The sequence below is a fragment of the Cebidichthys violaceus genome, unplaced genomic scaffold (genome assembly GCF_023349555.1).
Source record: "Cebidichthys violaceus isolate CVI_PGR_0920_01 unplaced genomic scaffold, fCebVio1.0.p SCAF_6, whole genome shotgun sequence".
NCBI lineage: Eukaryota > Metazoa > Chordata > Actinopteri > Perciformes > Stichaeidae > Cebidichthys > Cebidichthys violaceus.
Window position 1 is genome coordinate 8,794,447 of NW_027176816.1, and position 126,672 is coordinate 8,921,118.

A 126,672-nucleotide genomic window follows, 5' to 3' on the forward strand; every position below is an offset into this window, starting at 1 on the left:
GCAAATGCAATAAGCGTTTTTATACAAACCAGTGATTCTGGTAGAGAATCTGGCTACCCAGGAACTGGATGGCTGGATGACATGAGGGTGTGTTGTTGTGATGTTTTTATAATGTTTTTTTGTTTTTTTTAAATTATAGCTAAGTGACACTGATTTTGTTCAGCTTGTGAGATTTTAAGTCCACTACATTTCTGGACTTTTAACATAAAGGTGCATCAGTTTATGGACAGATTCACTTACAAGATTAGGATGTGGGTCAAGCTTTTTCTCTCTTTTTATTTAGTGCAAATTTTTTATTAATCTTGTAACAAAAGCAAAAGCAAAGTAGCGATAAAAGTAGTAGTAGCAGTAGTAGAATCTATGTATAATCTGCTGCAGACAGGAACACAGATAATGTGCTTACTGTGATCTCCGGGAAGTGTTCTTCCTTTACCAGAACGTCTTTTGAGATTACATCATTCACAAAAATTAACTGAGCATGCTCCAAACTGTACTCCTGTTAATTAGGCTGTTCATTAATTTGGAGATTTAAAGAGATATGACTTTCCCCTCGAAACAAAGGTGGTTTGCTCCAACCAAACCATCTGTCGGTTTTCAGAACGTTTGAAGAGATAATTCTCATCAACAATAAATATGGATTGAGGTCTCCTCATTTTGTGCCAAGTGTAAAAGTACCCTTGATGTTTTGCAGGGTGTTAACTTAACAGGTTGGCTGCACAAATTGATTTATAGCACTTTTTGGAGGTTAATCCCTCTCCCTGGTGCCCTTTGACATGCACAAATTGATAAATTGATTTTAATGTCTAAGAATCCCCCTTAAGGGGGATTGTTTGTTTTGTTTTATATGACCCATAATTGTGTATGTTTTGTAGCCACACTAGCTCTAAGGATTGCAATACTGGTTGTCTGGTTGGTCAACCACTTTAGTCAGACTGAAATATTTCTTGGATTGTTATAACATACATGTTTCAGCAGAAGATGAATCCTATTGATTTTGGCTATCCCTAGACATTTCCTCTAGCATCACTATAACATTTACTATTTTGGTTACAGCCACACATAGTATGGCTGTAGACTCTTGTTAATAAATCATTGTATGCTGTTCGTACTGCTAAGATTCCTCGCATTTGTAATCCAACACTATACATGTACAATATAATGAGGGCAGTATGCCAATGCTGTAATGATTATCACTGCGACTAGCTTGAACAGTTATACTTTTTACGTTAATAATGTCTAAAGCAGCTACTGTGCACAGCTACATAAAAAATATTACATGTAGGCCTACTATTGTTCAATCAGGAGAGACGAGTCAGATGAAGTAAAAGATAATTGTTTATAATTAACAGATGATATGTGGTGATAAAGTCTTGACAGAGTCTTTGGCACTTGGACTCTACAGGGAGATTTGTAAGCGAGGGGCGTCTGCCCTGAGCAGCAGCAAGATAAATCCCCAAGTGAAGTCCAGACACTGGTGGTGGTGGTGGTGGCTGATGAGGCTGATAGAATGATGAGTTGATGAAGCTGATGGATCTGCGAAGATTGGGTGGAGATGGAGAGGTGGAGGGGATTGTAACAGCAACATGAACGTACTGAAGGTAGAGAGACAATCGTATTTAAAAAGAGACGGCAGCAAGATGATAGGCTAACGCTGTAATTGTGTCGTTGTGCTATTGGATAGAAAAGACCAGCTGATCAGAACATCTGATATCATGATTGACAGCCCCAAACAATGACAGCAAGGAAATTATGAGTGAACATGCATTAGAGGAGTAAATGACAGACGTATAAGAACTAAACAACAGTCTCAGGTGTGACAGAGTAAAGTCTTCCTGTCTGAACTTACGCTAGAGCTTCATATGTCATGCTAAATGACGGTATGTCCACTGACATACACAGAAGCCACCCACTGCATTAGCCAATCACTGAACATTTCTCAATGAGCCTTGCCATTCTATCATGCACCTCCCTCCATATCTCAGCTTTATAATCAGTGCTCCCTTCTAATGGAATACACAGCCAGTCCATCAATCTTTGCTGGGAAGAGGCTGGCTCTTGGAAATCAGGTACAGGACTGTGGGGGTTGGGGAAGTGGGAGTGGCAAGATGTCCTTGTTTAGGAGAACCCACATACACACATTCTCCAAACCTTTGGCACTCAGCAGTCTTGGAAGCAGATTGCGTAGCACGACTGTTAAGTCTGCTGCAAATCATGTCACCCCACAACAGAGATAAATGGTACAACTTGGGAACCAATGAGGCTGCAAGTTCATCCTCCACAAGAAAAAGCAAGCCCAGAGGAAGTTGTGCTTCCTGCGTCGACATAGTACAAGCACTGTCTCATGGGAAGGGTCTGCACTACAGCAGGGGATATTGCAGGGGTTAGGATAGTTTCTACACTTCAACATCTGCATTACTAAGTTCCCCTTCTTGAGCTGATATGAAAAGACAGACTGTGTGATTGCAAACTGTGTCTTCTTCATTATAGCGTGGAGCCATAGAAGGTGGAAAATGTGCATATCAAAATTATTAGAGCAGGAGGGGGGTCATTGTAGAGTTAATCCTCAATGATTAAAACAAATCAGGCAGTGAAATCTCTCAAAATGAGCTGTCAGAATGCATCGTTTGATTTATGAGATGAATATCTTCAATATGAACCAGTTTACACAAGCGGAAAAGCCAACCTCCTCCATTCTACACAACAAAGTAATCTTACATCCATTTACTGAAGGGGTCATGTCAGGATATGTAACAAGGCATGGGAACATTGCACTAAAGGTCAAAAGCAATTTGAATTCCTAGAACATGATTGGTATGCTTAGATTGCATATTTAGATTTTTTTTTCCATCAAAAATAGGATTATTCTAACAACCATCACTATACAGACACAAGTGTGGATGACACTGATTCTGAGACATGTTGACATGTTGATACACTCAGCGACAAACAAAGTCCAGACCGACAAACATGCTGCAGCACCTCATAAACAATAAGACAGAGCAAGGCAGACTGTAGACTTTCCATACCGTACCATTTCTTTTTACACAACAGTCTATAATGTGTATGTGTGTGCAGTGTGCAAAACAGTGCAATTTAATACAACTTCTCAACCGTAACACTGAACCATAGAGTGGAATCAGCACCTCTTTGGCACAACAGAATCTGAAGATTATGAGCTTTATAAAGTTACTTCTCTTTAAGTGCTATTTCCTTTATACATACATCATATAGGTACAACTGTTTTAGGCTATTTATGCAGCTTGGTAATCATCATGACTTCAGCTGGACGGAGTACAGAAGAAGAAAGTATCGGAAGTACCTCAATGTACATTGTCCATGTTTCTCGTTAATTATGAGGAACACAATACAATACATTGTATTAATTAGGATTGAATAATGTCACAAGAGTCATGCTCAATTAAATCAAGTGCAACCATTTTCTCCGATTCCCACAGTAAAAGCACACTCAAGATTCCTTCACTTCCCTCTTTGCTTTCAGAGTCAAATAGCAGAAAAACAAAACATAGCTTCAGTCTTCACCACAATGACAGGAAAATGACAGGCACCACATTGTGCCTGCAGCTCAGTTCAATTTTTTTCATCAATTTCACCAAAGAGAGGAGTACCACCACTAAAGATGGTTAACAAAGAGACATCAGGCGTGCCTGTTTAAAATTCAGTTACCATGGGAACCCTCGCCTAACATCGTCTGCCAAGCATATCGAAATAAGATAAAGAAAAAGACAAAAAAAAGAGAGAGAGAACGGCATGTAGGAATTATTTTGCTAGTTGACACATATCACACACGTATGATTAAAGAAGAGGTGAACAATCACATGGTGTCACTGTACCGAAGAACGTGACAGTTCATGTAGAGGCGGGCGCACTGAAGTGACCCGGTGGAGACACTGGTGGTGGGTGGGAGGGGATGACCAACAGGATGTCAGCTCAGTCTGCTCTAAAATGCTTTGCCATGAACACAAAGGCTCAGTGAAAACAGAGATGGAGATGTTATGTGTGTCACAGTGGAGTGACTATATTATGTGATATTATTATTTCGGCATGTTAGTTGTACCACCCTTTGTGGAGGATCATTTATTGCCCACAAATCTGGTCAGATTGTTCAACTCAATATGTGATGTACCATGTAGCTGTCAAAGTAAAAATGGTGGGATGGATTCTCTTTTATGAAAGAGATCGTATGGTCTTTACTACAGGAAACGTCTCTATTCAGGATGTGTAAAGTGATATTATGCCATAAGTTTTCAAATGTGGGGCTTGTAAATGAAAACAAATCTAGTCACCACATCTGCTCATAACTTAAAGGAACACTTCACCCAACTAATGACCATTTGTATATCAATTTTTCACCCTGTGTGACCTTGAATTCATTCACCGTGAGGGCATGCAAGAAAAACAATGTTTTCCTCAGAATTCAAGGTAACACGGAAAAAATTATACACATTTTGTGGTTGAAGTATTCCTTTAATAAGAGCCTTCACTGGTATTATGAAAATCAAGCAGGAGGATAACATCAACATTAAGTGCTGAACACAGAAGCTGCCAAGTAATTGGTAAGTAATGACATATTAAGATTCTATATAACTCATTTTGAGTCCATGGGAGGATTGTTACAATAGTTAAAATCTCATCTAATCTAATGAACTCATTTCATTTAGTCATTCAAACTAAGCAGGTAACTACAGTTTAAGGCAAACTTAAGGTATTCATATGTGTTATACTACTCTCAGCAATCACAGTAATTCTCTTCAGAAAATGCACTTTTTCTTTGTCTTTGTCTCAATTTATGATTGCAATTGATTTGTGGTTTAGGATTTCATGAGGCCAATGGAATATACCTATGTCAAACTGTTACCAGTCATAACTTTAATATGATGTTAAATCACCAGAATATGGGATATCTTGCTGAGTTAGGCATTGCATCCCACAACACATCATTTGTGATGATAATGCGGGTGACAGTGTATTCAATGCTATTATCTTTAATACGCCTTTGAAAGCTGCTCTCACTCTCACAAGCGACGCAAGTTTATCTTGTGGAGAATTCCAATTTGGCTGTGAACAGACCACTGGCCCCGCTTCAGTGAGCTATTACAAATCGAACACAGGATGACTCGAAATAGGACTCCAGGGAGAATTGTATCTAAGTGTACTACCTTAAACAAGCAAGCAGGCTGAATTGACGTGCAGGCACGAAAGTGCATCCTGCAGCCGTACAACATGGGACCTGACCTTTACCCTTATGGCACATGCATTGGTGACAGATTGCACAGAGGTTGCACATTGACCGGAAAGTAATGGAGTCGCCGCCTGCAAATGCCATGTTTATCCGCCGTATAACCTTGCTAGTCCCTTCTTGTTTTAACAGAAGAGTTTGCGTAACTGTCCGTTACATCTTACCTGTCATGGTTAGAAGCAAATTGCTCCGTTGGAAATGTCGCATGTAATTCCATTATTCTATTACCAGTGAGACTCCTTGAACCACCTTGACAACAGCCTAGAAAACAGGCATTCAATAATTATTCCTAAAGGTGTTTAACACAACATGCATCCACAGAAAGAGACTCTGCTCTTTGATGTGAACAAGCAAAGAGGAGTAACAGAGGGGCACACACTGCTTATGGTTGCACCACTGTAACGCACACCAGGGAGGCTGGAAGTGGAGCAGGTGAAAGAAATGAAAATGAGACTGGAGGATGCATGGAGGGACCGAGGCACGGATGGACAGATGGATGCATTTTAGATCTAATTTGCCCCCTCCCTGACTCTGCCTCCACAAATTCAGAGTCTTGGAGTTACTGTAGCCTGTGGCGTGGCTGCAAAGGAGCCAGGTACACGAGTACTGACGAGTATGAGGGTGAACAAAAGGATGCATTACTGATAATTGCAATTTCTATAGTCTGACTTGTTGTTCATCGTTGATGAAATAAAATGCAGTATGGTGCAGTTATAAACTCTCTTGGTTGTTTCATTCTTTGCAGAACTGTTACTGTAGTGGTGAGTTAGTTTTTCTGTCCTCAAAATGTGGGAGTATGCTTCATAGTTTTATGTCTCTTGCAGACTACTGTATCTGCCGTAACTGCAAAATCTAATATATTCAATATATTCATTTTTTGTTTATAGTTTGCACAATATATATTTATAACTCAAAGTGTGTATCATTTCAGGAAACGATTGTCCAATATGTTGGACAGAGGGCATGTGGCACTTAGAGAAAAGAATTCAGAGATATATATCCCAAAATGACTCCATGTGACTGTGGTAAGTTTTGAGCTTTTAATACAGCTTTTACAGCTTTTAATATTGAGGATATTTCAAACCCATTGCAGAAATGTGAATGTGATTTTTTTATTAACAGACATTTACCTACACCAATGTCCTAATACATTTTTTTTTTTTTTAAACATACAGTAGGAAAGCAATCTGATAGGCTACCAAGGTCAGTTTGTCACCCTTTCTTTAAATAATTCAGATAAATGTGAAGTTTCTTTTCTAAATAAACTCCTCTAATTCTAGTTTCAGAGCAATTCCAGTGTAATAGCCCACTTTCCCACACTGCAATTCACACATACAGCAGACCTTCCGATTGCTGATGCGCCCACGCCTGCCCCCTCTGCCACACCCGCGACAACACACTCCGTCTTCAATTAGCTCATTATCTTGAGCATCAGCTGTTAGCCTATAGCTCCACATAGAGAAATCACAATCCTTACACACACTGGCGTGTCTAAGAATAGCTCTTATTAATTGTATGTGGGTTTGATGCGGAAAGAAACAGGGCTGATCGGGCGCTATGTGATCCAGTAGACGATAAAAAAGGTGCACCTGCTGACTCTTTCTGCCATACAGGGCCTTGATATGCATGGACAAAAAGGATGCCCTGATAATATGCAGCCTATTAAACCAGCCTGCCGACCATATTGCTCAGATTAAAAAGCTCTGTGGCAACACTCCCGATCCGTCCACGACACGAGGCACAAAGCGGTGTCTCTGCAGAGCATGCAGAGCACGGTTTTCTCTCAAATCTTGTCACCGGTACGAAGATGCTCCCCGTCCCTCCCCGTCCCTCGCCTACAATGTCATTTCCCAACAACCGGCAAATGCAGCATGCACCTGTTTCGCTGTCACTGTGTCAGACAAACAAATACAACGCATGTACCTGTCCTGTCAGGTCCGGCTGTCAAGCTTCAGTCCACAATGTGATCATTGAGATCGCAGGAAACTGGAAGACGGACGCCGCCACCGCCCCGGAGCGCCTTTCCTGTGCCACGGGAGGTGTACCCTTGCAGGCTGGGACAGCAGACAGGCTCAAGCCGGCAGGGATGCTTACGGTCGGGAAGGGCTAGTAGGAGAATAGAGGGGCGTTTTCACCGTAACGCGAGGGAACTCCTAACGTCGTGCGTGATATGTGAGGACCGCTCCGCTTATGCCACGCAGCGCCTCTTACCACTTGCCTTACGGATTTTCGGGTCATCTTTTTGCACCGTAAAAACAAGGTTTTGAGGGCTTTTGGCATGCAGCGTGCAAAAAGAAAAGAAAAAAAGAGATGCTCTAACGCACATAGAGACATGTTTCACTGTCAGATGAATAAGGCCCGTTGTCATTTCTTTCAGACAGAATTTGAGAAATTGAATAGGGTATATTTCATAAATATTCAACCTTGAATTGCTTTTCTGCATTAGTGAGAAGGATTCCTGATTGTCAATTTCATGTCGAATTGTACATTCAAATTCAAGCAGGCCTACCCCACCTCTTTATAATGAAGAGGGGCGAACACCTGCTGAGTTCCTGCTCCAGAGCTTTTAGAAAAAGTACAATAGACTACTGCTGCCTATCTGTGTTAGAGCACCCTCGGATGCCATTTATGCACCTGTCGGTTTCTAAAAGTCCAAATTTGATGTGCATTATGCATCATTAATTGCAAATCAATGCTCTTGGCTGTCCGTAAAAGTAATGGAGAGTGTTATTGATAGTTGTTGACAGGAGGGATTTGGCCCGACGAGCAAGAAGATGTAAAATAAAACGTTTGCCTTGCTTTGATCACAAGTTAAAGGAATGTAGTCTATAATATGTTAGATCAGTATTGTTTTTTTATGATAAATGTCCTCTATCCAGTTCCATTGTGCTAGATAAGCTAGAAAACTATATATAGGCTAAGTTATCAGTATCACACATCCAACAAGCTGTAACCCCATTCAGAAGCCTATATCATTAAGTCACAGCATTAAATAAAAAACAGTGATACCGATAACTGCACAGTGCAGCATGTTGGATGAAGGTTAAGTGGGTGATGTATTGCATTGTTGAGTCATAGGACTCTTTCTGTGCTGAACGCCCTCTTTGGCTCTCACGCACAAGTGTTCTGTTCAAATGCAAATATGCATACAGGAAAATCCATTCCAGTCACGCTTCAGTGAGTCTCCTTCAATCGCTCACAGGATGCAAAAATCAGCAGCCAAATGACTTCATTGCCATATGGGGACGATTTTTGGAACTGAAATTAAACTAATGTTACATAGGATATATCTTAAACTATTGTCCCTGTAATGAATGAGGTTAATATTGAATAAACTGAATATATAGCAAGACACCTTTATTAAAATCAATTAGGATATAAATAATTACATTTTCTTGTTAACATAGGAAGCCAAAATCAAGTATAGTTGTAAGGAGATTTCTCCACATGGTGGCAGTCAGACGCCACCATCACAACCATGAGGAGCGTGTACATTGTACCATATAGCCTGCACATACTTCCATGTACCATCACCAGACATACGTGGATCATGCTAGCTCTGTCTCACATGTACATTATCATCATTTATGCTGTACTTCTGCGAACTGAGACAGAGCATGGCCATGAATCTCTTTGATTCTTACATTATTAACACTGTCACCAGGGGCGTCGTTAGGCCTATTTTAGGGGGGCTGAAGCACCATATGGCGGAATGTTACATTTATTCAACTACTTAAGTATGAGATTGAGGTACTTATACTTGAGAATTTAAGAGAGAGATATTGTACTTTTTACTCCACTACATTTACAGGTATAGTAGTTACATTCCAGATTTTACATACCAAATATATGATCATTTTATATTATATGCATTGTTAGATAAAACTCTGCACTTCAAAATGCTTGCTTACAAGTCAATGCTGCAATAATATTCATCCTGGATGGAGCTATTTTGCTAATTTAGTTACTTTTGATACTTTCAGAACATTTTGTTGCTTCCTATGTACTTTTAAAGGTGCAAGATCCGAGATTGGGAGCATTTAGGTTGCCTCTAACGTGTCGACAAAACTATGGTGAAAGTCCTGGCAGAGCTAACAGTGTTTCCCTGAGGGGGAACCGGAGGGTGGGGGCTTTGCTTCAGTTTTATGACCAAATAACAACAAGACTGATGACATCCCCTTCAGCTACAGCTGTACTTTGTGTTTAGTGCTAAATAGAAAATGTCAGCATGCTAACATGCTAATGTAAGATGTTAGCATTGTCATCGTGAGCATGTTAGAATGCTAACATTGGCATTTAAGCTTGTTCAAGGGTGCCAATATAAATTCGGACAAAAACATCCAGACAACAAGCAGATAAACTGATCACACCGGGAAATTGTCATGCACCAATACATAGTTCGATCTGTGTTTACTTCCCCAGGATTCACAGAAGCTGTCTCAATTCATATTACAGAATGAGACTTCAGTTCTGAGATTTATCAGATGCATGATGTTTAGTTTAGTTTAGTTTATATGGACACCACAGTAGCATTACAACACATTCCAAATTTTCAAAGTTATTGAAAGGAGAAATAATATTAGTAATAGTACTGTACAGTCCATCTAGTGCATACTGCTCTCAAGTTGTATTGGGACGTACATAATCAGTAGCCGACATCCTTTCACTGTCATGCACAGGAAAAGAAAAAACCTGGCCTGCAATCTTCTCAATTTGCATCAGCCAGCCATCTTTTTGAAGACAAGCATCTGCCCCATAATCTCAGAGTATTTCTAATGATTTAGAACTTTTTTAACAGGCACAATTCCTCAAATGTGGAAGACGGCTCATATTTTACCTTTGGGAGAAAACTGTCACGTCTGTTCAAAAAGTCATTGAAAGAGTCTTACGTTATAAATGTCTTTTGATTAGTGTTAGATCATGATTTACAGTCATGGGGCAACATCCACTGTCACGCCTCAAAATGCTGTCTACCATTCAGCTCTGAGATTTATAACTGCATAGCTATGGCACTCGTCACTGTATTCCTTTGACATCAGTTATTGGCTGAGGGGTTGGAACATATAACAGTTCCTGCAATTAACTCTGATCTAGAAAAGGCTGACCTGAGATTCTTTGCACTATATACCTTTGGAATGAATTGCAGTGTACTTTGAAGCTTGATACTCGAGTTGTATGGGTCAATTCAGAAATGTAGTCAAAAGTGTCATTGATTTTAGCGGAAACTGTTTAATTTTAATTATCATTGTGTTATATTGCTTTTATTATCTTATTATATTATATCGTTCCAATTTATATTGTATTGATCTATTGATAGTGGCTGGATATCAGTGTATAAAAAATTAATTAATTCATTAATCAATGTAACTGGTATATTATATTTGTTTGCCAGTACAGTGTTTAATTTCACAGTTAAAATACTTTTAACAACTTATCAATTGCTGGCAGTTAATTATTGTGAATTTCGCAGAAAGTTTCTTACAGTAAAAAGTAACTACGGAAAGTGAAAGTTAGAATAAATACTGGAGAAGAATGGGTGACAGAACCATAGAAAGGGGACCTTTGTAAGGAACTATTGTATTAGAATGCATTAGTTTGCTAACGTAAAGGGTAATGTTTGCTTGAGATCAACCACTTTCAGGGACCGGGGTTAGATTGTTGAATACATTTTGATACAATTCAAGTTTGTTTCTCAAACTAGGTACATACTGTCACTCTGGTCATTGTCACTCTGCAGTTGTAGTGTTGCTCAACGGTGCTGCTGCATCTGCAATGGCATCCATTGCGGAGTTGAAAAGTGAATCTTCTTGGCTGTAATCGGCAGCTGTATTGGTCCTGCTTATTGGTCTCACAAACACTCAAACAACTTTTACAGGCTCTGGTTAACAACATTCTTACAGACCTGATCAATTTCTGAGTGTTTGTCTACCTCAACAATATCCTCATCCTCAACATGTTCAGTGTGTTTTTTCCAGAGGCCTATGGAGCCAAGAAGTGTGAATTCCACATTTCAGAGTTGTCAAGCCTTGGGCTCAGGTAATGTCAATTATATTTGTATCGCTCAATTTCACAAATGACAAATTTGCCTCAAGGGGCTTAACAATCTGTGCAGTTTATCACACCCTCTTTCTTTATACCCCTAATTCAGATGAGGAAAACCTCCCTTACATAAAACTTTAACAGGGAAAAATGGAAGATACCAGAGCACCGGGAGATGGGTATCATTAGGATTTTATTAATACAACTACTCTTGTTGGTACTCCTTATCGGTTCAGTTCTTTATCAATACTCTTACTAAATAATTGTTTTTTAAAAAAACATATAAAATGTTTTTATTAATTCATAACAGGATTGTAATATATCTATATTTCCAATATAAATGTAGTTTCCAGAGCAGCAAGTGAAGTCTAAAAAAATGAGGAACAGAGACATCTGTCAGTATCATTGCTCCTGTCCTCCTCCCTCTGCTTTCCACTTGTTTGTAACAATTTGCTATTGTTAGAGCTATAGTGCACTGTGCTTGTGTAAACATAGAGGCGGTGGAATAGAGCAGATTGAAATATCACTTCTTCACATATTTACATTTTTATACTTGAACAGGTATAATGATAAAGTATTAACTTTTTACTTGCAAAGGTTTTATCGCAACAAGCGTGGATGCAGTTAACTTGACATTAATCTTTGAGTTCTTTACTTCCCCTGGTTCACTTCTCTGTCTCCATGCAGACTCTCTGCTCTGCTGTTCGCTCTGTGTGGGTGTGTGATTGTTTGTATGTGGAGGAGCTCAGCCCCGGCACAGAGAGCAGAGGAGATGCTGCAGCATGAGAATAGGTTACTCCAAAATATTTTTAAAAGTGCCGTTAACAGAATTGGTTATGTAGGAGCTTATCAATACTATGGTCTATGCCAGTTTAATACCAGGTTTCAGTACCCATCCCTTAGAGCAGCGAAGGAAGGATTCCTCTCCTTGGATGGACAAACATGCAACAGATGTAGTGTGTATAGAATAACCAATATTATAATATTACAGTATAAACAATCAGGATGACAAAATTATAGATAGATTGTCTCAAGGGGCGGCACCCCAACCTCCAACTGGCTAAAACATGCTATATGTTCATGTTTTGTTTTTATTTGATTTCCTTTTTTCTTACACACCACCCCTTCTGGTCTATGCCACCAGCGATAAATATATACTTTCCCTTTTCAAGGGAAACCCAGCCGCATCCTGCCTCCACCTCCCTCGTCCTTGATGCTCCATCCGACGTTGCTTGTATCCCGACTGAAGCCTGTTAAGGAAAATCATCTCTCCATCTTTAGTTTTCCAGCATTTTTTGGTAAAAAGAAGAAATGCACCATTTCCCTTGCCTATTCAGCTGGAAATTAAAAGAAGAAGAAGAAATCTATAGACTGTCTATTCCTTGGCATGATCCAGGCAAACAAATTTGCACAAGATATCTCACCCGTAATATATCTCTATGGGCTTTGCGACGTTTACATACATCATGGAAAAAGTCCGCTTCAGCCTCTGCTTTGATAGCCACAAGACCGAAGAGGACATTATGCATGATTCATAATTGGGACATTCACTGACAATCAATGGCTAACTAATCTTCACATGCAACGTCACACATTTGATTTAATTTGTGGGAAACTGTGACCTCTGCTACACAAAAGACGTACACATTTGCGCGAGGCCATACAACAGGACCTTGCATACAAACTTCACAACACTCTCCGAGTTGTTTGGTACTGGCAAATCAACAATGTCCAATGTGTTTGAGAGGTTGTCATGCTATATGCACACTTCAGCTTCAAGTTCCACCATTGCAGGAGGGGGGGGCAAGGATAACTTAAATCACAAAGGAAGTCATTCCTTCATCCTACAAGCTGAGTAACGCATAAACACACACACACTCATGCGCGCACACACACACACACACACACACACACACACACACACACACACATACACACACACACACACAGGCCAAGACTTGGTTGTGTTTAAAATACTGTACATCTTTTGAGGTAACATTATATTGAGTTTGTACTGTAATGTATGAAATGATGTAAATAGTGTATTTGTTTGCCTGCCGCATAGAATCGAAGTAGGTCATCAAAGCTTTTCTATTTCCTGTTTCTTTTCCATCAACAGATTCATCAAGATCAACGTTGGATGGGCTAGCATTGTGCACAATGCAAGAGTGCTGAGAAACTTCACACTGTTTGATCTAGCTGAGAGTGACAACCTGTTTTACCAGTGAGGCATACTCTTGTAATGTTCTTCAGATGGCCTGCTAATTAATTTGTACTTGCATTAACTGCAAAGAAATAAAATTATTAACCCCAAGAGTTTTGCTTTTATAATTAAGGACACACGATAAATGGGAGTTTTACAGTTGCCAATCATGTTCTTGGGAGACCATGCATACCCTCTCTTGAGCTGGCAAATGAAGGGATTCCCTGACAATGGACATCTCCCTACAGAGCAAAGGCATTACAATTACAGACTGAGTTGTGCATGCATGACTATGGAATGTGCTTTTGGAAGGCTTAAAGGGAGATTGCAGTGTTTGTTTAAGAAGATGGATGTCAGCATCTCAAGAGTCCCACCCAGAGGCATAAATACAGACATTGCATGTAGTGCAGATGCAATGGGGCCCATGTGATAGTGGGGCCCTTTGAGAGAGCAGACCCCTTCAATATCTTATTGGATGGGACATGGGTCTTACGCCTCCAAGCTCCATGTTAAAAGAAAATCTCACATCAAAGAATGAATGGTGCCATTTGCTATATAATCCTTCAAAATGGCAGAACCATCTTACTCAAGGGTTTCTTTTTGTCTGTGTAAAAATTAGTCAGTTGCAACAATAGTCTGTAACAAATTAATATGTCTATTCTACAAAAACTGCAAAAGAAAAATAATAAAAAAGCTATGAAAATGATTCAATTAAATTAATATTTTTTTGTATTTTTGTCATATACAGATATGCAGTAATGATTGCTGGGTAGTATGTTAATGTTTGATGATGATCAGTGTTATGTTTGTGTGTGTGTGTGTGTGTGTGTGTGTGTGTGTGTGTGTGTGTGTGTGTGTGTGTGTGTGTGTGTGTGTGTTCATAAGTAGTAATTAGCGTGCACTAGGGCCCGTCACAACCTTACAGCAATGCTCCCACCATTGTCAGCAGCTCATGGAGAGGAGATGAGTTTTGGGGGCATGGAGGGAGGAATTGGATGAATCAGCAGAATTGAGGGAACCAGACATTCCCGTACCTCATGTTAGAACAGCAGAGAATGTTAGACGAGTACTTGCTACATTTTTCACTGTAAGAACTGTGCACCAGCAGTTTCAGTATGAATAGAAAACATAACAAAGTCCAGGCACTCCCTTTCTCTCAATTTATTTTCACCTTTAGTGTGACGTCTCTAACTCACCCACAACAGAGTTGGCTCTTTTGTTATTAGGTTGGAACCAGAGCTTGATTAGATGTGCCAATTTGGATATTAATACCGATTGTTTTATAGAAGCTATTGCGTAGTATGCTCACCCATTAAGCACCAGAAATACATGTTGTTTGTCACCATTCAACAATTAAGATAACATAGTAAAAAAAACAGTTTTCAGTTATTGTTGAAGAATAAAAAATGTGTCAAGAATTTTAAAATGCAGTTAAATGTTTTTAACAGCACAATGCTGGTAAACTGTAAATTACCAGCATAACATAATACCAATAATTATTTTATCAACAGTTGCAATACTTATATAGTAACTTTATAGTATTACGGTTTCTATTTTACAGTTAAAACACTATTGTCTAGTACTTGAAAATAAATGTCAATTGACAGTTAATTACTGGGAATTTCACAGAGTTTTTTACTCTCAAGTTTGTTTCTCAAAATAGGTACATACTATCACTATGGTCTGAGTCAAGTTCGGATTCAAAGCGTCACTTACAGCAGGACACAGGTTGCGATATGAATCATCCGTGTTCGTTGTGCTGACTCTTCGGCACAAATGTAAATCAGACACCGTGTCAATGTGTGTGCTCTATCCATGAGAATCCCTTTTGCATATATGGTGTTCTTCTTTTTCTTCTTGTCGTTCTTCTTGTTGCCTGTTGTAGCACTTTAATATGATACCGTTGCCACGCAAATATAGTATGTACTTCCACTTACGCAGAAGATGTCAGTTGAGTAGACGGCCTTTCAATATGACCCAGGACACATTTGCGTATCACTGCTAAAACAATGTGGTCATATGCGGCCCACATCACCTCCAAATGGGGTCTGAGCGAACAAGATTATCAATTTTCTGAGCTGTTGGAGTATGTAATTTCCTCAAAATTGTGAATTGTCCTGCTAAAGTGAAATAAGAAATGGAACAAAAGACAGTACTGTAGGTGTTAGGCAGACAGCACAAGACATGTGTTGTAGAAGTAGAGCTGTTAGAGGCAAACATTAATCAATTCCAAAGGCCTGCAACAAATCAGTAATTCATGGTATTAAATTCTTTCATGAATCTTCACACATAATTATGTGTACTTGCAGCTGGTGAGGTGCTACAACATGCACTGATACACTTCTCAATTCCCTGTGGGCATCAACAAAGACTGTGACAGACAAGCCTATTCAGATAAATAAGAGTGTAACTATCATCCAGAACAGCCTTATTTATACAAACCTATGTATTGCAGCTAATAAACATGTTTTCACTTTAAGTTGTAATGATGCTCTTACTTCTGTCATATGTTGAATTCACCACTTTACCACACTCAAAACCTCCGCATACCAGACTTTATATTTTCCTCATAACTTCCATTCAATCCAATAGCAGGGTGCAAACTAACATTCAATCTTTTTTTAAACGCCCTGGAAACAAAGTTTAGAAATATCTTAACATATGATTTATTCAAGGTTTAACACTCAAAAAACACAACTAATCTGCTTTGTCAGGACTGATTGGATGTGGTTTCATCAGTGTTGATTGACAGTGACAGAAACAATCCCTCCTACTCTCAATAGGTTCTTATTCAAATTTAGTTAAATCCTGACCCTGCCTGTAAGTATATGACATCACCTTTTCCAAACCAAACCCCATCAGTGAGAAAAAAATAAAAATACATACATATTTGCTGTGAAATCACCAAAACGGTTTAAACTGTTGCAGAAAATTGTGTAATTATGTATGATCCCATCGCTCATGGTAAGAAGAGTTAGAAAATAAGTTTGAGGTCACTGAGTGTGAACAACAACTCAAACATGAACACTCCTCACATTCCGCACCTGAATGAACCAGTGTTCGCATGTTACTCCTTTCCTTGAGGTGAGATTGTCAGCTGCTTAACAACTCAAATGTTTTGGAAGACTTGGCACTATATGATTTACCTTCATTGTGATTCCTACAGCTTCATGCCCTGGGCCAGCAATCGCAAATTTTCTGAAACAAACCTCATCCTTAATGCAGCCAGGAAGTTTGTGCTTGTACATGTACCCTGTAATAAAGCTACTAAATTGCAAATGCCAGGTGCAGCGTGTGGTCAATTTACTTCCAATCACAGGCCTTTAACTGGAAAGGTGCACTCAGTAGAGTGGAAATCTGCAACGACTACTGCTGTGGGATTAAATGAATACAACCTACAATATCTAACACCATGTTTAGACCAAAGTTTATCAGACATCTTTTTTACTTGCACATCTCACACAACAGATCTGCAGTCAGGTGTGTTATCACTTGTGGCCCCTACCGGCCAAAGGCCAGTTAAGGGTAGTGAGTGAGGAGTTAGCAGGCAGTTAATGGCAGTATAAAACAGACAATAAAGGGTGTTTTGAGAAAGTGTGAGTCTCTGCAACCATGAGAGGTCCTAAAGCATGTAGCCAATGCAGTGTGCTGCAGCAGAATACAAGATTTGCCGTGGACAACACAGAGGTCCACACTTCCTCACTCACTCACTCACTCACTCACTCACTCACTCACTCACTCACACATGGATGGACAGACGGACAGACGCACACGAGCGAGTGATTGCGTGATTCTTCTGGCTAAGATAATAACCTTTCATCAATCATGCCTCTTATCAGCACCAGACTCCTAACCTTCATGTTGAGATGGAAATAAGTTGAGGTAGACGCACTATCCGAGGAGCCACGAGGATAAAACAACATCTGTGCTGCTGTTCTTGAGGAGAGCAAAACTGAAGTTGTGTAGTCTTCAAAACAAGCCTGCATTTCAGATTCCAGAACCGCTCCAAGGGTTGACAGGGCGAATGTGCTTCAAATGCTGCATTATTATCACCTTGTAAGTTAATAAGGGGGGTCATAATGGATTCATCACTACGAGCGACCCTTTCACATGTTTATGGTTATACAAATTCTTTGACTGTAACCTTTAACCCTTTAAAGCATTTTATGTGATTTCTGTCAGTGTAGTCAACACGTTCAACTGGAAGCACGACTCTAAATAATCAACTAACAACATAACAATATTTAAGCGTGATAATATGTAAAGGATGCGTGTCTGTCAGCAATGGAATGTTTCTTGGAGACAGATCTCAAAGTATTTTGTTTGCCTACATATTGTTTCAAGTCCAAACATAAGCCTTTGTTGAAAAGACCATCTATGTGACTGACAATTACCCTAAACAATATTCTGTTGCATGTTAAGCAACAAGGTCATGAGTCAGACATCCTAACCAGCCCTGATGCCTAAGCAACTTGACAGGCCATTTGATTTTTATGAGGGGGCACACAAAACCACAATGGCAGGTGCATCCACTCAAGCTATATAATATGACCAACACCAAATTACTGATATTGTTATTTATTGTGACATAATTACAATGTATTATTGTAATTGTTAACTTTAATCATCATAAACGATAGCATTGTGTGCAAGTTGACAACTATCTATTTGGTAGGAGGCTAAGTTTATCGAGTGTTGAAATGGCACTACACAGCTTGCTCTCCACCTACCAATTTACTTGAAATATCGACTCAAACGAGGCAACGCTGTGATAGCTCTGAAATTACATTAATCACAATTACAAAATATTTTATTCAATTTAATTAACATGAACAATCTTAATTTTAATCTTTCAGCAGGAGTGATTTTGTATGCTATAAATGTTGTATTATTTATAACATTTTAACATTTGAGGTTGTACAAACTGCCAGCAGACAGGGAGTTTGAATGAGCAGACACAGCCCATTCTGGCTTGCCCTTAATGCCAGGTTTGTACTAGCTGCAGGCTGTTGTAATACACAACCATTACATTGATTTAATATTTCCTCCAAATTCAGCAAATTGCTTTCACCCTTGAAAATCACTTGAATCACTACTATTATCACATTATACTAATATCACGAGTAAAGTAACTGATTACTTTTAATACAAGGTATATTTTTATTACTTTTTAAATGGGTAATACGTAAAAAGTAATTTTTTTACACTTCCTGAGTAACATGCCTGATATTGCAAACCAGACACGTCTGACTAACACACCTGCCTTATGGAACTACAGTCCAACACCATCTGCACACTTTTACTGTGTGATAAATGTATTTGTGGATTGATATCTACAGTTAACATGCACTCAGCTATTACACTGTACGTAACGTTTTCCCAACTCCACATGTAAAAGAATTGTGTTCCACATGTGTCAATGTGTAGCACACGATGGCAGGACAATTTAAAAAAAACATGCACAACAATATACTATACTATATTAGCTACTGAACATTATACATGTATTTGTTCCTTTGCTTCTGCTAAGGAGCAGAGCGGGATAGTTGTCAGACCCTGGTCAGAGCTGGCCGATGCTGCGCAATGATTGGCCAGACCACATTCAAGGTTGGTACGTAGTGAAATTATTAAATTAGTCCACGGGTTCAGAGGCTATCTGGGTACAGTTACAGGAGATAATTGGAGGAAAGGTGTGACTGTTTGCATAATGGTTTATGTTTCATATAAGAGTTTAGTTTAAGTCACACAATAAACAATGTCATCTGTGGAGCTCCAGTGGTACCCACTCCAGAACTTCTTTATAGTTGAAAAATAGAGCTATATTGTGTGTACATGCCGTGCAGCAGTTTACTATTGCGATTTACTATTGCCATACTTTTACAACGAGTGTCAACTAGTGGCTCTACTCCCTGGTGAGTGATACAATACAAGGTATCACTCAAAACACATCTTAAAATGTTTGACTCACTTTAATCACACATCTTGGCCCCAATGTAGTGGTCCAGTTAATCACAAATGACAGGGTGGGTGCTACTTGGGCTTTAAACTTTCAGTTGTTTCGAACACTTAAACATGTGGTCCAGACTTTTTACATTACGTGAGTATTTCATTGGACAACTGATGTATTCATCACAAAATGAAAAAAATTAAAAGCAAATATGCAGAACTCCAAGATGAATCAGACACTACAGACAACACTAATACAGTATGTAAACACAACACAATTGTTTCACATGCACATAATTTGAAAATAAAACTTAGATGCTCAAAACACAAGAGACTTTAATGCATCTTTAAATCCTAATTGTATTTATCTCTGTGCACAGGATAACACAATGCCTTCAGAATGGATTATGGTAAATGCTACATATTTGATACATCAACTCAAAAACTGAATACACACTATGCCAAACATCAACATGATGTTATTGTGTCTGGAAATGCTTATGTGACCGAGGCAGGGGTTGTCTTTTAATTGTGAGAAACCAGTAAAAGTCCACTGCAAGGCACAAAAGGTGCCTTCTCTGCCTTCTCATTTAATGAACCAGAATACAAACAACAAACTGTAAGCCATGGTAGGGGCCCTGAACCTGCCATTGCATGGTCAGGATGTCTGCACAGAAATATTTCCCAGGGTGAGCTGTGGGAATAAGGGCTTCCTCTCTGAGCAATGTTATTGGTGCACACTGCAGAAGGTTCATACTGAGGCTCCAGGGTAAGCTTATTTAGGGCAGACTCAGTGCGACATTCCAGGATGATAGGTGGTATTACGGCCTCAGAGGGTCAAGTTGGTCTCACGTTGTCTTATGAGGGAAATAGAGTTCGTCTGGCAAAAATGCAGCTACATTTGCATTCTGAGGTATGTGTAAATATCAGTATATATGTTACTGGTTAAGAGTAGATTAAGATGTAACACAGCACAAATTGAAAATTCTAATTTTCGAATGGAAAAAAAAGCAATTTCAGGATATTTCTTTATTAGAAATCATGCAGGTCCAAGCTTTCCAGCTCTCCCAGATCATATAACTATATGTTGAGGGTCTCTAAACTGAAACCAGGACGGTGTGACCCCTTTACCCGTCTCTGTGACAAACAGGGGGTCTTGCGGAGAAGTCCAGCTGGCTGATCTTGAGCTTATGTATGGATGGGTTCATATGGACTTAGATAGGTAGATGGGCTGAGGTGAACCGGACTGGTTGGTCTTGTTTGAGGTGGTAGACGATGGTGTAAGGAGGATGGTTGAAGATGTCGGACATGGTGGCATGTCGTGATAGATGATAGTCAGAGTTTGAATCAGTGAACTCTGAGCAGCGCAGGAAGCTAAAGAAAGCCAGCAAGAACATGGACTCTAATACTTTGTCCGTAAAGGGAGACCGGTAGACTGTGCAGAGTGTATGGATGCAGCGGGTAAGGAGGTCCAAAGTGAGGGGCAGACGTTAAGGTGCAGGGTGTGGTTTGACTTTATGGAGACCTTTGAGTAGCATAGCGATGTGTGAGTGGGTCAAGGCTGGACACGGGTTGTGAAGAGGTTAATTCCGCTTATGTAGACCCGTATAGTGTTGTGAAGAGGTTAATTCCGCTTATGTAGACCTGTATAGTGGAAGACTTGATCTTGAGGAGTGAATGGGCAAATGTAATAAAGTTTGTGAGGGTCAGGACGTCAAGTGATGGAAATGGAAGGCTGAGGAAGGCGTGGAAAGCTTTTAAACTATTCCAGCCGGTGAGATATAATGAGTGTTTGAGAGGCAACGCTGTTGAGAATGGCATCTTGAGAATTCCAGTTGCGGGGTCAGTTGAAGATGGTGGCTGAAAACGGTGGAACCAGAATCAGCAAAGGGTCTGAGGCTGGTGCCAATTGTCTCAATGTCTGGAACGAGAAATTGGAAAGTGAATCAGCAATGGAGTTTTTGTGACCTGGGATGTGGGAGGCTCTGGCTGGAGAATTTGGGCGGCCATTTGGCTGAACCACTGTAGAAGCCGCCAAAGCTGATGGAGGGGGCTGCATCTGTAAATATCTAAATGTCTTCAGGCTTGCTGATGTGGTCATTGTAGAAGAAAGAGATGCCGTTCCAAGAGGAGAGGAACTAGTGCCACAGTTTTAGTTCCGTTTTGCATGCTTTGTCGAGTGTGACATGGTCATGGAGATTTGTATCGGAGGCAGCAACTGAAAGGAGGAGTGACAAGAAGGATCGATCTTCACCTAACAGCGAAAGGAGTTGGTGTTTGGTGTATTTAAGGGCTAGGAGGAAATTTGAGATCAGTAATGAGATCCGATTGATTTTTTCAGCAGGTAGGGATGCTTGGAGTGAGATGGAGTCAAGAGTGATGCCAAGAAATTGCAAAGGACGTGCTGGGACCTGCGGAGCAAGAGGAAAGAGGAACGCAAAGTTCCTGGAACGCAAAGTTCCTGGAACGCAAAAGTGAGTGTGGAGGCCGTGTGCTGGGGGTGAGGCAGGTGGTGTGACGGAGGAGAAGTCATCTATAAGAGGTTGATGACGTATGGGAGTTTATGGATGTTTGTCAGGATCCAGCAGAGTGCTTCGGATAAACAATAAAAAATAAAGCGAATGAACTGTTGGTCTGGGTGGTTCTTTAAAGCGGAAGCTAGTGCATGGACATTAATTGATGTATTGAGATATTTATACAGGCTGTGTGCTTGGTTGATTTGGGGACAAGTTGGTCTTGTGTGGGCCCCTCAGGCAGGCTGCGGTAAACGGTGGGGCTTCGTTTACCAGAAGCTGATACAGTTTGTAAAGTTTTACTTTTCTATTGGACTGATGGAAGGGGATATTGCACTGGGTGAGTGAGTTCCTCAAGGATGTTGGAAGGCAAGGTACCGACAAATTGGGAGTTGTTCGAGGATAGATGCCAGGAGCCCCGAGGAACGTAGATGGCTGATCGCAGCTGAGGTTGTTGGCAACGAAGGGTGGTGGGAGATGGTGGTAGCTCCGGGACTTCAGGAGTTAGCTGATCTTCTTCGAACAGGTCGTTGTTGGAAGGGGTGAGAAAGAGCTCCTAGTCCAGGGGTCACTAATAGGCGGACCGCGGTCCGGATCTGGACCCAGGACCTAAAACCGATAGATAATTGAGAATTATTACAATTTGACGGAGCGCTTGTGTTTTAACCGGCGCATCTTTTCAGCCTTTACAGCACTTGTTCAGCGACATAATCACATCAAGTGATGCAGCTCAGCCAATCAAATATGGGTATTCTGACAAGTTTCCTGACTCGAGTGAGATGTAGACACACGGGGGAGACGAGGAATGAGAACAAGTAGAAGAATTATTACGTGAGTCAGAGAAGTTCTTTCACATGACGTTCTCCAAAGTCAGAGAAGTGGTCAGAGAGACCAGAGTCTTTAATCTTTAACCAAGAATGAACAGACTCTTAGTGTCATAGGTTATTTCTTCCCACGGACAGTTTAAAACCAGTGTGTCTCATATGTTCAGAGACCGTGACGATTATTAAAAGCAGTAAAGTGAAGCACCACTATGAGACAAAGAACAATTCTTTTGAGCAAACGTACCCACTCACATCTGAAATTAAGTCACAGAAAATAAACCTAAGAGCCCAATATGATCAGAATCCCAACACATTAATTCACTGACAATGATGTTAACAGAGAGAATAGAGCTGAAACAAGTGGTTTAATAACCACAGATAAAGTCCCTGCACATAGATTTATCTTGTTAGAAGATGAGACAAATATAATAATGTGGCTTTTTTGATTGACATCACTTCACACCTGAATGAACTGCATTTAAAGCTGCAGGGCGATTCAGTGAAATTCATTTGACTTTATTACTAGTACTTTATTTTAAGATGCACATTTTTCAAAAGCTTTCTGTTATGTCAGTTATTCTTTAATCCAGTCCTCATTTTACTTGAAACGAGAAGAACATTTATTTATGTATTTCTATGTATTAAATTTGAAAACTGAGAATAATAATTGTTCAAATATAATTGATGTGTACTTTCTTTATTTGATTTGACAGTTGTTGACTACACAGAGACGTTGTTACTACTTCTATATAATATAATATACTAAATATAGCACTTAATAGCGCAAGTAATGTTCCGGACCTTTGCCCAAGGAGATTTCCTCAATCTGGACCTTTTAGAATGTTAATTGAATACTCCTAGTCCATATTGCAAGGTAAGTGGTTGAGGTTTCTGTTCTGTTACAGACTTGCTTGGACCACGCCCATTTTCTAACTCAACCTTCATTTTGATCTCAACTACACACCTGCAAAGTTTGCATGGTTGCAACGCTATCTTGTTGACAAAATCTGTCCACAGACACACAATATAGACACAAACTTGTCTAACACACACACTCACAAGGTGAAACAACACCAGCATTGCTGTCACAGCTGGTAAACATAAAAATCACTTGATGATAAGTTGTGTGAGAATTTAACAAAAGAAGGATCTTAATTCAACAGCTGGGGGAGGCAAAGTAGTTGCTGTTAGTGCAACAATGCAATAAGGTTAAATATCACATCCTTATGGGGTATGGTTATCAATAATATTATTGTACCTCGGTATAGTTGCATGTACCTTAATTAAAATCAATGATTTAATGCACCACCCAGCAAGCACGCCAAGTTACCTAAAGTCAACACACCCACAATGCTAAATCACTAACAGGTGCATTCTGGATCTGGCCAACATGCTGAATACTAACATGTTCATGGTGGATCCTCCAGTGGTCACATCTGCGTACACTGAGGAAATTTTACCTTCAGTGAGGTATGTGTGGACTTTTTTTCTGTTTGTGTCAATAATAATTGATGTGATTGCAGAGCTTGATTAAACTTGTTTAGAAAAATCTGAGGAGCACAGTGGGACAGAGAGGCTGAGTGGACTGTATATGCTTTGGGAACGAACAAACATTCTGCCTAATTCTAGTGCAGTGATTCTCAACTGGTGGGTCGCGACCCACTTGTGGGTCGTGGACCTTTGCCTGAAAAAATAAATAAAAAATAAAAAGTGATTGTGCTTTTATCTTGAAGGGGGTTTTATGTAGCGGAGTTATTCACACTCCTTAACAGTATTTGGCATTAATGCCTTGTAATGCTAATACACCCGCCATTTCACAGTATAGAAGAACACCCACAAAGTTTGTTTTCATATGATAGTTGAGCGAAACGCAAGTACGACACCGACTACATGAGATATGGATTTTCTTACATTGAGGACAAAAGAAGGCAAAAACCTCAGTGTGTTTTGTGCAGCGAGGTTCTGGCACAAGAAAGCATGAAGCCTTCAAAACTGAAGCGGCATTTGTTGGAGCAATCCACAGCGGATAAACTGAAAACTATACCTCTGTCAAATGACACTATAAGTAGGTGACTGAAGACATGTCGAATGACATCAAACAACAGACCACAGCTCGATATAAGGCAAGTGGTCATTTTGCATTACAAATGGACAAATCTACAGACATAACAAACAAAGCAGTTTTACTCATGGGACGGAGACTAACAGGAACAATTTCTCTGCACAAGAGAAATTACTACTACGACTGCAGAGGACATTTTCAGCTCAGGTTCAAACTGCACCATCTTTTCATTAAATACATTTGAGAAGTTGAAAATTTGGGTCACGGCTTGTCAATAAGGGGTGATGGTGGGTCCCGCAGCGAGACCAGTTGAGAACCACTGTTCTAGTGCAACCTCAGGAACAAAGGAAGGTGATTGTATAAATATAATTGATGATCATGGGTATGCTAAGGCTGCAAAGTGCCGTCTATAGAAATTCAATTGTTGGTTTGGACATGGGCTCATGTTGCTGACATTGTTCCAGTAATGTATATGTTGACATTAAATTGCAATATATTTTATAGCTTAAAGATCATTTTTAATTAAACAGTAGTATCATATATAATCATAACCCCCATTTTGCATACAAAATATAGGAAGACAAATACGTAAAATCTGATGTTTTGTTATAAATTAAACCACCCAACAGTATACACAAGTACATTTGAAACAATTATTCAAAAAAATAATCAGCAGATTAGTCCATAATGAAAATAATAGTTAATTGCTGAGAAATTGTTATAAATTATAGCTCCACCTCAAACAACTACAACACTAAATTTATGATTTTACATTAATGCATGAGTATAATAATCTAATGATATAACATATAACGATACAGACACAGAGACTTTTTGAATTAAGTACAATTACAGTTAATACTTTAAGTATATTTTCCTGATTATACTTACATACTTTTACTTAAACCAGATACACAAGGCTTTAACTGCACAGGCAATCCTTGCTAATAGAAACAATTCATTGCTGGTTTTGGTCTTTTCATGGGATTTGTTGAAAATTAAAAAAGTATATCATAAGGTTACTCTTTAACATATAAGTATTCCACAGTTCTGTGCAACGGTATTAATGATAGGATGTCTGCATGCATTTTTATTACATTAGAACATGGAAGTTTTGGGACTAATTTGGGCAGGACACAATAATGGATGGCTCATTATAAAGTTTATTCCAGCTAAAGCTGTCATACAATTTCCATAGAGTACCAGTGGTGGTGAGGTAAAACCAAAACAAATATGACTTATAGTTTGCTTGCAAAGAGCACAAATGATATGTTATTGCTGAAAGTGTGTTTAGACAGAATATGTCAGGGTGTGAACGCTTTCCAGACTGACTGTAAATAGTCTCATAAATCAAAGCTCAATAATTTGCCGCACAGGAAGCCAGAAGATTTCCCCTTTTTTGTTCACATGTTTCGATATTCTTATGGCAAGATATCACAATATCATCCCTTGCTCCTACTTTACATGGCTCCTTGTGGCACTTTTTGTTTTCCAAGATTGTCATAAAAATGCCTTTGTTGTCCCTTATAGGTTGATACAAGCTTACAACAAGTGTAGTCCTCAACACTACCAGGTGTGAATACAAGGATTTGTCTGATCAAGTTTGACAGAAGAGAGGTCAATGGCTATTATTTCAGGGTGGAAGTAATCCTCATGCTGCTCTCAGGAGGGAACAAAAAAGGGATAGCCTCCAGGGATCTGTATTGAATTTGCCGAGGAGTGCTTGAAACCACACAGCCAGATGGAACTTGCTCCAAAAGTTGTGATGCTGAGGAATGTCTACAGTGTTAAACTCCAAAGTGTTATCCTTGAACGTGTACTTGTGGAGGCAAGAGCTGCAAATGGAGAGGGAAGAGGGTGAAGAGGAGGGAAGGGTCCATTCCCTAGAGAAGAAGAGCAGACGATGGAGAGGTAGCAAACTGTCATCCAGGACCAGGGACTCTGTGGAGACTCCTGATTGGCACTGTCTGCAGGGGGCTTTAAAGAGAATATTTCACATTAAATCTGTAATATCCTAACAGATGGCTAATTCCAGCCTTTCTATCAGGGTTAATTCATTTCACTCTTCACTAATAATTAGCATGATGTGATGATCTAAAAATAATGAGACTTAGAAGGATCCAATGAATGTCATTTTTCACAGAAAGAATCAGACTGACCTTGACAGGCAAAAATCATGGCACTCAGGGTCTGCATCAAGCGCAGCACAAATGCAGCGCTGAGTCTTTGCCTCTTCACGGTCAGTTGCTTGTCCACTGACAGCACGTTTGATTCGCTGAGGTCCTCTGTAGCTTGACATTCCATAGGGCACAGTGCGCCTGAGAAGATTAAAAAAAACAGAAGCCATTAGGTAAAAGTAAAATGTGAGACAAATCACATTCTTGGGGACAAAGAAAAACAAAAGGTATTAAATATTGTTAGTTTGAGAGAGTGCCCAAACGTTAACATATCTTCTAGTCGCCCTCAAGCTAGCAGTCATGTATAGGCTTTTACACTATAGAGTGAGAGATCTGAATAGATCATGTTATGGCAGTTTAGGTTTCAATAAAAAAAACATGCACATGATACGTGCTTCTCAATCTAGACAGAACATCTCTTTTTTTATAACATTAGGAGTAGAGGTTTCACTGAACACCTTGTGCTTTGCATTCAGTTATTGATGAAACATTTCGCCAGTGAACATTTGTTTATAGTTAAGTGAACATCAGGTATTGGTAAAGTAAAAACTAAGCCTGAAATGCAAGTAAATAATAAACCTGAAATATAACTTCCATGGATTAAATAAACATTTAAAAAAATCTACGACTGTATGCCGTTAATGCTGTTAAGTGTCAAGTGGCATTACTTATCTTCCCTCAAATTTCTCTTATACCCACTCATCTGTTTTTTACATTCTGTAATGGATTTTGTGGAAAAAAAACCCACAAAGGGCCAAAGAGAAAGAAGAGTCGGTCAGAGCACCCCAGCTACATTTGTACATAGCTGAGAAAGATCGGCCGATCAGAGCAAAAAGCCCCTGATCCATGAAGTCTGTTTTGAAGACATTTGAAATAAATGGCTTTCCCCCGTAGATATGCCAGATTATATCAGACTGCCTGCTGCCTGTATCTGATTGAATACCTGCCAATGTGGCAAGCTGAGTGAAAACACTTTAATTATAACTGTAGCGTAGAGTAGAGGTCACAAGGGAAGAGGGAGTCATATATACGCACACTGACACTTGGAAGCTAAACCACAGCCTTGTGAGCCAATATTGAGTTGGTCCTCTGGAACATTTGGGATGCTTCCCTATTGGATAAATGTGATACATACTATTCTACTTTCCATGCTGAGATTTTGTGAAACTATAGCTTGAAAGAGCCAGAACATTTTTTGAAAGTGTATCTTCTGTCCCTGTGCAGCGCTCCGCGAAATGTAAGCACACATATTGGAAAACACACCTACTGCTTTTATTTTAATTTCAGTCTTCAAACTGTCAATTTGTCCAAACTTGCTTAGCAGTAATACAGTGTGCTGCCAACAGCAGTCATGGCACAAGAAGAAAGACGAAGCAAGAATGTTTTCTTACTGTCTTGCCAAGGATTGTAATATGCGGTTAGAAGGTAGCAAAGCAAATTCAAACAAGAAGGCGTTGAAAATTATATTTTAAGGTATTGCTAATAATCTGTGGTGTGCTAGGCCACATGTTGAACACATGTTGTGTAAGCACATGTGAAAAATAATGTAATCTTTTCATGGTTATTCATCACCACCACATGATGGGGGGGCACACACAAGATTTAGTGGCATCTAGTGGTGAGTTTTTAGATTGCAACCAACTGTCCTCTGTCAACCTCCCTCTGAGGTCAGTCACCGTCTGCAAGTATACCGCTTGTTGAGAGAGGAGGGGCCGCATTGTCAAGAACAAACTAAGCTAAACAGTCAGACTACAGACAAACAGCTTTCGTTTTAGCTTGTTTGTACAAATGTTCTGCTAGTCGAGTTAGCATGCTGTGCTTGTTTAAACATAGTGGCGGTGGACGAGAGACTGCAGACAGAGCAGATTGAAACATTAAAAAGTACTGATAAAAAGCACCTGTTACGTCGAAGCTTATCAACACTCTGGTATTTAACAATTTAGCACCAGGGCCCGTTTAATGCTGAGTTTCGGTACCCATCCCTTCCTTCAGGTAACGTAAAAATGCAAAAAGACTCTCACTAGAGCATTTCTGCAAATAAATCCCCCTTAAACATGCAAACATTGCATGATAACACAAAGTGACAAAGGAAGGCATATCAACACTAAAACATGTAAAAGATTAAAACAAAGGAAGAGTGAAAAGAGGAAAAGTTTTCAATTGCTGTTTAAAATCTTCACAGAGCTTGCCTTTGTTATAGCCTTGGGGAGGGAATTCCACAGTTTTGGAGTATGGTTAAAAAAAGGCTGAGGAGCCTATTTTCATGTATTTAATTGTTTTTATTTTAGCAGGGCAAGTTCAATGTTCCAAGATACAAGATTAGGGCCATTATGGTTTGTGGGAGATAATCACGTTTAAAAAGCTTGGGACTGTTCAGGAATTAAGTAAAATTACCCACAAAGGGGATGTCCCTACTGCTACAGTATCTTTCAGCCTGATGTGTAGCTCACAAAAATGGCAGAATTTTACATCTCCAAAACAAGTGGCTGATTAAGGGCCTTGCCATTTCCAGCGAGGCCCACGGTTCATAGTCGCCAGAAGTGGAACAGGCCTGGGATTTCGGTCTTCCACTCAGGGTGGGTCACTCCTCCTCCTTCGATTCCAGGGGACATATGGATGAAATCAGATCACCGCCAGCAATAACGAAACTGGACCACGGGAGAGTAGTGCTGTTGCTGTCCAGAGCTGAGCATTTAGGAGAGGAGGCAAGCTGGGACCATGATGTCTATAAACCAAAGTTCCCAGGACCGATAGGTGTAGCCTGTGCTGTGGCCAAATTTGAAAACTCTGTTTCAAGGCGACTGATATTGGTCTTCAGCTTGGAGTAAGCAGGCAGTTGCCGCAAACATCACCCATCATAGATTGCCATCCACCATCAGGTTGAAGACTCAAAGCTGCAGCTACCCTTTTATATGCCTATACCAATATTAAATCAAATTTGTAAGAATTATCTTTGACTGTGAAGTCATAGTAGATATTCCGATGTGCCCTCAGAGGCTTACTGCCAGACATAGAGGAGGTGAGAGCTGATCGCTCTATTTGTTTTGACTGGTAAAAAGTTTGGACATCAGTGTGGTGTCTTTCCTCCAACTGGTAGCTCCATTTCACTGTCTGTCTCTGACGCTTGTAGACACCTTTGCTCTGTTAGGGACTGTCTCTACTCCAAGATCCTTCCCAGTGAAAAGCTTGGGGAAGCGGCTGTGAGCTGCATTTCATCATAAGTGGTGAGGATACATTTGTGTAGACAAAAAGCCACACAATAGTGAGATTTCATGCCTGATCAGAAGTGTTTTCTGTTAGTTTCAGTTTTCCACCTCCAATAAAGAGCAGCGTACAAACGTTGTCTCACGCAGAGATCTCCAGAGGGTTATGTGTGGCTGTCAGGTGGTCTGAAAAAGGTAATGCACAGAAGACTATAGGGCAGGTGGATTTTGTCTTGAAATATTATGACTTCATTCTCATTAAGGAGAGACACCTGGATACACAATTTAACTGATAAATATCACCATGAAACTACCCCAGTTTATTATTTCCCTTTAAGGCAATTGTTATTTATATTACAGGTTTTCTGAAATGTTATGTTGAAATATGCAAGTGATTCATTACCATAATAAATATGTCCTAATTTGCATACTTTTCCAGAACAGAATTCTAAACATTGGATAGAGCCGGGTTAAAAAAAATCTTGTTTCATTTTGTTGACGCTTAGAGTCAAAGGCTTTTTACAGAGGGAATCTAAAAGAAAGAAACTGGAAAGTTTGGTGTATGTAAGTGGTACTGAAGTGGAGATTTCTGGCTCAGACTATGAGATAAAAACTAATTTTGCTAAAACAGCCTTTAAAGATATGTATTGTCAAATTCCATACATTTCCGATATACTACAGGTGAATTGGGTAAACGTATTAACTAATAGATATCACAATGAAAGTATTCTGAAATGTTTAAATATGCAGAAAGTTTTGAACATGAGTAGAGATCTTGAAAACCATGTCAGCCAGTCCCCAGGTTTGTAAATTAATTTAAATACAACAATATAATTGACGTGAATAAGTGCCACATGCACATTTAAATGTTACTTCCTCTAACAAAAGACACAAAGAGGATGGAAGAGTAAATCATATGTATGTTGACTCAGCAGGGATAATATTAAATGAGACAAGTTGAGAATACATATTTGAAGGGAATACAGAATACCTGAAAGCTTTACTGCATTACATTCTATTATATTTTGAATTGTCACCTAGCATCTGAATTTTGTGTTTTCCTTTACATAAAGACATTTCCAACAGAAAAGGATAGAGGAAAGGCCGAAATTAGTGCAGAAAAATTCACCAGAATGCAAGAAATTAAGTGTTTAAGTCAAATGTTCGGGGGTCCCGTGTTTAAACGAACCCTACGCCCTTGCTTGACAATAAAATAGCACGTCCAGGTGTATTATTGGTAAAATAGGCAATAGATATAACAAAGCATGTCTTACTCGGGAGTGTTGATCCATATGATATCCAAGTGGCAGTAGTAGACGCACTCTTTATCCTTGTAAGAATAACAGGTACAGCGCTTAGGTCTGGACTTTGCCTCCGTTGCATCAGACAGCTGTAAACCTGCGGATCTCCCGGAGCCAAACGCCCTGCTGGAATCTGGGAGACGAGCGGGGTTGACCTCCGATGTCACCGAGGCGTCAGACGTCAAAACACCTTGTATAAAGAAACAAGTTAGAAATAAGCTAAGTAATAATCAAGTGAATAAATGAATAAATAGGGGGGGGGGGGTAAAGTTTGTTGCACCTTGCCGACATAAAACGTTCGTAGCTTACCTTGTAAGAGAATTAATGCAAGCATTTTGAAAAGCATGGTTCTCGCGAAGATGGATAGTATCCTTAACAGGTCAGATATTCCCAAAATGAATCATAGCCCGGTAAGGATGCAGCGCACTTGTCAAATTAATCTCCCACCAGCACCGAGTGAAATTCCATTTACATCAGTGTAGATGTCCATGTGCAGCTAATCCCACGCGGTCCAGGTGTCAAATAACGGATCAGAGAATGCTGGACCCGGTTCCTTTCATATTCATAGCTTCGTGTCATTAATCATACCTGTAACATGCACATTGGAGTGAGAGCAAACTGCGGTTTTCCAAAAACGTCACACAGCAAAGTGGGTTAGGGGGGATCTGTGGAGCAAAGAGAGCAACGGCGCTCCTCACAGTCACTTCGCCGTCTAAAGCCCGAATCAAAGGTAAAAGGCTTAGGAGAGGCTTGGGTACACGCCCACGCCTGCCATTATAACTCTGTCAAATTAAGCAACACTGCAGTGTTTGTGCATTGAGATGAACTACACTCCACTTGAGTTTTTGTTGATGCATAACATGTAAAATGGTCCACTTGACTTTTTGAAAGATAATAAAGGTGATCATCCAGCAAAGCCTGAGAGCATGATGCAATAGTTATACTGTATCAAATACTAATCCAACTGTATATGATGATGAATTTCCCTTTTTTGTTGTTGTAGTTTATTTATCAAACAGAACCACCAAAGTAAAAGCAGAAATGCACGCCCTATATCCTCACACCTCACCAAATAATCAAAAATAATTACAATAGATTCATAAATCAATAATAAAGGTATTTTTTCTTAACATGTCCCTACAGTGGAGAGTAAAAGATAAGTGCAACTATGAGGCAGAACAATGCTGACATCTCTATGGGATCAATTCATGCAACAGTTTCCAGGCCTATAGGATTGAGAGCTATAGGCCATGTCAAGTGTGAGAGTTTGAGGGGATATACGGTTATTTTCTTTTGAAATGGTAACATTAAAAAGTATGATTTTAAAACGACTGTTGACTTTTAGTGAGTGTCTAAAAGTTTTCTCTTTGACGAATGATGCAATTGGACTGTACAGACCTGTGTGCATCTGTGTTTGAATGTGTGGAGTCTGCGCAAATCTACATTGGCATTTTATTACATGGGGGGGGGGGGGGGGGCAGCTCATAATCCAAGGCATATCATCCTATCTGTCAGACATGGAGGGAGACCCTCAACATGCAGCCAAACCGCTATGTTTTATTGGTCCAAACTGGAAGGCTCTTGACAGATTAAATCGCCCGAGTTGAGTCAAACTGAACATGTTTCTCTCACTGAAGACCACAGTGGAGGTAAAAAGCTACTGAAACAAGTAAAAACTAATGTACACTGAGGTTCAAGTCTGCAAAAGCACCCCAAGAGGTGATGTATGTGAGACGTAGATGTCAAGCAGCCAGTGACTGATTTGCAATCTAATATAAAATTGGGCATTTATAGTGTCATGAAAGCTGAGAGCTAAATGCTAAATGGGAACGCCTTTGGGAATTTGAAGGAGACATTGTGTGCACATATAATAAAAGGCCAACAGATTTTATGAAGGTGTAGCTTAAACTCTCAGATTGCTGTTATGAAAACAAACTTACCTCAGTGAGCCTCTAACTCCAATTTCCTTTCACTTTGAGTTGTCTCCCGGGGCGATCATTACCATCAAACACAAGACTACCATAACAACTGGAACAGAGGATAACAGAGGAAACCTGTATAGGTACTCCATAACATGTTGAAATAATTATTCAAAGATGAACTAAGAGATGTAGGGTGCAAATCACTTTCAATAAAAGTATTTCAAAGATTAAATATTTCCTGCTGAGCTTGAGATTACATACAGACAAATTGGTATATTTGAACATAGAAAACACAAATGCACTTACATGAAACAAATACGTACACCTTCATGGAACGATTGGGGCATTAGATGCTCTGGCATGATGATCCAAAGTCCCCCATACTGTTTACCTTCTCATTCTGACACTCTCTGGGTAGAAATGTCTTGGATTTGTGCTTTGCTACTAAAGCTTAAACCTAAATCTGTCTGACTCCTCTGGTTATTTCCAAATTCCCTTAGGCCAGGGTTTTGTGCCATTCACCAATTCTCTGGCACATTCCGCATGCTGGGAAAAAGAGAGGATTCCAGATAAATGAAGACCATATTTTGTTTTATTTCCTCTGACCAGAGTTGTGGAAACAGAATGCTATTAGAAATTTGACTGTGTGTGGTTTAGCAGTTATGTGATGTATCATTCTGGAGTTTTTTTCTGTGAAGGACCTGGTCTTGTGAATCTGAATCTGCAGTGTGAGCCCAGTGTGGTTATTAACACTAAAGTAATGAAATGGATTATGGTATGAAACCTAATACAGGCCTCATTTCATTAAATCTTTCTCACTTTATACTCATTGCATTGTGCAACACATTTAACTACTTAAATTGTTTACTTCTTGTTAATTAGCAATGCCATTATAAAAATCAATTCTGGACCCACGAAGTTTTCCCAACAGGAAACTTCTGGTATTTTGCTGTAATAGTTTGTTCTTTGTTTTTGTTTTTCCTTCTGTTTTTCTCCCCTCTTTATCTCAAGAAGTAAGACATATGTCTTCATATCATTTGTCAACATATGTATATGTGCAGTTTCTGCCTGCAAACAGGTTGTAAAGTGTTGATTATAGGGCTGCAGCAGGAAACGCATCACGGTGGATTCTCTGCTTATTTGGGAGACATGTGGGAATGTCAGGAAGATTCCAGCTGCCACTCTGTCCTGTTTTTCTTGGCCTCCTCGTATGTTTTAGAAAAAAATATTTTGGGTGTGCAAAATCTGTGGATTTATTGAGTCATTACCCCACGGAGTGCTGTGGAGCTCCTGAAACAATATACAGGTGGCATTAACATCTCAGAGGCTGCAGATATGTAAGCCTGTTGAAATGAACACGAGGATCGGTGATGTAAAAAACAGAGTCACTGATACATGGAAACTTTTTTCAATATACACAAGAGCCACAATGCTCTTTATTTCTCTCCTACCCTCTTAAAGACCAGGCTGACATGTATTACTCTCCGTATCAGAGAGACAGATCTAATTAGATATGGTAATAAATGAGAGGACACCAGTGCACACCGACACTTAAAGAAGCCCACCATGAGGGCAGTCATTTCCTGACAGTTTGTCATTTATATTTGCACTCTCGCAGCATTGGTGAGATATTATTTTAGCGATGATATGCAGGTCGGAGACAATTTGTCATGTCACAATGGCAGGTTTGACCTCAACTATGCTACTTATCGACTAAGGCGCATCGGCCCTTTTACTTTCACACTTTAAAGCTTCACCCTTAGTTGCCTTTGCTTCCTTAACCTGAATCTTTGACATACCATATGTGTTTCCTCTCCTCATATTGGCTGGAACAGGGTAGAGTCATGGGCAATAAATCACTGAACTGAACTTTCCACCAAACAGAACATCACAGGATTATAGCTATAAAGTTGGCAAGATGCCTCTCTTACGAGAAACAGCTGATGCCTCGGGATACCACAGATTTTCTTTGTGGTCGCTGTTGAGGAGCAAATAGTTTACCAGGACTGATGATTATCACCCACTGGGAATCAATATGATTATGATTATGTTAATGATAATGTTTATGATAATGATGATGATGATTGTTATTATTATTGTTGTTATTGAGATTCATGTAAAAGTCACACTGGTATAGGTGTTATCAGTATTTTCAAACTCAACCAGTCAACAAGGGCTTTTTAAAGAAATCTAGACTTCAACTGACAATCTAAAATGGACTATAAAGTTGGAATTTTATTTCAAATCCATAAGGAAACACAAGCTACATGTCATGTTTGAAAGAGACAAACCCATGGACTGACCCTCAAAAACAATTTTTATTCCAAGATACTGGTGATGGAATTGTTTTTTTTCACGTTCCAAAAGGTCAAATGTATATGTGGTTACCCAAAATGATAAGCATAATAGGTACTCCTACTACTGCCAAACTATAAACCTGTGCTTCACAAATGCTTCAAATCTCCCTCAAGATAAATGCTTGTTGAGAGGTTGATCCCTGATTGACACCTAACCGATTATTAAACAGAGTTTTGCTGAGACTGGGTTGTGAAAGGCATGGAATGAATAATATTATCCAAGGATTAAACTACTGTCTACCATGAAACATAAAGCACTCAACTTGGAAACGAATATTGCTCTGCGGTGGTGATGTAAAGGGACACCTCTGGCATTGAAAACAACGGCAATTTATGCAAGGATAATGCAGTAGTTCTACTATTTTGTGTTTGAAAACGCGGGTACGGTGTAGTTTGCTGAAATATTTTTTTCTCTGTACAATTAAAAATATGTCATGAAAATAACTGTGAGCAGCTGAGAAATGATCACTTGTGGCTGAGATGCTCGGATAGGCTTTAAACACATTTCTTATGCTAAAATTGATATTTTGATCACATTCTTGTTTATTCCAACCAGCCATTATTAAATATGACACTACATTTAGAGACTAAATTAACACATGCATGTAGGCGTAAATCTCCTCTGCTGAAAAACATGATCAAAGGAAAGATGCCAGAGAATGCTTTTTTTCTGAGGCTTGCCCAAGCAGATGATGTTGATGCAGTTTGAAAGAAACTGATGTCATCTTACAGTTGTTTTGTTTATGGGTTATGTTAGCACTGCCACATTTCACTTTTCTTGTCTGTTCTTTATCTTTGCCATCAATAGAAATAATACCAACATTCCTGTTTGACAGCACTAGCAATAAATTCTGTTCTTCAAACCATATGTTATGTTTTGTAACAGCTGTAATTTCTATGAAATTACATAAATAAAGTACTTGATTCTATTTATATGCATGGTAGGAAGTCTTAAGACTTAAGAGTTTTGGCTCAGCTAGTAGATCAATCATTTTACAGACTGCTGAGAGGCCTGGCCTATATGTTCTTTACTACTGTATGGACACTTCAACAGCTAGACAAACCATTCAGCCAAAAACAATTTAAAGCCTGATACTCTAGTCTACTCTGATTATTTATGTCAGAGTTTATAGTATGGTTGATTGTTTGATTAGCGGTGGATGGCTGAGTAACAGCATATGAAACGGTAATCTTTACATTTATTTATCTTTGCACTGGAATCTGACTCAGGGGTAAGATCCTTTTACAGAATGGAACCTGAGGCATTTGAGACAGTAAATGTAAATGCTTTTATGAATTGGGTATATATTCAGCTGTTATGCTTTATGACTCAGAAAAAGGGAAGAATCTGTAGCCCTGTACCCCAACCCTCCATGGCTTTATCCCATAAATGAAACCGAAGGGATCCATGAGACATGTTTAAGCCAATGTATTCAAGAAAAGTAATGCAGAAAAAAAAGACAATAAACATAAACAAATAAGATGCAATCCATTAACCAATGGATGATAAGTGAGGGGCTAAGTATGCAGGGCAGTGTACTTTCTCAATGTTCTATGGAGACTGTTAATACATACAATGTCATACATACATCAATATGTAGATGTGTTAAATGCTTTGATTAAACACGGATTATTTTATGCAGAAAGAAAGATCTAGTAAAAATTTTTGAGAAAACAATATATCGTCATTATGTACTAACAGAGACACTCAATTGGATGAGGTTTTGGCGCCACTAAGTGGTGACTTTATAGTAGGGTTGATGAGTGATGAAACGGCTTTGTTGTGTTTTAAGATGTGTTTAATTAAGATTAGCTGCTGTAATGGTAGACTTTTGAATAAAATGACAACCTCATTTATAGATCATATTAACGAGACCCAAATCAGAAAAGAAAAACAGAGAAATCGACACTAAAACTGACATGCATAGGTCATGGTTGTCATATATATAACTCAATTCAAGATGTTCACATTCTTTTAAAAATTAAAAATAGGCTATCATAAATAATCATGACTGCAAACGTCTGCTCTTGAACGGTGTTTTTCTTTTCTAATAATAGATTAATTTAACACTGTGAATAATAAAATAACAAGGGATAGAATTGACAGAATCAACAATTCTACGGAAAGCACAACAGGACATCCCCCTTTTGTCGCGGTTACCATAGCATCAGTTGTCAAACACTTCACTGACTAGTTGCCTTAGCTTAACTGCTAACTAGATTACACGTATTACTTCCGCACATTTTAATACTACTTTAGTTAATTATCACAGTTTTAAAATATTTCACAACGTTGGCTTCCATGTCAAAGTATAAGGTAAACAGAAAGCACTGTGTAACGGTACATTTTGTTGTCTTGTTGTCTTTTTTACTGACAACATATAGCTAGCTATGTACGTTATGTTATAGGTTAGGTTAGCTAACCTAATTTTATTGTCTCGTTAGCAAAGTTCCAACTAACGTCACAGCGTAACGTTTACTACCCAAAAGTTAATGAAGAGTAGTACAAGGTTGTACGTAAGACTATATACAGCTACCTGTTTTAATTAATTAAGCTAGTAATTAGCAAACCAGAGGAGTTGCTAATGATGTGTCGTTTGCAGCTGTGCATTGTAAAGTGTAGAATTAAATAGACTAAATCTTGGTTTGCTTTCTTCACCACTGCAGACTTCTGCATACAAAGGTTCTTATGACTATAACAAAAGTGAGGAGCGGTGAGTGTTGGTTCTTTAGAAGGTTGCAAATGAACAGCTATTAACTAATACTGGTAACAGTCACTAAGTTACAATGTCTCCTCAGGGAGGGAAGATGTGTGCGATACAAATGTGGCTTACTTAACACCATACAGGATGTCCTGCGCCAAAGACCAGGTTGGGTTGAAGTCAAAGAGTGAGTAGTGTTGTCTCTTCATCATCATATCAGCTTCTTCTGTCATATTTGTGGCTTGAATCTGCTATCTACTCTTTTTTTCTCACAGTGAAGGAGAGTGGGACTTCAACTGGTGTGATGTGGGCTGGCTCAGGGAGAATTTTGATCATTCATACATGGAGGAACATGTAAGGGTAAACCACTTTCGCAACCATTATGAGGTGAGGCAGCATCAATCTAGCATGCGTAGAGACTATAAACTGGAGATGGAACAGTAATAAGCATAAGTCATTCATATCATCTAAAGTCATGTTGTCTTTTTCTGTGTTTCTATGTTTTTTATGTTACAGTTGACTCGCAAAAACCTCATGGTGAAAAACCTCAAAAGATACCGGAAAAATCTTGAAAGGGATGTTGGCCGCATGGAGGCATCCAAATGTGATTTTTTCCCCTGCACCTTTGCACTGCCCAGCGAATATCATCTCTTTGTTGAGGAATTCAAAAGAAGCCCTGGTAGCACCTGGATCATGAAGCCGGTTAGCTAAAGTAGACCATGCATGTGATCCAGTACAATAAAATGACCTAAGAACTTAAAATGAAGGTAGCACCACACAGCATTTAAATCATGAAAATTAACCTGTCCGGTATGCTTATTTAGGTTGCAAAATCTCAAGGGAAAGGCATTTTCCTGTTCAGGAAACTGAAAGACATCATGGATTGGAAAAAGGTAATGTGTATTTATTTAATCAAGGAATTAGGTGTAAATTACATTACTAAAAATGTATATTTTACATTCACACCCACATATTCAGTTACATAATATTGTGTTTACACAGGATGGCACCCGCACAGAGGAACAGAAGGATGCAGCTCAAGTGGAAAGCTATGTAGCTCAACGCTACATAGAGAACCCCTACCTAATTAATGGTTGTCACAATCAGAATTGCCAAATTTACAATGTACACAGAAATTTTTATTTAGCGATACAGTGTTGTAAAACCAAGAATGTCAAAAGGTTTAAATTTAAAAGTTAAAGAAAGATAAATACAAGAATTATATCCAGTTGATAATAATATACTTTTATGTTATGCTACAATAAACTGAATGAAAAATAGAATAGATTTATATTACTGCTTACTTTTTTTACTTTTTGTCCCTGTAGGCAGAAAATTTGACCTGAGAGTCTATGTGCTGGTCACATCTGTACGTATTGAACTTTGTAAATTACAATATTTACCAAAATTGTAAAAATTCTGGCATTTCTGCATCAATGTGTGTTTGTGTTTCAGTATGTTCCCTTAAAGGTCTGGCTATATCGAGATGGGTTTGGCCGCTTCTCAAGCACCCGCTTCTCCCTTAGCAGTATTGATGACAAGTGTATCCTTTTTTTCACCATCATAACGTTTTTTTCTCCATTCAATTAAATGTTGATAAACTTATGTGATCTGATTGGTTCTGAGTCATACCTTCACAAGTTGAGCCTTTTTTCTAATGAAATATTCACTCAAAGTTAGTTTATATTAACCCATTTTCAGAGGATATTGTTCCAAATTTTGTCGCTTTCATCCACATCCTTGTGGAAGGTGTGTTTACATCATTAAAGTTCCCAAATTCTACTTAGTACCTCTCTTCAGATATGCACCTCACCAATGTGGCTGTTCAGAAAACAGCGCCAGACTATGACCCCGAAAAGGTGTGTAACTCAAGAACAACAGAATATGTAAAAGATTATTTTTTTTCAGAATTTTCTCTCCTTCAACCAGTCCACTTTATTCCTGCATTGTTTTTTTATTAATCTCTTAATAGGGATGTAAGTGGCAGATACAACAGCTTCGAAGATACCTGACTGCGAAACATGGCAGAGAGACTGTAGAATCCCTGTTTAAAGAGATAGATAACATCTTTGTCCGCAGTCTACAGAGTGTCCAAAAGGTCATTATTAATGACAAACACTGCTTTGAGCTCTATGGGTATGACATTCTACTGGATCACAACCTCAAACCGTAAGTGCTCATACGGGCATACACTGTACGCATGGCAACAAAGTGCATCATCACCGACACTTATCCACTTGCAAACATGCACTAAGACATGCATGCTCACAAAGAAGCACAGACAAGAAAACATGACACACGTTTGACTTGCCTCCCTGGATACACAAACAAAGTAGTAAATCTTAGGGTTCATAAATATCCATGTATAAAAAAACCTCATAAATCTGCACAGCATATCTGAACAAATTGCAAGGTATGCTACAAATGTGGTGTAAATAAAAAGACGCACACCAATTATAGTGCCTCTCCCAATGCCAATGTTGGAACAATCATTCACTTGCTCGTACCTAACTAACAATGTTTGTGTGCTCATGGATTGGCCTAATACCGGCTTAAAAGACTAAGTAAATGTTTGGTGAATGTCATATCCCTCCGTCTTTTTGCAGGTGGTTGATTGAGGTGAACGCCTCCCCGTCACACACACCAAGTAGTCAAGAGGATTACGAGATGAAGTGCCGGCTGCTGGAAGACACTTTGAATGTTGTTGACATGGAGGGACGGTAAAGATCTCTTTGTCATCGTGTGTTTGCCTTTTTGTCATCCGGAGACCAGATGCGAGGGCTCTCTGTCCCATCTTTCATTATAGTCATCACAGTCTTTATTGATAGTCACCAATCTATACCAATTTGGAATTAAAATCTTGGGTTATGGTATATTTAAAAAACTAAAAACATGGTGGGAAAGACACACTTCAATTGCAACAATAAACAACTCACTACAATTTCCCTCACAAGATGATGAGTTATTTTTTTCTCTTTCTGTCACACCGGTGCTGCATTCTGATTAACTCTTTCCCCCATTAGGCTGACTGGCAAGGAGAAAAGGGTGGGTGGCTATGATCTCATGTGGAACGATGGGCCTGTCTTTAGAGAGGACGTCAACCTGGAAACATTTGGGAGTTCATGTTTCACTGCCAACACACACTTAGGTAACCTGACTGTGCTGCTGGTGCAAACTTTCTGAGGCAACAATACTCTCTAATTTTTTTAGATTCTTAAAAAAGAAATCTGATAAATGTGCAAAAGTATATATAATTGAGACCATGGCATTTGATCATGTGTGAAAATCCTTTATCATGCTATTATTACATCAAAATAATACTGTATATAGCTGCAAATACATACCTGCTCTTTGTTGCAGGGTGCGTGAATGACAGGGAGAAAGAGCTTCGCCGGCTTCTGAAACCATTTCCAGGACAGAAGAGGATGTAATGCATGTATCATTTTTATGTCCCACCAACAGAGTACTTTGTATGTTTCTGGGAGAAGAGAGTGTAAACACAAATGACTGAAAAACATTCGTAATATTTCATACAAAATGAGCCTTCTGTGATGATCTGATCATATTCCTAGCACTTCAGCTTAAATTTGAACATGCAAAAGAATTAAAACAAAATTTTCTTAAAACTACGGCAAACCTTGTAATTCTTTTAATCACAGAGTTAAGGCTGGTTAAATTTGGGATTTTCGCAAAGTCTCAGAAACGAGGTCAACTGTATATCATTTCTTCATGTGTCCCAAAGAATGGCCAGTGAATCAATATCCCTTGAGTGCAAAACATTTATTTCTATGCCTTACAAACACTTGCATTTGAACATTGAGAAAATACATACCACAATCCTTATGCGTGCATGTCAACATAATGTACACATTTATTAATATCGCCGCTCCTGGCCCCTTATCTATGGCTTTAATACTTTACATGAATTTAAGTAATGAGGCGCAATCTCAATATATATCACATTTTTTACATTGATGTAGTGTTCCCATGAATCAAGTGCACATGGTGAATCACAACAAACAGAGAAGACACTCTAATGTAAACAGTGTTCTACAGACTTCAAGTATGCAGTGTGATACGGACGTGATATGTATAACATTACCATGTTACAGCATAACAGCGATGATGTGTGGAATCATTGAATCACAGGGATGAACAATGCCGTAGACGCCAAGTTACATCCAGCTATTTTCTTTTTATGCATGACAATGTAAACAAAATAATGACAGTGATGAATACAAGTCAACCACAACACTTTTCATAAATATAACTATGGTATATAAAATTTGGAAAAATATGCATTTACATTCGTAGCAAACATTACACCGTCTTCAATGACAGAAAGAGCTCAGCTCTTTGCAAAATACATAATATCATAGACTACAATTCAAGCTGTTCAAACATGAGAAGCCCTTGTAACCAAAACAATTCAAACCATTGCTCAAATATGACTGAGACAAATTACATCACTGTAGTACACCACCACTCATTGTGCCTCCTTATCAGCCAAAGATGCTTTATTTGAACATATATCTTAAAACATGAGGCGCCAAAGAAAAGATCAAATGCAACGTCAAGTAAAGTAAAAGCATTGAAAACAAATACATTCCAACATCACAAACTCCACTAGTAACGCTAAGGTCGTATTTGATGTCTTGTGTTAAACTTCACTATGGATTACTTGTGCTGAAAGCTGTCCAAGAGTAGAGTAGATGCTTATTTTATGCCTATTTCAACATTAGTAGTATACTGAGAGATGATGATGATGATGTGCAGTGCAGCAGAATTAAATTTACATAAAAGCTGTTTTTAATATCCTAGTAGTGCTTTGGATCGTAATAAGCCTTCTGTCAAAATGCAATCTAACATTATGATTGTATACTTACTGTGCATTTTGAATTAAATAGAGTGTGTATAATTCTGTTCTATTCAAGTGTCATATTTCGCTTTGAAATCACTGCTGTTTTATCTTTATTCTAGCTGCACAACTTGTTAGTTTTTACCGATAGAAGGCTGTACATCACTGACTGATTCAGACTGCTGTACAACAGTTACGTGTTAGTATTACACAGATTACACAGAAAGCAAGCATAGCTTCAAGTTCCTGCACCAAGTAACCACTAAGTATAGCTTTGTACTGTAGGTTTATAGATGTTACTTTGCAACAAAGTGCACATTTTTTGTTTTGCCATTCTTACTTATAGGTGGAGCTTTGAATAGAGGCTGTGGCTCTTTAGCAGCTCTTTTCATGGCAGGTTTAGATGCTTGACCTACGGCTTCTATCCTCTGCCAGTCCTTCTCTACTCTCTTGGAGGTGATGACCTCTCTCTTACCTGCGGCAAAAACACGTTTCTCTGCACCAGCTGTTTTACTGCCACCAGGCTCTTTTTTAACATCGGTCTCTGAGTTAGCTCGAACGCGGCTTTTCCTGACCTGACCTCGGCTGTTTGGGTTACTTCCAGATTCCTGGGTTTGCTTACGGGCATTGCCTGAAGCCTGCATGTTTTTGAGATGACTTTTTCCAGCTGAGGGGCTAACTGGGGTCTGGGTTCCTCCTCCGCCTTGTCCTCCTGGGCTCCTACCTTCCGTTGAGGGTGCTCGGGTCTCACTGCTGCTCCTCTTCGCCGGTGCTCCAGGTCTGGCTCTGCGCTCAAGCAGCGGGCTGAGCCTTGAGTGACGCTGGTAGGCATAGGCAGAGCAGCTTCCATTGCACAATGGGTAGCGAATGTGACAGTGAGGGCAAACCGGAAAGCGGGAATGCTGTTGCTGGACTGAGGCAGGTGACGGGGGGTTGTTGACAGGTGAAAACGGGAAGGCTCGCTGGCTCTGCCGCTGCCCTTTAGGGGAGTTGAGTCGGGATGGTGGAGCTGTGTGAGGCCTCGGTTGGTGAGCAGTGGTGGCAGCGGGTAAGCTCTGAGGCCTTGTACGGCTCCCAGGCGGACGGCTGCTCTCTGCTTGCACTGTTTGGATCTGTAGCCACTCCAGGTGCAGCAGCCTCTCCAGGTACTTCTCTAAGTGCCCTACAGGCTTGGGCCGGGGGGCGCCACGGCCCTCAGTATGAAGAAACACTGCCAGCTGTCTCAGGCTCCAAGTATTAAAGGGAGGAGGGAGGAAGTCTGGGTAACTGTAGCTGGGTTTTTCACTCTCATCTTCATCACCCACAGCCCCATGAGGTCCAGGGAAGTCCGGGGGAAAGTCATTAGTATTGATGACCTCGGCCCTGAGGTTGAGGTGAGGAGGGGTGCAAGGGGTACAGGGAGAGGGCAGTACAGGCAGCCTCTCAGAATCTGACAGATCACTGGCACTGTCGGTGTCTTCATCCTTCTGGTGGTAGTGCCGCTGTAGTAACTCCGGGGTGAGGGCTGGGGAGTGTGTTAGTGGGTGTGCTGGCATGTGTCGTAGCCCTGATATTGGGGAGATAGGCAGGGAGAGAGCTCGCCGATTTTTCCCCATCCCCCCACGATTCTGGTGTAGCTCGCTGCTGCACGGTGATATCCGTTGATTTTCCAGTTGCTCCTCTTTCCTGTGCACAGATAGATGTTTGCGGACTTGAGGTCTCACATCTCCTTCTTCAGGGCTGTAAATAGAGACACAAGTGTAAGGAAAATCTATTGGAGATTTAGTGATTTACTGCACTTGAAGCAAAGCATTCAGCAAGAATTCAAACCCCTCACCACACATACCTGGAGAGTTTGCTTGTATTGCGTGTCGTGCCAGATTTGATCCTGCCACCTTTTGACTGTGCACCCTGAACAATTATTATAGAAGTTGTGTGATTATTTCAGTCTTGAATTGTATGATATACATTACATAGCCGTCGTATCCTGTAAAAGGACAATAATTGTTTACATGATCTATCTTTAATTTACCAGGATATCCATTTACTCACCTTCGGCACTGTTGTCACTGTGTCCTTATCCTGACCTGGTCCTGGGGGGGCATTTTTCATCTGGCCCACTGCTTTCTTCATCTTGTTACTTTTCTTTGAACTGTTGAAACATTATAGTGGTTTGTCAGGCTCCCTTCTAACTTACTGTATGTCTGAGTCATAACATAAGAGGTTTAATTTAGTCATATTCGTGTCACTGTAAACGTAGGGCCTACCTGGTTACAGGTGCGTTGTTTTCAGTATATTTAACCCGAATCTTGTCCTTGGACACGACGCGTTTCAGTGTCGTGGATGCTGTGCGCTCCTGCATGATGGGCCCCATGTTGCAGGTCGCCAGAGGGGATGTTGTTCTGAGTCCAGCACAATCAAATGACACGGCAGCTAAAGAACCCAACCGACATCTCGGATCATACACTCTATTCTGAGAATGAGAATAAAAACACCCATTTTCTCAAAAGTGGTGCAATGCATCATGCGCAGATGACCAGTAGCGACAGTCGTTGTAGGTTAAACTCGTCCCTCCTTTTGCCGTCGACTCGCCTATCCGTGTAATTACAATTCAGCGATTATTTTTAATGAATTGCTGACAGCAGACGTGTCTCTTTCTCGACTGTCATCCTCCTCGCCATTAAAAATGCAAGACGGTAAAACAGCGCAAACGCTTTGTTTGGCTCTCCGTCCCAGTGCGATAGGTTTGTTTACCTGCTGCTTACTGGCTCGCCGTTTGTGTCGAAGTGGGCACCACCGGTGCATCATGGGACTTGGAGGAAAGTCTTACCAGTTGCTCTGTCAAACGAAATACATAATTGCTCTTTGGTGATACTACGTAGTATAAATATTGGAGACGTTAAGTGGATAAACGGCCAACACTGTGTTTGAGGAAAAAGTTCAAAACAATGCACACAAACGCAACTGCTAATCTTAAATTACTCAATTTCCCAGGGAACATCTGTGACGTTCTGGACCGTTTGAAGCTTCCGGTTAACTGTGCGCAGTTTAGCCGATCTCCATCGAGGACATGCAATGGCCATGTATGTGTGTTTGACAGTTATGAAGATAATTAACTTTAGGTGACCAGTTACAGATCAGTTTATGTGGCGATGGCCAACAGCGGACACTGCATGACGCACGGAAACACGCAACTTGAATAAATACTACCTTAAATGAAGGATTTCGCTTAGGCTACGTCTTGCAGCTCAGATGCAACTAACGCCTTATATCTTTGTATGGTGAGGTGATATCAACATCTAATTATATTGAAACGTAGTCGTATTTAGGCACGTACTCTCAGAGTACACGCCTACTCTCTTTCCTGCTGGGACGGTTTCTGTCTTGTCATATTTACAACAACAAGATTGTTCTTGGCGAATTTGGTAAAAAGGGTACATTGATGCTACGACTGGATCATTATGCTTTAGATAAGAATGGCATTATGTTTTGGGGATGAATGTGACATAAGAGGCCTGATATTAAACAATGCTTCACAACTTTCTTTACAGGTAAAGCAGGACACCAGTTCTCACAGAACATGGACAGAGGGTGGTTTATTGGACAGGAGAGGATTCCCCCTCCGAAGGAAGAGACGCCCACCTCTTACAGCAGTGTCTCGAGGCCTTGCATCACTATTAACGTGACTAAAATGCTTCAAGCTGACAAACCTAGTGCAGTAAAGAAACCAATTCCAATTCGCCCCCCAAGCCCCAGAGTCTCTCTGCAGAGGGAACAAGAGTTCCATTGCGGTCTCTCCTGTGAACCCCCGCCTAAACCCATAATCAGACAAAGATCCCGCTCTCTGCCCGCCGCTAGAGAGAAGAAGAAGAAATGCAGAAATGTTGGCGTACGCTTTATTGATTCTTTGGGGCTTGACCTGGAAAACATCAAGCTTTTCAAATCTGGAGAAGATCCATTTATACCACATCATGTTGCCTTTAGATTGTTGATGGGTGCTGAGTTGGTGGATGGAAGGCATCTGGAGATATCCTTGCCATACTTGAAGCCGGTTTTTGCCCAACAACCTGGAGACCAGCACGGATTCCTGCATCACCTTTATGAGCAGAAAGTGTGTCTTGAGAGAGTCTTGTGTTTTGAACTGGGTGTCATCGGAATCACCCAGGTCCTTAATTTGGATTTTGAGAAAGATGTCATAGCTCGCTATTCATTTACAGATTGGAAGAGCAGTACAGAAACTAAGGCCTCTTGGGTGTCCACCATCACCAAGACCTGGGAAGGAGGAGAGGGCCAAGTCAGTTGTGATACATTTCGTTTCCACTTGCCTGTTCCTCCATTCCTGCAGCCAGGAGCAGTGTTACAGTTTGCCATTCAATACAAAGTTTGTGGGGCTGAATACTGGGACAACAATGATGGAGAGAATTATAAGTTAGTTTGCCATAACTACAAGCTCACTGTGCCCAAAGAATGTGAGGATAGCATGGTGCACTTCATTTAGGATGCTGACTTAAGTAGGTGAAATCTATTGAGACCACCGTATGATGGTTTTCAGCAAGACCTGCATATGCATAACTGCATTGTGACATGTAATGTTAATTTAGTTAGACTAACAGAGGATTTCTTTGAATCAAGTTAGATTAGAGATAAACTGTCAACTCAGGATAGACTTAGTCAGATTGATCAATAACACAAACACTAATGCAATTCTACCTTATGCCAACTTTAATGACACTTTTTTGTTTTCTTTTTTAAAAATGCACTCTATAATTTTATTTTCCTGGTTTCAAAAAAAGAAGCACTTTAATGTGGGCATTTTGAATGGATGTAACACCCACTGAGCATTATATACATATTCAGTCAAATTTAAATGAATACACATCAGTCCACTCGTTTTTCCAGCTGGGTAGAAAGAAAATAGTTTTTATACAATGCAGGAATTTTGTCTGCAGAACTATTTTGCTCTTGGCTGTTATCAGACAGAATTGTCAACTCGTCATACTTGGTGGGGTAGGCCGATTCAAAGGACTGGACCCAGGCAGAACAACCTAACCCTGTAATCAAGAGTTTATTTTTTAATCAAATGTTGTCAAACCAAATGCCATAACCATGCAATAGATACAATTTTAATGACTCAGAGATGTGTATTTTGTTTAACAATAAAAAGTTCCAAATAATGTAAAGCTTGTTATTATTATGAAAAGATCCTCTGCCAGCTAGCTCCAATCAGTTTCTTTTATTAGCCTTTCTGAAAAACTATTCAAAACACATTCTTTGTGACGTAATATTCTAAAGCATAGTTTTTAGTCTACGTTTTTAACTAAACGGGATTAAACTACTCAGTTGTTGCCATCATGACAAGAACAGATCACAGTAGCCGCCAAAGCTCATGGGAAATGTAATTTTTGAGTACTCACAATTGTTTTCCCTATTTTAAGGTGAGGACTTGCTCTAAATGTACTGTGCAGCACGGGAGTAGATGTAGTAGCTTTGCCCTTTCAGCAGGTAACAAACTACTTGGTTAAGTTTAGTTTTGTTTCAAATAATAAACTCTTTCTGGCAGAAAGAGCTGAAGGAAAACGTTTCTCTTGCGCTCGACTCTAGCGACGTGTAGTGCGCATGCGTAACGAAGTAAACTGCTTCGCGCGTTTCGAGCTGAGCCGTGTAAAATAGTTATCAAGTCATGTTTCTAGGCAACATTTGACTTCGCGGTAAGTTACGTTGTAAAAATAAAATCAATGATTTTCGTTATTAATTGCCTGCTGAACGTTGAGAGGAAAGGTTACATTAGCTAGCTTTCGCAGCAGGTACGTTATCGTTAAACCACGGAGTGGTGAAGCCAATAACGGAGCCATATGTCAGTTAGCTAGCGGTAACATGAACGTAGTTTAATGTCAGCTTATTTCAACCTGTGTGTACAATGATTACAGTTAGTTAGCCACATATAGCAACGTTAACTAATGTAGGTTCACGTTTCGTAAATCGTTTTGACAGATTAATATGATATGGTTAGTTTGTCAATGGTTAACGTTCAAAGTCGGTTAACGTACAAAGTTCGCGCGCAAGTAACGTTAAATGGCAGGTTGTTTGCAAATTAACCTTTACAGTGTTTTTGAAGACAGCTGAGGCCAAGCGGAAATAAAGCCGTTTCTCAAAAGGACAAATGGCTCCGAGGCACGACACTCAGGTGAGAATGCAAATCTTTAAAAAAGCATAAGTTACCATTCCTGTCACTTAACGTAGCGTTACTTAAATATGTGTTGTTGTAGAAGTGAACAGTTAACTTTGATGAACTCTTTTCATGTGCAGTTGGAGAAAGTCATTGATGAAGTGTTAAAGAGTGGAGATGTCCACGCACTGGATGTATTCTTGCAAAGGAAGATATATGAAGGGCCCCCCATAAAATGTTCCTTACAGTTTCTCACCAAATTGGATAAACTTGTTAGCAGGGTAAGATGTATCCCAACTACAGCTGATATGCCACGTTGCTCTGTTGTGTGGGTTTAATTAAACCATATCTTTACTGTTTATGTAGAGTTTGGATCAAAAAGATTCCAAGTCAGCCAGTTTGGGTCTTGTTGTCCTTTACAAGTGTGGGAAACACCTGAAACTACCTGGTGGTGTTCAAGGGCTGTCAGGATTAATAGCTCAAGGCCTGCTGAAAAAGATAAGTATACATCGAATACACACAGGCACACAGTGTGTGAGTTAGTCAGTTGTTTATTAAACCAGGTTTTGTGCACATGGTGCAGTGGTTTGGGAAATGCAGGCGGCTGTGGATCCAGTGTGGCCCCCAGTGGGATGAAACCTTGTTCAACCTGTCTGAGGACTTCTTTGATGCCTTAATGGTGAGCTGATGTCTAACAGTAAAACACACCTTTTATAATACAACATTGTTGGTGTCCATAATGTAAAGTTATTTCTTATCTCCTTGTTACAGGTGGTTCATGAAGCATGCAAAGAGGGTATGCTTGTACATTTTCTTTACCTTATTTGTCCTCAATATACGTGTTTCATCTTCAGTTAGCCCTTTTCAGGACCCAAGTGGAGTATATTGAAACTTGAATTGCTAAATGTTTAACAACTTCTTTAGTTATCCAACACAGTTACTGTATGTGTGGAAATAGATTCTGGTTGAAGATAATACAAATGTATCATATTGGATGAGCTTCTTAGGACCACGTCAACTTTCGTGATGAATCATGGTATATGGCTAAGTGGAGAGCAGGGCCGCCTTTCAATCAGAGGGTCGGTGGTTAGATTCCCGGCTCCTGCTCTACTAGTTTCATGTCAATGTGTCCTTGAGCAAGACACTAAACCCCAAAATTGCTCTCGTAGCTTCATCTACAGTGTGTAGATAGATACTGAATTGTAAGTCGCAACATCGTTGTTGTTTTTTTGCAGGAACATGCAAAATCACAGAGTCCTTTCTGTATCCCGTTGGTCAATTGGCAGTAGACCCCAGAATCTACATCCTGATCCAAAAAGAGGTTTGAAATGGTTTTGATAACTCCTTTTTTGGAGTAGTATTACAAACTGTAAATCATGTGTTTGTTCATGAATTGATTTGCAAACAATGTCCTGACAGGCAATTCGTAAAGTTAACTTAATTCTGGACAAAATCCCTGTGGAGCTTAAGAAAGAGAGGAAGATCCTATCATCACAGGAGGCCTCAGATATCATGTATGTCATGGTAGTTTCCTCATAGTAAGTATCATTGTTATTCACTTTTGTAACTACACATTCTTGAACTTTTGTCTGTTCATTACATGTCAATAGGATGAAGTTGGCTGGTCAAATAATGAAGGGTGGTGGTAAGTATCTTTTTTGAGTAGTTCCATCTCACTTCACCCAGAACATGGACACAAAAATGTACAACCACACTTTGTTTGCATCAGATTACGACTTGCAGACAGCCCTGATGGAGGCATTGTGCAGAATGGCAACTCCCGACCAGAGGAAGGCACTGGCCGATCGATGGTTCAGCATGGAGCACGTGGCCAGTGCCCTCGTCAAGATCCGTGATTCTGAGTTTGAGACGGTAAAAACATGTGATTTTATCAAAGTGCATCACCATTGGCTTTCATTTACATTTATATTCTTTTGCACTACAATGGTAATGTATTAACGCTACAACAGGAGCTCAGCTACACATAATTTAATATAAGTGTGTGTGATTTCAGGATTGTCGCAAGTTTCTGAACTTGGTGAATGGAATGCAGGGAGACAGGAGAAGGTAAACAATAACAATGCAGTCGAATAGTTAAAAATATTACGTCCTTATGTCTTTTCCTAACCACTTTTCCTTGACTTTGATGGAAAATGTCATGATGTCAAGGAAAGATGTGTAAGACGATTCATAAGGACTCAGGAAAAAACAACTGCAATCCAACTGCACTTAAACGATGCAATGGCAGATCTTTTTTTTATTTTTAGAAAATGAGTACAGTGACAAACTCAATGCTATACCATTCAATTAAGGATTCCTGTCCAAAATAGAATCACACACCCTAAGAAGGATGCTTTCTATTTACAATTTAAAGAGCGACAGCAGATGTTCTTGACAGCCAAGTCGTGCGTCACTTTGAATGTTGTTGCCGCAATGAATTGAGGAGTGGCATTATCTTACTTTTGTAAAGGATGGTCCAGTGTTCCTAGGAGATAAAGCAGTGAAGCACCTTTACTGAGCATTTAGAGCAGAATTAGTTCAGCTCTTATCATGGCTGCCACTTGGATACTTTCAGGTCATTTCACTCAGTTAGGAACCTTCCTCACTAAAAAAGATTAATTTGACTGCCGTTATGGTCTGGGTAACCTGAGGGGCCTTTAGAGTTAGGAATATTTAAATTGAACTGTCATCTCACACCCTTAAATCTAGCACTGTTTTGGTCATAGTTCTGACTTTTTACCCAGTGATGTATCATGCTATCATACAAAAACATTTGTGTGGTTCTGTGCACATAATCACTATGTCCTCTCTGCACTATAGAGTGTACTCCTATCCTTGTTTGGAGGTTTGTCTGGACAAGCATGAGGTCAGTATTAACAGGATTTATATGGTAAAAAAACAAAGTAACAAATACAGATTTTGTCTTTCAATTCAAGGTAATGCCATAGAATTTATCAAGAACCCATTTTCTGTTTGGTACAGTTAACTGTTTGTTAGATTGGTAAAATAGTTTAAGTAGATTGTGTTGGAAGGATTTTGGTTTTGTTGTCAGCTGCTGATGCCTGCTGATGAGAAGCTGGAAGAATTTTGGATTGACTTTAACCTTGACAGCCACAGCATCTCCTTTTACTTTTCTTTGTCTGATGGAGAGTCACAGGTACCTCACAATCCTTCATGAAAGTGAAAATCAAAGTCTAAAAAGTGCAACATTTACATCATAAGAAGATGTATATCTGCCAGATTTTTAACATGGAGTGGTTTCCTTTTGGTGTAGGAAGGCCAATGGGAAACAATATGTATCAATGAGAATGAAGTCCAAAGCTACACTGTTACAGGTAACCAAAACAGAGAGACCGCTGCATTTGTATTTAGTCCTCTAGCTGCTAAGTTCACCCAAACAGTCAACCAGTAATAGTAGTAGTAGTAGTAGTAGTCGTGGTAGAAGTAGTAATTAGTGGTAATAATGTATTTTGGTTACCAACAACTTTCTAAAAAGAAGCACATAATAAAGAAAAAAAGCAATAATATATATATATAAATATATATTATATATATTTAACATATATATGTTAAATATATATATTTAACATATATATGTTAAATATATATATTTAACATATATATATTTAATATATATATGTTATATATAACATATATATATATATATATATATATACATATATATATATATATATATATATATTGTTTATATGTATCGATAGATAGGTGGAATTTGATTTTGATCTGATAGATTTTTTTATTTTTATTATTATTATTTCCAGAGGAGGGCAAGAGGAAAGTCTTGCAGATTCTGTTGTCAGAGGTAATAGTTGTGGGAGGGATAGAAGGATCGAGTCTTACCATCCACTTCAGCTCCTCCCTGGACATCCTGCAGGCTGCTCGCAGTGTTTATGGACAGTGCAAAAACAAAGTGGGTCATGGCTTATTTACTCCATTCTTAACGACCACAAAATGTTCATAAGAAGATTCTGTCTTCCTGTGGCACCAAAGTACACAACTATGAAATGTTCTAGATTCAATAATGATGTTGAAAAGAACTTGGATTCCCATGAAAAGTGTATCTTTTTATAATCACAGCATTCTAGCTCTAGTCAGTCTCCAGACAGAGTGTGTTCATGATAAATTTGGCAGTTTGTTTTAACAAGCGTCTCTTCCTGTCAGAGCTTTGTAGGGAAGACAGGCACATCGGTAGTGAAGACTACAGTTAGAATTATAATGACAGACAACATCTCCCAGGTAAAGAATGGTCTGTTATCATGCTGTTCTCAATATGCAGCTATGATGTGATCAATGAATGCATGCCACTCTCCATGCAGGTTGTTCCAGAGAGTCAGATGTCCCTTGGTGAAAGTGAGAAAGATACGGCCCCCTACCTTTTTCCTGCCCGGCCTGCAATCCTGCAGGTGAAACAGTGTTGTACTCTATATTAAGTCAAATATGTGGCAGTTAAACACACTTAAGTGTATTAACAATGCACAACTTTGTCAATGACAGTTCAGTAAGCTCATAAACATACATAACCAGGCTCTCCAGGTCTTCTGGATTGTTGTGGCTACAGAAGTAATTAATGCAAATTCAGTTGTTAAAATATAAAATGTTTCTTCTTACTCCAAGTACATTAAATATATGTTAACACAGACACAATAGTTTGTCCAGGTATTACTCAATTTTGTATGAAGTGATTTAATGTAACATTACATAACACAGCTCTGTTTTATGTCTACAAATGATGGGATTGTTTGGGAGAAAGAAAATTAAGGATTGTAAGGAAGACGTTCAAATTAAAGTGTCAAACTATTATAATTTTGATTGACTTCAATAGAGTTTGTTAACAAATAGTGGTCATTTGTGGTCAAGTGATGAATGTACTTTGTAACAACTTTACCATTCTGTGTTATGGCTACATTAAAAAAGAGTTATGATTTAATATATCACTCAAAACGTGCACTTTTTAGTTGCAGCGTCTTTGGTAAGTCAGCGTCTTACCAGCAAAGGGCAGTAGGTGGCATAAAGGGCAAGGAAACCAGCCGTATCAGGTTTAAGCCTTTTTGCTGGCCAATATTTTCCTAACCAAGGAATTGTTGACACTGAAGACGTTGGGCCCTATTTAATGTAGAATTTCAATAGTTCCATTCTTCTGGTGATCCTGTGCTATTACCATCATTTGAAAGGGATTACAAATTTTAAAAAAGCTTTTAGTTTTAGTTGTCATTTTAGTGTTACATTTAAATTGACAATTCTCGGAGGACACAAACAATTCACAGACACATTCTGATTTTCCATCCAGATGGTGACCCCAACCAGGATGAGGGTTTCAGAGTCCACCACCTTCATCAGCAACAGTGCAGGAGGAAGTGTGCATGCTGCCAGTTCCCTCTCTGCTGTTATGTCCTCAGGTTGGTGTCACCTGAAATTGTCTAGAATTGCTGTCACATCATTTGAAATTTGGGAAATAATTTAATATTCCCTCAAAACAGTTATACAAATATATATAAATATATATATTTGGGCTGGGCAAGTTAACGCGTTATTATCGCGTTAACGCATTCATTAATTAACGCCGACAATTATTTTATCGCACATTAACGCGGTTTTAAAAAAAAAGTGCTTTTAAAATAAAAGTGCGCAATGCACTACTTTTGAATTCATTATTGAATTTTGCGCATAACAATGCGATTAATCGCAGAAAATCATGTGATTAATCGCGATTAAAATTTGTAATCGTTGCCCAGCACTAATATATATATATATAGCACTAATAGCACTAATATATATATATATATATATATATATGATTTAGGGTTCATAGTACAATATGCAAACATTTATTTTACAATTAATTTTTATTTACTAAACTATTTTGTGGTAAATTTCTTATTACAAGGCCAGATAAGCAGTGTACTGTGAAATTTTGTTCACCATTTATGACATCAAGTGTTGTTTTTTTATAACTATGCCTTGTAGTTGGGAGGAAACAGTTAGGATCGATCCTAATAGGTCACATCTAGTGAAATAAATAAAGTGGTTAGTTAACAGTAAATCAAACTAAGTTAATTTATTTATTCTCTCTTTCTTTGTTATTGTCCATTAAGATGAATAAAGAGAGGTTTGTCAACTCAGATCTTATTATGACTTTGTTCTTTTCTTCTTTTTTCCCTTATAAACACTACAGCCAAGGGTAAAGGGAAGCCATCTCTGGAGATGGTTCGTTCATGTGATAGGCAAGGTGAACTTTACCTGGGAGAGCCAAGGACAACTGCTAAGACCTGCAGTAATGGCACAACAGCTAACAGCACAATAGCAGGTGGCATGACAGAGCAGGTAGGAAATATACTGAATACTTGAGCTCAGCAAGTCCAAAATGTGTCATTACAGTATTCAAAATGTGATTTTATTTAATGTCATGGTGTCTGTCTTAGAGTGCTACATCTCTACAGAGCATGGCTTCCAAACAGTCCAATACGAATAAGGTTGGCAAACACAAAAAGGTATAATCACCAAATTCATATGTTTATGGATAAAGTTGAGCTCGTATCTGTTGTCTACTTTTGCACAATCGTTCTGAACTGTATACATGTATACATGAATGAGGGTATGATGTGATTGAACTATGAACACAACAATATTGCTTTGAATCATTTTAGCAGTGACTATTAGTATTAACTATTAGGATTTAACCTTCTGGTTTAAAATATATATCGTTGCATTTGTTGTCTCTGCTTTTTCTACAGAACATACCATTGGCAGAAGCAGTAGATATGGTTCTATCTGGACAAGGAGAAGAACCGTCTCTGGGTACTGTAATTGCTATAGTGACTTTAGCTTAGCCAGGAAATATAGCTGCATTGTTATTCTTCAGAAACTCTTGAACCCACCACTGATCTTTTTTACTTACAGAGTCTAGTGTTGTGCCTGACACCCAACCCAGAACTGAAAGGAACATGTAAGCACTGTGAAGAACATCCATACTGTGTGTAAATCTTGTGTTTATATACAGTATGTGTTTGAGTGTAAATCTTAACATCTGTTTGTTCAAATTGCAGAACTTTTAACTGGAACAAAATGTCAGTTTCTGAAATGCTAATGATGCCCACACAGAAAATCAATTATCTGCCGAGACCTGGTAGGCAAAGAAGTCATGAAATAATTTAACCATCTCTAAGATGTCATGATATTAAAAGCTAGGAATACACATAAAACCAAGCTTTTTTTAAAAACTAGTGTCCTCAAACTTTTATATGGTTTTCAAACTATTTATTCTCTTTAGAGCCTCGTTTGGCACAGCAGCAGGAGTGCCCGTCATCAGCACAGAGATTGTCACATCCAGGCTTAAGCTCAACCAACCAAAAGCAACTCCATACCGAACTGACCCAGCGTCTGCAGAAGGTCTTCAGTGAGAGGAACCAAGATCCTGCACCACAGCAGCCATTGGCACCCCAGAGAAAGTTGCCTGATATCAGAGAGGACTCTGACGGCAGAAGCTCTGCGGTTCAGTGTGCTTCAGTACTTTGTACTTCCAAAGAGCAGCAGACCCAGAGCAATGACCCTGCCAAAGGGAAGAGCAAACGCCTGATGTCACTGGAGGCAGATGCTGCTGTAACCAAAGATCCAGCCAAGACCTCCTCAACCAAAGCTCGGCAGAAGAGAGTACCACTCAAGGTGAAGATTGAAACTGACAGTGTCCTATCAAACAAAGAGAAGGTATGAATTCTGTAAGCTTTAAGCATCTTAAGGCCCAAAAACACAGAGCAATAATGGACGAGCCTCATTTGACAGGCATCTCTTTAAGCTGCTATGGTGCGCTGCAAGCATCAGATTTAAAATGCCAACACCACAGAAACAGCAGTGTTAAAAAGTCACTATTTAGGCAACATTTCTGTATTTTACAGATACCCTTAATCTTTTAACGTGATCTAAATAATGAAGGTTCTGGTTCAAAACTGTGAAGTAGATACGATTTAATTATAATGATATACAGTAGTTAAACTAGATAATGTGAAATTGACGTCACACCATCCACTAGATGAAAGACGTATCACTGTTGGAGCTGTTCGGACTACAAAACACTCAGTCCACTTGTTGTACAGTGGTGTTACATAGTGAAGCTTTTCTTCATGAACAATCTGGCTAAACACAGATTGGGAGTATTCTTTTTAATTAATACAATAAAATGTCATCTAGGAATAATTCTTAGCTTTTTAATTCCTTTTAGCTCTCATGATAGGTACTGAGGCTGCTGGGTCCTCATTTGACGCTCTGAAATTGAAACACCGGTTATAGGAGTGTCAAAACAGTTTGTCCTGCCGCTTAAACTTGTGACGCATGTACGGCCATTTAAAACAATATCTTTACTTCCAAACACACGTAAGATGCTTTCAGTGCTTTTGGGCCTTTGCAGTCGATTCTATGGCTATTTGTGTTGTATGTTGTGATTTTCATACCTACTGTCTCTATTCAGAGAGATGCAGAGGTTGCAGGTAGCCTGGTGAAGCTCATCTCGAGCCATTATGAGATTAACACCCAATCCACAGCAAAAGATACTGCTGAAGTTATCCCTCAGAGCTGGATTCCTCCTCCTGTCAACAGGTACACAGATTGATAACTGTAGGGCTACATTATGTTAATGAACAAATGTCATCGCTAACATAAGTATGTCGCTTATTGACTGTGTTTTTGTAATAGGCCTATCTTCAATATGAGCTGGTTATCAAGTGCTAAAGTAAGTGATCATTACTTCATATATGGAGGATTAACTATACGTTCTCCTGCTTGTTTAACTAAACATGATCTTAATCTGCTATAGAAAGAAGCATCAGGAGCTGTAAGCTTAATGAAATCACACAGCAAAACCACAACTAACTCTACGAGGTACTACAGTTCAGTTAAAATATTTGGTGTACATTTGGATATTTCAGTGACTGTCATTGTACTTTTAGATGTCATTAATGCTTTTGTTTTCTGTTGTACAGAAAAGATATTTTTGCATTCAACATTGATGCACCCTTGAGTGTTAAGGTAAACTTTACTAATGTTACCTATTTTATATTTAAACACCTGGTTGTGTTATACCTGAGTACTTGACATGCCACTGTAGTGTTTGAAGTCTGTTTTATTGCTCTTTAGGGAAAGAACAAAACGTTCTCTAACACTTCTGCCATATCAAGCAGGTAGGTCTGACAGTCAGGAAATGCAACCTCTGAAACAGTAACCTTTTGTTTTTAAACAGTCTATTTTCATATTCCCTATATTGTTTGACAGTGGCATCCATGACCCACCAGCACTCTCCAGCACAACCAAGAAAGGACAACCTGTGGCAAAAGTATACATTTTTTTACTATAGTGTTTTATTATAGGTATTCGAAGACACTGTGTGTGTATATCTATCTCTCAATTTTTGTAGACATGCGTGTGTGAATGCTTACTGCTTGTGTGCTCGTGTAGTGTAGGAATACCCACTCTCCAAATGGTATAATAGCTTACAGTCACTATCGGAGCAATTGTTATGCAGCAATCACAAAATAGAAATACATCATGTGCTAGCCAATAAACCATCTCGTTCTAGGCGTCTCTATCTATCTCCCTGTCTTCCACTACTTTGCCTACTGTGTTACAGGAGAAGCGGTATGTGAAAAAGCATCTGTTCAGTGACACGGACTATAGCACGACAGATGTCAGCTGGCTGAGGGAATCAAGCAGGAAACCCAAACCTAAAGTTACCAAATACTCCAGACAGGCGCCTGTCAAGCCTCGAGCAATGTCTCCTCATACTTCATGTAGGCCATTAAAGCTACACATTCATACTGCTCACAATCGGGAATTCATCTCATTAATAATGGATGCGGATACAATTATTTCAAGACATCAATATTTCCATAAAGAATAGTCTTTCTTTTAATACAGTTGAATCCCCAGATCTACCCCCAGCCTTTCCAAAACCTGTAAAAGGCAAAACCAAAGTCAGCAAGGTAAGGCACTGTTGTTTTTATTATACTGTATATGCTGTCCTTTAAGTCTGTGATGCAATATCCCAGTCAGCCACAGTGTGTCATTGTTTATTCAGAAGAGGCCTGATGTGAAGGGGAGAGTGGAGCAGCCAAACAAGGCAGTGAAGCCAGCACCAGCACCCAGTAGACCACATGCAGCAGGCAGGAGGCCCCAGAGAGCTGCAGCCATCTCTACCAAGAGCTACGTGGAGCCAGACACTGATGACAGCCTATCAGAGTCAGAGAATCCTGCTGTTTCCAAGGCAAAATACTGCCCTTTATCTCACGTTACTTTCTCTTTTTAAAAGTATGATCATTGTTTATCCTCTTTTAAAAGACAAATAAGTCTTAGTTATTGTTCTAATTGTGTAAGCACACGGCGAAGAGACTAGGTTTGTCTTCATCAGACAAGCTTCTCTTTCTGCTGTTATTTATGTCCAGGCGGTTAAAGTCGTTAAAGTATCTGGGGGGGTACCTAGGATTCCACATCACAGCAGCCACTCGGAGTCTATGTTTGGGCAGCCACCCACTTCCAAGGTAGCGGCCATTGAGATTATAGCTCATGTTATTGTGATCAGGTGATTGTATTTTCTGCATGCCACAAAGCATCTGTTACTCTGACTATATCTGAACATATCCATATCACCACATGCTCGCAATTTATTTTATGAGACTTTGGTATTGATATTTATAATGTTACATCCTTTTAATGAGAAACAAATCTAGTTTGTGGGCATATATAAGGTAGCATTTATCAAAATATAACAAAAACAATTACATCAGAGCTCACTTTAAACTCCCCAGGTGGATACAGTTGTTCTCCAAGCTTCAGTGTTATTAGAGCTTATGTTTTCAAAACAAAATCTCACCAGCTTGAAAATAACAAGGGATGGAAGTCAAATTGTTCAGCCACGGGTAACTTTTCCCATCCACACATCAGTCTGCCCTTACTGAGCTCTGTAGAACATGTAACTCATTTTAACATCATGGCTGTATTGAAAACAATTCATTCCTTATTGGCTAACAGGGGAAGACTGAAAAGACCTGTTTAGAGGTTCCGGAGGTAAGGAGGAGAGAAAAAAAACCCTCTGAGCGAACCACAGGTGCATACAGGAGATCGGACAGCAACAACCAGTCGGATCTGAAAAAGCCAAGGGTGGGTCTAAAGGTGGGAGCCCAGCCCTTCATTTGGGTCATTGCATCTTACCTTTTCAAAAGTACCAGGTTGTGTGAATTGAGGACAAAATCCTCATCATATTGGACAACTGATATACAGTATGTAGTTTTAAAATAATGCAGAGCAAAAGTGCTGGTCAATGCAAATTGTTATGACATTTATTAATGACTGGTAGAAATATTATAAACATCCCACAAGCTGTTTGAGTAAAAATGTACATATCTAGATACAGAATACTGAATTTCAATTATTCCTACTATTATTACTATTTTTTTGCTATAAAGCTGGGAAAGAGCCATGGTCTTGAACGTGAACTTTTACATTGTGGTACCAGTTTGTCCTCATGCTTGTTGATAACAGAAACACTTTGCTTTTCAGCAGCAGAGGCCTGAGAATGTTCTTCCAGAAACTTGGAAGTTAAATAAGAAAAATGTTGTCCCTGCCCGACAACAAATGAGCGGATTGAAGGATTCTTGGACTGCCGGCCGCCAGACCGTCTTCAGTCCGTCCCCTCCTTTGATCGAGATGATGAGATGTAAGACTGAAAAGCCAATCACCAACAATTACATAACACTCATTTATTTTGACATCACTTAATGTCTATTACATGTCTCATAGGGGTTCAAATGGTTTGAAACGATTGCATAGCAACATTATCTTTGGTTTTCACTTAGTGTAGTGACACCATATTTATTTAATTAGCTCAAGAGTAAATAAAAACATCTGTCTTTAGAAATGACCTATGGGGTGACTGACTTCATCTCAGTCAAGTCCTCATGTGGCTTTTATAATAGGGCCCTGCTGTCAAAGAAGAACAAACTATCACTTTTATTTTAAAGGTGAGAATGAAAATTTGAATTTGTTAGATGGATATATATATACAAAATATTATTCTTCACCTAAAACCAAATTGTTGCACCTATTGTATGTAAAGCAGTTACTTTGTTAAGTTTCAGCCTTGAGATATTTTATTTAATATAAAACATTGTGTATTTATCTACGTTTGTTTTGCTGGATGCATTTTCACTCCCTTTTATTCAGAGAGTTTTGAAACTGTTACATAAATGACCCCATTACTCTCCAAACTCTTAACTGTAAATGGATATTTAGAAAAGCGTGTATATATTGACCTTCTACTCCCTGTCCAACTTCTGAGGGCAGCTGCCTGAACATCTGTGCTTATTTTGGACCCTCACAGCTGCTGAGAGGTCAGCCCCAACCTTGAGTTCAACCTGCTCCCCTCTCCTCACCCCGCGGGGATCCCCACTCCCTGCCTCCCCCGACCCACTCTGCGAGGACACCCCCTCACCTATCCTGCTGCTACCCAAACCTCGCTCTGCGGTCAGCAGTAAAGGACACTTCTGGCCTTCCTCTTTCCACAGTGCAGAAAAGAAGCGCAGCTCATCGAAGGCTCAATCCAACCAGTCTGTACCCTCTCTCCCTTCACTGACCCCCATCGGTCAAACCCCTGCACCTAGTGCAGCAGAGGTAAAACAGCACTTCTCTGACACCTTATGCAGGTGTCATTGCCATATATGGATTTCTTTGTCAAAGGTTACAATCACATTTTTAATGTAGCATAATACCACATGATACTGTACATTTTACCTAAAAAATATATGTATACAGCTTCTGGGCAGTGTGGCCGAGAATATGTTGTATTAATCCGTGGTAGTCATTGTAGGAGGCAATCACAGCTGGATGTGATTATTTGAAAGATAGTAGAATACAAACCTCAGTCTTCATCAGTTTTAATGACTGGTGTGGAGTTCACTGGTATTTTACATCTTCAAGCGATTCACACACCTTTACACTACATGGCATGTAAGGTCATGCATCATTGACATCACACAACAATCACGTAAGAATCACCAGAGTGACGTGGATGGAGGTGTGAATTATTATGTGACTGCCTTCTTAAACGGTAACGGTTTATGGCTGAAATTCCCAGGCCAGCTGAGAAAATGTGTGCAGTGAAAGTAAAGGAGTAACACTTCCCTCCGTAAACATTTTTGAGCTTTGAGATTCTCTCTTTAAGCAGTTTGGTTACATTGAATCTCAAACTGCCAAACCCTCCACTGCTAACAGTACGATATTGTAACCGTGAGTCTGAAGTGTCCATTTGAGAGATTCAACTGTCCGAGATAAATATGCAACGTCATTAAGTAGTAAACGTTGGAATTGCACATGATGATCTGAATGATTAAGTGGAATGATTGAAATGACCTATTTAACTCAAGGCAGGGCAGATAATAGCGCTGCAGCACTTCATCTGTGCCTCTTCACACATTCTTAAAAATGTTCTTCTCATTTAACTGTGCTTAATTTATTACAGACATGGTGATTAGTTAATCATTAAATGAGTGGCCATATTTATTTTGTTCATCATTTTCTCATCACTTTCTGGCCCTCTCAATTCCTTTTATTTGTTTCCAGATATATCCAAACGAGCAGCGTCTGCCCTCAGCCCCTCAGTCTCCTTTTTCTCTGTCCGCCCGGCACCTGTTGACATCCACCCTTCTGGAACTGGACAAGCCGTCCATGCTCTCTCCTCCTCAGTCTCCGTTCCTTGAAGTCACTGTCAACCATGGCAGCCATTACAGCTTCAGTAAAGTGTCTTCAGTATCTTGGGTTTCATCCACTCAGTCATCAGTACTCACTAGTGGAGTTAAGGACAGTCCCGCTGCTGCTCTTCCTGTGTCTCGTAAAAAAGAGGTAGGGCTTTAACACACTTTATGTTTTATGATTAATTGATTATAATTGGATGGATAGAGGACGGACGGATGAGTGCACTGAAAGACCACTAATAATCAATGACTTATTGTGATTTTTAAAAAGCTGTAACCAATCAAACAAATGACTAATGCATTACTGCCCATCCTGATAGAAAACACCATCTTCAGACCGAGACCGAAAGTCTGAACAGCTTCATATCTCAGGTAAAAGGCCTTTTGTGTTCAACTAGGTCGTTGACAGGTGTACAATGGACTTTCCACTTGCTATACAGTCTATCCTCAAAGCTATGTCCCTTTTACATTAGTGTAATCTAGTGAAATAGGAATTCTCTCAAATGGAGCTCCACGGTCCAATCACTGATCTGCTTTAGAGGAACACCCCTGTATTAAACGGTCGTATCTGAGTAATGTATTATAACTGTTGGTTCTTGTTACAGGACCCAGTCGCAAGCGCCACATCTCCTCGTCCAGTAATTCTGAGGAAGATGAAAAGGAAAAGAGGAGGAAAAGCAAGATGAGAGGACAGCGCTCTCCTCGGCTGAAACCGAGGAAGTTGTTCAAGTCCTGTAAGACATATTACTTAGCAGTTAACTGTTAATTAGCTGTCGATTCAGTTTGGAATAACATTTCCAAATGTTATGGTAGAATAATAGCTATCAAGAAATCAGTGCCTCCCTTGCAAAGGAATACACATGTGAAACTGAAAACGTGTGCACTAATCTCACATTTGAACATGAGTCTGTGCCATCATTTCAAACCCCAACAATACTGTTTTCGCTGGTTTGATCTATTTTTATGATACTTTAATTATGTTAAATTTGAGCCCTTGAGGAATGTTAGTGATAAGTTACTTATCAACTCATCATTTACATTCTATATGCTACGCAATTAGCACAATAGAGAGTGTTCAATACTAAGGCATGACAATTTTTCATTGATTTGCCTCTAATATTGGCAGTGACTTCTACGTGAGATGATACACATCTCCTCATTGTTTCAGCAAGCAGACCTCGTGGTCAAGCCCAGAACTGGGGAGAGCAAAGTAGTTTAGATGACGAGGAAAGCAGGCCAAAGGATATAACTTTCAAAGTTAAGGAACGAATAAGAGAAGAATATCACAATATCAAGAATAAGACAACTAATGGCACAGGTACCCTTTTCCCCTGTTCTCCCCGACTATACATCACAGTCAGTGTCTGGTGATTAGAATCCTATTCTTGGGCTGTTGTCTGGCCTTCACAGTTAGAAATGCCAAAAAAGTACAAAGGATAAGTTGTCTTAGAATAAATGTTATAGTTGCTTGTGCGATAAATTCTTTATATATTTAATTATATACAACTGTATACCAACCACAAAATATTTCTTATTTAGAATTGCCCAAATAATAATTGCAATCTTTTTTTAGTTTGGGGGGAAAAACACTATTTACAAACTGTATAACATAAATAAGATTTCTTTGAGGTGTCGTCTTCTCTAACAGATCAGTGGGTATTTCTGTCATCCTCAGTCGCTGAGGTGTCTGCTGATGGTGAGATGAGCCGGCTGATGTCTTCCTCCCACACCATGAGCTCCAGTCACTGGGAGGCTGAAGTGGTGGATGGAGACATGGACACGGATGACGATTTCGAGTTGCCAAAAATTGCTGTAAACCCGAGTAACCTGTGCAAGAAATTCAGCTCTGAGCTGCAGAAGAAGTTCCAGGTAGGACACACACATACAATGACACATTTAAATAGCAAAGAGAAGAGCAGTAGTAATTGCATTACTGACATTCTGCATTATGTAGTTCCCCTTTTTCTGACGGAAATTCAAAAGACTGATTTTTCTTGAGCACTTTGTATCTCTTGTCACTTCTATTTTGATAACACTGAGCCACTTAAATGTTGTTTAAATAATGGCCTAACTGAACCATTATCTATTAAATGGGTTTGTATTCAGAGCCGTTATAATATGGTGAAAGTTTACAACAAGCAGTCCTTGAAGACCGTCCAACAACACGTCTCCTCCCTCAACATGCAAGTTGCCAAATACAGGTCAGTTAATGTGTAGATAGTGTTGTAAAGCTAACATTTCCATCCACTGGTCATATTGGCTAATACATTACAAAATGTAAATGCACATTTTATGTTTCTTATTAACATCAACATATAGCTTAACAGGTAACTGGTATTATTTAACCGTGACCACATTTTCCTTAACTGACCATTGGGGACAACATTTTCTTAAATTGGTCCAGTGTTGAGCGAGTGCGCTGTAGATGGCAGCCACTTCCGGAATTACAAGGGGCCAGCTGGCACCATCATTTACGTCCATTAAAGTGCTTGTTTATGCCACTGACAGGCTCTGATTGTTATTAAATGTGTCTGACAACATTACGGAAAGAGTCTCGCTCAAGGAGAAACCACTTTCTGAAATCTCACGAGGTGATGTGCTGCTGGAAGACAACGGTGGAAACGCGAGTATCGCGAGTGCCAGGCAGGGTTTGTTGTGTTTGAGTAAAGAAAGCGTAGCTTGGTGATATCTAAAAGAGTTTCAATGTCATGGCTGAATATTTGGATCTCTTCAAAAATGTGGATGAGGCCTTTGAATTCGATGGCTGCCCGTATTTATTTAAGCCAGAGTATGATGGTTGGTTGCCCACCAATGTGGTCCTTGGAGAAAACTATACAGTCAGCAGGTATACCAAGTATTTATTTCCCAAAGTGGTTCTAAGTGTACTTTGTTGGTACGTAAGTACTTTTTTGTTTTACAGGCTCCAAGTCTTTTTTTTTTTTTTTTGTCTGCCTGGTATTTTAGATTTCCACTTCACTTCCTTCTCTGTACAGGACTCAGAGGCTTGAACAGGTTCAGAACATCCTCTTGGAAGAGATCCACAAACTGGAGCAGGATGACGCTGTGCTCAAAAGCATGGAAAAAGACCTGACTGTATGTCACTCAGTTTGACTCACTCATTCACACACACACACTCTTACTCTCACACACTCACTCACTCACTCACTCAAGTAATATTATCAACCAAAATATCCAAGTGTTTCCCATTAATTACATAAAGTCTGGTGGCCACAGTTTCTTAATGAAGCAGAAGTATTTTTACACTCCTCACCAGACACATTTCCTCCTCAGTCATGTGCAGCAACCGGCTGTAGTTTGGCTTGGAAAGTAAAAATGACTCGTGGCTTTGGCCATGTCAGCTTTACTGCACCCCTCACCGGGACTTCACCGCTTCCTGGGGCCATGAACTCAGTACTCGCTGCACCTCTGCCCTTACAGGGAGTGACGGAGCCCCGTTTCTGGGGTGACTCTTCAACATGGCGGACTGTCCGCAGTGCACGATCTGTGCTAATGTCAGCAACCCATCAGGCCCTCCTTGAATCACAGACCCGTCACGTTTACCATGCCTCGTAATTGTGAAATTTTTTGCCGTGTCCTAATTAATCATAATTATACAGCCAATGTGTTTTTTGATTAAATTGACTAGAGTGCTGTGTAAAAATACTTTTACAAGTAAAAGTCCTGCCTTCAAAATGTCACTTAAGTAAAAGTACAACGGTATTTCCATTGAAATGTACTTAAAGTAGTAAAAGAAAAAGGTATATTCATTATGCAGTATGAGTATACAATGTAACTTCAAATAATATATTTACTACGGTAGGCCTTTATCATTGGATTATATTCAAATACCTCAAACTTGTACTTAAGTTCATTACTTGAGTAGCCTAAATGTACTTGGTGACATTCCACCACTGCTAGAACAAGAGCATACAATTGTTTACAAGAGCACAAAGTTCTTAATTGATCCAGCCTTCTAAATTTGTTCTCAAAGTGCACCAGATTGATGCATTTAACTTTAAAATGCACAGAATATTCTCCTGGGGGAGCATGCCCCTGTATCCACCTAGAGAGTCCAAGGTCCCCCCACCAGAGTCTCAAAAGATCGCATGGGAAACACTGTCCACATAAGGTATTCTGTTAAATGAGGATGCCACTAAATATAATGCCTTTTTGATGTTGATTTGACCAGTTGTTGATCAGTGTTTGGTCTCTGTTCTCTCACAGATGAACTGGAAAAAGCAGGCCGTGGCTTTCCATTCCTACCAGCAGCAGGGAACCGTGAGGTGAAATTTACACCTTTGTTTGTGTGTGTGTGTGTGTGTGTGTGTGTGTGTGTGTGTGTGTGTGTGTGTGTGTGTGTGTGTGTGTGTGTCTGTGTGTCTGTGTGTGTGAGCACTGAAAGAGCCATATTATTTTGATGCGGTGATTCCTGCCACACTCTGATCGATGCTGTTTCCACAGGCTTAACCCGAAATACTCTGTAAAAGGTTGAATAACACTTGACTATTCGGTGGAACGTGAATTGAAAAGCCTGGACAATAAGTTCTTCCTCAAGCTTATCATCATGCACTAGATATGCACCCTAAGCTATTTTTGTGACCAGTGTTTCTTCTTATGACTTAAGAAGGAGATATACTTTCTTTTGAATTATGCGTTGTGTACGTGTTGCATTTATTTCTGACTATGTATACAACCAACACTCCAAACGGAGGCAGCATACGCGAGGCAGTGTCATGTGTATGCAAGACGCATATATCTCCAGCATAAGCAACGTTCACTGATATTTAGCTAGCTTTTCCCTACCATTCTCCAGCCAGGCACTGCTTCCCGGACTGAAAAGTGCCATTTGTTATTTGTCTTAAAATAGAGCATCCAGATTCATCAACATGCATCTCATCTTGCCATGCTTTAACTAGAAAGGTGCACTCAGTACAGTGTCGTAAAACACACTTCATACAAACTTCAAAACAAGCGGCAATGAATGCAGGCAATCGGCTCGAAGTCGTCGTACAACATACGTCATGCAATTTTGCCAAAAACTAAATTAAACTGGAGCAAAAGTAGGCCGAACTAACAACCAGTGATGTACCCAACCAGTGGGCTGTAAAGTGTCGTAAAACAGACTTCAATCAAACTCACAGAACAAGCGACGATGTAACCTAATGCAAGCAATCAGCTTGAAGTGTTTCCCATTTAACCATAATATATCGACATTTTTATTTTACCTTGAGCTTTTGTGTTTTCCCACCTTCTTTGTCTCTCCCTCATTTGGTTGTGTGACTGTCCGTTGCTGTCCTTCCAGACACGAGGCCTTGAAGAACACCCTGCAGAGTAACGTGTGTCACAGTGTGGAGTATGAGGAGAGGATATTCACCTCCCAGGTGTGACCCTCAGACTGAAACTAATCTAATATGTGCTTCACTGTGTTGCCCAAGTGTTAGCTTCTAATTTGCTGGGTAAACCCTAAGCTCAGGTGGCTTTGAACTTTGAATTTTTATTCATAGCTCATCTATTATTTTTTTTGTTGCCTCTGCCTGTCAGCTTGTCTGTTCAAAGATTTTTCCCTGAGTTGCATTAATAACATTTTGCTTATCTCATTGTCCCGTGTGTCAACTCGTCCCATTTGTCCCGACTGTGTCATATTCTACGTTACCACCCCTAAATCCCTGCTGCTCTGCCTGCTGTCCTCAGATGTGCATGATACGAAATGACATGAAGTCAGTTCAGGACAGACTCCTCAGCGAGATGGTGAGTAGACACGACACAGGTGATGCTTCAGCATAGATTAGACCAGAACAATTAGGCTGGCTTTCGTTTTGTGTCCTTCACTCATTCGGGAGCCTGTACAGAACATGCAGTCTTGAGAGAATTTATGACTCAGATCATTTTAATGAGACGTCTTTTCTGAATGTTTCTTTGTGCTTGTGTGCTTTCTGTAGCAAGAGGGGGAGCTCCAGAGTGTGAAGAGAGGCCTGCATGCTTTGTTTTTCCCCTGATGGAGCCAACAAAGTCCTACACTATAAACAAGGTTGTGTATTTCACCGCATGATGTACACTGCACTGTGTACTTCCACTGTGCTGGTTTCATTTTAAAGTGTTTGCCTTTAGTACTGATTGTTCCAGGTTCTGCTTTAATTGTACGTGGATGTGTTGGTTTATTCTGAAGTGGCTGTGTTGTTCCTCTGTTTTTATTAGAAAATGTCATGTTATTCTGATATTTATTATTTGATGGAATTTATGATTCATTTTGAGTGTTCTTTGAAAGTATGTTTGTGTAATAAGCTGTTCGGCTCTGTGACATTTTTAATACAAATTCCTGATTTATTCATGTGGATTAGTAAAGTACTGAAAATTGCCAATTCATTAAACAATGAAATTGTTAAATCTATCGATTGTTTTTAAATGAGTCTTCAACCTGATTCTTCATTGAAAATAAAAGTGTTTACAAAAGAGATAAGCCATTCTTAAAAAAGACCTTGTATTTTGAAGACAAGTAGTGCTTACAAAGGTATTTCTCTTTTCAGTGAAGACATTGACGTCCCATTCAGATTGACATACTGTATGTACAGTTGTACAAAATTCATTCCTGATACCACCTCCCAGAGACTGCACAGTCTTTACACAGTCCAAGTGACACATTATTCATCAGTTAAGAAAAGGTGAAGCTGGTCACATGCACAACTTCTTCCAACGACACTGCCTTGTCAAAAGAGTCCATGAAATAGTACAAAAAAAACAACACTGACTGAATGACATAATTTTTTTTTCTCCCTCCACTCTCAGCCTGAGAGTCAGAGAGGCCACCAGAGTCCTCTTCCATGTGGCGACATTCAGTAGTCTCCAGGACACACTGCCGCAAACATTTCCATTCGCTGCTCTCTCACACCCGTGCCCTCATACGGGTGATATGATAGTCAAGGGTGCTGGAAGAATCCTAAAGACACGCTGAAGACCCCAGGCTCATTGAACTGTCTGCCGCTGCTCCGCTTCAGAAAAATTCAAAGCTCAGCATTTCTTCACAGAAGAAACGCCCCACTTTCATGGCCGGTGGAACCTGGAGAGACAAACATGCAGAGAAACCACTTGTAAGGGTAAAAGTACAAAAACATGAGAGCAGAGGGTGCCTTCGTCATCGCACACGGCAATTATTGCAGCTATAATCAGTTTTGTGGGGCTATTTTTAGCACAGTCATTATGTGCTGCGGGGCTGTACCCATACTATCATCCAGTCCTCCCTCTCGGTCACTGTCACAACACACAACAAGGACCCCTGCTTTTTCCAAACAAGCTCAGCCAAGGACACCGTGGCATTTTATCATTGTTCTCTGCCTGGCAGTACGAGCTCTCCAGAGGACAACCTCCCCTACCCCCGTTTACAAGCACTCCCATCCGTCTTTAGTCCCTTTTGTGCTCTCTGGATGAGCAAGGAGAGCTAAATTTAGACCGTCGCAGCCCAGAATAGAACATGCATACATTACCGAACACACACTACAAGCGGCGATTCACATACTGACCTCGTAAGGTGTTTGCTTGAGGCGTGCACTTCCATCTCAGTGCTTTTGAACTCGTTGAGCTCTTTTCGGATTGCAGCCTGTGGAGAAGAGAAAATAAAAAAAACAACATTAGCGCATCCCTGAGTACAACCTGAGCCATTGGGGTGCTTTAACCTTTGGACGACAAAGTGACAGCAGGAGGAGGAAGAGGACATACATTGAGCCTAAAAAAACTAAAGAGAACAGGGGGTTTTGTGAGATAAGCTGATAACAGCTACAAGCCATGCAAATAGTCTTGACGAGCTTAAAGATCAAATAATTTGGGGGCTTTTTACATCAGTTTATCCTGAGTGCTGAACTTGCTTTGGTCATAAGTCCAAGTGATCAGCGGCAGGTCATAAGGGTTGACATAAAAGGCTGTTTTGTCTTTACTGTCAAATATGACTCATCTCTCTCTGTGTTCCACCCAAACACACACCTTGTCTGCTGCCGAGAGCCGGGTCCAGGGCTTGTCTGCTCTCCTGTCATAGTCCTGAGCTTTGGCCACCTCCACATAGTCACTGAAGCGGATCAGAATCTTTCTGTCTCGTAGTTCGTCTACCGTGGGCCGCTGGTTGAGCTGGAATACGAGAGATGGGGCAAACATTTATAGTTGACTGCTATGAAAGTCTCCCATGTGCTTCATTGAAAACTGTGTTCATTTGGTTGATCTTGTTTTGGTGTTAGTTATCAGAAACAAATGTCTTTAAATAAATGTAAAATACATAATCACACAAAGTTGTACCTTTCTGTTTAGCCGCTGTTTGATCTCCCTCCTCTCCTCTTGCTCCGTCTGGTCGTTTCTCTCTGAGTAAAGGAGAAAAAAACAAAATTAGAAATTCACACTTGGCAAGTGAGCATTAAAAAAAGCAATTAAATTCAAATTAAATTAAATAAAAAATAAAATTATATATATATATATATATATATATATATATATATATATATATATATATATATATATATATTGTATACATTCAGTTCCTACCAACAAGGTTCATTCACACGTTCTTTTGCTCCTGAATAATATACTGCACTGTGCAATCTCTTATCATTAATGCATCATCTTGTCCTGGTTTAAGTGTTTTCGATCAGGTTGTTTTTTTTCACATATTCATTTAAAATAGTAAAGACTTGTATTTGTGTGAAGAGACGGTAGTTTGGAGACAGCAACGGAAGTGTTTAAACTTACGTTTCAGTATGTTCCGACTCTCCAGCTCCTCCACATTGGGTCTCTGGCTCAGCCTCCTGCGGAGAAACACCAAAACCACGTTTTGAACCATTTCGACCCGAGCCGCCCCCGTCCTATCCTCCTTTAAACCGGCTGCAGTTTCTTCACTGTGCGCGTTCTCGAGAGGAATCCCCTATGTCTCCATCTCGCATCCAAACCACGGCTGTGATGCTTGGGCAGAGGCGCTCCCCACATCTGGAATAGTCGAAGAGGCGCAATTCTCTTGTTTGAGAATATTCCACCGAATTATTCTCCGATTTCAAAGTGTTGCATCTCAGGTGCAAGGCTGCCGTATTGCGTTGACTGTACACCGCCGCAGCAGCTTAGGCGCTCCTCTGTACTCTCCGACAACAGCAATACGAGCGCTTTTGAAATGGGTCGTGATGGGCTGCACGGGCGCGACTACCCTAGTTTCCCCGGTTACTGCATGCATAATTTCTAGGAGGCGGAGCCTAACAGGCTCCCACTCACGGCATCCCCAACCTTGTCGTGGTGTACACCGGGCTACTGGCACAGTCATTTTACTCACGTTGCACGAGGTAATTGTATTTTTAGTAACGTAAAAGACGTATTTTTTTTTGAAAGGAAGTAAAATAAAATCAAAACAAAATACTTGATAGATTACAGTTACTGAAGCCTATTTTATGTTCTGATCCAATTCAAATCTCTCCTTTTGCTCCCACGTTCAGATCATACAGTAGTACATTCATTTCAAGTTGTCACGTTCCCTCACCATCAAAGCATCCAAAAGGTCTCCAAAATCCAATGTTTCCCCAATGAGTCCCCTGTTTGTGTGTGTGTGAACTATTCATGCTTTGCATAAATAATAAATGTAAGCTGCACAACAGGGCTCAGCCCCAGACGGCATGTGGCACACCCCACACCTCTAGAGGTGGAAAGGACAGAGAGGGCAGAATGCCGCCACGCAGCAGGACTCTCTTTATACCCTCACCCAAGATAACACTGGGCACTTTATAGTTCTGTCCTGTAAAAGATCAAAGTTAGGTCACACAGACTGAGACCTGGACACCCACAAAGTAAACGGCCAAACACGTGTGTGTGCTGTGTGTACCTGGCTACACGTGCACAGAATATGAAAATCATTATAGTCATCTAAACTCTGTTAATACTATTTAAGTGCATGGGACTTAAAACCAAAGAGCAGATGCTGCCATCAAAATAGAAAAAAGGCATCAGGACTAAACCGCATTATGCGATTTAGATTTGTTTTCTACATCACAGCATTGACAGAGGAAAGAAAAGCTGACTGCACAGACACAAAATCACACTTGTAGATATCTATACAGTGATGAGTGCAACAAAGCAATCTGGTTGGTGTTAATTAACATGCATGACTAGACATCCCGTAATAGCAAAAGGAACAATGCAATAGTTTAAATAGATTAAATATGGAACACAAACATAAGAAGGTGGTCTAGAACAATTTCAGTGTTTTGCACACAATCGCTATGTAGGCGATTGATCCATTTCTTCCCATTTGCTTTCAAATCCTCTGTTAGGTTCCCCCTTTTTATCCAAGTGCTTTTTGATCAAATCAGTTTTACAATACAATCCTAAAATCTTACACGGTGGGGAACAGTCCAACACAATGGCTCTTTTGTGAATCTTTTATAAACAAACAGAGAGACAAAGTCTTCCCAGAGCACTTAACAGTATTACATTTCAAGCAGATGAAACAGAAAATCACTTCTAAAGCCCCGGCGAATACGACCATCCACTGTATTATTGACCTGGCCGTCGAGTTGCTTAGCAACAACACTTGGTATCCTTGAGACAATAGAATCTTCCTGCAGAAATTCTCACTTCTCCCTAGCAACACACTAATGGGGATTTCACTACTGCACACGGAGTCTGTGGCTATTTTTAGCAACAGAACATTTTCCTTGCTGGTGGGCTGAATAAATCAGGGATTGCTGTCAATATGAAACACTATTTTGGTAACAAATTCAGATGAATCACAAAACCGTACTACTCTTCTGCTCTCAGGTGACAGAAGATGGTTTATTTGGGATAACGGAGATTATCACTACAGCGGATGGACTTTGCTTCACTCTCTGCTTTCTACAGCCGTGCTCAGGATACGATGTCATAAGTATGATTTTGAAAGGTATCCCCAGAATACCACGATGACGCATAAACGCCTGTCGACACGAGGGTTTCCATTTCCCACTCAGGATGTTCTGCAACAAAACGAGCTGGAATAGAAAGTCCAACGATGTCAGCCAAGGGAGGAATAAAAAATCTAAACAAAGGAATAAAAAAAGCAACGAGTGGGTGGCAGAGGCTTTCAGTCTGTTCTTTTATTTCAGCTGCCAACTGTGCAAGGAGATACAATTGGCCGTTCCCAGCTTTCTTCCTTTTAGTACAGTAGCTAATCCCCACCTGCTCCTCCCCTCTATTATTTCTGCTGATATAACTCCCCATCAACACATTTGTGGAGAGAAGGGAGTGCATGGGGAGATGCATTATTGAACAGTGTCAGGAGCTAAGATTAGAAACAACGGAGTGCGGCTGCAGCACAAGTGCCAGGCGGGGAGTCTCTAAAGATAGAAAGGTCATCTATCACTGACACAATGGACAGACAAGATGTCATTATCCACCGTACCGCCTGACGGCATTTTCTGCTTGATCGGCAGCAAATGTAACAGTAGGTTTACATTGTGGGCTGCAGATAGGATGGGAAAAACAACAGATTGAATCTGGGTGGGAGTCACCCAGAGAAATCCAGAGTATAGTGTGTGATGGATTGTTTTGTCATTTAGTATGAATGCCCAGGGGAAATTTGCTTTTTTTTCTCCTCTTTAGCATTTTGAGCTATATTTAGCCAGGATTTCCTTCCAAAATGGTGCATTATGCTTACAATGTATGCATATACTGTACTGCAGGTTGAAAATGCATTTTGTTGCTCATGCTCGGCACTGTAGGTGAAGGAATCGTATTTACGCTATTTAGAGCCTCTAGATTTACAGATAATATCTCCAGACAAAGAAGCAAACTTGAACAGCTGCCAGAAGCCTTTTGCACGTACGTATATATACCGTTTTTTACAGCGATGTCAGCATGAAGCACACAAATCTGCTTTGAGAATCAACGTTAATCCCCCCTGGGATCATTCATTTAATTTAGTCTGTATTATTTTTATTTTAACAGCTATAAATTACAACTATGGATTTAAGAGCAATTGAATCTGACGCTTTATGTAACAAGCAGCTTCTCTCACTGATGTGCGGCAAATAAAAACCTCCCCGTCTTCAAAATCACTGACCCCGGCTGGCTCTTATGCAAGCTACAGTCGTGCTCCGTCCTCACCTTTTGTATGAGCCGTTTGCCTATGAAACACCTATACATTTCACAAATGATAACACAATATGTTCTTCCAGTGAATCTAAGAAAAGATCAGGGAGGCAGTATTCTTAGTCGTCTCACAGACGGTTGGTAGATCTTGGATCTGTACAAAGTGTGGGTGGCACTCTGTGCCTGGCTGCAAATTATTGCACAGCAGGTTATGTAACGTGGCGGTGTGCCTCTGTTTGATATGCTGGTGCTAAAGAACTTGGGTCTTGTGACACATTCACACACAACACTGCCGCTGTCAGTCTTCGCACATTAGGTTTTTCAGTTGTATATATTATAAAAGCCAGTCGTTCTATTAATGTCCTGGCAGGGGAGCACAGGCACAAACATCAGCGGTGCGTCTTGCACAGGGTAATTTCCTGGAAGCAGCATCTGTCTGTTCTCGTTGCGCCACAGAAACACCTGTTGTTACTTTTGAAAGCATCCAGAAGTTGACTCAACACGTGTACGTTTGTTTCTCGAAAGGAGTTCTTTAAATAGACCTTCCATTTCCCCACATCGGGAATCCTCTCAGTTTAGTGGTTTGGTGCTATTCTGGAATACAATACGAGGACTGTGTAAATAGTGTTACACCCAAACAGTCTCCTCTAAGCAGGAGCAGATTACACAACATAAATCAAAACAATTGGATAATCCTTTCAGATGACATTTTTTATCTCACCTCATCCTCCTACTGTTGGGTGTTATGTAACTGAAGCAATTAATCCTACAGGTTTATCCTGCAAAAAGCATTGCCCAGATCTGTCATGGGCTTGCATTGTTGCACCACGAATAACATGGAAGTCATTACCTAACTGCAGAGTAGTATTAGGGGACATTTAAGCAGGGAGAAAGTGAAATTCTGTTACTGATATCATTAAAACATTTCATATTTACAACAACAACACTAATACTGTACTCAGATAGCAATGGAGGGAAGATTTAATTTCTTACTTGGCAAGTTTCATCTCAATCTGCTGGCGAATTTCCTGGCGTTCCTGGTCACTCCTGACAGGGAAGATATTTCTGTCTTCCAACTCCTGCTTGCTGGGCCTGTTTCGTAGTTTGACAGTCAGCAACTCCTTCCTTAGCCTGCGAGGAAGAGTACCTGCAACCATGCATACACGCATTAACACACAGGAAACTCTTAACTGATTATTTTTATAGCCTCTTTGTAAGAATCACAATGTTTATTTATGCATTTTAACAATTTGGAAAATCATTCTGTAAATGAATTAAGCCTAAAAATGACGATGACTACTTAATCTCAGCAAATATCCACATCAAGTGATTGTTATTCATGTGTTTTCTGTTATTTTTGCTCTGTACTGCAGCAAATTGAATTTGAAATGAAACACTGAATGACTCGTAGTCCCTTTATATGTAACTGCCATGGCTAGATTGCCAACTGCCCTAGCCAGGCTACTGTCCCAAACAAGTTGCAAGCACAGTATCAGCTGAAATACTAAGGACCGTGGGGCATTATGGGGGAACCTCTTTTGTAGAGATACCAAAATAAAGTCAGAAATATGAATTTCAACCAATATTATTCAATTTAAGTGTATTAATGTGTCAAAAATCTGCATTATTGATTCTGTTAGCCACTTTATAAAGTTGTTAGGGTGAAATTGTAAGCATCAGTTGCCTATTTACACCCACAGCAGCTACAGAGCAACATAAACATTTAGGTGGAGGTGTGTATCGGGCCACCTGTGGTAGCGTAGCTGATTTATCAGAGCTTTTGTGATGAATTCTCCTGGCGGCTGTGGTTAGAAGTGACACAGATGGTAGCGGTGAGGAAAACAATACAGTTGCGGAACTTAAAACCAAAACAACGAGACGAAAGACGCTAAAATATTCAGGTGATAATTCTGTGTGGGTTTTTCACTACGAGCGACCCCTTTCCTATTACGCATAGCGTAGTATTGCACCCATTGTTGATGTATAATCAATAATTAGTGCAGCTTTAAATTGTGCAAATGTTTGTTTTAATTGAATTCCACAAAAGGATTTACGCAACAGCAAGCTGGGGGCCAGGCAGAATCCAGATATGAGTACTGGTTGGTCTCACGACAAGACAGTAAGACAATGACAGAGCTATGTTTCCATCACTGCTCTCCCAGATCTGTGATCACATTCAAATTTGAGTGAGAGTCAACACTTTAACCACATAGTCATTGTTTCATTTTAAATCCAATATGTACGGCACTGAGTCAAAACAAAAACAAATGTGTGAACCTGAAAATGCTTTGTATTGTAAATCATACTTCTAAGCTCTTCAACCCACCAGAGATGACGGAGTCATTCCAGCCTTCTAAGTCGTTGGGGAGGCCTGAGGTGTTGGAGAAGCACTGGTCCAGCCGCATGTTCTCCTTATTCTCCTCCGCCTCCTTCTTGGGCCAGTCGGATCCTCCACCTCCCACACAGCTGCCCCCAAAAGACGATGTGTGTTGGTTCTCAGAGCTGCAGGAGCGAGAGAGACGTCCATCTGAACACCACAGCCTTTGGGGTGAGGCCTGCTCACACCCTTCGCGGGCACTGATGGTACAAGAGAGGAGGGAAAAGGTAGGAATAATGTGGGCCGTGGGAGGATAACATCTGATGACATCGATTTAAATATGGAGAATGTTAAAGGTGTCATTCAGGGGAAAATCTTAATGAATGGTTGTATTGTCAGAGATTTGAGATTTGTGAGAAAACTTAATTAAAACACAAGTAAGACTGACCAAAGCAACATAGTTGTTTTTCACCCACTCAGTAATTCCAAGTGAGGGCGCTGATGTAAACAGATGTACGGGGTACACCTGAGCACTCACCTCTCTTGTCTGTTCTTGGAAGCGAAGGCTCTCTGCAGTTCCTCCATAATGCAGCTAGGGGGCATGGGAGGATGCATCATATTGCCTATATGTGGGGACCCTGAGGTGTTGGTTAGGTGCCCTCGTAGCGGCAGGGTCATTGAAACCATGCTTTCTGTGGCCCTGGGTGGAGGCTCCTTGGGGAGGTAGGAGTTGGGCAGGTGAGCAGGGAGCGACACAGGGCCTGAATCTGAAAGGGAGCAGAAACACACTGGAGGTAACAGAATTTCTCTTCTTTTTTTCTTCCATTATCTTACCCTTATATTTGTCTGCAGGCACATGGGGGCTAGAGTTTATCTTATTGATACTTAGCTGAAGTTTGGGAAACACATTTACATCTTTATTTTCAGGGAAATTAGACTCCCCAGTAGACTTGACTTGCACATCTGTTTAATATGAGAGGGGAATTGAACATCTGGAAGAAAACATGAACAGGACAGGGAAACAAACTCCTCAAGTTTTCTTGCAAAGAAATTAAAGAGCAAACTACTTTTCCAACATGCCATCTGCAGCATATATACAGCATGTGTTTTACTTGTAAGTTGTTAGGAGATGCTGTGGTTTAATTAGTTGGTTCTAGTGCCTGTCCAGCAAACAGGACATCCTGGGTTCAAATCACAGCAGGTCACTAACTGTTGCCACTACAAACATTTAGGAACTTATTGTACTTTTTACTCCATAAAATTTGTTATAATTAAAAAACTCCCAGATTCATCTTATATGAGATACAAATGACCTATCCTTAACCTCACAGCACTCACCATCTCCAGTACTCAGCTGGGGCAAAAGTTTGGGAGGTACTTGTGGTGGGGACGTTCCTGGAGGAATCTCTTCCTCTGGTCTTTCTTCCATCTGCTCGCCCACATCCTGCAGCCCCTCAGGTAAATCCCCGACAGGGTGCACCTCCCCACTTCCCTCCTCCTCCGGTGTTAGTACATTCTCCTCCACCCGTTCACAGTCCTGAAGAAGGGCAGCTACTGGAGTATGTAATGAAAGCATTTAAAATTGAGGTAAAATGTATTTTGCTGTAATATTTTTGCCAAGCTGCATGGGTTTTACATTTTCTACATTGTCCAACTATACTGAGATGTACTGTATTGTACTGGTTTTATACATACAAATATGCATACTGTAGACCTCTTATTGAATTGTCTTTGCTGCCCTCTAAAGGTACACACACAAATGTCTCAGTTTCATCAAGCATGAGCTTTGTGGATTACATAAAAAATTAAAAGCGTACACAATTAATTCAGACCTTAACTTGATGATACATACACAAAACTAATAATTATATTATATGATGGCATCAACAACCTGTAAAACAGCAGTAATTGAGATTTGTTTCACAGCGATCTCTTTCTGTCATATTGATCTACCGTAAAGCTGAGGAAAAGACACCCAGCCAACTTTTTGCAGCTCTACAATGTCAATTGATTAGTTGAGTCTGAGTACAGTGAGGGATTGTTCTACCTGGAGGGGGAAGCTCCTCCTCAGGACCAAGGTATTCCACACTGCTGACTGTGAGGTTTGAGTTCAAGGATCCCCCGAATCCTCCAAGCAGGACTGCACCGTCTGAGCAGCAGCCCTGGGTGGGGGAGCCCGGGTCGTGGCATAGAAGATTGCTGGATAATGCTACATCTGTGAGAGGACAAGAGGGGAGAAGTATGTCATGATATTTGTGTTGAAGATAAACAAAACTATGTGACATTCATATGAATTTATTCCCAGTAATAAAAAGTAATTTCTAGTATTGATGATGTACCTGCTATTGCTTAATCGTCTCTATTTCTGTCTTTTCAGACGTCTGATCTATGCATTTACAATGAAACATCTTTAACAGCATTACTAATGTCATTAGGTATATATGGGTATATGTAATATATGTGTGTATATATCTATCGATCTTGTCTGTCTGTCTATCTATTTTCGGTTGAATTAAGGACTTATTTTCACCTTGTGCACTATGGGATAGAAGTGAAAATACACTTTTCTTTGAATAGAAATGTTATATATATATATATATATATATATATATATATATATATTGTATTAATGGATATATATATATATATATATATATATATATATATATACACACATCCATTAATACAATATATATATATATATATATATATATATCCATTAATACAATATATATATATATATATATATATATATATATATATATATATATATATATATATATATATATATATATATATATATATATATATATTGTATTAATGGATATAATTTGATGGGTACATTAACCCATGAAAAGGCAGATCCAGCCACTGGGGGGACGGACTGAGATCCACTGCAACAGACCTCTGACTTGACCAACTGTTACCACTTCCCTAAATGACATTCATTTTTAATGTCACCTTGATTTGAGAGCACTCTCCATTACAGCAAGAGCATCACATTTAGCCATGTGTTCAGCAAATGCTGGAATGTCTGTGTTCGTGTGTGTGTGTGTGGATGTGAACATCTACAGCCACCCGATACCATCACTCCAGCACTGTACCTGTGGAACTTTGCTTTAGCTTCTCATTTTTCTTTTTCCTCCACTTCCAGGGCTTGAAGATGCGCCCCAGCGTGGCCAGCTTGCTGTTACGTCGGATGGGTGGAGTGTGGACCCCTGACACCAGGCAACCGGTCCTCAGCACCCTCTGCTGGTCCATCAACTCTACTACAGTGACAGAGGAGTTGGGTAAAATAATCCCAGAGAAGAGTGAGATGAAAGACAGGTAAGGAAAGAGTGGGAGTGGGTTTGTAGAGGAGGACAATCAAAAGCAGGGAAAGAGGGGACCAAGGGGGAAGGGAGTATGGAGGTGGGGAGACAGGGATGAAGAAAAAAAGAAATCACCAAACGTGCAAAAGTAGGTGAGAGGAGAGAGAGAGGGAGGGAAAGAAACCAGAGCACAATTAATATGCTCACCTTACTGAATAAACCATGATGGACTCCAAGTGCTGTGAACAGATTGAATTAGAAAGACTAATTTGATCAAGGCACACTCCCTACCAGTTATTACTTCCCTGCGAATCCCCTCCCTCCGAGCCATACATCACGTATCAAAATAAATATCTCTCACATTCCAAATTTGGAGGGAACCTGCGAGCACACAGACCGCCTCATTACACTACAAAAGATCCATTTCCCCTGAGACCAACAGGTTTGCCAGCCTCTCTGCTTTCCCAGATACTGCATTAGACTCGGCTGTCTGGTAAAACTGGGCTCATTGTTTTATTGTGTCAACATTCTTTTTTTGCAAATATAATGCTCCTCTGCTACATGTATATTTTCTCTGTCCTAGCGCTCACAGGAAACATGTCTCCCAAGTGATCAGATTTCTCAGGAGGTGTAAATGTCTCTGTAATATGTTGTAAAATGCCACAAAACAAATCATGAGTTGCATGCAGCGGAATATTTTTATAATTTCATCCCTCAAAGCCATGCATTATGGGTGTGTTAATGTCTACTATGCTGCTTATGTCTGAGGATGACTGAACCACATGTTCATGTTATGTTTTGCATGCATACGTTACTTTATATATATTTTTGGTCCCACTTATAGCTCCCACAAAGTGATTGCTGATCTTCCAGGGGTTGGCATAAATACGCAGCAACAATGGAGCAACAAAGGAGCACAAAGGAGGAGCAAGCACAAAGGAGGCAATAACCAAACATACTTTAAACATCAGAAAATAAGTGAACTGATTTTTGCATGTAAAAAGGAAAACCACCAAAAAAAAAAACAATAATAAAAATAAAAGTCTAAATAACTAAAACAAAACTACATCCATGTAAGATTCAGCATATTTTGTTTCATATACAAACTAAGTTTTAGATAAAAGAAATAAAAACAAATAAAAGTACCGGTATGCAGCGATCTGTGATGAGTGCACTCCATGTAATGTATCTATACTATAGATGAGCTGTCCCCCTACCAGCACAGAGAACCATTTTCTCTCTATAAAGGAATGTTTTTCAATGAATGGCGGCTGTGACTCATATCTTATAGTGTGGGTCTACAGATCCATGTGAGAACATTGCTGCTGGGCCAGACTCACAAAGAGTGCCAAAAAGAGAAAATGTACAATATTTCCATGTATTTAAGAGCTACATGCGTCAGTGTGACACAAATTCCGTGATATCTGCCTTCAGGAGGCTGATATCTTTGTTCAAATATTCAGCTGAGGAGGAGGCAAGGATTTGTGATGGGGGAGGTTGGGGGAGGAGAGGATTGGGTAGGGGGGTGAAGACTGGCTCAGGGTGTGATGTGGAGCACAGTGATGGAGAAAGGAGAATACAGTTGACGTTTTTTCATGTTTTTTTTGCAGCCCCTTGCTTCTGTCCTGAAGCACATGGGTAGGGAATAGAAAGAGAATGATGGTGGTGGTGCTTAGGGAAGGAGAGAAGAGGAGAGGAGAAACAAGGAAACAAGAGGAGAGAAGAAACAGGAGATGAAAGAAAAGAAAAGCTGGTGGCTAAAGGGAAAGGAAGTGAGATAGGAGATCCAAGAAAGGAGAGGAGAGAAAAGAAAAGGCAGTGGCAAGAGGAAAACAGGGAGGGAGACACAAGCAGATGAGAGGAAAGGAAAAGTATTGGCAGAAAACCGAAGAAGTAAAGGAGAATAGATGAGATGAAAGGAGGTCATTTTCCAGTTTAACATTTGACCCTTAAAGTTCCATGAAACAGGTCAGTTGACCATGAACACCCCTCTCGCCGTGTCATCATCACTACTGTCACACATGCAGCATGGCAGACGCGGCAGATCGCAGAATCCAGGTCAAGCTTGAAGGAAACGCACACCCAGTCGGGCAGAGAGAAAAAAAAAAGCTTAAGAGAAGGAGAGGGGGAGCAGGAGGGGTAGAGGCATTGTGTGTCTGTGTGAGAGGGAGAGAGAGAGAGTGTGTGTGTGTGTGTGTGTGTGTGTGTGTGTGTGTGTGTGTGTGGAGAGAAAAGAGAAAGGGGAGAGTAGAGGAGGTGGGGTCAGGCCCACTGCTGTTGCCATGGCGACCACATCCACATCCAGATGCTGCCGCAGCAGTGGGAGCCAGCGGGAGGAGCAAGTCAGTCTGGAGCTTAGAGGAGAGAAGGAGAGCAGAGGAGCCCCTTACACAGTACACTGCCTGCCACATCTAAAGCCAGTGGCAGCACCCAGTGCATTGTGGGTTTAGGTTGGAGCCACATGGAGGACGAGATCTGTCTGCGTTTTTCTTTTTTTTTTTCAAAAGGGAAGGAGATGGGAGGGGGGGGGGGAGGAGAGAAAGGGGATTCCAGGGAGAAGCGGTGATAAGGAGGGATGGGAGGGGGCTGTTGCTATACGGAAGAGCTTGCAGGAGAGTCTGAGCTCGTCCAATCAGGGAGCAGCTATTTATAATGCATATCAAGTAACTCTTCATTTTTCATAGAAGGGGTGGACGCTCAAAGAAAATGACAGGAGCACAGGAATTAGGTAAAAACACATACATGTACATGGAGATTTCTTTTATCCGCTGGATGAGGATGTATTGAAATCTGTGTCAGATAAGCATGAATGACATGTACCATGTGGCAATTATTTGCTATTCTAATTAATATGCTAATGCTACTAGGATTTAATAAATCCAAGTGTCATGCTGACGCAGTAGACCAATATAGCCGTTTGCTGTATGCCCATAGTCCTCTCCATACAAGTCTGAACACACTGGAATTCCAATTGCAAGTTACTAGATTAAATTCCTTTTTGATAACGTTACATAATTCATGAACGAGCACATATATTGTATAAACTTTGAATGCTGTACTCCATACTGCCTTAGTGCAGTGTGAACTCCAAAATGATTTAAGAGTGGAATGAAGTAGGCAATATGATAATGTGACTTGGCAAGAAAACTACATCAGAGTGTGTTAGTGTGCCACCAGGGACCACACCCTACTTAACCAGCTTGTCAGCACATTCAGCAGCATAAGATCTCTTCCATCATCCTTTTACCAAGTGCCTATAGTTAGAAGACCAAGGTGAATATGTTACATTAAAATTAGGAAGTCTAAAGTAAAAATGAAAGGTAACTTTAACTGAGGTAACTGAGGAAATGCCAAACACCCAATTTCCTTGCTCTTTTGCGACCCCGACAGTCAACAAGTTAAAGAATGAGTGAGGAATGAATATAACAGCTATTGAAAGGGATTCGCTCTGAGGGATAGGACAATAGTAATGGCATAGCCTTGCTCTGTGAAATACATGAAAGACAAATCTAATGAGTCCGTTTGTGTATTTACAGCTCTTTCTGTAAAAGACACACCAGAATAAAACAGCATTCCAGTATTTGTGTACTGGGACACAAACTATGTCAATAGTGTTTGTCAATAGTGTTTGCACCATTCGACTGCATTACAAGTACATTGAACATTCAAGTGTTATCACATTTTTTGAAAGCAGGTCTTTAAAACTCTCAAACACAATCAGTACTCTGATCTCTGAGATAGCAATACTGAAAAGGCCTTGGAGGGTTGTCAGAAAATACTATCTTACTACTATTATTATTACATAGTATTTATAGCTTAAAATGAGCGGAGTCTGGTGCACTGTCTTGCACAGTTAAGTTAATTTCTGTTTCATTTTACAGCCATTCCAGTGGCAAGGCTCCAAGGATGGCAATGTCAGACTGTTAGCCGCTCAGTTAGTTGGTCTGTCAGCAGTCATTCCCTCAGGGTGAACTGTAATAACTTTGATGATTCCTTTACTTCGTCATTAGGTCATTAGCATTAGCTAGCATTTTGCCCAAAGCACAGCTGTGTCTAAGTATAGCCTCACACAGCGGCTAGCATGGCTGAAGACTCTTGTTACTATACTGTACCTGCTGCAGGCACCTCTGAACCAAACCTGTGGCTAATAGCAAATAATAAATCTCACTGTGCAACCTTTCCTGCTAAACACTGTGTGTGTGGTCTTATTCATTCTATAAATAACAGGCCGCCCCTTCATCCCACCGTTTCTGCATAGCCCAAAGTGCCTCGGTTCCTCACTAAAGCCACCCTGCTCCCTCCACCCGGGCAACTGACAGTGTGCCCTTGAGCAGACCAACTCCTTACCCGCTGCCACGCCAGCTAACCTTCTCACTTTACCCCCTGGCTTTACAACTGTGCTGCCATCTGTCTGTAGCCCCACTGCCGCGGGGGCCCCGGCACGGTCAGGGCACACAGCTAGCAACTCGCAGGGAGAGTGAAGAGCAGAAGGGCTGAAGCAATGTAAAGTGAAGAGAGCATGAATGAAAGACAAAAGCCGAGATCAAGAATGGTAGTGCTCAAGTGTAGAGTGATTTATTAAAGGAGAAGCAGAGAGAATGATGAACACCTTGGCAAAATGACTCTCTTCAGTCTCTAAAAAGAGCCGAGGCCACTCAACATATTAATAACTTCTGAAAGCCTTGTCTCATAAAGCTTTCTATGCTCTATGAGATGTAGAATTTGCATATCCAATCACCAATATTCATCCCATTGAACTACATTTCAACGATACATAAATAATAAATTACTAATGAGTCTTGTTTTCAGGACAGATTTATTATATAATCCATTTTGGGCAATTTTGCAACCGTAAATTCATTAGGCAGAGGACCATAACCACCACTGATGATGATTGATGAAGGTCATGTTTTGCCTTATGTGCATTTTTCTAACAATAATGTACTTCATTAGAAGGGGAACGAATAAAAACAATCTGTTTACCCTTCTGAGCGGTTCATTCTAACCCTAATAAATAAACCCTGGTATAAACAAACGAAGCCAGCTTTGCTCCTCTGGTAAACTTGTTTAGGAATGAAACTCATTTCTGGGAAAACAGGGTGTCACGGTGTTAGGCTACATGAGTCTGCAAACATCAAGCCTCCAGATCATCCAAGTGATTACAGCCCAAAACTCCAGCATGTGGGCTACTGGCATCAAGAGAGTGAAATGATGTCAATGAAGCCAGCAACCAATAGGAAATGCCCGAGGCCCTTGTTTTTTTACCATATGTTGATGTTAAGAATGAGGACTAGTGGGTGGCTTTCGTGTGTAAGCCTTTGCTGCAGCATCAACAAGGAGAACTCAGAACTAAGAAACTAGTTCATTCTCAGTTTCTGATGAAAGGCTGTTTTTCTGGTTTCACTCATCAGTTTTCATGACATATGGTGGACGGATGGATGTTGGGGCGTGTACAAACTAATTTGATAATAGTGGTAATTGGGAGAAGGTTGTTATAACCGTTTTGTCCGTTTTGTCCAAACTGAATTAGCCTCATCAGTTATAGGCGATTGATATTATTATTATATTTAAAATATTATTTAAAGCTAGTCTGATTTTTTAAGAAGCATTTTTTTCTATATTTGTTGAAATTCTATTTACATCCCGACAGCAATCAATAAATCCAATGCTCTGACAAAATTAGAAAAAAATCTGGTACTGTAATAAGCGCGTTGAATCATTTAATTTTGCCTGGAAATGATTGAACGGCTAACCTGCCTGCCTATCTGCGCTCACTCCTTCCCTACACTGTGCCTGTGCACTCATTGTGCATGACTGGAGTCTTCCACAAGCTTGACAGCTGTGAGTGCTAACAATAGCCATGCTCTTTGTTTGCTTCTGTGATAATGTTAGACGTTATCTTACATGTGAATGAGACATGAGCGATGTGCCACGCTCCCCTTCACAACGCTCTTAAATGGACTCGTCACCTAACTGTAGTCAGTCAGTTTGCGTTCATGTGTTTTGGGGGAGTGGCCTGGGAGGGAGGCCAGAAGGGAAATTGTTTCAGTTGGATATTTTCGCTCTTGTTTATCCAAAGTTGCCTACCCCAGCTTTAAGGGGCACTGATTTTACGCATCAAAATGAGTTTACTCGTCATGGAAGTATAGTAGTATTACTCAGCCTGTGTACTGTTTAATGTTTTCTGTGACTCTGGAGGAGCTTTGTCAAGCCTGATAAAAATGACCCCTGTGTCATCAAGGTTACGTGGGTTGAGCTTGGAGACTTCAAACTTTTCATCCGCAGAATGGCGTTTTGAATGTGCTTTTGGAGCTTAACTCATACTAGTGACCAGAGATGGGCAAAAATACATCAAAATGTATTTTGATACAAAATACCCTTCAAATAAATGTATTAAAATAAAATACAAAATACTGGTGCCAGAAAATGTAACAAAATACAATACATGTATTTTGTATTTAAAATATAGGAAATACTTTCAATTCAAGTTTGGGCTATATATATATATATATATATATATATATATATATATATATATATATATATATATATATATATATATATATATATATATATATATATAATGTACACAAAGCTCTGGTGAACCCCACAAAAAGGAAGAACAGTCACAGAATGTCAGTGTAACTAAGCAAAGCTAATAAAAGACAACAACTTGATTGATTATGTATATATATATATATATATATATATATATATATATATATATATATATATATATATATATATATATATATATATATATATATATATATATATATATTTGTTAATGGGACTTAACAGCCCATACACTTTGGCTTTGTATCAACAAGAAAATATTCATCACAAATGAATAGCATCACACATTAGGCCTATGTATACTATAAAAGCAAAATATAGAATTAAAACCAGTTGTACACAGGTAAAGAGCCTAAATAAATTACTGTACGGAGACATTTTGTCCACCTGGCCAACTGTAGAATGTATGAAATAATAAAACTAAGAATACTTTCATAATAAAATAAATTGGATATTTAATGTTATTTTGTTTTTTTAACAAAAGGATATCTACTGTCATAGCCTGGCTAACTGTGAACTATATTATCTGCCAGTAATTGATATGGCATTATGACATTCACATTGAGAAGATACAGCATCACTTGTAATACAGTAATTAGATGGTCAGACGTCGCTTGATAAGGTTATCATGAACATACAAGCTCCCAATCTCCCTCTTCCTATAGCTAGCTACTCAACTGATAAGCTAACTTGCTAAACACTTGCTATGCACTAGCCTAGACAGCATGCATTAGCATGTTAGCATTGATCGCTAGCTTGATATTATAACCGTCACCATGTATATACAATAGGCTATGTAGCCAGACCCAGACATACATTATACATCAAGCTAGTTGACATCTGTCACACTCAGATAAAATATTTAGCTTGACAGACAATCCGTTGAACTGAACTCTGAACTGAAGACTGACCTCGTGAACTGTTTTTTGATTCGTGAAGAAAGTATTTTGAGTATTTTAAATACAAAAATACTCCACCCTAAAGTATTTTGTTACAAATTACGTTAGATTTTTATCGGCCCTATCAAATACAAATTACAAAATACTCAAAAGTAATTGAAATACGTATTTCAAATACAAGTAATAGAAATACTGCCCATCTCTGCTCGGGACTAATAGCCAGGATGTCTCAAGATGTTCCCTCACAACTCCGCCAACTTAAGTGCCATAATGCGGCTTGAAAGCAAAAAAGCCCATCTTGATTTAGCTTACAGTAAATTATGCTAAAACTTAAACGCTCAATTTCTGACAAGTATTATAAATGTTGATGGAATCCTGTAATGATCATGAATAATAGTTTTAGTAATAGTTTTTAAAAAAAATTAAGTTTAAAAGTATTTAAATCTTTTTCCAACTCAGCCTAGCCCATTTCAAACCAAGTGAGAATGACACTTTTTCTTATTTTTTTTTTTAGTTTTTGTTTGGTGAAGAAATAATACATGTAATCTAAAACTTTTTAAACTGTAATGTGACTGAATAAAAGCAAGTTTTGCTTATACAGAACTACTCATAATGTGGATGACTTACACACATGACACATTTACACACGGACACGCCTCTGCATTTCAACCAAAAAAAGACAAGCTATCTTTGACCAACTGTGAAAGCCTCGCTGCAGCCATCACCACCCAGTGGGCCAAAAATGTTCCTGCTAAAAGTGCTTTTCCTGTCACCCACACAATAGGGCGAGCCTTGGAAAATGGCATTCCAACCTGCTCACCCAACAACAAACCCGAGAAGAAGACCCTGAATGAGTCCAGTAAGACTTACAGTTTATAGCTAAGTTTTGGCCATGTTCCCGTTACAAGAAATCTCATCCTGTTCCATCAAAAAGCTCCCTCCAATCAGGTAATGGAAGTCGTGGGTCATACCTTGGGCTGTTCCTGCAGTCAATCACATTAATCTAAAAAACTGCAAGATTCACATTGACTCATTCAGCTCATTTTATATCTTCAAAATTCCTGCTTGCAAAAGATTAGCCTTGTCACAGAGATACTTTATAAAGTTTACTCCCTGATGACAAGAAAGGCGGGCAGTCTTGTGTTTCGACTTTTCCAACAACAAAAATATCACGCTTTAATCCGGCAACAGGATCTTTATGCGTCCTTGAACAATATTCTGAACAGCCTTTTTTAATTCCTCGAGATGACAGCAAATGTAAATGTGAGCAGTCACCGGTACTCTCAAAGTTTATGCTCAGATGAGTTAGGGGCGTGGGCGAACTGTGTGACTACATGAGTGTGTATAAAAGCTTTTGTGTGTACACTTAATAGCTCAGTTCCACTGGGCTCCCATCGCTCTGCAGGGAGGAGAGCACATCGCGGTCTCCAGGCAGGAAAGACAATGGGAGATGCGCAGAGCAACAATACAAATATCCACTGTTAACACTGTAATCTCCAAGCAAGTTCCCACAACAAGGATGCCACTCACATTTGGATTCCCTCAAGTGTGCAAGCGTGGGGCGGTCTGGGACTACTAAAAACAACTTGATGTATCAGCCCAAGCAGTGGCTGGAGCTAGAAACAGTGAACCATAATGTACACTGGTGTGTGCAAAACTGCTACTCCTCAAGGGGAACACAAAAGTGAGTAAAAATAGCATAAATCGTCATGTTTTTTGCCCGAAAAGCTGTTCTTCAGCAATATGCTGGACCTCAAATAGATCACGCCTGTCTAGGATGAACAGTGGCCAAAAGCTAATTTTGTGACGCCAGACTGCCCACTTACCTCATTTATCATGGACAAACGGATATACTTAAACAGGCCAGGAATTACACGCATGGTCGTATTTGTCATAATACCATATTATAACCATGTCAATAGTCATCTCATGCACATCATGGAAGACATGGGGTCAAACAAACACGCTGCATGCTAGTTCTATTGCGGGATCAAAGATAGGAAATGTGATGTGTGTGTGTGTGTGTGTGATATACAGTATATTACAACAGTCATGACTGGAGTTACAACTATGACCCTACCAATTAAAGATAGGTTTCTATTCCCACATTGATTTTAGGCATCATTTCTTGAAGTAAAGTATTGTTTTTAGGACTGTGCATTTGGGCCTTCTGTGCTGTCCTACTAGACTTGAACCATGTCGTAATAAGCTCATTATGAAGCCATAGCTACAGTTATTTGTTTCTAGGGGTGTAATAATACACATATTCATTACATTACATTACAGTCATTTATGCAAAAGCGGATAAAATCGCTTTTATCGAAAGCGACTTACAATTCAGTATCTAGCTATACACCGTAGGCACAGCTACGGGAGCAATATGGGGGTTAAGTGTCTTGCTCTGACATTGACATGAGACTAGCGGCGCAGGAGTAGGGGATCGAACCGCCGACTCTCTGATTGAAAGGCAGCCCTGCTCTCCACTTAGCCACGGTCAAACCCGTTATTATTTCTCGTATTAAACTGTTCGGTACGAAGCTTAACCAAACAATACATTTGAATAATACTAGTGCATTTGGAAAATGCAGAAGCTTAAATTGTGCGAAGTATAATGTTTTCGGTGGACTACACTCACGTAACAGACAACAGGCTTTGTGACCTCTGAACCCGGAACAATAACAAAAACAGTTGAGGCTGCGGCACCGCACGTGTCTTCAGGGGGGCTAAGCTAACTAGCTTAGTGGGGAAACAACAGCCCGACCGGATTCAATTGTCCGGACAATAACCCCGCGTATGACAGGATGCTTCGTAATTAACGGACAACGCATATAGTCTACAGTGACGTGCGGTGAAGTTCGTGGCTGGTGAGGCACTGACACTACATAAGTCAGATTTAGAAATATATGAACCCAAAAGAGAAGCTTAAATCACCATTCAATTAGCAGCTTGCACATTGACTACTCTCACACGCCCTCTTCTTTGAGGCAGAGTAGTGTTTGCCTCCCCTGTGTGCTTTTTCACTGCGGTTTAATGTCAGATCAGCAACACTAAATATGTTCTACACATACGTGAAATACAGTACCTATCTATGGAAAGAAAGGACATATAATAAAAGTGTCTACAAATATTACAGTAGTGACAAACAATGAGAAAGCAAAAGGCACACGCTCAACCCAGTTAGTGAGGGATTGACAATCTGAGGTGAGGCACAGCTCGTCACTGCCTCACCTCACGTGTCTCCTCTGTTTGAACAGGACATGCGCTAATTCAGCGATTTTGATTATAAAAATGCGTGAAATGATTGGAATCATACAGAAATTACATTTATAGCACAGATCAGTAGATAGTCCAAATCAATGTAATTAACACAATGACAAGAAAAACTCACAAGAACCAGTCACATATATTTATACAACAAAGCAACAAATCAATCCAGCAACACTGCGGTGCTAGAGCACGAGCCATTCATATTATTCATAAAAACGACACAATAGACAAATGAACACTGTAGAAACGCTACTGCAGATGTAAAGACTCAAAATCAGTTAACTTACTTAAAAGGTCCACTCAGGTCTCTCCAAAAGTTTTCAAAAGCACGTAGCTTGTGCGCGTCCTGTCGTGTAGCTCCCTTGGTTAGCGTAGCATAGCTCCAAACAGCTCCAAACACCAAGAGCTCAGTTGCAAGTAAAACACATTCTTAGCCATAAAATGTGCAACGCTTCTCCGCCGCTGTCAGCCAGAAATACCGTTCGTACAAATCCTTTTCCATGCTGGGTCAGGGCTGCTAGCTGTGGGCTTGACCGACTCTTTGATACGATGTCCAGCTTTTCTGGAAATGTCCTTCTCCAGAAATCCATTTAAAAACGCTAAAAATGTCATGTCAATGTCATAACTTCTTATATATGTTTCAACTTGAACTCTTACTAAACACTAGATCTGCTAGCTAGCTTTCTGTTTGACAAAAGTCACGCTGGCCTACTGACCAATCACGGCGCACCTTAATGCTGACGTACTTAGCAGGCTACCTGGGTAGCTCTGGCACGTCAAAGAATACGCCCATGATGTCAAACTAAAGCTCTGATTGGTTGAAGACGATGACAATCAACAATATCATCCCCATATACTTTAATCTGCAAGGTCTACCTAGAGGACCTCGGGCCTCTCTCCTTACATAGAGACATAGAGGCTGAATCTGATTGGATAAGAGCTCTACTTAAAACAAGCTGCACTGGAAGCAGCGCTGCAGGCTGGAAGCAGAGCAACTGAGGAAGACAGGAGCTGTGCAATGAGAAAATAAGCTAATAGGAACAAAAATTGTAATACTTGTAATGTATTTGTGAAAAAATATTAAATTATAAAATAGCTATAACTTTGTGATTCTGTTTAGGCCAGCAGAGAAGGCTTAGTTGGCCCTGACAGCCCACCACTGCTGGAAGTAGACCCAGTCTAGAATCTGTGTCTCTTTCCTGAAGTGATGTCAAGAGATTTATTTTTTTTACTGTTTTGAAAATTTGGTTTGGTTTGGTTTGGAGCAAAAATGAGTCAGTCCTAGAGTATAATCTGTTGTGAGAGATGTCTGGTCTGGTACTGATGGCAGACAGAAAAATGTTCACAAAAGATTTTGCCCAGTTACACAAACACATTCACTTGTGTGACCACACAAGCTTCCCTGCAGTCGTTTTAATGCAATAGGAACACTGCCGTGGTGAAAAAGAAATATGCTATCTGGTAGTCAAACAGGTTTGGGCCATATGATGAATCAGTGTTGATGGAGAAGTTGCTAGAAGCCACTCACTCATCAATAATGACCACAAACTCTGTACTACAGACTTGGCCACAGTTCTAATAGCAGTTTTAATGGGATTAGATGTGAGTTTTTGGCTTGCATGAATGTATGGGATGATTGAATTAAATGGAATTTGTGCCTGGATCTGCACAGTGTACTTTCCTCATTAATGTGTCATCGGTGAAAAAAATAAATAAAAATTGTCGGGTCTCATTCCCACCAGATCAAGAGCCGGCTGACTTATTAGCACACAGAACACGGCTCTGCTCGGTTCAGCAGCCTGCTGCAATGCAAAGGCTGCTGCTGTCCATGGTGCTGAAACTCACTCTGCTTTAATACCAGAAAAACTCTAGTCCAACATCACTTCCTATTAGCAACATCGAGCAAAATAGTTCCATTCACCAAATTTGAAATTCTTTAACGTTATTGCCCTCAAAAACTGTTATATTTTAGCGGAAATAGAAGGCTGCGTCTGCAATTGTCACCTCTCAATAGCCACCATAGTGGAGCTGCAGCTTATTTTTATTTTTGATTAAACTGCAATCAATTAAATGTTCTGTCTATGAATGTCAAAGAATTGACCCAAACAAATGTTAAGTTCCCAGTGCCCAAAGGTCCAAAAACCAAACTCACAGTAATGAAGAAAAAGAGAAAAGCAGCGAATCCTCACATTAGAGAAGCTGGAACAAGAGAATGTTTGACATTTTTGCCAGCTCTACACCATGGATATGACAATGATGATGCAAAAATCATTATGATCCATAAAGTGTCATGAAGTGTGACTCGCTTCTACTGCTAATTTTCCCTTTGTGTGAATTGAATTGAATATTTTGGGGTTTTGGACTCTTAGTCAGACAAACCAAGCAATTTAAATACCTCACCATGGGCTGTAGGGAAAGAAGTAAAGGGCATTTTTTACTTTTCTCTAATATTTTATTGGCAAAATGTAATCAATGAATCAAAAATATAATCAAAAAGATTACTTAATTAAAAAAGATCAATAATGCAAATAGTAGTGTAGTGCTCTGAATGTCTGGTGGCAATTATTTTTACCCTATATAGAGGATTTAAATAATCCCACAATGCAGCCCAATAAGTAATGTACACGTCATGGTCACTAATCAGGATTTATATATCATCATGAACTGTGCAAACAGGACAAACAGGTATATTTAGAAGGATGAGAGGAAGCTGACATTAGTAGTATACAAAATTGTTTTAGAGTAAACTACTGAGTGTTAAAGTATTATGTCGGGAATATTGAATGAGTGAACAGTGGAGTGATTTTGAACACAGCCAAAGACTCTCTAACCCTCTCTCACTTTCCTCCCAGCTAATCTCTTCACCTCACACACAGTCAGTCCAACAACACAATGAAAAGCTTCGATTCATTTCCTTTTTATGGCCGTATTACTTCTAGTACAGTTATCTGATCTGGCTATGTACTTAATTTACCATCTCCTGAGAGGCCCTGGAGGAGATGTTCAATAATACTGTAGTGTAAGTGCCTATCAAACAGTCACTCTATGGAAGGCCTCACACCATTTTCTCTCATCTCTGTGATGGTCTAAAGTCTTTCAGTCTGCCTCATCATACCTTCCCTACATTAGAAGCTTTATCTCTATCTGGTTCTTTTCTTTCTTTCTCACTCCATCCTTGATTTATGCCTCCGTCCTGCCTGTCCCCTACGTTTCTCCATCCCAGACAGGAGCGTTTATCTGTGATGGGACCCAGGACTCCCCTCTGCCCTCTTCATCTATCTCTGACTGAATCTGGCAGGTTTGTCAGGAGAGAGGGACGCAGTGGCTATGAACAGGTGTGAGGATACAATACATTGATTTATGTGTGTGTCTGTGTGTGAGAGAGGAAGAGAGAGAGAGAGAGAGAGAGAGAGAGAGAGAGAGAGAGAGACACTGGGAGTGCTGCTGTGGATGTTAAAAATGTACTGACATATGAGCAAGAAAATTACTTGGACTCTTTTTCTATATTGTTTTACAGCCTTACTTGAAGGGGCTATAATCGTAATTTTTATGGAGATGGTAATTCAATACTTGACAGAAGACTTGTATAAAATCAAGAACCCACAGAAAAATACCACCTGATTCTGCTGTTCCCCTCAGCTAGAGCTTTATAGCGTCTTTCAGCTCATCGTTTCGGTCATATGGCTTGCAATTTTACTTTTTTGTTTCACTCTCACCGCTCTCATAGTATTGTTTTTGGCAGCAAAAAAACTTTTAATACCCACTGTACGCTACCTGCCCAGCACTAAACAGCAGACAGACAAATTTGGCGACCAGCCAGTGAACATAGTGGAGCATTTAGCAGCTAAATCGGCAGATATTTTCTCAAGAGTTGGTAGAGACCAAACTCCTGTATTTGGCCCCAAACAGTTATTGCAGGTTTTAGGATATATACATATATAGTGTAGATTAGAAAGTGCAGATACTGTAGAAATGCAAAAGCAAAGGTGGGTCAATGAGAACAAATCACTGAGGAGAAAATCATACAGATTTAGGTAAAAAGAGGAATTTAGTATTCTTGGTGTAACTATATCACTAAAAGGTCTACATAGGATCCATGAAAAAACTGTCCAGTACTGGAGCTCATGCAGAAGCTTTCCAAACCACACAGCTACTGCCTGTTTGTTAATGGTCTCCTGTAGACTATCCATCATCTCACCATGGCCAGTTAGCAAATCCTTGGCATTTTTTCAACGAAGGCCGCCTCTTCCTCATCTATTTCGCTCTGTTTCCCGCTCCTCCACCTCCTCTCTGCCTCACTAATTCAGTCTCCTGTCCTTTTCTTCTCCTTTCCTTCCAAAAAAGGTCTCCACTGTTCTACAGACTCGATACCCAGAGGATTTCCTCATCTTTGCTCTTTACCCTTCTCAGCATAGTACATACAACTTTGTAAACTCCATTTAACCTCAGCATTTAAAGGCTAAATAGCTCCATTTCATGCAGCCTTTATGCTGGTTTCTCTGACAGGTGTTGAGGGCTGCTTGGGTCTTCATTCTCTGTTCTCCAAGGGCTGTCTGTTCAACTGCCTGACTGTCTCATTCTAGCCCATTTCGTCTATGATTTTGTGATTGTTTTCATTGCGCGAGTCTGCACAGCTCTGCCAGTGCTCCTGCAGATCAATGCACACTTGAATGCACACGCCCCAAAATATCACGCCGACATGCAGGTGTTTGCACGCAAACAACAGGCGCAGCCACACATGGCTCAGACGCTGTCAAATGCCTAATCTGCTCTCACATCCACAGGGAGCAGGCATGATGTAGAGCTTTTGTTGTGGTCGTAATTTTTGTGCTCCATTTTCATGGGCAGCTGAAAGACAGTGAAGGCGTCCACAGAGAGCAGAGCTCAACAAAACGTCCAGATGCAGCTTATTACCATTCACTACTCAGCGGTCGTGGATCCACAATATGACAGTACAGTTGGTACAACGTGCAGATATGTTACAGACAGAGAGGAGAAAAGGAAGACTAACACAAAAGCAAATTTCCTGGCTCCAGTGTTTGTTGCTTTTCTGCTATATATCCTTGTAAATTGAATAGCCTTTGGTTTTTGACAGTTGATTGGACAAAACAAGACAGTTGACAATTATATAAGAAGAAATTGTGATATGTGTCATTGTGATGATTTTCCAACAATTGTCCGACATTGAATAGAAAAAATGGGCGGATGATCAAATAATAGTTAGTTGCAGCCCTATCTAAAAGACAATGGAGAAGAGATCTGTCATCCAGTAGAGATTTTGCAATGCATTTTCTATTCTGTTAATATCTCTGGGCAGTGATGCAGATCAGTAGGTCTGCTTTATGGCAATATTTATCAATGTGATGAAGTGCCTCGATTGTCAAGTATTTAATACACTTGATAAGCCAAAACGAAGATCTTCCCGACTTGTTATTTTAACGGTTTAAACCATTTTCCAATTGAATTGCCAGAAAATTAACATAGTATCAATAATCAAACAGCTTCAACTCTTCTTGGCAGTATTGATTATCCAATAATTAAACTGGAGGCATGAACATCATTCCTCCAACAGATACATGTTAACGCATCGCTCTAAAAGGTCTGATGACTATGAAGGCCACAGCATATGATTCATGTTTTCTAATTAAATCACTATGTGACTCCTCATGCCCCATATAGAAGTATGTTTTTTTTTATCATTTATTCAGATTTGTATATACATAAGTGACTATTATGGTATAAAATAACATATAATGTTAAAGAATATTTAATTCATATCGCCCATCCTTACCTAGCAGATATTTTTCACTATCCTTAAGGGCCATCTTTAAAACATACAGTCCTTTGATCCCACAGTCTCAACTACATCAATTAATAATATAAAAAAATAAACATTTCATGGTGGTGAAAGGATATATTTTGTTAGGCAACCAGGAAGCAGCTCTCAGGCTCTATGACAGAGTGTTTGTCTCCTTGGCCTCTGTGAGGACCTTTATAGCATCATGGAGGAGAGAAATGAATAGCTCTCCAGTGGCTACTACTAACAGGTGGCCTTGACTGACTCACAGTCCCTTTAGGCTGACCATGACCAATGATTTGTGATGCTAGCATGAATTACAGCTCCGCTAGTGAAAGTAGGAAGTGAGAACTTATTGAGGCTGGGCTTCATGTGGTTGCAGGTGGTTCTTCTGAAGACCAAATCTTACTACAGTGCATCCTGATACAGTAAGCTTGCTTGAGTCGATCTATGTGTTCATTATTTTATTGTGTTCTCCTTGATGGCAGCTAAAGAACAATTCAAAAACCTTTTCTTTGTCTAGAAAATGTTTCATATGTCTTGTTTTGTCCATCCAACAGTCCACAACTGAAAGACATTCAGTTAACTATGATTTAAGATAAAAAAGCAGCAGATACAAACATTAAAGAAGCTGGAACCAGATAATTTTTGGCAATTTTGCTTAGAAAATTGCTCATTTGATTAATTATCCAAATAGTTGGAGTAATCGATGAATCGACTAATTGTTTCAGCTCTACTGAGAATATCTTCCATTTGCGTTACAACCTAACAGTGATATAGGCTACAGTCCGTGAAATCAGTATTTGTCCTATACCCACCCAGTTTCTAGTCAAACGCATTCTGCAAACAGACGCAAATATTACTGTAACTTGACTTCACAGTATTCAAAGGATCATTTTAAATACTGAATCACCCTTTAAACACCTGTCATGCTGGCAAATACTTGGCATTCCTTGGTTTACTTCATTCAAATGTGGCGAGGTGTATTTTTGCTTCGTAATGCTGATCACCTGGCCAAACATAGACAGCATGATGTCGTGTATAGAAGAACTTTTTACTGGTGTCTGATTCTCAGTTCTTCCAACTTTTCTTAGACTGAAAAACTTCTCACCTCTCAGTCACTGTTGCTCTCACTGTTGTTTTATCCCCTTAACACATGTGATCCACCGCTGAATGCAACAAGTTCCCACCCTGCTTCTTGACTCTAGAGGAGGTTGAAAATCATTCAGAAAAATAGATAGAAGAGCAAGATTTTTTGGGAGATATCCTTTTTTTGTTTTCTTGTGGAAAGTTAGCTATAGGCTAATAAGATTGGTCTTTTCTACGAGTGGTCTCAATCTTTGCAATATTCTCTAAAGAGTCTTTGTGTCACACCTGTATGTCAAGCTGGGTTTTTGTCCTGTCTCCACGTTTGTTTTGTGACTTCCTGTTTTATTTTGGAAATTAACTCTCCTCTCGTTTCAGGTTCCTTGCCCTTCCTCATGTGTCACCAGTCTGATTGTCTTCCCTGACTCCTGATTGTGTCCACCTGTTCCCCCACTTCCCTCATGTGTACTTATAGTCTGCGTCTCCCCTTGTCCTGTGCCAGTGTGTCATGTCCTTTCGTCTTGCACACCCACCCTATGCTAGTATCAAGTCCAAGTCATAGTTTTGTCTGTCCCGAACCTTGTTATAGAGTCCTTGGTTGGCCTTGTGCCGTTTATTGCTTCACAGCCCTTAGAATTATTTCAGAGCCTTTTTGTTAGTGACTGATTATTTTCTCGTTTGCTCGGTAAGAGAGATTTTGGTTTTGCATTTTGCCTTTTCGACTATTCAGCTCTTCGAGTTAAATCAGAGCATTTTTACTTGTAGTTTAATACCTTCCTCGAGAAGAGATTTTTGGTTTGGCTTTTGCCGTTTTGACTTTGCAGCTCTTTGAGTTAAATCAGAGCATTTTTAGTTCTACTTTGTTATTTTCTTCTTTCCTCGCTAAGAGAGGTTTTTGTTGGCTTCCCGTTATTTAATGTTGCCCAGCTCTATTAGTTTAGCCAGAGCATTTCCCCGTTCATCCCTCTTCGGAGGAGTTTTTTGTTTCCAGGGATTTCCCTGTGTATTTTTGTTGGAAATAAAAGATTGTCAGCTGAACCTCGACTCTGCGTCCGAGTCCTCCTCAAGAGCTCCCTCCGTGACACTTTGTGCCAGACAGCGAATCATTACCAGATCCACAGGTGGATCAGGTCGATGAATGATAGATAGATAGATAGATAGATAGATAGATAGATGGATAGATAGATAGATGGATGGATGGATGGATGGATGGATGGATAGATAGATAGATAGATAGATAGATAGATAGATAGATAGATAGATAGATAGATAGATAGATAGATAGATAGATAGATAGAGATTGAGAACTACCTTTGCAATTTGGGTATCCATATTTTTGGGGGGTGAATACGTGTATATTCAGAAAGACTATAAATGATAATAGCTTTTTTTAACATAAAGCATATAAATATGCTCTGCTAGAAAGACCAAATACGTAAATAAGAACTTGAAAATGAGCATAATACGTTTTTTTACACATTCCTAATACCATTTTGCGTCCATTATTACTTCTTCATTTTAAGCAAAACCTTTTTTAATGGAGAGTACATTATATAAGAACCACTGACTCAAAATTTCCCATATTTACTCATCACGGCCTGAGCAAAAGGGAGGTATTATGTGTAAGACATTGCTCTGGTTTGGGGTGAGTCATCGTCACAGCTCAATATCAGCTTTCACAGGGTTTGAAGTATCTCCTTGTTCATTAGGGGGGCTCCACTTATACCTGCAATCCTCAGAGATCCTCTCAGATCTGAGAGGATTATCCAGGTATCGGTCAGACTGATGAAGGAGGATGAGACCCAAAAAATCTGTGCTCAGTGGGCACTTGTGGTAAGGGACACTGTCCTATAACCAACCAAAGTGGGTCCAACTGTTCACAGGTTTAAGCCGCCATGTGAGCTGAGATCCACCGTGTTGAAGTTGCCTTGTGCCAGATAACCAATTCGAGCTCTAGGTACACTGTCCTTTCACTTACCCATCATTCTAACTAACCAAGAGCGAGGGCACATAAAAAGCTATTTTCTTTATAAAATATTACAGCATTTTGTGTGTGGTTGGCACATGCGGTAATACTAAAACGATTAGACGATTAATTAAAAAAATGTAACTGAAGTCTTATCACTCCTAGCATTTATTTCTTCAGTTTGAAATATAGGGACAAACTATTTTTAGTTCCCACTTCTCAAGGAGAAGTATATGCTGTTTTTTTCTCGGTTGTTTAATCGTTGTACTTGGAATATTTGGGGGGTATGGACTGTTTGTCAGATCAAACAAGTAATATGAAGACATCAACTCTGGCTCTGGGAAATTGGGATATGGATTTCTACTCTGTTATGACATTTTCTAAACTAAAATATGAATCGTTTAATCCAAAAAAGCATAAAACGGTGAACTGATGATTGAATTAATAATTAGTTGTAGCTGTATCTGCACGATATTTGTGTTTTTTTGTACTGAATAACTGATATTCTCATTCTACTCTCTCCTGATATGTGTCTTATGTAACTCTTTCCAAACTTCCTGCCTAAATCTTCCTCACCAGTGCTTCTCAGAGAATCTCATATTTCTATAAGACCTTACTTAGAGAAATTAAGCCACAGTGACAGCCCTGCTTGGACATGCTTTCTGTCTGCAAAGCTTGAAGGTGTCCTCTCCACACCATTAACTTGGTTGACACTCTGCAATGACTAAGTAGAAGTTTTAGTGAAAGTGACATTTTATTAGCAGTAAAATGTAAAGGGTCCTTGTCTCAACAAACTGACTAAACAAGTTTTATACTGCTGCTCCTATTACCGGACTTATGTTCCTAAATAACTGTGCAATATGAATCAGATGCTCAAAGAGGAGGACTCCTTTTAGTTTCCACAAAAAAAAAAAAGACAAAATTTGTCAAATTTACCAATAAAATAAATAATTGCAACAATGAGAGAAAACATTATCAGTGTCTGAACACTTTGAAATGTAATTTCACACACTTAATAAGAAGTAGGATTGGATTGTTGGACAGTTTTAAGACTTGTCCTGCTTACTGCACCTTCATTCAAGAGAAAACATAGCTAGTATTCTCTGTGATGGGCAACTGTGACTGCTGTCTCTATTGACTTGTCTCCCTAGTGTTGAGTAAGTGGATGAATACAGTGTCAGCCTCTGCAGCTGCAAGGGCCACTGTGTTGGGGGAAAGGGCAGTCTTTGCCAAAGTAATCCTTTGGCAAAGACTGGTGTCCCAGCCGCTTGCGCAGTAATGATCCACACGGGTGGGCACTGTTGTGTACTTTAGGTCACCAGACACTAACATTGTCCTTGCAGTGTATTGACAACTGTATTCAAATCTTTGACAATAATGCGGTTGTGCATATTCCAGTGCAAGAGGCTGATATTCAGTGTTCCCTAATATTAGCTCTCATCACTAGCGACGGCTGATCTGCCAAGCTGCTATGTTGTTTACTCAGGTGTGTCAAAGACCCAGTGTGACATTATCACATCCACCTATGTGTGAATTAAATCGTCCATAGGAGGGTTGAATTCGGCAAGGGTCCATTAAAATGTGCTATGGCCAGTTGATGATTGCAGACAGGTGTGATTTGAGGGGTGTGTAAAACATGGGCCTCATTAGTGAACAGTTGAAAGGTGTATGATGCTGTTTGTTTTTTCTGAATCATTCTGTCAAGCATTCTTCATGTGCGTAAAACTCACCATGCGTGGGAGTAAAGGCGATGACTCTTTCTCAGCCCACACAATATGACCATAAATAGCCTCACTTATGTAAAAAAAAAAATCAAAACATGTTCTTGCACTGAAGGTATATTCAAGAGCGAGAATAATTTACAGTGAACACAAGAGTCACATGAAGTCTATTTGCAGGAGTTCATCAGAGAAGTGCAGGACATGACTGCTCCCTGGTGTTCTTCTCTTATTAATGAAAGATCAATTCATTATTCTTTATGCAGAGGGATGACTAACCGACCACAGAGAGATAGACATGGGCTCCATGTTGAAAAGCACACCTGCAGGATGCATGAATTGGTGATTCGATAGCTTGTGAGTGCATGGCTGTGCAGAATTGGAGAGGTTTCCAACCATTGCCTTCATCACGTGGACGGCCGGTCATTGATCAAAACAGTGATCATTTCAGGATGGGGAAGAGGGAAGGGGGTGGTGGTGACAGAGCTGTCAATGCGCAGGGTCAGAGCTATAGGCTTGTAAGAAAAGCCTTGTTCATGTGCCTTTTGAAAATGCAACACACCAAAACCTAATGCCAAAACCCATGTGTCTCCGGAATAACGAGGCTATAATGGTGGCTTAGATAAGACAACAAATACGTTCAGCCGAGCATCATGGACCACATATGCATGCGGATTGTGAGATGAATGTACGTGCTCTATAGGGAGGTTGGCATCATGCAGAAGGCAATATACTGTAAATGTTGCACGCGCTAATATCATATTAAACGACCTACACGCTGATTCCTAAATAGTACTTGCAGCCATGACAGCCCAATGGGCTACAGGCGTCTTTGTAACGCGCTAAATCTGGAGAGGCATGCAGCCATTCATAGACGCTGATATGGCACATTCATTTTCAATTTGCAGCTCCACGATTCGGTGTTACAGCCCGTATTTTACGTCCAAGGTTGGAAGCATATGCGCTAATTATCCCTCGGTGTTGCGATATCCCACTGGGCAAGCAATGATGCCTTTTGGAAACCGCTGCATCTCCAAAGAAGAGGAAACACCAAAAAAAAACACTTGCATATATAGCAAATAAATACCTAGACAATGACGCGTCTATCTTACCTGTGCCATGAGCCAAATCGATGCCCGGTTCGGTGAGTATGTTCGGGTCACTTTGAGATCTGCCTCGGTGCAGACAGCCGTCTAGTCCATCCGATGTAGCCATAGGGAGACAGCACAGGAATCCTGAATAAAATATTGAAAACCTAACCAGAGGCAGGCAAGGTCAGGAGGAAAGCAGCGAGCGAGTGCAGATTTAATTCGCTCTGACAACAGCCGCTTTGAGCATCTACCAGGGAGCCATGGCTGAGCAGAAATTCAGTGTGTGTGTGTGTGTGTGTGTGTGTGTGTGTGTGTGAGTGTGTGTGTGTGTGTGTGTGTGTGTGTCTGGGTTATGTGCGCGATGATGTGTATGGATGTGGGAGGGGTGATATGCCCCCGATGATGCCCGTCCCTGTCCAGCAACACGACAAAATATCCAAAACACCTAGTAGCATGCTGCACACATTGATACTTTTTTTGAGCTTATAATTAATATATATGTATTTTATGATGACAATCTATTAGCAATAGATCATGCTTTAACCCCGACCCCCAAGACCAACCAACCCGCATCGTTTATTTAGTTTTTTTCGGTATAAGCAGCCGATATAACGCTATGGAATTCCATATAATTTAAAGGCCATACTCGAGAATATGTCAATGCCTGTAATTGGTTAGTTAGTTAGAATGCACCAATTGACATATGATACTCGTCAACTGATGATGTGTATTTATATACTCTCGGGCTGCTAGTCATTATTTTTTGTAATTTTCATATGGTTTAAAATGTTCCTCCTTGTCTCTACAAAGCATAAGAAGGATGCACCAATCTGTTTATTTATTTTCAAACAATAACACAACTTCATCACGTCAAAAAATGCAGCAAGTACGTTGTTCGAAGCACAATAAGTAAAAACCTCTAATGTAAAATCCAAGAAATTAATTAAAATGATCTTATTTTACACGTAAAAAAATACTTCTAAAATGTATTACAATAGCACTGTTAATAATAATTGCTTAAAATAGAACAGCTAACGCTCTATATTAGTATTTACTCGTAAAATATAATAAATTACGATAGTTTTGCTTAAAACAAAGAAGGTTCACACCAGTGCCACAGGACTATATATGGAAGCAGCCAATTGGCTGGTTCCGCGAATGACGCGTTAATGCGGAAGTGAATCGCCACTGTAGGAGAAAGATGGCAGCCCACAGGTGCAGCCACTCGGCTCTGCTGCTTATTCTTTGTGGTTCGTGGGTGTTTATTGTCGCAGACAGTCAAGAGACGACACCAACTGGTGATCATCATGCCACTGATGTCTATAATCCACAAACAGTCACAGAAACGACGGAACAAACGGACGAGCAGCCTGCGGTGGAGGAGGAGAGGCGGTGGGAGGCAACTGAGGTTGAAGAGGCGACTCCGGATGAGGTGACAACCGACAAACAGGAAACTTCTGCCCCACAAACCGTGGTCCACTCCTCGGTACTGCCGCCTAAAGACGATTTTCAGGAGGAACTAGTCATCAGACCGCTTCACTCGGGAGATATTTATGCCAGCTTCCAGTTCCGCACCCTGTGGGAGACTGACTTCATGAGAGGAAACAAAGGTAAGCTAACGTCAACAGCTGGCAGCTAGTAAACATGCTACTCATTTTGAGTCAGAAATGTTGTTTTTATGGGAATAGCTTGCATCTGGAAATATCCATACCCTCCATTTAAAAGGTGGTAATAAATTCAGTGTATATGGAGGTCGTGAAATAGTCGTGAAGCGTAGACGTTCAATATTCTGCTTTCTAAGTGGTTCTTTAATGCACCCGGTAACGTTAATCTGATGAGAACAGTGAAAAGATGAACCTACCTTCTGAAACAGCATGTTTTGTCTTTAGTTTTAAGTTGTGAATTTGGCTTTATTCCTCTTCTCTACATTAAAATGTCTTAAAATGCTCCCTTGTTCGTCACAACAGAACACATTTATTCCCCCTCCCCCGTTTTTGATGATTTGTGATGGTTGATTTCGACATTTAGTAAAGTAAATTGATAAGAAATAAGTACTATTCACCCTGCTCACCGTAATCCTAAACTCCATAATGTTATTTTATGTTTCCCAGTGTCCCACTATCGGCTATTTCCCAAGTCACTGGGTCAGGTCATCTCCAAGTTCTCGGTGCGAGAGCTGCACATCTCCTTCACGCAGGGCTACTGGAGGACCATGCAGTGGGGGCAGCCCTTCCTTCCCTCCCCTCCCGGGGCTGAACTGTGGGTCTGGTTCCAGGACTCTGTGACAGAGTAAGTTCATCCTAAAACAAGCACTTTTTTTCCCCCTCATATCCCAGTATGTCATCCTATGTATATCATTTCAACATTTCTGTGCCATTTCTCTGCCCTTTTTTAGTGTCGATGGCACATGGAAGGAGTTGACGAATGTTTTGTCTGGGATCTTCTGCGCTTCACTTAACTTCATTGACTCCACCAACACTGTGCAGCCCAGTGCGTCTTTCAAACCGCTGGGAATAGGCAACGGTACAGAGAGCCTTCTTTTGTCTCCCCTTTGCATTCTGAAAGGTTTTCTAGTGATGAGCCTGTATTTAAGCTGATGCTGTGATTAGACACCTTAAACCAGTGGTCGGCAACCTTTTTGATATGAAGTGCAACATTAACGTTAATTATGACACCAGATCAAAATTTAAATATCCAATAGATCTCATTCCATCCATACAGGAAACGTGCTTAGCAACTTAAAAAAAAAAAAAATTCTCTCATAATCAGGACTTTGTAATTACATATGAGAGGACTGTACAAGAGCACTGCCATTGTTGTGAAAACATCAGCATCTGAGTTGAAATCATTAACCCTACCAACCTTCCACCAATTTTATATGAACTATAAAAATTGGTAAAAGTATTTATATAAATTCTATCCAAGGTGCATTACTTATCGACTGATTTTTGTTTTTCGTGTTGATCTTAAAGAGACAGACCACCGCTTCCTTCGCTATGCCACCCTCCCACGAGAGATTGTTTGCACTGAGAATTTGACACCCTGGAAGAAACTCTTGCCATGTGGATCCAAAGTGAGTGAGTGAGTGAGTGTGTGTGTGTGTGTGTGTGTGTGTGTGTGTGTGTGTGTGTGTGTGTGTGTGTGTGTGTGTGTGTGTGTGTGTGTGTGTGTGTGTGTGTGTGTGTGTGTGTGTGTGTGTGTGTGTTTATGTGTGTGTTTATTTCTGTCTTTCTAAAGTAAACACCAATGCCACGTGTGCTCATGATCTTTTGTCTGGAACACCTCATATGAGGCAGAAATTCTCAAGATCATATTTTCAAACTTGCATTCAGTTTCTCCTTCTGTTTCTTTATGTGGTCATGTTGTAGGCTGGTCTTGCTGTCCTGTTGAAATCGGAGAAACTCTTCCACAGCAGTTTTCATTCCCAAGCAGTGCACATCAGACCTGTGTGTAAGGACTGGCAGTGCAAAACTACATCCTGGGAGCTGAGACAGACGCTGAATGTGGTTTTTGACCTGCACACCCCTGGACAGGGCAAACAAGGTGAGCAAAAGCACAGTCTTCCTGCACTATCACACATTTAAGTTTGGAGTTCCTGAGGTATGTTGTGTTTGGTAGTAGAAAAAAAGTTAACTTCAGCTGTTTGTTCCCTCAGAGTGGTCTCTTTTTAAGATGTTCTCTAGGACCCTGACAGAAGCTTGTCCACTGGCCTCCTCCAGTAAAATCTACATCGACATCACAGACGACCCTCAGGTTTGACTCCCACATGATACGCTATAATCCACTCTAAATGATGAGTCATTTCCCTCAATGTAAACTTCACAGAAAGCAAAAGAGAATTACTTTTACTGAACTGTCAAAGCAAGGAAGATATATTCAAAGGTTTCCTTTGGGGTATTGTTTTACCTTCAGTAGCGCTTTGGAGCTGTTTATTTATGAGCTGGCCAAGATCTGCTGCAATGCGCCAACAAAGGCAGTGAAGGAGAAGACAGGTAGCAAGTAAACTTGTATCTAAACAATGCAGGAATTAAAATACTTTTAAATCGACTTTGTAAATGTTTATTTAGGATGTAAATGCGTTCAAACTATTTGTTAGAGCTCAATGATGTGTATTGAGAGGTGCAACTCAAGAGAAATTTGGTGTCATTTTGCAGGGCGAACAGTTTGAGGTGAGCCCAGCCACTCACTTGCTGAGCCAGGCGATGGTGCTGGGGGACAGACGAACCTTCTCTGTCTACGATCTCACCCAACAAATCACCTTTGGCACTGTGCGCTCCCTTAACCTGCTGATCCGCTGGAAATCCAGTGAGGGTGAGTGACAGAGCATGACACAGCTTTGTGTAAGAGGCTGGACATACAGTAGGGTAATTATTCAATGCAACAAGAAGAACTATAAAGGAGTTCATAAAAAAAGTGCTAACTACATCTGTTTGTCATATGTCTCTTGGTTACATCTTGTAAGCACTAATCTCAGTGTTTTCTTTGTTTACATTGCAATCACTGTTGTATCTGCAATCTGTTCCTTTGCAACCGGTTCTCTGTTTTGGGACAGAAAGTCCCAACAAGCAGCAGCTGAAGTGACTAGATTTCAACTTGTGACTGTTTTTTTTGTTTTTTTTAATGCCAAATAAGAAAGCGCTACTTGTCTCTGAGATTTTTGCGTTTTGTTCTGAAGCAGCATTGTTCCTCCTTGCTGCTCTGTGAATGGAAAAAAAGTCATAAATCTTATTCTCCATCTCTGCTAATTTTCAAATTGAAACATTACCTGTGTTTTTATTGTAGTATTTATTGTCTCTGCTGCAATTTTTTCGTCATGGTCGTCCATTAAATCTCCTTTCTCATAATGCCGGCCTGCAGGAGACATGCTGCGCCCCCTGCTCCATGCTGAGCGTTATGTGGCTGGTTACGGGCTGCAGACAGGAGAGATTCACACGCTGATGTACAACAACCACCCCTACAGGTCTTTCCCTGTGCTGCTGCTGGACTCTGTGCCTTGGTACCTCCGTCTCTACATCCACACCCTCACTGTCACCAGCAAGGGAAAGGACAACAAGCCCAGTGAGTCACTTTAGAAAGGGATCAGGTTCTGATTGTAATTAACAATTACAAATGTGCCAAATGCTGGAACAGTTTGTCTTTATTTGATGAATGAATGAAAGTCACTCACAACTGGTTGCATTTTGAGATTATAGAAATCAGATTGGCTTTATTCAAAGAGCATTATGTCAGATGAGACAATGTAACATTTTTGTGTAAATGTACTTTAGCTAGCCACTAGTTTTAGATACTACCTTCACTGTACATACACAGCATAATATATGCACAAAAACTCTCAATTCCCCTCAAAATGTGTTTAAAACAACAGGAGTCTTTTCAAATATCTTACACACACACACACACACACACACACACACACACACACACACACACACACACACACACACACACACACACACACACACCAAGTTAGTTTGCATTGCTGTAACAGAAAAAAACAGAAGCCTGGCTGTTTTTTTGTATTTTTAACAATTCCATCAACAATCACATGATACGTGATCGCCTTGGAATTATTTCAGTAATTTGTTGGCAAATGCTGCTGTAAACACAAGAAAAAGCAGATTTTCAGTGTTTTCATTCAAAAGTATTGAAAAACTGTTGACATTTTCAGGAAAGAAGACTAATTTACTACTAATGTTCTTCTACTAGATGATATCTACTGTTTTCATTTTTTATGACATTCCATAGTGTTTCTGTGTTTTTGCTAAAAACATTAACTCTACACAGATAGGTTCTTAGTTTCTCTACAGGAATCATTGTTTCATGTAATTCCATGCAGGTGCGTCTTTTCACCAGAAGGAGGAGAACTTGAGTCATATTTTTTTGTCATGAAAGCTGTAGTGGATATATATAAAAAAATATACTTTTTTTTAGATTATTATTATTTATGGAGTATGCTACAAAGGGCTATGGATAAACATTAGAATAGTGTGTTGATGGTCACTCGTGTTTTTCTTCCTCCGCCAGGCTACATCCACTACCAGCCGTCTAAGGACCGTGTGAGGCCCCACCTGCTGGAGATGCTGGTCCAGCTTCCTCCCAACTCGGTCACTGAGGTCACAGTGCAGTTTGAGAGGGCTCTGCTCAAGTGGACTGAATACACACCTGATCCCAACCATGGCTTCTATGTCGGGTATGCAGCATGTAGAGTTTTTCCCTAAAGCGATTTACAGAGGTTGCTGAAAGAAGAAGCACAGATATTGCTTCTCACGTCCCCTCACAAGTTGTAGATGTTGTATGATTTTGAGCGGTGTAAGAGTGGATGGTTGGTATTTATTGTTCTGTTTCTGCAACATTCAGGTCTTCAGTAATCAGCTCTCTTGTACCAAGCATTGTTGCCATGGACACAAACAGCACTCGGGAACAGCCTCTTTTCAGCAGCTTGTAAGTATATAGTTGTTTGTTTTTCCGAGGAAAATGCCTGTTGTTGCTACTCATTCATGTGTTGTTTGAGTTCCTGTAGAGAAACGCATTGGAGACAAATGTTAAAATGTCTTATCACCTTCCAGTTTTCCCTGTAAAGAGGAGTCTAGCTACTTTATGCGCGTCTACACAGAGCCTCTGTTGGTCAACCTGCCAACTCCAGACTTCAGCATGCCTTATAATGTCATCTGCCTGACCTGCACTGTGGTGGCTGTGGGCTACGGCTCCCTCTACAACCTACTGACCCGGAGCTTCCAGATAGAGGAGCCCAGCCCGGGATTGGCCAAGCGGATAGCCAACATCATCCGCAAGATGAGGGGCGTGCCGCCACTCTGAAACATAGATGCCAACTGGCTCTACTTTTAGAAGGGAAGTTTTCCTTCTGGTGAAACCACTGGCCAACATGTAATATTCAGGGAAGAACTGAGTCGAGCACTGGTTTGAATGTTTTTTAAAAGGTTTTCTTTTCAAATGGAAGAAGACAAATAATTCTTATGAACATAAATGTATTCAGGATCACTTCCTGCTGACTAAGGACAAGAAAAAAACAAGACATTTCTCTCCTTGGATGGAAAGCAAGAGCTTTGTTATTGTTTTACAAGGAACCAAAGCTGTGCAGTTTGCTACTATGGTTACTGCATCAGAGTGTTTTGGTTTGATTGTTTTTTTGTTTTTTGGATGTGTGAAGCCATAACTCCATTACATCATAATGTAGCCTCAATGTCTCTGAGACATTTTGTTCCTATGAGTGCTGAAATTATGTTTCTACAAATATGAGACTAATGGCCTTACACAACATTACAAAGCCTCAGAGCTCAGATGTTCTCATACAGTTTTCCTGACCTGTCGATTTATATCTCCCTACTAGGAAAGATCAAATAAAATCGCTTTTTAAGTCAGAATGTCATATTTCTTTAAACCGTATGACAGGGCATCAAATAACTTTCCTTTGTCCAACCGGAAATTAACACAGCATCAAAGTCTAACTATGGGACATCCATTGGTATGTTCTCTATATTTAATAGTTCTGATTAATTTGTCTTATCTGACATGTTTTATAGTAATATATGAGAAAGAAGACATAGCCACAAAAATACTGAAAAGTTACCAAAACCATTTTTTTTTTTATTTGTTTTGAGCAAATGCATTATTTGTGTAGAACTATTTGTTCTATAGAAAATGCACAGCCCTCTTACCAAACATTTAGTTTGCACTTGTTGGTTGTTGGACGCATGCTTGAATGTTGAATATGATTGTCTGTGGATCTCTTCATGAGTAATTGCCTGTAGTTTGTTGGGTTGTTAACACATTCACTCTTCCGTTCAATGCGGTTTCATAGTGTCTTATAGCGAATAAGTATAGTTTGTCATTATGGAAAATATTTTAGTCAACCATTAAATACTACCATGTATTTGTATGTTAAACTTTGTTACGTTTGTCTGCCTCGAAGTCCATTATGCGTCACTTGCTGGGAAAAAGTGTGCAGGATGTGAATGTTTGAAGCATTACTGTGTGTGGCATAACTAGTGTTCTTTATTGCCTTTAAAATAAACTCAAAACATCTTTCTGTCATTTCATTCAAATTTATAGCTGTGCAAGAAGGTACTTTGCGCTAAACTGCACCGGAGCTGGAGCTGTATTACTTTCCACTGAGTGCCCACATTTTTGTGAAAACAAACTTGGCCCCACTCCTGGCAGACTCAGAGAAAACAAACACAGACGTCTCTGTGTTTGGCCGGTCAGCGAATCTCACCCCTGCACGTCTGGCAACAGCATGGAACAAAAACAAAAGAAAAAGCAGCATTCCACATATTCGTTCATATCTTATCAACTGCGGACTGTGTTCTCTCACTGAGCAAGATATACACAGCCAGAGAACATAGGATGCATATCTTTAATGATAAGTGGCCCGTCAGCTCTCAGGGACATAGCCTTCACTTTATTTAGCACATATGTTTGTGATTCGCTAGACAAGTACATCAATTACAAAAATTAATTTGGCTGTTTTATGTAAAAATTAAATTTAAACTGCATTTAAAGATTTATGGAGGTTGTGGTGCAACGCTGTTGAACTTTTCGAGCAGCAGACGTTCTTGGCCACCTCTTTAAATAGTCTTGTTTTCTGCCAGTAAGAATTTTCCATTCTTGGCATATTTCATTTCTTGTTTTTTCAGCCAAGCGCTTGCCTAAAAAGCCCATAAAAGCAACCTGTAAAATTCAAGACTTATAATCAGCAAGGTGATGAATACATAAAGACATTTCTAGGTTCTGGAAACATGTTTATTGGGTGAAATACAAATTGCTCCATACCTACAAGCAACTGATATAAGTACAGTAGAATATCAAAACTCCTACAGAAATACCGACCAAAGGGTTATTGGCATCAAAGTAAGATCAATCAAGTTGTAAACTAATCAAGAAAAGCACAAACATACTGTAGGTCTTTTAAAGACTATGAATGGTACACTACCAATTATTTCCCTCCTGCAGGTTATTCTATAGTTCTTGCTCTTCCAAATTTAGAGTAGAACACTATTTAATTTTTGTACGTACTTAAAGTACAGGCACATAAAGTACAGGCACATAAAGTGGCATCTTAACACTACTTTCAATTTACTTTCTCCCCAAAAGAATCCAACATTGTGCAAACCAGAGCTCAAATATTGTACCAAAGTGTGCTACAATGGAATTGAAAATTGTAAAAAAAAAAAAAAAAGTGAACATGATACATTTCTGTTGTTGTAGCCTAGTTGCTGTCCAATCAGCAGGGCTCACTGCAGGCGTGGCCACAGGTTGTCTTGCAGCACTTCTGCTCTCCTGGACACTGTCCGTCATGATAGCAGAACTCGGCACACATGGAGGTTCCCTGGGGAAGGGCGCAGCGACCCAGCTTCACTGAAGAGACAAAAAAATATACATTTGATTAAACAAAATCCACAGGAGGAGTATTTTGCCACTGTTGATCATATCTAACCTGTGTATGGTTTAATGCACTCATGTCCACATCCATTGTGGCAGCACTTCTCATCATTGGGGCAGTCATTGTCATTGGAGCAATATTCAGCACACAGTCCTGAGCCCCAGTGCCTGCGAGGACACACTCCTGGCTTGGCTGAAGGGAAAAGAGAAATTAATATATACAAAGAGAGTTTTAACAGAAATCTGAAATACTGTCCATGCTTGATTCCTTTGATTTGAGCCAGTTCAGTCACTGGGAAGATTTAACCAAAGGTTTAACAGCTGCCCACTTTAGAAAAAGTTCAACATTGTGGCTCATACTGAAAGCAGGAGGGACACAGACAGCTCCACAGTCAAAGACACAGCATTTGTGGTCAGCAGGACAGTCTTCATCACACACACACCCCTTATGTGATGGGACAACATTAAGGAGACGTGGGCAGTGGCCTGGTTTTAGAAGAATCGCTGAGAGAAAGAGGCAGTGAAGCAGAAGAGGAGATAGGATCAGAGGGGACAGATCAGCTGAATAACATGAATTAAGGTGTCAAGCTGCCAAACATGGTTGTGGAATGAAGACACAAACATGCACTTTTTTTCCAGAAGTAAACAATGAACTTGCAGATTATACATCAAACAAAACAAACGTACCTGTTGAATTACCACCAGCTTTTGCAGCAAAAACTATGTCATGGTGCACAAATGCACTGAGTGTTAAAATCAGTGCACAAACCGCCGACCGGTGTAGCTCCATGTTAACTTCTCTCTCACAAGAATGTCCTCCTGTTTGAACAGATATCCCCACACACAACCTGCAGGCTGAGCAGCCCAGCCACAGGATGCTGGGTCCTCGTGCCTGTAGCGTTACATTCCCATATCTGCACTTTAGCTAAGGGTCTACAGCTTTTTGATGATATTTGACAGCAGACACCCTTCCCCCAATCAGCGGCTTCTAATCGACTTTGTCTAGGATTTAGTGTGTTTTACTTTTCATTGGGAAAGTATTTTAATGTCAAAGTTTGTATTTTTTGAAAGTTGTCTTTGTTGCCAAATAGCAATATGTTCTTTTGTTTTGCCTTGATGAAAAATAGCTGGAAAAAACGTTATCAAGAATAAGTGTCATAGAATAGGCTCTGGATGAATTAAGCGCTGCACACATTCATACCTAAAGTTTAACTATAGCCCCATTCCAAGGGTTGAGGAGACAATTCAGGTTTAATTTAACAGGATTACAACAATCATATTCTTGAGCACAATGGTAGATTATGTTGACAATGTTATGAATACAGGGACGTGCGGTCGTCATGAAAAGTAAAAAACAAATAATGATAAAATAAAATAAAAAATTATATTTTTCTACTGATCTGTGCTATAAATGTAATTTCTGTATGATTCCAATCATTTCAAACATTTTTATAATCAAAATCGCTGAATTTGCGCATGTCCTGTTGTCTCCAGATTGTCAATCCCTCACAAACTGGGTTGAGCGCGTGTCTTTTGCTTTCTCATTGTTTGGCACCACTGTAATATCTGTAGACACTTTTATTATATGTCCTTTCTTTCCATAAAATAGGTAATGTATTTCACGTCTGTGTAGAACATATTTAGTGTTGCTGATCTGACAGAAACCGCAGTGAAAAAGCACAGAGGGGAGGCAAACACTACTCTGCCTCAAAGAAGAGGGCGTGCGAGAGCCCACGGGTCGGGTTTATACTTGTTCTGTCGTTGCTCTTCTTCTACACTTCTCTTCTTCTTATATTTTGCTTTGACCACAAGAATGTAAGATTCAATATCCAAGCTTAAAAATGTCTCAAAAAACAGGGAAATATGACCAAATCAACAGCAATTCAATGTCGGCCAGGTAAAGTAACCTTTTATGTGTTTGTTGTTCTCTTTATACATCCGTGATTGTTACGCAGATTATCGCGGAATCTCACGATTTTCGCAGGTGGCGCCCGGGAGCGCTCCGCTTCTGAATCGCTCCCGGTGGGGCAGCTCGTGCCGCACTCGCACACGCTCCCAGTGGAATCAAATATGTACCTTACCTATATATGTGTGTGTAAAGAATGCTGATATGAAATATGAAAAACAACCAGTAGTCAATGTGCAAGCTGCCAATTGAATGGTGATTTAAGCTTCTCTATTGGGTTCATATATTTGTAAATCTGACTTATGTAGTGTCAGTCAGTGCCTCACCAGCCACGAACCTCACCGCACGTCACTGTATGAATAGATTTTTGACTGTAGCTGGCATGTATCTGAACTTCAATTAAGACTTGGTATTAATGTTATTTTGAGATTAGAACTTTGTGTTGTTACATTTACTTTGGCAGCACTTTGCCAGCATTATATTGTTTTTGTCACCTTATTTCTTGTGCTGTGGCTTCAGTTGTCCTTTTTATGCAAGATGTCCCATGAAATACACTATAAAACAATCAAAGATAGTATCCTAAGACTACCTAAGTAACCCAAGGTTAACAGCACTTTACACAAAGACAGCAACAACTGTGGTGAGCCATGTCAACAAAGATCTTCCTTTCCGAGAGGCTGACTGCCAGCTGGAGAGGGTATTTTAATCCTCATCCTGCTGACGAGCCTCCAATCAGCACCTGTAACAAAGGAAACACAACCGGGCACCCAGTGTATGATAGGAGGAGGGTCGTCAACGCGACACCCCACTGCAAGCAAGTAACCATTTGTAACACTCTTCCCATCGTCAATGGTTCAAACGTTCTCCATCTGCTGGCTCAGAGAGGGATCAGCTCTCTGCTCCGCCACCAGGTCACTCCTAGGAATAGACAGGAGGTAGTCCGTTATGTACTTTATCTGACAAAGCATGGAGCGCTCTCAGTGTGACCCTGTGTTGCCATCTATTGGCACAATCAGGAGTTACACGAAAGCTGTTTAACGGAAGTTTGTTTAGTCATGTTGTTATTGACAAAAAAAAAAAAAGAAGCCTGTCAATGTCTTAATAATGTTCTTTTTACTTCCCACCATAAATAGCAAAGATACTCAACTCACATTGTTAGTCTATCTGCATCACACTATGGCTACTCATCATTAAGTTTAATGTGCAATTTAATTGTTAGCTCTTTCCAAGCGTAGTCAAAATATGTTTGGGAGATGATTACAGACTTATAAAATAAGCTATTTGCCCAAAATATAAATTAAAGGGAACAGAAAGTTGTATTCAAAGGCTTAGTGTTGTTGTTCCTGGGAGCTCAACCGTTTCTTGCTCTCTTCTCCTCCTCCCTCATTACTTTTTTGCTCATTCTCAATCATATGTTTTGTACATCTATCCATCCATCATCTGTAACTGCTTATCCTGTTCAGGGTCGTGGGGGGCTGGAACCGATCCCAGCTGACATTGGGAGAAGGCAGGGTACATCCTGTACAGGTCGCCATGCAGGCTATCGCAAGGCCATATGTTTTGTCCCATGTTTTTTTTTAATTCTTTCTGTAATGTTTCTCTTTTCTTGTTTTATTACCTGCACGACTCCAGAAAACTCTCCCTGTATTCTTGCTTGCCTCTGTTGTACCAGCATCTTTAACTGGGATTTTTATTTTTTTGAATTTTGTCTTTAAGAGTATGAAAATCAACAATGCATCCATGGGCCATGATAGTGGCACAATAATGAGATATTCTGCTCAATTACTTTAAGTTTCTTCATGAAACAGCCTGCAGCTTTGCAAGTATTAGATTTCAGATGTTTGGCCAAAGCTTCTCTTGCCGTGATACTGGATTGTCTATATCTGATCCAAACTTCTGATTCAGATATGGTGCTGATGCCAATGCACTCAATTCACTATGCTGTGTCATGGTGTACCAGCCGAATGCACAATATGTCATCGTGACATGTGTGGGTCAAGATTCACAAAAAGATCACTATTCATAACGACTATTTCTAATTCTGGAGAGAGTTGCTGTAGTTTGTTTATATTAAAAGTAATATTTCAATGCTGTGAGCAACAACAAACCGTTCACCTCCCTTGTAAAGAAGGAGGGAAACTCTCCAGTTTTGGAAGAAGTTTTCAGATTTACTACCTAAGTAAAAATAGTAATACCACATTTGAAAACACACCATCACAGGAAAAAGTCCTGAATTCCAAAGAGATATTAGTCGTAACAGTGAGAGTAAGCCTACTTGAAGTGTATGTATTCGAATGGCCCTGTAAGTTTGTGAAGTAACTAAAGCTGTTAAATTGATGTTGGCTTAGTGGAGTAAAAAGTATAATATGTCCCCCCTGAAATGTGCTGTAGAGGCTAGGGGTGGAAGTAGAATAAGACAGTTACATTTTGCAGAGAAGAAGTTGCTGGTGTGCCTGTGGTAGCAGGAGGGCAGGGTAACAGAGCCATTTTGAAACATGGTTCATACTTGCCATAGTGAAGCCGCCGTGATGTGTGACACACTGCACGCTCTGAAATTAGTTGAAATTCTGGAAATACATGTTGAATGTGTACTTCACTGGCCGATTGTTAAGTATTGGTACAACTCAGGCTGGTAGTGATTGGCACATAAATGTCACATTGAAATTCAAGATGGTGTCATATGGTATGATTATTGTTGGCACTATTGAACATTGGCAATACCAAAAAGGTTGCATCTACCTTAATTAATCATTGGTTTTATGTAAAGCCCCCGCCAACAGACTAAGTGACCCATATCAAACACACCCACGATACAGGTGTATACAGGTTAAGGGTGTGGCTTGCAGCGCTGTGCATTTCTGATTGGTCAATATAGAGTAATTGCGATTGACAGGACAGCACCAACCGCCATGTTTAAAAATCTGCAGCCGCAAAACATTATTGAGCATCTGTGCAGAGGACGAAACACGAGAATGAAAAACTATGAACCTCAATAATATATCCTCCAGGTGACTGCTGGAACTTTCACCTGCAATGAGGTGTGTGAGGCCTTCTGCTCTTCATCACAATATAGTCCCTGATGTTACTGCAGACCCTCATTCAGCTCAACCTGTGTGTGAACTTTAGAGAGGCTGAGTGGAACGGTTTAAGATGAAAGGTGCAGGGAAGTTGAACCAGGAGCTGGATTGAGGAGGACAAGACTGGCCCAATGACAGGTGAGTACAACAAGGGGGGCAAACCGCTGTGGAGTTTTTGTGTTGTTGCTTTGGTGGCTTTATTCTGCTGCTGATTCTATGAGAACTGTCATGGTATTTAATTTATGTGGCTTAATAATGCTTGTTACATCCGCTGTGGTATCCATAGCTCTTTATTGTTGTTCAATAATCAACAACTCAATTGTTGAGTTATGTCCTCTTTGCTGGTAAATCAGAGGTGATTTATTATAAAGTCGTATTGCAGTGGGCAGGAATGATCTCCTGTATCTCTCCTTGTGACAGCGGAGCTGGATGAGTCTGTTGGAGAAAGTGCTCCGCTGTCCCTGCAGTAGGTGGTGGAGAGGGTGGTCCGGGTTATCCAATATGGATAGTAATTTCTTCGGTGTCCTCTTCTCCACCACCTTTTCCAGACTGTCCAGTTTGCAGCCAATGATTGAGCTGGCCTTCTCAACCAGTTTGTTAAGTCTGTTGGTGTCTTCGGCTCCAACCGTATCAGACAGCACACGGCCCAGTCGGACAAACTGTGGTCTGCCTGTCAGGTATCCAGGAGACTGTGGACGTGTCTACCCCCACCACTCACAGCTTCTCACTCAGCAGCAGTGGTTGGATGTTGTTGAATGCACTGGAGAAATCAAAGAAAGTGATTCTCACAGAGCCACCGGTTCATCCAGGTGTGACTGAGCTCGTTGCAGCAAGTAGATGATGACGTTGTCCACTCCCACGTGAGACACAGGCTGTCTAAAGTATAGGACTACATCGTTTGGAGTAGACATAATGGGCTCTGTAGTGTGATGTGTTTATTTTGTGCTGTTTTCTTTTGATTGAATATATCATATTGAATATATGATATATAATAATATATTGAATATCATATAGCATCATATCAAATACATTTTTCTTTATCCATGTTGTTTCTATTGAAACAGGTGTTCAACAAATTGCAGTGCCATTTATAACCTCTGGGTGGGTGTCTCCACTTTAAGATCTCATCAGCCTTAGCATGTTTTTTCAATCTTCCACCAATCTGTAGGCTACATTATTACTGAAGTCAAGTAAGTTATGTTATGAATTGTGATTACAGCTGAACACAAATCACTTCACAATATAAATGGTTCATTGTCACTATGATTATACGTATGTTTAAGTTAAAATTATAACATTTAAAAGAAATCTTTTTTCAGTGTCTCTCAGATGTTGCAATGTAGTGTAACTATGTAAATGTATTCTGTCTAGCTTTCATTTGATTGACAGGTATACCCTGAAACAGAGAGAATCCAGAGGGTTATTATATACAGGGTGCAGTGAGCAGTGATCTTGCTCCCAGGAGTGGAGAGGCCATGAAATTTACATGTTCAACTGCAATACTTTAGCAAGCGCAGTAGCCAACGGGATCTTAGCTGCTAGCTTTTCAAGATAAAATATTTGTTATTATTCAACATTTACTTTCACATACAATCAGATTGTTTTATATATATATATATATATATATACATATATATATATATATATATATATATATATATATGTGTATATATATATATATATATATATATATATATATATATATATATATACACACACACACACACACACACACACACACACACACACACACTTTTTCCCCCTCTTGTCCTTGGCAATTCAATCATGGAATAATGTGGCTGGAAACCTTTCCTCTATGTATTCATGTAACAAGGCTTGGCTAGTGGGTGTTATTGTATGTCCTTGAAATGATGTAGATGCTATCAGTTTCACTGTCGGCTGTGAATGCTGAACATTTGAATGAGGTGGAGGAAAAAAGATGGTTCTGTATGACTAGGTGAAAGTTGGAGCAGGTATGGTGACGACTGGAGTTGTGGGAAATCTGCCCATTTTTATGGCCTCCTTTTTTATGGCCTCCTGGTGCCTTTTTCTATTGTCACCAAAGACAGGATTGTAGACGGAAGATGGTGATGAACAATAGCGAATTGATATGCTTGCATAATGGAACCAAGGAAAGGGAAATGTGGCTGACAAGAGGTAAAATGAAGACGTGTCAGCAAGTATTAATAGTTGTCTGCAGTTTTTCCAGTATGATGGACGGACTCTCTTAAATTCAATATCTACCTCTTGTGTGACACATTACAGATCTACCTGGAAATGTTAAAGCAAATTTTTCTTTTGAGGGTATAAAAAAATGGCTGCACATATTTTAGATATGTTAAATGTTTGCAAAATATCAGCTGGATATAGTGTTTTGAAAACAAATCATAGTTTGTGTATAGGTTTCCTGTGCAGTTAGAACTGAAATCTTTTGTGCCAAAGTCATATGACAAACATGATAAATGAGCATAATTCCCCACCTCGTGCTCATATTGTTTCCAGTCTGACCCAAAACAAGTCTCAACGCCACCCCTTGACCTCAACGCACCTCCCCCCTGAGCACCCATACTCAATCATGTATTACATTGTGCATTAACCTGCCACTGACCTTTGTATGCTAAACCCAATTGCCATATTCTCTCCATCGTAATGTTCTACTCTTAGTTATCTTCCCAGGACTGAATCAGATTTTGTGTTCCACTTTTCCCTCGGGCATAAAAAATGTCTCAAATGATTGCTAGGTACTGGAAGGGTGTGAGAATGGGGGGTTGTCTCATCTAAATCACCGAAATCTGGATCTGAGGTAGAAGCTGCATTAGTAAAGAGGGGAGATTATATTTTTGTCTGCTGCTGGAGAGGAGAGTTTCAGATTGGGGTGTAAAACAGTCCTTTTTGGTATTTTTTTCCATTAGAAATAAGTCTTTTTTTTTTTTTAATGTAGCTTATTCGAAAAGCCCCATCTGACACCTGATACTTGTAATGTCTCTAATTATCACTAACTGGCTTGAGCAATTATTCATTTTGTTATTACGACCACTACGCTTGACTCATGCTGCCACAAATGTGTCTACTTAGCCCCCTAATACCCAGAATAATGATAATCCCGTGAAAATGTTTTGAAGTCAAAATAATGCTAATGACTCTAATGATGAAGCATGCTCAGAAATCCCTCCCCGTCATCCCATTGTCTCCCGCGGTGGAGGAGCTGGCCCCCCCGGCCCCATGGGAAATCTGTAATGTATTCAGCCAGGCCTTGGGAGTAAAATGAAAACAAATGTGGTGTAATAAAGGAGAGAAGATGAAGCGATTCTGTGATGATGCTCTCCACCAGCCTTATAAATCAAAATAAAAGTGGAGCAGGTCATATGTGCCCCCGCCCTCACTGGAAATACACACACGATATATATATATATATATATTGTGTGTGTATTTCCAGTGAATATATATATATATGTATATATGTATATATATATATATATATATATATATATATATACATATATATATATATATGTATGTATATATATATATATACGTATATATATATATATATATATATATATATATATATATATATATATATATATGTATATATATATATATATATATATATATGTATATATATGTATATATATATATATATATATATATATATGTATTTCCAGTGTGTGTGTGTGTGTGTGTGTGTATATATGCATACATACATACATACATACTGTACATATATGTACATATAAATGAAATGTGTACAAAAATATGTATATAATGAATGAATAATTGCTTCATCTTGGCCAACTATTCACCTTTTGTATATTTGCATGCATATCAGTCATTTCTTTACATTTGGCTATATACCTGCAAAAAAGTGTTTTCTTTTGTCTCTATACAAGAGCAATCAAAAAATTTGACCAGTTATGACAACATTACTAATTGATATTGTTGACTTAAACTTCATATCCTCACTTTCAAAAATGTCTGTTTATGCATTTTGCTGACTTTTTTATCATCCAACTCCATAAAATATAGTAATGTTGTCCTGTGATCCATCCTCACGGTTGCATATGTCTATGGCTTATAACCAGGTCAATCAACGACTTTTTTTGTGTGCTTTTAGATGCCTGAAGAGGTAAAATAATCTATCCATTCACAAGAAAAAGCAGAGGATTAGAAGAACATCTGAAAGCATGTATGCAACTTTGTGGACTTTAAAGTATTTTTCTGCTTTCCTGCCCTGTTAATCATCTCATGATTTATCTAGAAAGTCTCTTTGGTGGACTCCGACCTCAGTTTGGAAACTAACATTACTGTAATTAAACATGACTGAAGGTGATGGCAGTGGTAGTACTGTCGTTCAACTGTAGGGGCTGCTGTGGTGTCAGAGTACTTACTGTATGAAGCCAATGGTCCCAAACAGAGAGACTGGAGGATTGCTGATGATGTAGGCAGTGGCAGCACTCATTATACAAAAAATCCCCCAAAAATTAAAATGGAAAAGAAATTTCACAAACAGCTGGTTATCTTGGCCCAGTTTTGAAGCAGGCAACTGAAGACTCAGAAATGTACTGACGGGGAAATGGGGTTGATTTGAAAATTGTCACCCTCATAGACTCATGGTGTGATCGTTTTAAGGTCAATAACAAGAGGTGAGGTTTTTTTCTGTTGCATACTTATGCATTGTGAAGAACACTAGAATCTTCTTCAGTCCCAGCGAACTTTGAAGACGGATTTGAGACTTTCTCTGACAAGGTGGCTGCTTATTACACAGATAAAGAATAGTAAACAGAGAGTACAATAAATAATTGATGCCTAATAAGTTGAGGGAGAGCGCACCAGGGCTCCTTTTTTTATTTTCGAGCCAAGAATAGAGAAAACCTCCTGAGTTGTTTATTTCCTCCCTTCGTTCTTTCTTTTCATGTCCTTCTCATTTTACGAGCCATGAGTCAACACAGCACACGTAAATGATATTTTGACACAGAGAGCTATGAATAATGCATTCAAATTTACTTTTATGCTGGAGTTAGACCCCTCTCAGCACCCTTTTGCTCCCTCCCCATCGCTCCTTTTTCTCCTCTTGGTTCCCCCCTTTCTTTCTCCCCTCCCCTCAGTCCCTACCCCCTATTCCTCTTTACCAAATCCTCCTTACCCCACCCTCCTCCTTTCCTTCCTCTTCCTTATTTCACTATTCATCCTCATCAGAGCTCAACTTCATTTCTCCTTCCTTGCCCCTCTCTCCTTTTCTCCTCTTCCTCCTGCTCTCTCCTCCTCCTACACCTCCATCAGACTGCAGAGAGGAAGCGGTGCAGGATGAGACTTGAGCTTTCAGAACTGAAGATCTACTGTATCAGTGTTTACTATCCGGGTCTCGCTCAGTTGGCGGCTCACTGGCACATTTTTATAATCATAAGATAGGAAATGGGACAGACACAGACGAGATATTTTTGCAAAAATTGACTTACTTGCTTACCTATTGATTTGCTATGAGCCACTGTTCTGAAATAAGGTGAATGTGAATGAAGACGATTTAAACTTGATTTATTTAAAGCACAAGATGTTGAGAGGGACGTTTCATTTTGAAAGTAAATAAAGCATTTAAAAAGAAGTGAAGCTTTTTACATATGCCGCTTTACACCCCATAATGAAGGCCTCTCGGGTCAGCGAGGCCCTGATGAAGCTAACGGCGCGTATTGATTCACTGTCTAAATTAATCATTAATAACGTGATCTGTTCCGATAAAGTCATCAGCAGCCCGCACACTGCATGATCAGCAGCAATCATTCTTCCCTGCATGTTGCTGATGTTTGGCCCAGGGCCTGCAAACTACAAGCCAGACACACAGCTGTTTTTCTAAAGTAAATGAAAAACATTTATTCTGCTGCTTAATAGCTCACTTGTAGTCATGACAAATGGAGGAAGTGAGGACGGAGAACAAAGTTCAGGGTTCTCTGACCATCTGGTCATCATCATCATTTTCATGCCGTTTGTGCTCCTCCACCTACACATCATCAGTATCCTCATCATCTTCAGGCCAGTGTTTTCCAAGCCAGGATACATGTTTGATTATTTGTTTGAAATACCTTATTTTTATTATTTATTTTTTTTCACTCTCTGGAGGTTTTCCACAGCCAAACATTTTGTTATCATTCCACTGACGGTATTGACCTGCCATCATCCATCATGGTGTTTTGGCTCTTTTTCTGTGTTGAGATTGTGTCTTTGTAGTTTTGTTCTTCTATGAAATATTTTTTGGGGATTTTTCTTTAAACTCTCCTGCCAGGACTCTCTCTGTCTGTCAAGAGACTATCCTGGTAGAATAAAGGTTAAATTAATTTAAAAAACAATTAGAGATATGGTGACAGTGAAATTACAGTATGATCTGAATTTGCCACAAAAAGTTTCAGCAAAGTCCCCAAATAGGGTGACCAGGTGACAATTGGGAAAATTACAGACAGGTGAGTTGAAGGTGGGCGTGGCCGCAGTGGGCGTGGCCTCCAGTACATTACATTCAGTGTTAACAAACTGTAGTCATAACTTTAGGAGTATTATTTCCTGCTGACTTTGCAAAACTTTTATTTTAGATCTCGTATGGCAGCAAGTATTTCCATCCCCACTCCTCCTATACCTGCAGTTTTTGCTTTTTTTTCTGTTTTGGCAGGATGTTCACCAGGTCCCGGGAAACTTGGCCTAATGTCATTGATGGATAGTTTAATTTCCCACCGTAAAATTTTATAATTCAACATCATCAAAAAATGTATCACCACTATGCATAGCACTATTGTACATGGCTTAAAACTAAAACAGCGATAATTCAATTCAACAATAATAATAATAATAATGTTTCACAGCAATCGGTATATAATGTCTTTTTAAGCTATAACTATTTAAAACTCTGGTTTAGTCAGGACAGGAATTGGGATTCAGGACAACTGCTTCTAATTCCCGACTGTCCCGAATTTCCCTATCCCTCATGAACGATTAATTTAAATTATTAATAGTGCTGTCATTACCACAGTATTGACTTCTCATCACCGGTCACTGTATTTTGTCCCTTTTGTCATTTGTTTTGTCAATCTACATATTCTAGTTAAACAATATTGCATCTTTACTGTTTTGTATTGCGTTACTTTTAACTTTAAACTGTACTATCATCTTGGCCACAATTCAGATCTCAGACAACATCAACACCTACTGCGAAAAAAGAAAAAACTTCCCTAAACTGATAAAACCTTATCATACAGGGGCCTGTGGCTGCATGTATATCAATGTGGAAGTCTGACATTAAAAAGTTTGGGAACCCCTTATCCAGACCATAATCCAGATGGTGGTAGCTGGCCATGGATAGATGGCTGCGGCCTGTAATCTACTTATTTTGTTCTTGTGAGAAATACAGTCCTCATCCCTCTGGTGTGAAATCCCTCTGCTGAGAAGTGGCTTCTAGGGAAGCAGGGATGAATAATCTGCATCATCCTCATCGTCCACAGAGTGGTTCTTCATTCATAATTTACAACCACCCCCATTACATCTGATGGAAGCCACTGACCTGAAAATACAGAGGGAATGAGCTCCCTCAAGTATGGCGTTAACTTTGTCTACGTCCACCCCGTACATGTTGCCAGCAAACATCAATATGAGTCCAATGTCAGCACAGGGATCTGATGTCGTTTCTGTTCAGCCACATGGGAATATGACACCCACCAGGTTTCTACACGGATATCTTATATTTGAAAGTAGCACTGTAGCATCACCTGAAATATAATATATAACATTTAAAGTGCATATTCAAGGGATCTGTGGAGTGTAATTGGATGTTTCACGGCAAGATGAACAACATTTAACTCTAAGATGTGATCAAATGTTTTAATAATCCAGAAAATTTAGAATAAAGACCACATGCTGGGCTGTTTTATAAGTGAGAGAACATCAAAGACTGCTTTCCATTCAGAGAATGTCATCATGCATCATATACAGTACAGTATGCAGTATGCATGTCCATGCAGTATTGGAAAGTCAAATGTATTAAATGCATTTCTCTGAGGCTTTGACCATGCTATGACCCAGAAACTTGCATTTTCCCAGTGGTATTTGAAAAGTGCAGTATGCAGTTATACTTATTTAAATTGTGGTGTGTGTGTGTGTGTGTGTGTGTGTGTGTGTGTGTGTGTGTGTGTGTGTGTGTGTGTGTGTGTGTGTGCGCGTGCGTGTGAGTGAGAGCACACATTAATGGTATTCCTTTTGGCCATACATTGTCCTGAGCTCAAACCTCTTTTAGTAAACATCCTTTTGTTCTACTGATTTGATTGGGATGAACAATGGAAAAAGCTTAGCCCACAATAACAAATAAACAGTAAATTAGTGCATCATCCTCTTCCAGCAATGCACTGCCTTCTATTAAAAACACAAGAAAAAGCTCTATTTAAATTAGTAATTTAAAACTTTAAAGCAATCTTTTTAGCTGGGATCTGCTAAAATAATGTTATATAAGCAGGTTTTCGACCAACACAACATTGATGCTCTCCCTTTTCTTTCTTGTAAAACATGACCAGTTTTCACATTAAATATATAGGCTGTTTAATCGCAGCTAAATGCATTAGTCACCGTGTTGCCCTGAGGCAAGGACTGTTTTCACAGCGCATCATTTGCTGTGATATCTAAAGCTACCATATCCCTTTAAGCTAGTTTCACCAAGTGTAGTTATTTTTCTACTTCTTGTCAGACCTTCTAGTTTCTCATACAAAGTTATTCATATCAAGCTTTTTAGAGATAAGCCAGTGTCTGAGAACAGTTTAAGAATTTGCATCCACTGAAAGATTGTTAAAAAGTTGAACAAAAAGAGCAACCTCCAACCTTGTCAACACTGTACCCATCCAGTATCAGCATGGAAATCAGTTTATATTGAGAACCTCAGTGTGCCTTCAACGCACCAAATGAGT

At 39.9% G+C, this 126,672-nt stretch overlaps 9 protein-coding genes across 27 annotated transcripts in view; 4 read left to right on the forward strand and 5 right to left on the reverse strand.

Moving 5' to 3' along the window:
* Positions 1-7,338, reverse strand: part of si:dkey-178k16.1 (band 4.1-like protein 1) — a 46,499-nt gene extending 39,161 nt beyond the window's left edge. For all 6 annotated transcript variants that reach the window (XM_068732767.1, XM_068732766.1, XM_068732765.1 and 3 more), the window contains exon 1: positions 7,181-7,338. The gene's annotated coding sequence lies outside the window, so the exon portion shown is untranslated. The remainder of the gene's footprint in view (positions 1-7,180) is intronic.
* Positions 7,339-26,717: 19,379 nt separating this feature from the next.
* On the reverse strand, positions 26,718-31,913 carry edn3b (endothelin 3b; the record flags this gene model as incomplete). Its single annotated transcript, XM_068732722.1, has 4 exons — positions 26,718-26,821; positions 27,004-27,162; positions 31,499-31,715; positions 31,835-31,913. Coding segments are annotated over 4 exons (510 nt in total), but the record flags the coding sequence as incomplete, so codon positions are not given.
* Positions 31,914-38,053: 6,140 nt separating this feature from the next.
* ttll9 (tubulin tyrosine ligase-like family, member 9) lies at positions 38,054-42,181 on the forward strand. Its single transcript, XM_068733391.1, has 14 exons — positions 38,054-38,121; positions 38,472-38,518; positions 38,604-38,693; positions 38,782-38,893; positions 39,023-39,208; positions 39,331-39,399; positions 39,509-39,599; positions 39,835-39,875; positions 39,962-40,049; positions 40,307-40,365; positions 40,479-40,675; positions 41,113-41,226; positions 41,530-41,654; positions 41,867-42,181. The coding sequence occupies exons 1-14, from the start codon at positions 38,107-38,109 to the stop codon at positions 41,935-41,937; spliced, it is 1,305 nt and encodes a 434-aa protein (XP_068589492.1). The 5' UTR covers positions 38,054-38,106; the 3' UTR covers positions 41,938-42,181.
* Positions 42,182-42,271: 90 nt separating this feature from the next.
* On the reverse strand, positions 42,272-46,108 carry fam217ba (family with sequence similarity 217 member Ba). The gene is made up of 4 exons (XM_068733390.1): positions 45,611-46,108; positions 45,396-45,495; positions 45,190-45,254; positions 42,272-45,083 (listed from the first exon to the last, which is right to left on the reverse strand). The coding sequence occupies exons 1-4, from the start codon at positions 45,715-45,717 to the stop codon at positions 43,661-43,663; spliced, it is 1,695 nt and encodes a 564-aa protein (XP_068589491.1). The 5' UTR covers positions 45,718-46,108; the 3' UTR covers positions 42,272-43,660.
* Positions 46,109-46,342: 234 nt separating this feature from the next.
* ppp1r3da (protein phosphatase 1, regulatory subunit 3Da) lies at positions 46,343-48,523 on the forward strand. Of its 2 annotated transcripts, none has more exons than XM_068733039.1 (2): positions 46,343-46,426; positions 46,895-48,523. In XM_068733039.1, the coding sequence occupies exons 1-2, from the start codon at positions 46,414-46,416 to the stop codon at positions 47,839-47,841; spliced, it is 960 nt and encodes a 319-aa protein (XP_068589140.1). In that variant the 5' UTR covers positions 46,343-46,413; the 3' UTR covers positions 47,842-48,523. The 2 variants fall into 2 exon arrangements, with proteins under 2 accessions (XP_068589140.1, XP_068589141.1); XM_068733040.1 differs by having other exon boundaries at positions 46,376-46,624.
* A 461-nt stretch (positions 48,524-48,984) lies between these two features.
* Positions 48,985-69,684, forward strand: sycp2 (synaptonemal complex protein 2). Of its 9 annotated transcripts, none has more exons than XM_068733294.1 (46): positions 48,985-49,051; positions 49,448-49,527; positions 49,650-49,790; positions 49,876-50,007; positions 50,084-50,188; positions 50,281-50,305; positions 50,745-50,830; positions 50,929-51,023; positions 51,120-51,154; positions 51,239-51,381; positions 51,524-51,576; positions 52,330-52,375; positions 52,562-52,666; positions 52,784-52,844; positions 53,292-53,440; positions 53,692-53,766; positions 53,847-53,933; positions 54,818-54,926; positions 55,703-55,851; positions 55,950-56,018; positions 56,262-56,325; positions 56,428-56,473; positions 56,574-56,653; positions 56,798-57,231; positions 57,989-58,116; positions 58,213-58,249; positions 58,334-58,398; positions 58,500-58,545; positions 58,654-58,697; positions 58,789-58,849; positions 59,144-59,303; positions 59,431-59,495; positions 59,591-59,776; positions 60,541-60,681; positions 61,069-61,225; positions 61,889-62,178; positions 63,127-63,405; positions 63,578-63,629; positions 63,863-63,991; positions 64,933-65,126; positions 65,364-65,458; positions 66,251-66,350; positions 67,482-67,540; positions 68,560-68,638; positions 68,949-69,005; positions 69,197-69,684. In XM_068733294.1, exons 2-46 carry the CDS (start codon positions 49,504-49,506, stop codon positions 69,251-69,253), a joined length of 4,794 nt encoding a protein of 1,597 aa, XP_068589395.1. In that variant the 5' UTR covers positions 48,985-49,051; positions 49,448-49,503; the 3' UTR covers positions 69,254-69,684. The 9 variants fall into 9 exon arrangements, with proteins under 9 accessions (XP_068589395.1, XP_068589398.1, XP_068589400.1 ...); XM_068733297.1 differs by having other exon boundaries at positions 61,072-61,225; XM_068733299.1 differs by having other exon boundaries at positions 60,541-60,669; positions 61,072-61,225.
* Positions 69,685-69,716: 32 nt separating this feature from the next.
* On the reverse strand, positions 69,717-103,637 carry phactr3a (phosphatase and actin regulator 3a). 3 transcript variants are annotated; one of them, XM_068733306.1, is made up of 12 exons: positions 103,385-103,637; positions 80,757-80,918; positions 79,700-79,867; positions 78,991-79,206; positions 78,191-78,419; positions 77,662-77,912; positions 76,329-76,482; positions 71,982-72,037; positions 71,535-71,596; positions 71,229-71,369; positions 70,772-70,848; positions 69,717-70,311 (listed from the first exon to the last, which is right to left on the reverse strand). In XM_068733306.1, the coding sequence occupies exons 1-12, from the start codon at positions 103,485-103,487 to the stop codon at positions 70,296-70,298; spliced, it is 1,635 nt and encodes a 544-aa protein (XP_068589407.1). In that variant the 5' UTR covers positions 103,488-103,637; the 3' UTR covers positions 69,717-70,295. The 3 variants fall into 3 exon arrangements, with proteins under 3 accessions (XP_068589407.1, XP_068589406.1, XP_068589405.1); XM_068733305.1 differs by having other exon boundaries at positions 78,991-79,203; positions 80,757-80,921; XM_068733304.1 differs by having other exon boundaries at positions 80,757-80,921.
* A 916-nt stretch (positions 103,638-104,553) lies between these two features.
* On the forward strand, positions 104,554-111,415 carry pigt (phosphatidylinositol glycan anchor biosynthesis, class T). 2 transcript variants are annotated; one of them, XM_068733458.1, is made up of 11 exons: positions 104,554-104,973; positions 105,475-105,652; positions 105,759-105,886; positions 106,336-106,436; positions 106,732-106,906; positions 107,019-107,116; positions 107,518-107,674; positions 108,221-108,421; positions 109,388-109,553; positions 109,721-109,804; positions 109,930-111,415. In XM_068733458.1, the coding sequence occupies exons 1-11, from the start codon at positions 104,565-104,567 to the stop codon at positions 110,177-110,179; spliced, it is 1,947 nt and encodes a 648-aa protein (XP_068589559.1). In that variant the 5' UTR covers positions 104,554-104,564; the 3' UTR covers positions 110,180-111,415. The 2 variants fall into 2 exon arrangements, with proteins under 2 accessions (XP_068589559.1, XP_068589560.1); XM_068733459.1 differs by having other exon boundaries at positions 109,977-110,113.
* A 686-nt stretch (positions 111,416-112,101) lies between these two features.
* wfdc2 (WAP four-disulfide core domain 2) lies at positions 112,102-113,659 on the reverse strand. Of its 2 annotated transcripts, XM_068733089.1 has the most exons (4): positions 113,450-113,659; positions 113,123-113,266; positions 112,818-112,955; positions 112,102-112,738 (listed from the first exon to the last, which is right to left on the reverse strand). In XM_068733089.1, exons 1-4 carry the CDS (start codon positions 113,550-113,552, stop codon positions 112,605-112,607), a joined length of 519 nt encoding a protein of 172 aa, XP_068589190.1. In that variant the 5' UTR covers positions 113,553-113,659; the 3' UTR covers positions 112,102-112,604. The 2 variants fall into 2 exon arrangements, with proteins under 2 accessions (XP_068589190.1, XP_068589191.1); XM_068733090.1 differs by lacking the exon at positions 113,123-113,266 and having other exon boundaries at positions 113,450-113,648.
* Between the last annotated feature and the right edge of the window lie 13,013 nt (positions 113,660-126,672).

Coding starts and splice junctions, on each gene's coding strand:
- sycp2 (XM_068733294.1), top strand. CDS start 49,504: ATGGCTCCGAGGCACGACACTCAG. Junction 58,399..58,499: donor ACCACAACTAACTCTACGAG/GTACTACAGTTC, acceptor TCTGTTGTACAG/AAAAGATATTTTTGCATTCA. Junction 58,698..58,788: donor ACTTCTGCCATATCAAGCAG/GTAGGTCTGACA, acceptor ATTGTTTGACAG/TGGCATCCATGACCCACCAG.
- pigt (XM_068733458.1), top strand. CDS start 104,565: ATGGCAGCCCACAGGTGCAGCCACTCGGCTCTGCTGCTTATTCTTTGT. Junction 104,974..105,474: donor CTTCATGAGAGGAAACAAAG/GTAAGCTAACGT, acceptor TATGTTTCCCAG/TGTCCCACTATCGGCTATTT. Junction 109,805..109,929: donor CAGCCTCTTTTCAGCAGCTT/GTAAGTATATAG, acceptor ATCACCTTCCAG/TTTTCCCTGTAAAGAGGAGT.
- ttll9 (XM_068733391.1), top strand. Junction 41,227..41,529: donor GTTGTTGACATGGAGGGACG/GTAAAGATCTCT, acceptor TTCCCCCATTAG/GCTGACTGGCAAGGAGAAAA. Junction 41,655..41,866: donor CACTGCCAACACACACTTAG/GTAACCTGACTG, acceptor TCTTTGTTGCAG/GGTGCGTGAATGACAGGGAG.
- fam217ba (XM_068733390.1), bottom strand. CDS start 45,717: ATGGGGCCCATCATGCAGGAGCGCACAGCATCCACGACACTGAAACGC. Junction 45,496..45,610: donor AACAACGCACCTGTAACCAG/GTAGGCCCTACG, acceptor ATGTTTCAACAG/TTCAAAGAAAAGTAACAAGA. Junction 45,084..45,189: donor AATACAAGCAAACTCTCCAG/GTATGTGTGGTG, acceptor CTCTATTTACAG/CCCTGAAGAAGGAGATGTGA.
- wfdc2 (XM_068733089.1), bottom strand. CDS start 113,552: ATGGAGCTACACCGGTCGGCGGTTTGTGCACTGATTTTAACACTCAGT. Junction 113,267..113,449: donor AGCTGGTGGTAATTCAACAG/GTACGTTTGTTT, acceptor TCTTTCTCTCAG/CGATTCTTCTAAAACCAGGC. Junction 112,956..113,122: donor CTGTGTCCCTCCTGCTTTCA/GTATGAGCCACA, acceptor TTTTCCCTTCAG/CCAAGCCAGGAGTGTGTCCT.
- phactr3a (XM_068733304.1), bottom strand. CDS start 103,487: ATGGCTACATCGGATGGACTAGACGGCTGTCTGCACCGAGGCAGATCT. Junction 80,922..103,384: donor CGATTTGGCTCATGGCACAG/GTAAGATAGACG, acceptor CTGTCACTGTAG/TAGAGTTGATGGACCAGCAG. Junction 76,483..77,661: donor GAATGACTCCGTCATCTCTG/GTGGGTTGAAGA, acceptor GCATGGTTGCAG/GTACTCTTCCTCGCAGGCTA.